The following is a 124,570-nucleotide window of genomic DNA, read 5'->3' as shown; positions in this document are numbered from 1 at the left end:
GCTGGGGGGGTGCAAGGTTGCAAGGGGGAGACCCCAGCTGTGGGGGGGTACAAGGTTGCAAGAGGGCATTGCGAGGCTGGGGGGCATGGTTGCAGACTGGGGGGTCCCCAGTTTCACGGAGGGGTTGCAAGGCTGGGGGGGCACGGTTGCAGTTTGGGGAGGGTCCCTGTTTGCAGGGGGGTGCATGGCTGCAGGGGGGACCCAGCTGCACAGAGGATCCCTGGGTTTTTTTTTTGGGGGGGGACAGCTGCAGGGGGCCACCACCAGCCTGGAGCGACCCTGGGGCACCCCTACCTCTAGAGGGGCCCCAGCTTTGGGGTGGGAGGGGTCCCCAGCTGCAGGGACGGTGCCAGGAGGAGGCTGGGGGCCGTGGCTGCCCCCCCTCCATGGGCCACGTCCTCGGGGAGCGTGGACGTTGCCTGCAGCGGGACAGTGACACGGAAACCGCGGCACTGCTGCACGGGGTGGCGGTGGCACCCATGGGTGACACTCGGCAAAGCCACCGCCCCTCCTGGACGAGCTGGGGGGGGGCAGGTAGCATGAGGCACAGCCGTGGCTTGCAGCGAGGGAAAAAAAAAAAAAAAAAAAAAAAAAAACTAAAAACAAAACCAAAGGGGCACAAAAAGAGGAAAATGTGCACGGGGTGGCGGGCGCAGGCGCGGGACGCGGCGCTGGGTGCCCGTGGGGACACACGGTGCTGCCAGGGGATGAAAGGGCCCTTGTTCGCCCGCCGCCTCCGGCCCCGGCTCTGCAGGAAAATGTTTTTCCTCCAGCTGGAGGGGGGGGGGGGGAGTTTTGCAATCCACCCCCAGCCCGGCTGCCCTGCTGCTGCTGCACCCCGAGCTTGTTTGTTTTATCCCGGGAGGGTGAAACCCGCCCAGGTACGGACGCCGGCACCCTCCCAGCGCAGCCCCCCCGGGATGCTGCAGCAAAATCGGGGCTAAAAATCTAAAAATCCCCCCCAGTTCTGCACCGCCGAGGTCTGGAGCAGGCGGGGGGGGGGGGATCTGCCCAGCCTCGGGTTCACCCCGGTGCAAGATGCGTGCGTGGAGCAGGATTCATCCACCTGCACCACCCGCAGCTTGCACCACGCTGGGGCTGGGGTTGTTCAGGGGCCTTCATCCCTGCTGGGAGGAGGAGGAGGAGGCGCTGGGCGGTGGCGGGATTCGGGCCAGCTTGCTTTCCAGGGAGCAGCACGTGGGCTGGGAGCGGGGCCCTGCCGTGGCACCGCACGCAATGGGTGCAAAAAGGGCTCAGCTGGCAGCCCTGGGGGCAATGCCCAGCCCTGGGGACACTGCCCAGCTCTGGGGACACTGCCCAGTCCCCGGGGACACTGCACAGCCCTGGGGATACGGCACCACAGGGCTGTGCAACGAGTTCCCTCCATCCCCAGTTGCTCCCAGTTGCTCCCAGCCCGGTGAGCACGGTGCCAGGGGCCAGGCCAGGTCCCCGGCACCGGGACGAGCACGTTCCCCTGGCCCTGGTGGCACTTTGCAGGGCTGCACCGAAGCCGCCGTAGGGCACAGGGCCCAGCCACATCCTGCCCCGTGTGTCCCCCCAGGCAGGGGAGGACATTTTGGGGTGGGAGCATGGGGCGAGGAGAGCCCAGGGACACCTCAGCTCCCCCTCTGCAAACAAAGCAGCCTCCAAAAGGCACCAAGCACAGAGCAAAGTGAGCAAATCCCCTCCCAGCGCTAAAATCCTGCTAAAACCCTGCCTGGCGGACACGAGTCCTGTGTGTCTGTGCGGGGGAGAAGCTGGGGACACTGCAAGTGGCGGGGGGGGGGATTTGGGATTTGTTTCCAGCAGCCGAGCGTCTCAGCATGGGGGGGATTTGGATGGGGTCCAGCAGAAGCAGGATGCTGCCAGGATTTGGGGCCAAGCGACCTGAACACGGAGCGTTTAAGCCACACGGCCCATTTTTAAACCCAAAAGTTGTATTTCAAAACCAAAACGAAAAGGGGGAACCAGAGCAGCTGTCCCAAAAGCTCCTTTTGCAGCCGGCGTGGCGCAACTTCATCCAGGCTCCCCAGCATTTTGCAATCTGCACCCACGGGTGACTCTGTGGGTCACGGGGAGGGGGGAATTGCAGTGCCCCCGTTGCTGGTGCTGGGGAGCCCCCCGCCCCTGGAGCTGCCGCGGGGACGCAGCCCGAATTTGGCACGAGCGGAGCCGGGGGTGCCACAAAGGCACCTTGTTCGGGGGCTGCCCCCCTGCCGCGGGGGGGCTCAGCGGCCGGCAGCTGCAAGGGGAGTCGTGGGGGTGTATAGGGGGGTGTATAGGGGGTTTTATGGGGGTGTAGGGGGGTTTTATGGGGGTTAATGAGGTGGGGGCATGTGTGGAGGGGCTGGGTGTGCAGGGAGGGGATGCACGGAGCGGATGCGATGTGAGGATGGATGGATGGATGGATGGGTGGGTGGATGGATGGATGGATGGATGGATGGAGGGGATGCATGCATGCATTTTATTTCCAGCAGGTCTGGGGTCAAGCAGGAGTTGCCCATTAGGGCAGCCCCACAGCTGCCATCGTGGCAGGATCAGGCCCTGCTGAGGAGGGTTTCCCCTCCAGCACATCCAGGTGAAACCCCATCAGTATAACAGGGCCGAAAGTGGGGAGAACACAGCAGAACCCTGAGCCCGATCCCTCCCCACCACCTCCTGGCAGCAGGAGCCAGGGGAGCGATCTCAGCGAGCACTCAGCACCCCGCAGGATCAGCCCCTGGGACCACAGCCCCCTGCCCGTCCGTCCCTGCCCCGTCTCCCGCTGCCATCAGCCCCCGAGCGCCTGCAGGAGCAATCGAGCTAAAATGAAGTAATCACTCTTCAAGTACAGTCATTTGCAGGAAAAATACAGGCCTCTCTGTGATTGCAAATGGTCTCAGCCGAAACCCTCTCTCCCATTCGGAGGATAAATGTTTTCAGCTCCAGGGTGTTCGGTGACAGCAGCCTGAAACGCAGCGGGCACGTCGGCGCTCTTGGGTTCCCCCAGGCTGGGGGTAAAACACTGGGTTTTGGGGCTTCGGGGCCTGTTGGGAGTCAGCAGCGCTTTGGGGAGGGTTTTTTGCTCTTGCTTATAAAAGGGCAGAGCGATGGAGCGGGGCTGCCCCGAGCCCTCCCCAGCACCCATGGGACGGGGCCACAGCACCCAGGTGGGCTGCAGGAGCATGACCGCAGCCCCCGCGCCAAAACCGTTCAGAACACCTCTTTTTGCTGCCAGTGGAATAATTTCCCACTTTTCCCACGAGGACACAAGAGCTGTGAGGATGAGGCCACCTTCCATCAGCGCTCTGCACTGCTACGGGGGGATTTAAGCCACTTCACACCGCAAACTTTTACCCTCTGCTTTTTTCTCCCCTCCATTCCCTTCATGCCACCCTCCCTCTTCCCCACACACCTCCCTCTTTCTTTTTCTATATCTACGCCTATTACACCACCATCCAGTTCTTTATCTCTAATAAGTCTCCGCTATTTTCTCAAATCACCTGCCTTTCCTAATGCCAAAAAATCCTTTTCTTTCTTAACAGACAAAACAGCTTATCTCATCCCGCCCGTCCAGCGGTCAGGCGCCCGGCGCGGTGCGGTGGCCGGATGTAATAGGGCTATTAGATGAGTTATCACCGCCTGAAAGGATGAAATAACTTCTGTGGCTTCGTCCAAATAAACCCGCAGAGCCGCCCATATTCCTGTTCGAGGCAACAAGTGAACAAGAGTTCCCGGAGGAAATAGCTGGAAGATGCTGCGCGGCGTTACACGGTGTCACACCAAGCTACGCGGTGTTATTTCTGACCCGACTCCCTGCCCTCCTGCTGCTTTGTGCTCCCAGGGCCCTGGGGTTTCTCGGTGGGGAATTGGGAAGAGGAAGGCTCCGTCCCCAGCCCCAGAGCTGAATCCTGCCCCGGTGCAGTTTTGGAGCCGATGGCACCAACCCGGTGCGTGGCTGAGGTTGAGAACCAGGTGCATGCAGCAAACCGCTGCTTTTTCCACCCCAGCTCCTGAGTGCAAGGAGAAAAGTTGCTCTCCACCTCCGAAGGAGATTTCCCAAACCACCCCTGCATTTCCCATGCACAGCTGCATGCAGACACCCCAAAGTACCAGCAGAGCCCATGCTCCATCCCAGCTCCCCAGCCAGCACGGATGCCGGTAGCCCCAGCCAGCTGAGATTGTCCCCGTGCTGCACCCACAAATTCCCCCAGCGGCATTTTCAAGGGTTTCATGGAGCAAAAAGCCGGGTGCTCACTTCTGGTGGGAGCCAGTGCCTCAGGACTACAGGGAACAGCCCCCAGCAGCAGCTCTGCTTTCACATGCAAAACCCCAACGCTGCTGCTAGGGCCACGCTTATTTTGGCTCTCTTCCTGGACTTGTGGCAAGCCCCCCAGGGTGGCTGGGGTGAAGCCATGCACTTCTCTGCTGTCCTCAGCCCAGCACCTGCCAACACAGAAAACGTTAAAAAATCCCATTACCAAAGGCACAACAGGCAGCACCGGGCCCTTCCCACTGCCCAAAGCCCAGAGCTGCCCAGGAGCATCCCTTCGTTCTGCATCGGGAGCTCCCAGGGTCTTTGCAAACCATTTAACTCAGAAATATCCCAGAGCATCACGCGCTGATGCTGGCCAGCACTTAACCCAGGTCCACAGAGCAGCTGCAATCCCAGCTGCAAGGATTTGCTCATCCCTAAATTCAGCAATAAAATGACTTCGGTACAAAAGAATAAAGGCATTAAAACCCAGCAGATCTGCACCAAAACTCAGCGCTTTTCCCATTTTGTTGCTTTTTTTTTTTTTTTTTTTAAAGGGGGAGTGGAACATAAATAAGCCGGGGCGCTTCGGGTCCCTGATCGCATCCCCCACCACAAGAGCTGTTCGTTTTCAGCCCTGGGTTTGGATATCACTCAGGTTCCTCATCATCACCTCTGGTGCTGCCCGAGCACGGCGAGGGGCGTGAGGCTGCCTCTCCTGCCTGCCCCGAACCCGGAGGAGAGGAGGGAGCATCGCCGCGTCCGGCCTTTCTGATTTATCCTTATGCCGGGGGAGATACTGCTTCTACAGCTTGTTTTAGTCTGTTTTATTCGTTTTTATGTATGCGGGGAGTGTCGGCTCTCCTCCCTTGTGTTTGTCCTCCTCACAGCTCCGCTTTGGTGCTTTTCCAAACACCGTCAGAGAAAGGATGCGCTCTGCAGTTTCCAACAAAAAGAGCTCGTCAGGCATCTGAGCTGAACAGGAGCGAACTACAACAAGCGGCAAAACCCAGGGAACAATCGATTCTTGTCCCACGTAGCATGGCTCGTGCTCACACTTTAATGAGGGGCTGGAAAAGTGTCAGGTCTGCCATCGATAGGAGCCTGCATGGTCAGGGGGCGGAATGGAGACGTGTCGGGACCTGGAGCAAGGGAGGGAGGAAAAAAGTTTGAAGGAAAAGTTAAAGGCAGTTAAAAAGAGCATAAAAGGTGCTTATTTGATTCCTCTCTTCACCTGAGCTTCCTTCCAAGCTATTTTGAGAGCTCTCCTCTGCCCAGAGGGGTCGCTGCTCTGATGGAATCGGTCTCGATGCCAAAAATGGTACCAAAAGGGGCTGGCTCCTGCCCTCCAATTTTCTGGCTTGCCCCACCATAAAGGATTTGTCCTGAGATCTCCTCAATCATGCATTGTTATGAGTATGGACAAGGGCATGTGTGCGTGGGGACGCCTGTGCATGCTGTGTGTGCGTCGGCTTCCAGGGACCCGTCGCACCGTCTCGGTGAGACCCTGGCCATCCCTGCCTCAGTTTCCCCACCTGCCAAGGGCCAGGCACTGCCCTCCCTCGGGAGACACCGCGGTGACTTTCTGAGGTCCCGCCGCAGAGTTATCAGGCACGGCTGGATCCTTTGTCAGCTCCTCTCCTTATTTATGGCTTGGGACGGAGCCTCCTTTTTCGTCTCATTGGCAGAGGATCAGAACTCATCCATTCTCAGTTAGCCGCCGAGCGGTGTGTTTCTTCTTTTTATTTTTTCATTATCTGGCAATGAAACATTTCAAAGGAAATACAGTTTTGGAGGCTGTTCTGGAGGCACAAGAATCAGCCATTGGTGTGCTTAAAAAAATTAATCCTGGGCATCCGCGGGCTGGCGGCCGCATCTCCCTCGCTGCCGCGCAGAGCCGGGAGCGTGGGACACGAGGGTGGCTTTAGGTAAAGGATTCAATAGAGGCTATGGGATTGTCCAGCGCCATCAGAGGTGTTAAATGAGGGATTTGGGGCTAAGCCAAGGATTATGGAAAGTGGTTCTTTAAGCACAATGTATTTTGCATTTTAAGATCCAGGCATGTTTAATAAAAAGGCAATCAGCCAATCCACCGGCCTCGACTCCTTGTAAGAGCATCGCTTCCTCTGCACGGAGCAGGGGCTTGTTTTGCGGATGATTTCCCAGGTCCGATCTCGTTGTGCAAGCCCAAACCCCTGCAAGGGTCCTGGTGTCTCCAAGGTCCAGCATGGCTCAGTTGCACCCACCCTCCGCAGGAAGGCCACCGAGACACAACACCGAGCCTGTCCCCAAACAAAAACCCTCCAAAACCCAGCCCTCATCCTCTGCTTTCCCAGTTACTCAGGTCCACCTTCAATCTCTCCACCAAAAAGGCAACAGATTGTTATTCTCCTTAGTTAAAATTGTGTCGATTTTGTAAGCAGTTAATTAATAATCCCACATGGAGGTGATGAAGAGCAATGACAGCTGGGGCTATCTCAGCACTCATGAGCTCCAAGGCTTGGGGCAAAGCCACTCCGCTCCCCCTTGGTGACCAGGGGATCCCTCCAGCCCTCCCAGCCTCAAAGCTTCCTCCCACCCTAAAACCTCAGAAAGACTTTTGGTTTTAGGTGCAAAATCATAGCAATCGTCACCCAGGTGCCACTCAGCTCTCGTGAGCATCCCCTGGGGCTCCTGGCCAGGAGCTCCCCGTGTGTGCAGAACCAAACCCACCCCCTGGCCGGCAGCATTTTGCTTTCCAGCCCCGAGCAATGTGACCGACCTGAATCAGCCGATGGCTGCCACAAACCTTTGCCAGTTGGCAGCAGTGGGTTTTAGGCAGGAAAAGGCAAAGGGGAGCCGGGATCATTGCTCGTTCCCCTGGCCTGAGCTCTCTCTCTGCTTGTGCCTCTGCCTCAGGATCCATCCCCGCTTCCCCCTCTCCCCACCCACTCTCGAAGCCCTCGCATGCAAATCTCCGTGTGCTTCTCCTAAAAAAAATTGCAATTTCAGGAGATGAAGCAGTCATTAATCACCAGGAAATTGTGCTTGTTACAGGAGAAACATTAACAAAATAATCATAAATAGTCTGCCAGCCCTGATTTGCCAATGCATACGTTTCTAACGCTATAGAAAGGCATCTCATTTGGCTGCTGTAATTAGTTATTAACCCTTTGCCATGCAGTGCAGAGCTTGGGCACCCGAGCCTCCCAATGCGCAGGCTCGTCCACGTTGCTCCATCCTAAACCCAGCAGCATCCTCCACACTGCCACTGTGCCCAAAGCCACGGGGTTATTGCAGCCATAGGAGCATCACGGCACAGTTGTTTGGCCCAAATCCCATTTTTCTCCATGGCAAAGGAAAACCCACCGCCCGCACAGCCCCGCCAGGAAAAGCCATGAGCCTCCTCAGAAAGGTGCAGCTTTCGGTGCTGTGAAAACCCCATTGTTTTATGGCTGTGCTTTAAAATGCTGATTTAAAGCGGGCAATGGGGATGGGGACAGCTGGGCAGCCTGCCCGAGGACCATCGCATCCCAGCGGTATGGATGCTTCAAGGACACGGCCGTGCTCAGAATCCCACCAGATGTGGGAAAAGCCCATTTTGCCCTTTCTGGCTCTGTGGGAACAGGGACCAGGGGCACTGGAGATGGGGCTGTGGGCGTCCTGCCAGCTCGGGCAGGAAAATGGGCTGAGAGACCCCCACAGCTGTGCCTGACTTCACTTGTCCCAGCACTCCTGCCCATCTCTTTCTGAATGCCACGTTGAATTTAGGACAGTAGAAATGCATATATTGAGTTACTTGCCATGTAGAGAGGTGGAGGGGATGCTGTTTAGGTGGGGAAATGGGAAGCCAGGCTACAGCAAGTGCTATCGAAAGCGTGGAATAAAATAAGGTGGGGAAGGAAAGGGCAGCGACTTCCCACTGCCTCTCCCGGCGGCAGGAATGGGGTCACCTGCAGGAGGGGGGATACAAAACTGCGGGCTCAGCTGGGACTTCCAAGTCACCAGTGTCCTTTGCAAGCACTCGGCCAACCCTGCAAAATGCAACCAATAACTCCCACGATGGAGAGACCCAGGGATGCGGGGTGATGCAGCGCCATGCGGCAGGATCTGGCCGAACCGCTCCCATGGTGGGTTTGGCTCCTGGATGCCCCCCCGGGGCCAGCCCTGCTCCTCCCCTGCCCCTTTGTGCCATCCCTCGGGCCAGCCCAAGCTGTGTCCCCGCAGCCCCTCCGGCCTGGTGGCAAGAACCAGCGCCACGAGCGCCGTCAATGCTCATGGGGGCCACCAGCTCCGTGGGTGCGGGGTGTTTGCGGGGGGTGTTTGCCGGCAGCTACCCGCTTGCACATCCCCCGGGTGTCGGAGCACGTTTACACCCGCTCCTGTTACAAACAACACCTCCATCTCATCACGGAAGAAGCTGGCGAGAAAAGTTATTTTTCTCTCTGCTCCCCTCGCCTGTTTAGCAGAGCCTTCGGCAACGGTTGGTGGAGCTGAGCCCTGCCGCTCCCCTCCAGAAGCAGCTTTTTGTACAAATCTCACACCAAAACAGGCAGAAAAATCCTCGTCAGCACCTTTGAATAGGCGCCTTCTCTAAAACCGGTCCTTTTCTTCATCTTGCACTTTCAGCTCACGTGAATTCACACACACACATGTTATTTTCCAGGTTGCTTTTATTGTTTATTATTATTATTATTATTATTATTACTAAAACAACCTTGAAGCATCAGGCAAGTTGATGCCAGTCTTTCAGGTCAGGTTTCGGTACAGCCTGCTGGTTTGGGTCCAGGCTGCAGCCACGTGCCCAGGTACGGGTACGGCGTGCAGCACTTGCTGGTGGCCAACACGAGGCTCCCCACGAGGCTGACACCCACCGAGCTGCCCTGGATTTCTGCTTTTTGGAGCATTTCCCACTCGGCTGTTGTGTTTTTAACCAAGCCGCACGCTCTGGGTGCTCTGGTCGCTGTTGGTGTGGGACCACGGGCAAGCTCCCACGCCGGTGATGGTGTTAACGAAGGGACGTGCTAATTGTACGTGGACGAGGAGGGTGACGAGCAGAGCGGGAGCTTGGCTTTGCAGAGGGCTCACTCACAGAGCTGCTGCTGCCCCTTTGGAGCAGCCAAATCCAGACACGAAAGAAGAAATGATTTTTAAAAACCTCTGCTCGCTGTGCTGTGCCGCGAGGGGCCCCTCGGTGCGTGCGGCACCTCGGCTTCCTCCTCCTCCCCCCGATGTAACCGGCGTTAATTGGAGGAATAAACGAGACCTCTCCTCCGGGATAATTATGCAAAACGTCGAAATCAATCACTGCTCCGAGGGTTTCTCTTAGCGCTGCTTTAAGCAATCATCCCACCATGCACGGAGCCGGCACGGCCAGGAGGCGGCTCCAAAGGATGCTATGGCTCGGCTCGGCACGGCACGGCACGGCACGGCACGGAAAATCAAGGCAAGGCTCGGCACGGCTCGGCACTGCACGGCACAGCAAGGAAAGGCATGGCATGGCACGGCTCGGCACGGCTCAGCACGGCACGGAAAGGCAAAGAAAGGCACGGCACGGCACGGCACGGCAACGCACGGCACGGCTCGGCACGGCTCGAGGCCGCCTTAAGAGCAGGCGGGGGCGGTGCCGACCCGGTGCGGGGCGGTGCTGCCCCCGTGACGCTACTGGCGGCCGTGCCGTGCCGTGCCGTGCCGTGCCGCGCCGCGCCAGGATCGTGCCCAGCCGTGCCCAGCCGTGCCGAGCCGTGCTTGTACCACACCGTGCCAGAATCGTGCCCAGCCGTGCCGTGCCGTGCCGTGCCGTGCCGCGCCAGGATCGTGCCCAGCCGTGCCGAGCCGTGCTTGTACCACACCGTGCCAGAATCGTGCCCAGCCGTGCCGTGCCGTACCGAGCCGAGCCGTGCTGAGCGGAGCCTGAGCAGTGCCGGATCCGTGCCGTGCCGTGCCGGGATGCAGCGGGCAGCAGCGCGGGCGCTGCGAGGGGCGCGGGTCCCCCCCGTGCGGGCTCGCTCGGCCTCGGCGGGCCCCCCCCCGCGGGGGCTGCTCTATGAGCGGCACGGGGAGCCCGCGGGGGTGCTGCAGTAAGGGGGGCACGGGGGGGGGGTGGCAAAGGAAGGGGGGGGGAGTGAGAGCGGGGGTGCAGGTATTGGGGGTGTATTGCAGGTGATGTGGGTATGGGGGGTGCAGGTACTGGGGGTGCATTTTGGGGGGGTGCATTGCAGGAAATGGGGTATGGGGGGAGTGGAAATGGGGGTGCATTGCAGGGGGTGCAGATAAGTTGTGGGGGTGCATTGCAAGGGGGTGCGGGTATAGAGGGGTGCAAATCAGGGGGGTCAGGTTGGGGGTGCTTTGAGCTTGGGGGGGTGGCAGGTGTAGGGGCGAGGTGGAGGTGTATGGCGGGGGGGCATACATGTGGAGAGGGTGCAGCAGAGCTGTTTGGGGGTGCACGGTGTGGGGGGGCCCAGGGCTGCCCACCCCCAGGGCAGTGGGCAGGGGTGGGTGCAGGTCCGTAGGTGGAGACCCAGCCCATGGGGTCATGCTAGGGGTGCTCAGAGGCCCCCCAGCATGCAGGCAGAGCTTGGGGTGCACCCCCAACCCCTTTCACCCACATTTCTGCAAGGCTGGGGGTCTCCAGTGATTGCCGGGGAGCCTGCTATCGCAGAATTGGGGGTCGGTGGGGAGGTGCTGAGCTGCAGCACCACTGCACCCCGCTTTGTCCCCAGTTTAGGGGTGTTCAGGGCCAGGAATGAATGCAGGGCCCAAATCAGTGTTGCTTCCTCAAGTATAATGCTGCGGGGTGACATCCAGGGGACGGCAGCTATTCAAGGTTTTCATAAAATGACCAAAAAGTCTGGGAAAAGGGAAATTTTTGTACCTTTTTTTTTTTTTTTCAAGAGAGGAAATGCTGGGGATGCACTGACCCAGCAGAACTGGCTGGAGTCATGTAGAAACACAGGAGGTGCAGATACGTTATCTGGGTGCATCCAGACCCCGAACCCCTGTTTTTGGGGTGAGATGGGTGGTTTCTCTGTCTTTGGACCACTCAGTTGGGTAACGGTGCTTACCGGCACTGGCGGCTGCTGAGATTTGCAGGGGACGCAGTGGGAACGTGAGACAGGAACAGCCATTCTCGTCCTGCTGCTTGTGCAAGACCCAGCTCGTGCTGGGTGACTTCTCTCTCTGTCTTTTTTGCAGATTTCTGGAAATGCCCTTGTGGGTCTGACTTCCCCTAATGCTCTGGTGGGGTGGGATGAACCCCAAATGAGTCAGCGGCTTCCTTGTGCAATGTCGATGCTTTCTTGTGCAGCGTTGGGTGGTTGGGTTCTGCAGCCTTGGTCAAAAATCTTGCCGTGTTTTTTTTTAATTATAAAACTGATTTTTCCACGAAAACCCAAGTGGCAGGTTGGTGCTGGGCTGCCTGTGGTGCTGGTGCTGTGTGAGGCTTTTTGCCCAGACCTCAAACACACGAGCAGCTCCATCACTCGTGGGGAACCCTTGCCAAGACGCAAGGTTTTGAGCAGAAGCCACAGGTCAGCACGCGTGGCCATGCCCAGCAGCTGCAGAGCTGTACCCTGCAGGTCTCTGATCCCAAACTGCTTGAAGTGAGGTTTTTGGACCCTCCTGGGAGCCTCCCACAGGCTGTCAGTGCAGTTTGGGGTTTGTTTCAAAGCAAAAAGCAGATTCCTGCATGCTAAAAGCCTTCTGACAAGGGCAGGGAGGTGTTTAATCCAGAACTCCAAGTCTCCAAATCACCCAGGCAGCTTCAAGGAGAGAAGGGGAAAACACTTTGCCAGCACAGGACAAGCTGTGAAGGAAATTCAGTGTATTGTTCCTAATGACACGTACTTAGCAGCATGTAATTGCGGCAAATAACTGCTCTTAAAATTGGCAGCGCACAGGGTCTGTGCCACCTCCTTTGCAGAGCCACCAGCTCGTTCAAATGCAGTTCAAATTGCCCTCATCTTGCAAATGGGCGCCTCTGGATGGCTTTGCCCCGGCCGGCAGATAGGTCAGGCAGCAGTCAGCTTCCTCTTCCCCCTGGGGTGCCTCGTGGTGCAGGCTGGAGGAGCTTGCTCCATCCCTGGGTGGTGGGACGCCTCCCCGCGCCTCCGAGTCCTCTTTGCTGGAAGGACCCCGCTGCCAGGAGGGTGCAAGACCCAAGGTGGCCAAAAAATGTTGTGCAATTCTCCCCGTGGCCATGCACGGCAGGAGGGAGCTGAGCTGAATGGTGTAGTGGTGGGAGGATGTTAGCGATGAGGGGCTTGGCTTAGCGATGGGACTCCGTAGGTCAGGTTGAGGTAGGACTTGATGGTCTTGAAGGTCTTTTTCCACCTAGGTGGTTCTGTGCTTCCAAGTCAGCCAACCTTGGTGTAAGGGCATTTTCCTTGGATTTTAAACAGTCTGGTAGCAAAGGGGCTGGAATGTCTTCTCCTTGGAGGGGCTCTTCTCTGTGCAGGACATCTTTTGGGTTCGTTCCTATAATTGATGCGAGAAGGTGCTGGGAGCGGAGGTTTGAGGAGCAGTGGAGGTGCCACGTTAGGTGCTGTTTGATTTATTATTTGCTAGAGGAGACGAGGGAAAATGGTGCTGCTTATCCTAGGCCGGATGCGTTGTGTAGGTAATACAGGAATCTCTCCTAGGTCCCGTAACTGAGTCTTCCTTTGCGTGACCCCGCACAGGCTGAAGGAGCTGGAGGTGCCCAGGCTGGGGCACTCGGACGTCCACGTCAAGATGCTGGCAGCCCCCATCAATCCGGCCGACGTCAACATGATCCAAGGTAACCTGCCCGCTGCCGGCACTGCCTTTGAACCCTTGCCCTTCCTCTCTGCATCTCGCCGCGCTCCCCGCAGGCACCTACGCCATCCTGGCCCCGCTGCCGGCCGTGGCGGGGAACGAAGGCGTCGGGCGCGTGCTGGAGGTCGGCCCCGGTGTGACGGCGCTGAGACCTGGGGACTGGGTCATCCCGGCTGATGCTGGACTTGGTGAGTTTGTACCCGGGGCTGGGTGCTTGGCGTTCCCTCCCGGGGGGGTTCGGGACTGGGACCATGCATGTCCCCAGCGCCTGGCTCCCGTGCATGGGATGCCCTCAGCCAGGAGGAATCCTAAAATAATTAAGGTTGGAAAAGCCCTCCAAGAACATCTGGTCCAACCGTCCCCCCCCCCACCACCATCACCCACTAAACCATGTCCCTAAGCACCACAAGGAAGCGCTCACCCTGGGAGCTTTGGCAGTGCTGTTGCATATGCTAAGCTTCAATTTAGGAATAATTTACTTTTCTAGAGTGCAGACCCTTTATGGGCCTTCTGCACTGTTATAGAGCATCGCAGCAATCTGTTCTCCTCTGGAAACAACTGCGTTTTGTCACGTCTACTTAGAGCTTCTTTAAAGACATGGGATAAAGCATTTAACCTGTGCAAGGTCAGAGTTATATCTCATTACAGTTTTCTCCCTAATAGTGCTCTGATGGGAAAGCTTGGGAATTTATTTTCCAGCAAATGCCTCTCGTGCTTCTCCAACATGCCAATGGCCAGAAAAATTGTCAGTTCTGCTTTAGCTTAACAGCTTGTTCCTTGCCTATTTCTTCTTAAAAGGATTTCTCGCTTAATGGGAGAAGGAAAGTTATCTAGTTAAGATCCAAATGTGATATTTTTAAGCATAAAAAAAAGTAAATGGATGATAGGGGGTTAAATCAGATATAAATACATAGTCACTAAATCTAAGTAAATTGGCTCTGAATATATGGGCTCATCTGTGGGATGCGGAGTGTTTCCGTTAGCTCTGCACCCAGGGAGCCCGGTCCCATTACACGTCTGGGAAGTGATGGGGCTGCTCTGGGTGACAAAGCTGCTGTCCGTGGGCAGCAGGGGAGCAACTCCTGCCTCCGCCAGGGTCCTGCCGAGGCGCAGGGCAGGATGTTCCACAAGAGGGCTTGTTTTCCCCTGGAAGCCCAGTGTTCAGCATCGTAGTCGATCAGTGCTTGTACGGATGGGGGGAATCTCTTACCCTGGGATTTTGGGCACGTCACACAAAGTGGTGGGTGGAGTCCTGACTTTAAGCTCCCTGGTGCACAAGGTGTTGGCAAATATGCTGATGGCTCAACCATGGGAGATTTGCAAAACTGCTCTTAAACATACGTAGGGAATGAGTGTCTGGGGTGCTCGTGCCTCTTCCTCACCAACTTGTGAAGAAAAGTGCGCTGCAACCCCAGTGCAGCCTTACCTCCAGCCTGCAAATTGTTTCAGGCACTGCCAGCTTTCTCTTTCTTCACCTTTCTAAATATCTTGGCTATACCCATATGGGAAAATGTTTAATAATTGGCTCTCCGATGCTTAGATTGCGTGCCGCGAGGTGATGCTGCAGCAGCGTGAGTTAAGGCTCTGATGTGAGCCGGGGTCTCCTAACGCTTTCCTTTCCCTGCTGCTCACGAAACGCTGCCGATGCCCAGGGACGTGGCGGACGCAGGCGGTGTTCCCCGAGGCGAGCCTGCTGCAGGTGCCCAGCGACATCCCACTGCTGTGCGCCGCCACGCTCAGCGTCAACCCGTGCACGGCGTACCGCATGCTGTCCGACTTCGAGAGCCTGGCGCCGGGTACGTTGCATGCACGGGCCTCCGGCTCTGCGTTTGGAGGGGACTGCAGCTCCGGCGGTCACGGCTGCACTGAAATTCTGCTCCCCAGGTGACTCCGTCATCCAGAACGCAGCCAACAGCGGCGTGGGCCAGGCTGTCATCCAGATCGCGAAAGCCACCGGCGTCAGGACCATCAACGTGGTCAGGGATAGGTGAGTGCCATGGGATGGGAGGAGGACCAGAGGCATTGAGCACAAACTGGGACAGGGGAGGTTCCCTCTGAATATCACAAGCCCGTCCGTGCTGTGCAGGTGCCCAGAGAGGTGGCATCTCCTCCTTGAAGATCTCCAAAAAGCATCTGGACGTGGTGCTGGGCCCCCTGCTCGGGGTGGCCCTGCTGGAGCAGGGGTGGGAGCAGGGAGACCCAGAGGTCCCTTCCCACCTCAGCCATTCCACGGTCCTGTGAAGGTGCCTCCCAGCCTCTGCTGTGCCAGGCCTCGTCCTCAGCCCCGTCGCAGTGGGAGGAAGGGGAAGGGGACACACTGCTTTCTGCCTCATGGGGTCTTTTTTCTCCCCCCAGACCTGATCTCCCGAAGCTGGTGGAGAGGCTGAAGGCCCTGGGCGCAGACCACGTCATCACGGAGGACGTGCTGAGAAAGCCAGAAATGAAAGAAATATTTAAGGTACCTCGATGTTGAGCCCCCCAGAGAGACCATCCAGGGCTGCCCCGCAGTTCAGTGCTTCGAGGAGAGCTGCGAGGATGGTAGAAAGGACAAATGTGAAACAAGCTTTTCCTAATCTCTGGGCAGGCAATGTGATGGCCACGCTGTAAATCGTTAAGAACAGATACAAAGCTAACAAATGGCATTCTTGCACTTCTCTAAGCCACTCAGTATTTACCTCGTGTATTTGCCCATCCATTTATACAAACATGCCCTAAACTCGCCAAACTCCTAGTCCCAAAGTGCTTTTCACAAAGTATTTCCACACCAGTGTCAGGCTGGGATGTGCTCCCCACCACGGAGGGCTTTCACCCAAGCTCTCTGGACCAGGACTGAGCCCTGCAGGCTGGAGCTTCCCCTTTTTCTTGCAGAGCATCCCAAAGCCTCGGCTCGCCCTGAACTGTGTCGGAGGCAAAAGCACGACGGAGATGCTGCGGCATTTGCAGTAAGTTGGGCTCTGCCCCATGGCTGCGGTGGCGTGAGCTTGGGACCTGCTCCAGATCCAGGGCATGTGGCAACCAGGGGCATCAAGAGCAGATGCCAGTCCTTGATGAGGGGAGATTTTTGGAGAAGTTGTTTTGGAAAACAGGAGTTAAAGTTAACCTGGCATCACCATCCTCTTGCTTGTCTCAAACTCTACCAGTGGCATGAGGGAGGAGACATCTGAGGACCAGTTATGGAGTTGGAGGTCTGTCTGGTCCTGGCCACGTGTAATGGCTGGCTGCTTTATGTAGCTGCAAATCCAGCGTGCGAGCAGGAGGGCAGCTCTAGAAAGCAGATCCTCATGGCTTTCTGGAGGAGCCTGTGGTGTGAAACCAGCCTCGTCATACAGCGGTGGGTTTGGGTATGATGGAGAAGAGGTTGCAAGGCCAAAGCTGCGTGTCGGGGACCACGGGTAACCCAATGCCCCCTTCCTCTCGCAGACCCAAAGGGACCATGGTCACCTACGGGGGCATGGCAAAGCAGCCTGTGACGGTGCCAGTGGTGAGTACCGGGGATGCTCTTGGTGCCCACGGGGGCTTGGCTTATCCTCTGCTGCACTCTGCTGTCTGGATGTCACGTTCAGAGACCCCAAATTTATTTATTTTTTAACTGATTGGGGCTATAATGGGACGAGCTGGTTTGCATTCCGGTATGGTTGCACTTATGGCGGATTTGGGCTGCTCTGAAATCCCAGCATGGAAACAACCACGCAGATGCTAAGCATTGAATCTGCCCTGATGCAAACCCATCTCGTGTGTTGGAGCCGTGTCTGAGCTCTGCCCTGACGTGAAACCTGGTGTTATCCCAACAAGACGCAGCCCCTCAGAGCTGCAGCAGCTCAGCGCTGCGGTGCGAGGTCTTGCATTAACATGAACCTGCCGAATTGGGTTTGTCCCAAAGGAGAGCTCTGAGCAAAGCTCCTCGCTGCCTCCTGCCACACTCACAAGGGCTTGGGAACAGGTCGGGAGGAGCCAGATCTCACCTCCCGCTTTCCGCAGAGCGCCTTCATCTTCAGGGACGTGAGGCTGCGCGGCTTCTGGATGACCCAGTGGAAGAAGGACCACGCGCACGGTGAGCTGAGAGGGGCAGGGACCACAATGGGCTACCAGAGGTGGCCAGCAGGGCTGGGGACAGCATCCCATGGGATGTGGCTGGGTAAGAGCGGTCCCCTTCTTCCCTCGCAGACAAGGAGAGCCTGACCAGCATGATGGATGCCCTGTGCCAGCTGGTGCGGAGGGGACAGCTCGGCGCGCCCGCCTGCACCACGGTCCCACTGGAGGACTTCAGGGAAGCCCTGGTGGCCTCCATGCAGCCCTTCACCTCCTCCAAGCAGGTCCTCCTCCTCTGACTGCTCGCGGGCCTTCCTGTTGGCGTCTGCAGAGGGAAAGCTCCACATCCATTGATTTTTTTGTTTTGTTCCTTTTTTATTTTTGGGTGCCCAGTTCAAGGTTTAAAAGCCTCTGGAAGTTTGCCCAGGTGGCACCATGCACACAGGCTGGGGTTGCTTCTGGAAGGAGATTTCGGTCTCGCTTTAGCTCGTTGTTAGTTTTGTTGCAGCAGAAAGCCCGGGCTCTTCCCTCAACCATCTCAAGGGAAAGGAGTCTCTCTCTTTGCAGACTGAATTACACAGCAAAACCACTTTTTAAAAATATGTATTGTATTTTTTTATTTTTTTTCCCTACACAGCACATGCAGTGCTGGCAGGACTAGGGGAGTGCCCATGCTGGCTGTAGGACAAGGGGACAGTGCAGGGATAGGACTCGGGTCCCCATCCCTGGGTTCACCCCGCAGCTTACCAGCCAGAGCCTCCAATGTGACTTTTGCAATACCTGGACTTGAATTCAGTTTTGCTGCTGTTACTGAACCACCGCCACTACTGATCATGCAAGGCACAGAGAAACCTCTTGAAAATCAGTGTCTAATATATGTCTATTTTTGCAAGATGCTGCCAATAAACTTCCGTGCTCAAAGCATTGCGTGTCCTGCCTGCTTCCTGCATTGCCCCAGCAGCCCCTGCCTGTTCCCATGCTTTCACCAGGCTCTAGCAGGGACTGAGGAATGTGCTGGAGCCAGCTGCTCGCACAAATGCAAATCCTGTGAGAGGGAGAAACCTGCCTTTGCATCTGGTTTCTCCTTTAGAATCATAGAATCATTAAGGCTGGAAAAGCCCTCCAAAATCCCCCTGCCACCAATGTCACCCACTAACCCATGTCCCCAAGCACCACGTCCAACCTTTCCTTGAACACCCCCAGGGACGGTGACTCCAGCACCTCCCTGGGCAACCCATCCCAACGCCTGACCGCTCTTTCTGAGAAGAAATGTCTCCTCGTTTCCAGCCTGAACCTCCCCTGGCACAACTTGAGGCCATTCCCTCTAGTCCTATCACTAGTTACCTGTGAGAAGAGGCCGACCCCCAGCTCCCCACACCTTCCTTTAAGGCAGTTGCAGAGCGCAATGAGGTCTGCCCTGAGCCTCCTCTTCTCCAGACCAAACACCCCCAGTTCCCTCAGCCGCTCCTCACAGGACTTGTGCTCCAGGCCCTTCACCAGCTTCGTAGCCATTCTCTGGACACGCTTCAGGGCCTCGACGTCCTTCTTGTAGAGAGAGGCCCAAAGCTGAACACAGCACTCCAGAGCAGAATACAGGGGGACGATCACCTCCCTGCTCCTGCTGGCCACGCTATTCCTGACACAAGCCAGGACACCCTCCCGCTTCAGCTCCTCCATCACCCTGTCAGTTACTGGGGTTGCTCCGTTCCCCATCCATCCCACAGTGTTCCTGCTTGCCTCAGCCTCGCGCAGGGGGCTCGGTGCTGCTCATCTCACCAGGCCAGCCTGCGGGCATCTTCCAGCCTGGAAAGCTGGGCTGGCCACATGGGAGCTATTCACACCCTGCTAAACCCTGCTGTAGGATCACAGACACATTTTGGGGCAATGTATGGAGAGAGGGATGGCTCTACCCTGTTAGCACCGAAAACCCCCAAAAGCAGCGGTTGTCACCCCAAATCTACATCCTGAGACAGGAATATACTTTTATTCCCTGTTGACAGAAGAGCTGACCCTGCAGGCATGCCATAAAGCCTTGTGAGCCCAGATTCAGAGTGGGGAGCCGCTTGTGTGCAAGTGGGGTTCAGCCCCAAGCAGACACCAGAGAATCCACATGGGAGCCCTCGTCCAGCTGGGGGAGGTTTGCTGCAGGATGTGGCAGTGAGAACCTGGGAAAGCAAAGCGGGGAAAAGCCCAGATATGAAATGAGGTATTTGGGTCCTGCTGGGAACTCCCCAAATTCATTGCATGGAGGGTTGGCTGCTTGCTGAGACCCCAGGCCTGCTGCCCGTGCAGGGGGTGCCGGGGGCACACCTGCACTCAGAGCAGGATCCTCATACCAAGCAACATCCCACAGAACAGTTACAGTGCCCACCTCACATTTTGGGGGCAAAAACATGGCTTTTGGTGTTTTTCAGTGGGGAGAGGAAGGGGAAGGAATCACTGAGGTTCTCAGCATTTAATTGATCGATGGTTGTGATGTGTGTGGGGGGGTTCTCATAGGAACTCATAGGGGTCTTCATAGGACCTCATAGGGGGACCTCATAGGGGATCTTCATAGGGAGTCCTCATAGGGGTCTTCATAGAGGCCCTCATAGGATGTCCTCACAGAGGGTCTTCATAGGGGATCTTCACCGGGGATCTTCACAGAACCTCATAGGGAATCATCATAGCGGGTCCTCATGAGGTACCTCACAGGAGTCCTCACAGGAGTCCTCATAGGGGACCTCATAGGAGGTCCTCATAGGGGTCTTCATAGGGGGTCCTTATAGGGGTGCTCATAGGGGGTCCTCATAGTGGGTCTTCACAGGACCTCATAGGGGATCCTCACAGGTAGCCCCCATCCTACCCCCTCCTGCATAAGGCCGGCACCTACAACCCCTCAACCACCCCCGCGCCCCCCGCCGTTACCCCTTTAAGCCCCCAAGCCCTACGTGCGGGCGGGGCCTACGGACGCACCCCCCCCCCCATCCCCTCCCGGCGCCGTGACGCCAAGCCGCGCCGGGCCCCGCCCCTTACCCCCCCCACACACACACCTCCCCTTACTCCCCCCCCCCTCCTCGCCTCCCCCCCCCCCCCGGGCGCGATGCCGCGGGTGTACATCGGCCGCCTGAGCTACCAGGCGCGGGAGCGGGACGTGGAGCGCTTCTTCAAGGGCTACGGCAAGATCCTCGAGGTGGACCTCAAGAACGGGTGCGTGAGGCCGGCCCCGCCCGGCCCTGCGCGGCCGCAGGCGGCCCTGAGGGGAGGGAGGGTGGGGGGCCGGGCCCCGCTGCCCGGGGCGGGGGGCGCGCACAGGGGGACCGTGTGGGGGTGGGAGGGGGGTGAGCCCCCTGTGAGGGGGGTTTTGGGGTGGTGGTGGGGGATACGGGGCTGTGGGGGGGGTTGTTATGGCAACGGGGGGTGTTAGGAGGGGGTTTGGGGGGGTTTTTGGGGGGGGCTGGGGGAAGGGTGGATGGGTTTCCATGGTAATGGGGGGGGTTAGGGTGCCTCAGGGGTGCGTGGGGGGGTTTGGGGGATTTGGGGGGGATTTTTGGGGAAAGGTGACTGGGGTTTTATGGTAACGGGGGGGGGTTCAGGAAGTCTCGGGGGGGGATTTGAGGGTTTTGGGGGGGGGGTTGGGGAAAGGGAGGCTGGGTTTTCGTGGTAATGGGGGGGTCAGGGTGCCTCAGGGGAGGTTTTAGGGGGAGTTGGGGGGGTTTGGGGGGAAGGGTGGTTTGGTTTCTATGGTAATGGGGGGTTAGGAAGTCTCGGGGGGGATTTGAGGGTTTTGGGGTGTTTTTTGGGGGGTTGGGGGAAGGGGTGACTGGGTTCCTATGGTAATAGGGGAGTCAGGATGTCTCTGGGGTGTGCGGGGTTTAGGAAAAGGGGTGGCAAGGTTTCTGTGGTAATGGGGGTGTCAGGGTGCCAGGGTCCCCTCTGAGGGAGGGGGGTTTTGGAGGGTGTCAGGGTTACTATGTTAACTGGGGGGTCAGGGTGCCTTGGTCCCCTCTTGGGGGGGGGGGGGGGGAGAAGAGTGCCTGGGCCTGTGTGGTAATGGGCCTGTGTGGTAATTGGGGGTGTAATGGGACTAATGAGGGTGTCAGGATGCCTGTGCACCGTTGGGGGGGGGTCCTGTTTTTAGGGGGTGGGTCCCCATGGCCCTCCCGTGCTCCCTGAGGGAGGGGTTCCCCTTAGGGCGAGCACCCCCAGTGCGAACCCATCTGTAAAAGCTCCTTGACAGCACCTGTGGCCCTGGCGGGGGCACAGACCAGAGACCCCCGCATGCAGGTGCCGGGGTCTGCAGCCAAACACCCGCTTCCTCCTGAGCACCCATGGGTGCCCGGCTCATGGGGATGGGGGGGGGAAACGGGAGGAGCAGCGGCTGGTGTGGGCGGCCTTCCCCCAGAGTCGTGCTCGGTTTGTAACGTGTGCTTTACGTGTGCTGTTCTAGTCAGGCCACCTGGCTGCATCTAGAGGTCTTGGATGCTGCTCCACCAGGACTTGCCCAAGACATTCAAGTATGGATTTTCAAGAGAAAAACAAATTGTTATTTTTTTTCCCCCCTTTTCCCAACATCTAAAGCTACCGGCCTAATGAGCGCTGGCATCTTTACAAGAAACCCAACTTGAAGTCTTGTTTAGGAGGACTGAGTGGAATATGGATTTTCTTGTTATTAGCCAAGAGAGGCAATTATTAATTTTGCTTTAGAAGTGGAGAAGAGGAATCTCTCGTAGAAGTTAGTCCTGGAGCACAAGAAAAGGCTCGTTAAGCTTTTTGCACTGGTTTTACTGGTAGGTAGACATAATAACGGGTTTATAAGATGAATAAAAGCCGTTGTTAAAACAAACGAGTGTGCACGTGTCAGTGTTTTGACCAACATAGCCTCAGGTGGTATTGAAGATTGGCCATAACTAGAAAACAAAGTGCTTGAATATTTCAGTTCTGCTGTGCATCCTTGAAGGTGCAGGGGTAGTTGGTTTTCCTCTTGCTGTACAAAACCTCCAAAGGAAATGTTTCTATTTCAGACAGATGTCAGAGGAAAAAAGACTTTAATAACAGACATAGAACTGCTAGATTACGTGTCCGATGCAGTTAATGGATTTGTCTTCTTGCTTTATTGAGCAGTAGCTATCAAGGACCAGCCCTGCCATCCCAGAATATTTGGAAATAGTCTGGGGGGATGCAGTGGGGGCCGGAGTCAACTTGTGCGTGAGCTTGAGCAGGCAAAGCTTGAAAGGTCAGACTTGCGGCATCCTGAGTGTGAGTTGTAGTGGGTGCTTCGGGGTAGAGAGGGGGAAGGAGGGCACAGCCCTAGAATATCCTGAATGAGATTCCAAAATGACTTTGGCTCTGGAGCTACGTGTAAGTTCACTTGGGGGAGACAGAGTTCAAAAGTTGATGGTAGAGGGATACAGGAACTACTAGTGGCTTGTTTTTAAATTCCAGTTTGACAACAGTTTACTCAAACTATCAGATTTTACGTCCTTCTGCTTGGGTTAGTCTTGCGCTGTTTTTGCCAGGTTACTCTACCGTTGGCTTTGTTTGCCCTCTGATCCTTTCTCCTCAGCTTATTTTTAGCAGTGCTTAGCAAATGATTAGGAATGACTGCACAGCGTTTAACTTAAAGAGTCTTCCAGTTTCTTCTGAAAACTTGTGGGCTATCTTCAGTGCTCAGCCTGCAAGAGATTAGCCTTTCAGTATTTTAGCAGTTAAGCTGAAATGCTTGAGCAAGAGGATGAAACTGGAATGTGATTCGGTAGAGTCCTAAAAGCTTAGCTGGGTCTCCGTTGCTGCTAATTGTAATTTAAGCTTGCAATTCAAAGCCTTGGAGCAGTGTTTACTCGAGGGAAGGACAGGAAAACAAAAATCCAGTTCCTGTAGGATTCTCCATTTCAGTTTGCAATTTCTAGTTGTATGCTCATAGTTTTCATGTTTTTTCTTACTCAGAACTGCATTGACAACTGGAGCCGTGCATTAAGTGACCAGAAAATTGGACTTTTCAGCCTGCTTTTTTCTATCTTCTAAAAACATGCCAAAAGCTAGCAGTAATAACTTAAGAGCTGAAAGCTTTCACTGGGTGCAAAACCAATTTGTAATCTTGCTCTAGCTTTAAAAAATAGTTCTACCTGTGTGCTCACCTGCCCTGCATCACCCCGAGCAGCTGTCGAGCACGCATGGTTTCATCCGGTAAAATCCCTGAAGGTTGGAGGGACGCAACTTCTCCAACACGTTGAGGGACAGAGATCAAAGCTAAAAGCTTCAAACTTCAGTTCTTTCATCTAGCCAGGCTCAAAATCTGTGTTTGTTGCCTAAAGAGAGGTGATCTGATTTCCCTGGGCCTTTCCCACCAGAATATTTAATACCCGTTGAGTGAGAGCAGCGAGTTTTAAAAAATCAAGTTGGTGTCACTACGTAGCGATACCCAGTGCGCCTAGATGACAGAAGGGTGACCTTCCAATTCCAGTGTTGTTTTTTTTTTCCTTTACTCATATTAAGGTGAGATTTTCATTTTCTTTTGCTTTATAGTGTTCAGTTTTGTTAGAAGCCCAGAGATTGTTGGCGATGTTTGTCATTACTGCAAGAACTTCCAAGAATCACTACCAGATCTTAAGTTATACTTAAGTAGTTTAAATGTTAAGTATTGCAATTTAAATATTTTCGGAGTTTTTGACTTCAGTAACTCATTTAAATGAGTGTTATGTTTCAAGCTGTCTGAAGAGACTTCCTTGATGACACCCAGGCTGTCCCGCTCCTGGTCGTAGCCTCGGCTGAGCAGGAGGACTCATAGAATGGGGACAGACCGTAAGCCGTTAACAAATTAACTTCCAGGAGCGTGTTTTAGGGCTGGAAGCATCTCATTCTTTGCATTCTTTGTTCCAAATGACACTGAGGCCAAGACTGGATTTTTGCACGTGCCTCTCCTTCCGTGGCTGCTTGTGTTGATGCGTGCTTGCCCGATTTCACTCATTCAGAGGGATGGTGAGGTGCCACGAGCCAAGTTCATTTCGGTAGTGTCTGTCCACACGAAGCAATTGTCGTGTAAAGCTAAGGAAGCTGCCAGCTTGATCTGTTGAGAGCAGGACAGGAGCTGAGCCAGGTCTCTTCCTTCTCCTTGGGATCTGCAGAACAGCTGAGGAACAGCCTGTGTGGAGTCACAGGTCGAGCTTGGCTGGACTGGAGGCACTCCTGGGAATCCCGCGGACTTCCAGCAGGCAAGGGCAGGTGGAGCAGCTCGCAGGCCCTCCTGGCATGGGGTTTGGGCTCTGGGCTCTACCCACTCGTGAGCAGTGGGGGAAATTTGGCACCTGGTGGATGGCAGAGGTGAGCTTCGGGCAGGCGCTTGGTGGGCTGGCGCTTGGTGGGCTGGCGTGGAGAGGCTGCGGAGCCAGCTGGGAAGGATGCGGAGGGCTTCGACAGCACTAGGTGGGGAGCAGCTGAAAGGGGACAAAAACGAGGTTTTTTCCTCTTATTTCAGGTATTAAGCAATTTCAGAAAACTACATTTTCCTTCTTTTTGGGTTATTAAGAAAAAAACAACTTCTAGGACATCAAGTCTGCTGGAATTGCTTGGTATAAGGACAGCCTTCTGTAGCTTTCTCCTCTTTTTGATACATGAGCAGAAAATGGTGTAGCTTCACATTATCTGGAGTAAATTGCATTGACATTTTTAGTAAGTAGTTTTATGCCGCATATGAAGTAGTAATAGTAGACATTTAAAAGAAGATTTACTTGCACTGCTGTCATATAACAGCGGGTTCAGATTGCTGTAGTTAAGGCTGTGTCAGCAGTCGTGTCTTTCTGTGGTGTAAAACCGTGCTTCTGAAGGTTTTTGATTCACAGTTTTGGATCTTATGGTGCAATATTATACATATTTAACAGGTGGATCAGTATTACTTTCATTTATGAGTGGTGTGGGATATGATTTTTAGTAGTCTTTAATAGCCAGCAATCTCTTTCAAGGTTTGTGTAAGCTTGTCCTGTGGTTTTTGTTTATTTGTTGTTTTTTTTTTTTTAAAGTAACTGGAAGTTTTATCTTGTAAATCCTGCTTTTTCCTTTTCTATTACAGTAACGTCTTATTCTAGGGCTACTTGCATTTTATGTGCTCCCAGGTGAAAAGAACAAACAGCGCTGGGTAAATGTTAAGTATTTCCTTTTGGAACAAGTGAGGAGGAGGAGCGTAATGCTTCCATCAAGGTTTAGCCAGACAAAATCCTCTCGGTGGGACCTTCCTGGGAGCGTTGAGGGGAACAACAACAAAAATGCACCCCCCAGGGGAGGGAGGCTGAGTGCCTGGGCTCAGCCCGTGGATGCTGGACTGCGAGGTGCTGCTGATGGGGCCATGTTTTGTCCAATGTGTGATGCAGGGGACTGTGAGCTTCTCAGGAGCCTTCTTGGGGGTATTTTTGAGAGGAGCAAGGTCAGTGCCGTGCTCCGATCAAACCCGGATATCCCTCCGCTATGCTTGCTCTGTTGCTTTGTCTGGAAATTTAGTGTCTTGAAGGTGCACGGCGGGTGCCTGCCAGGCACTTCACCTTGTAAGTAATTGCTTTTAGGTGACATCTCATTTAAACGTAAGAGCTTCTTTGCTCTATTTTTGGAATCGAAGCGAAGAGAGAAGGAAGGTCCTATCAGAATGGTTTTATAATGACTGTGATTGTTTCAGTTATAAATCAATCACACATTTTGTTTGTGCAGCTGTAGAGCTTACATGAGATTGCAGCTACCTCTCTGCGATCCCTGGATTCTTCCCTAACTCTGGTTAATGCGGGTAACGTTACCTAGCAAAGCTCTAGCTGCTGGCAGCTCATCGCTTGTTGGAGGTAGTGAGAATGCTTAAAAATTTAGTGACCTAAAAGAGGAGGCCAGCATTTTCGTGTCGTAGATTTGTTATTCTGGATGACTTAAACCACCAGCACTCACAAATGTTTCCCCCCTTGGCTTGCTAAGACCCGAGTTCAGGGTCTGTGTTTGCCCACAGCAACCAGAGAGGTCGCAGCCAGCTGGAAAGAGGCTCCGGTACTGCCCAGGGCTGCAATATCACCAGGTATCGCACGGGAGGCTCTGAAGCCTGGACTTGGGTCTTAGGTAAGTGAAGGAGAAATGATTTGCAGTTGCAGATAGGCGTTGAACTTTGAAAAACAGCGCTCTGATGCTTTCTGTCCTCTTTGTCAGACCCGTTTGGGTAATGGGCATTTTACACAATGTTGTTTTTTAAAATAGGTGTTTAACTCTGCCCGTTTAGGAACTGGCGGGATTGAGTTCTACTCCAGTGCTCCGGTGAACTTGCTCTGCAACCGTAAGCAAGTCACCAGCTTGTCCCTGAGCACCAGCTGTAAGAAATTATTTAAGAAACCTACGCTCAGTCTTCTGAGATCTGTAGCCAGCAGGGATTAGGCTCTTGCAGCAGCCTGACGTTCGCACTGATGTCTGTGGCACCTCTGAAGATGAAGCTGAAAATGCTGGCTTTAACTTTCCAGGCAAGCGGTGGTCTGCAGGCATCTTTGCATCCTTGGTAGGAGGAAACAAATGGCAGAAAGTTGATGTGAATGTTGAAAGTAAGCACTTCTGTCATTTTTTTTTTTAATTTGCATATTTTCCTCTTGCACTTGGTCTGTCTGATCTCAAAGCATGAGCAAGGCTAGTGCAGTGGATGTTTTCAAACACAGACTTTCTCTGTTTTTCTCTGGACCTGCACCCAGTGCTGCCATTGTGAGGCATCTTGGCCACAGCTGCACTCTTGGTTCATCCCAGGAACTTGTTCCTGGTTACTGTTGCTGGATTTTAAATCCAATACCAAGGTTTGGGCTTCCCATGCTGTCTGAAAAGCTAGGATGTTAGAAACTGGCTGGGCATAAAGCGCTTTCTCAGCAGTGTATGGGAAGCTGCAGATATTTCAACAGGTGTAGGATCTGTTGTATGAGCGTGGTGCTTTTCCAACCCATATCATCAGTATTAAGAGCAAAATGAGTCTAATTAAAAGAAAATCTCTTTTCCTGGCTTGTCTTCACATTTTCTTTCTTGCTGGACCTTCCGTAGAGGTTGTGCAGACAAAGTGTATTTACAGAGGTGATTGAGTTTTTCCATTTAAAGAGCAGGAATTATGGTAGCTGCCCAACAGAACCAGGAACGGAACAAGAGGCTCTTCAAAAATCAGGGTAAATCTTAATCCGTGGATCATACAAATTCAGTACCTGTTACATGCAATTTCAGCCTTACTGCTGTTGAGCAGATGTATTGCATAGAGCAGCAGAGCACCGTACGTAGTGGGTGTAGTGGCCGTGACCTGCAGGCTGCAGCTGGCGTTCGTCTGCAGGATGGAACAAGAGGGGTCCCCTCGGGGATCTGCAGGACGGCACGAGAGGTGTACCCCTCGGGGTTCTGCAGAGAGCTGCCCTGGGATGAGCTGTTTGCAGTACAGACACCTCCGGTTCACTTCTGAGCGATTCTTTCCCACCTCCCCTCTCTCTAGGTATGGCTTTGTTGAGTTTGATGATCTGCGAGACGCAGATGATGCTGTTTATGAGCTAAATGGTAAAGATCTTTGTGGGGAGAGAGTGATCGTTGAGCATGCCAGAGGCCCACGGCGTGACAGCAGTTACGGTTCTGGACGCAGTAAGCACTAAAATGCATTTGTATCCGTGACTTGTTTTAAATAAAATATTTTTGCTTGTTTTTTAAAAGTAACTTAAAAAATATTTTTATCTATGAAGTTGTGCATAGTGTTCTGTAACTGTAAATGTAACTGTTGATCTGAACATTTAACTTGTTTGTTGTATTAAAGTATTTTAATTGATAAATTGAATAAACACATTTTCTTGTACTATTTTTATTATTATCATTTCGTTTAACTATTTTAATGGTTTATTTGCAATGTGATGTTTAACATAGATTTAACAAAGACCTCAATGTTTTAATTAAAAGAGTCCTTTGAGGCTAAGATGACTGCCTGTTCCATTTGCTGACCTTGGGTTACCTTTCCATGAGTGGCTCTTTGAACTTGTGGCCCTTGGCTGACCAAAAAAGGAAGCCATGTGACGACCGCAACCTTTTCCCATTAGACCTGGGTGGTGAGGATCCCAAGGGTTAGAGACAGATGAGATTAATCTGAAATAGGTGCCTGAAAATCTTTATTCATGTCAAATATTCAGAAAACCTGTAAGCAATGTAAGTAACATTAGTCAACTGGCTTAATTTGGTTTCTTCTTTCAAACTTTTTTAAAAAAATAATTTAAACTTAATTGCATGTTAATCTTATCGTAATTATAACTCTGTGCTTTGTTTTAATTATGTGCTCGCAATAGTTCTTTTTAATGCTTTTTATCTTCGTAACGTTTTATACAAGGGGGGTTGAATTTAGACTAGCGGGTGGGTGAGTTTTTAATGGATTTGCAAACATATGGGGCAGAACGCTTTTGTCTGGGGGTGTAGAGTGAGTGCTCCATTTCCCTAGTTGAAGTACTGCTGTCTGCTTGTCACCTCCTAAAGGTGGATATGGTTATAGAAGAAGCGGAAGAGATAAGTACGGTCCTCCTACCCGTACAGAATACAGATTGATTGTGGAAAATTTGTCAAGCCGCTGCAGTTGGCAAGATCTTAAGGTATGGGGCCCCTTTCTTTACCCTTTCTCTATTAAAGAGCACAAAGGGTAAAAAGGTTAGCTTCTGTTTCATCAAAGAAAACTCATATACACCTGTCTTTTTTCAACTCCAACTTGTTAGTAAGTCTGTGTGCTCATGTGCATACAAGTAGACTTGAAGTAATGACATCAATATTGACTGAAGGTGTGCTATTTGCATATACAAAGTCGCTAATGTTGCGTGCAACACTGGGAGTTGCAGGCTTGGTGTCATTGGCTGATGGGAGAGAAACACTTCTCCCTAATAAACCAACATCACGTACGGATGATTTGTATCTTCTCTTCAAGCCCTGTCAAAACAGACTTCAGTCAGGCTAGTGGTAGGATTCACTAGAGACAAAGGAGTTTGTCCTTGTCAATTTGGCTTTTACCCATCAGCTTCTAAGGTGCTGGAGCTGTTTGGAAAAGATAGCATCGTTCTTGCACAATCTCTGTAAGAATTTCCACTCCGTGAAAAGCTGTTTGAAGGCAGCTTTAGGGAAAGGATGCTTCCAGAATGAGCAGTCATGCAAAATCTCTGCCAAAAGTTAATATTTTCTCCAAGTCTGAAGGAATGGAAAGTGATTCTCAGCAGTGGAAGTGTTGGGTAACACCGTGTAGACAACAGGACCTCTGAGTGCCCTGGCGCTGAAGTGTTGATTTAGGATTATCTGCATCGTGTACTGGGGGAACAGGACAGGGAGCAGAATTCCAATAGCAGGTGCAGAAAGACAGCTTCCTTACCAAACCTAGCAGCAATGGTTAAAAACACTTGTTCTTACAGGAACGCTTTCTTTATGGTTCTCTTTTAAGGATGTGTAAAATTTGTTCTAAACAAACTTTGACGTAGTACAAACTGGTCTGTAGTTGACTGTAACACTAGTTCAGGTACGTACTGAGATCACTCCAATGTCTTTTGTTAATGCTTCACACCATCGATAGCTTGTCTTTGCTTCGGGTATTAAAAATTGTAAGTAGAGCATGGCATGGTTAATCCCCTACTGGATGCGTTGCTTTTCTGACCAGCTTTCATTTCAGTGTACTTCAGAGGGGAGTAGCTGGGTCAAAACCAAAGGGAACCAAGTTGGTGTGTGCTGTTCCCATTGCAGCCCAAGTCCCCGGGGGCTGAGGTGGCCCCGTGTGGCAGCTTGCTCTGAGCAAGGAGGATGTGTGTAGTAACTGAAACACAGAAGTCAGGTAGCATGAAGTAGGAAAATTAATTCAGCTCTTATTTGTGTGGGGTTTTCTTCCAGCAGAATGAGATGAATGACCTAGGTGGAGGACAAAGGGAAGTCTGCTTGCCGATAGCCTTCTCGCCCGTGTGAGGCGTTTTTTTCATATTTAACCTTTAAGTACATTACTTCTCCCAAGTTACATTTGAAAACGTGATTTAGAGAGCATTTTATTTCTTGAATCACTTTTATAATTTGAAATTTATCATAGTCCTGACCGTATTGATATTAGATATTGGGAGACGCTAGATTATTTGCCTCAAAATACCAACGCTGTCTTAGTTCTCATCACACAAACTATGTGAAATTGTAGTGTACTACTTGGCTTGCTCAGAAATCTTGGCTTTAGTTCTGCAAATGCCGTTTGGTTAAAACCCTTGCCGATGTCAGTGTGACCAGAAGAGGCTATGCAAGCATCATTGCAGAGATGAAGAGAGCCTGGAAGCCTGACTCTGGATTTGAGGCAATGGTTATTTTGTCCTCTTCCTCCAGGATTATATGCGTCAGGCAGGGGAAGTGACATATGCAGATGCACACAAAGGAAGGAAAAATGAAGGTGTGATTGAGTTCAAATCCTATTCTGACATGAAAAGAGCCCTTGAAAAGCTGGACGGGACAGAAGTAAATGGCAGAAAGATTAGATTAGTGGAAGACAGACCTGGATCAAGACGGCGCCGCTCTTATTCCAGAAGCCGAAGCCATTCAAGGTATGTCTCTTTATAATGTAGTTCGGGCTGAATCTAACTGCAATTACAAGAATATGCAGCAGGTTCCAAAATACCTTGGAAGCGTTCCGAGTTCTCAATAAGTCTGGTTTTGAGAATTTATTAGTTACCAGGAAGTAACAAAGGGAAATGAAACCTCTTCTCAGAGGTGTTTTCTTTAGTGAACATGGGTACCGCTGGCTAAACACATGTGTATATATAAACACAGTGTGCTACCGCTGCTCCCAGCTGCGTCGTCTAGTCCTTGCTGTCTTGCAGAGGAGCACGGCATGGCAGGTGGAGCTGTGCATACTGAGGGAAACAGAAGGTACTTTTAACACTTCTGCTCTGAACACTGTGTTCTGCTACAAGCACCAGGACTAACAGTTCTTTCTCGGTGTGGAAACCCCCACCTATTCCCTGTTTCTAGAGATTTACTGCTTTCTTTAGGTGACCGAGAGAAGTGCTTCAGCACAGCACCGTATTCCATTTTGGGATAGAACTTTGTTGTAGTAAAGTCCAGGCCAGCTTCTACTGTTCTTGCATCAACTTGCTTACAAAATTAAAGCCTGTTTTCGTGTGGATTTTCCTCTCGCAATCACTTGTGATTCCCACTGTTCTCTCATGTCCTCTGCACTCATGAGCAGTGTGTGCAGGTCAGCAGATAGCAGCTCTGTAACTGGTTCATAGCAATGAGCTGCAAAATGAAGCGTACCTGTTCCTGCCTTCAGTAAAGGAAATGTTGGCGTGTTGTGCCTCCTGTCTGAGGGCTCCAGGGCTTCTCAGAAGTTCAAAAGACCTTTGCCAAACGTCATTGAAAATAGGCTACGTGCTCAAAAGCTAAAGGGGTGGGAGGATTTCATGCCATTGGCAGTCCAATTGCATCTGTCCCACTTAAAGCTGGTTGAGAAAATAGTGACCCTTAGTTTACAAGTAATTTTTAAAGCTTCATGGAAGGCTGCAGGCAAACAGGTTGTGCTTTTGAAGGGTGGAAAGTGGAAACCATCTGTGGGTGTTGCCCAACGGCATTCCGTACTGAAAGAGCAGAGAGCTTTATCCTAATGTCTCGCTGTAGTCAAACCTCTGACTTGATTGGGAAAGGGTTTCTGACTTAAGTAATTCTTTGAGATTTGCAGTGTTGCATGCTTGCAGACATGGCAGCAGGGGGATGAACAGCAGGGGGAAGGGTACTCTAAATCGTAACTTTATTGTGTTATACACTCTTTCTGCTGCTCAGAAGGTGCTCTAAATACTATGGGCTTTTACCCACGTGGGTCCATGAGACCACAAGCTCTCCATGGTCGTGTGTTAATGTTGAGCTGACTGATTCTGTTCCAGGTCTCGCTCTCGAAGCAGACATTCTCATAAGAGCAGGAGCCGCAGTGCCAGTAGTAGTCGCTCCAAGAGTAGATCAAGATCCAGGTATGTCTTTGTGGTGGAACAAATCGGGTTACCCACTTAAATGAGAAGCATCATCCTAAATTTGCAGTGGGAAAACTGTTTTTCTTTTCCCTTATGCACAGTATTTGAGTGGTAGTCAAATGCAAGCTGCACTAAAGTGTTGCCTTTGTACTTCCAGGTCTGTGTCCCGTTCCAGAAGCAAGAGCCGTAGTCGAAGCAAGAGCCGTAGCAGAGGCCAAAAAGAGAAAAGCAGGACTCCAAGTAAAGAGGATAAAAGTAGGAGCCGCAGCAGGAGTGCAGAGAAATCACGGAACAAAAGCAAAGATAAATCTGAGGGCACTGTCCATAACAGTGATGAGAAAGCAAAGAGCAGGAGCCGCAGCAAGGAGAAGAGTAAAAGCAGGAGCAGGAGTGGAAGCAAGGACAGGGGAGAGACAAGGGGGAGCTTGAGGAGTAGGAGCAAGGAGAAGAGTAGAAGCAAAGACAGGGAGAAGAGCATTAGCAAGGCTAGAAGCAGGAGCAAGAGTAGAGACGAGAGTAGGAGCAGGAGCCACAGTAAGGACAAAAGGAAAAGTAGGAAGAGAAGCAGGGATGACAGCAGAAGTAGAAGCAGGAGCCGCAGCCACAGCAAGAGTGAGAAAAGCAAGAGGCGCAGCAAGCGAGACAGCAAATCAAGTAGCAAGAAGAAAAGGAAGGACAGCCATGAGCGGTCCAGGTCAGTCTCCAAAGAAAAAGAGCATCTAAAATCGGAGTCTGACAAAAAGGAGGCAAAAGGGGAGGGTGAGGATGCAGCTGCCCATCAGGTGTCTCGCTCCAGGTCTAGGTCAATTTCCAAGTCAAAACCAAACGTCAAATCAGATTCTCGTTCCAGGTCAAAATCTGTTTCAAAACCTAGGTCCCGGTCCAAGTCTAGGTCTAGGTCTGCCTCTAGGTCACACTCCCGTTCACGGTCAAGGTCTCGCTCCAGATCCTAACCTTGCCGCACCCATGCTTGGAACGATCGGAGAAGTCTTTTGTACATGTTTGGTAGTTGTAGCACAAGTGATTGAAGTAGAAAACATGTCAATGCTGTATATTTTTAACTACCCTGACGGTGTGTCTGTCACTGTTAACTGCACTGCTCCCTCCCTGTAATGCCCTCTGGTGCAAGGCTGTTCAGCTCATGTACTCTCCTGTAGAAAGGTTCTCCTTAAATATAATTCTTCCTAGAGCACCGAAATTGCCCTTTTTTCCAGGAAGAGCCTTACAGAGAATGAGCAGTGCACCTTGGTGGGTTTATGAGATTGCAATGACGACTGATAGGTAGGTATGATGGCTTCAACAATCTTTGCCCTTCAATTGATGCCCTTTGATGTATGCCATTTAGTAGAAGTGCTAGTCTTAAGTTTCATACCACTTTTGTTTCATATTTTTGGACTTAAAGTTGTGAATAGCACAGTCAAAAGGGGGAAAAAAAGGTACTTGCAGTAATCTGTAGGGAAAAGTAGAGTTCCATATTCTGGTATTGTGACAATATCCTTGTTTTATATTAAATTTTTTTATTTTATTTTTCCCCGTCTTGCAAAGTACAGTGATCCCTGTTTCCATGAAATTTGAATAAAGACTATTTTTGCTTGATGACATTTGACGGTGGTTACATGAAGTTGTGTTGTGATTGTCGCTGCTTTATATTGATTGGTGTAAGCTTGAATTTGACGAACAGTTACTTAAAGAATGGGTTCTTCTCTTAGAAAGCCACTTAATATTATATGTAGTCGTGGCACTCGAATACAATCCAGTTAAAAGAACTTGTTTCTCCAGCAACACTTACTGTGTTGTTTGGAGCTGTAACATTGCAATAAGAAGAATACATGAAAATGAACCAGAAACAATAATGAAGGTGACAAGCCTGTTTTCCATTGTCTGTATAAACGAAATGAAGTGTGCTTCAGCTTCCATAATACAAGGAAGAAAATTTTTCAACCATTTAACTTGCTAGACTCGAGTCAACTCAAATCATTGTTTGTCCCAAAACATTTTACTCTTTATACAGCTGATGCTGAAGGTAAGCCTGGCTGGCATGGAGAACGTGCTTCTCTGCTTCTTGCTTTTTTTTTTTTTTTTGTCAAACATCAGTTCAATTGTTTCCTCTTTTGCACAGTTGGCCTTTCTTACAGCACCTCTGAGAAACGAAGGGGGAAGAAGCATGGTTCCTTTACGGTTGTTTTTCTAGTCTAGCGCACTCAGCAGGAGGACGCAAAGCTGCTGCAGCTGTTTACTTCTGGTGGTTCTTTGATTTCACGATCCCTGATTGCGGGTTTGGGATTTCAGTTACAAACCGTGACTTTATAAATGAGAAGGTGTTAGCCTGAACCAGGTGGGACGAGCACGGATAGCACCAACAAGCCCTTGTTCTGGGCACTGCGCAGCTGTGAATCCATCTTCTCTAGTTACACACAGTGCGATTTGGAGTTGAGGCAAGAGCCTCAGCTCATTTTTTCTCAACGTATTTTCCAGGAGTTTTTCTTCCTAACAAAGCACCTCTGCTTTAGGGGGAGCCTTTACAAAAGAAAAAGGTGCAGGACATCCTTCTGAGGAGTGAGGACTTGAAAGCAGTGAGAATGTGACGGGTGTGCTGCTGTCCTGGTGTGTCCCCAGCATCCCTCGAGACCTGGGGAGAAAGGAGGGCAGCTTCTAGCAGGAGTACTGTAAATGGTCCTGAATAATATCCCAGTTTGATGGCTGTACCATTAGCAAATTACTAAAACTGAACTTTCTACAGGTTCCTATGTTGGCTTTGAATGAAGAACTGACATCCCCAGCACCCTGCTCTGCCTTCTAGAGCCAACGGTGCCCCCCAAAAATAACAGGCAAAGCACAGTTTTAGTTCTTCCTTAGTCTGGCAGCAAGGTTAGCTATGGCTTTATCAAAAACTTTTCTGTAGCTAATTTCAAACTGCTAACCTTACTTCTGACGGTAGTTGTTTTGCAGCTAGTTGTTAACTTCATAGGAGCAAGTAATTTTGTCTAATTTGATCATTTGAAACTTGTACTGCCATATTAAAAAGATGAAAGGGTGATAGATCACAAGAGTAGCCTTCAACACAAAATATTTCTGTAGAGTTTAAGAGGGGTCAGGGCTTGGTGAGTGGCTCAGGCTTTATCAAATGTCATATTACTACAGCGGCATGAGAAAGCTCAGTGGAAGTGATATTTAATTTCTTCAGAAGTCTGAGACTTTCAGTTATGTATTTAGTGCTTTAACATCTTAGGCACTCACAATATTTGCAATTCCTTCTGCTGTTTAAAACAAACCAAACGAGGCAAGATGATTGCTAATAGGGGATAATTAGCTTAAAAATTATCTTTAACCAAATCTGCAAATGATTGTCTAGGCAAACGTTTTAAGAAGTGACTCTGGATTTTGCTGTCTGGCAGCCAAGGCTGCTCCTAGTGAAGTGTGCTTGTTTTTAGGGAGGGTGCTATTAGCCCTTTGGGAGAAGTGTGTTTCCCCAAATACCCAAGGACAGGTGTTTGACGATGGAGGAACGTGGAAAACCTTTAGTGAAGATGTAAACTCCTTGTTGTGCCCGGTAAGAGATGGTCTCTGCACCAAGAAAGACAAAAACTCCTTTGAGGTTGCACAAACAAGCACCTTGGGCCATGCAGAAGGAGCTGGCACCTGCCCTGCAGGGAAGTTTCTGTACGTGCAGTAAGGAATTAGAGCAGTGTTTGGACATAATTCGTTGTTGTGAGTTCCCTGCTTTTGATCCTGCCGTTTTCAAAGCAGATGATTGATTGCTGCAAGCAAATTAGCAAGGGGTAGAAGATGCGGATTTTAATCCAAAAAGGTGTTTGAGAGTCGTGCAGCCTGAGCTCTGTAGCAAACTCACCTGAGTATCTAAAGATGCACCTGGGGCACCCACTGGAAGCACGGTTGGAGACAGGGCCTTGGACAGATTCCGGAGTTACTTAACTGTGACTCAGGCTCCTGCTGCCTTAACAAACCTTGCTCTGAGGCTGCGATCCAGCTGCCTTTTAGACACGGGTAATCCCAGCGACTGCCTGGGGCTCTCCTTTTGCTTGACACGAAGCGAAGCGTATGCTTAAGGGCTTGCTCCCCTGGGGATCTGCACAGTCTTGTGCTTTGGTTTGCCCCTAAATGCATCCAGCTGGGAGGGAAGCAACTGAGCAGCCCTGGCAGCAGCAGCAGCATCCCCCATCAGCCGGGCAAGTGGCTCGCAGCCTCGGGGGTCCTCCTCGGGCTGCTTGCAGCTTGCCACAACCCAGGTTGCTCCCACGAAGTGCCAAACAAGCCCGGGAGCGCTCTGTGCTGCCACGGGCACGTGGCGCAGCTGCTGTTTGTGCTACAGGGCTGGCAGCAGCCCAGAAGGGATGTGGGGAAAGGAATGGAGGCAGAAGCGCAGCGAGGCTCGGCAGGGGATGGCTTCCTGAAGAGGAGATTTCATCACCTTCAACCAACACAGAGCTGCACAGTGAAGCTGCTGCCCTGACTCTCGGCTATGGCTCTTCCTTGGGTATCAAATACCCCAGTGCATTCCCGTAAAAGAGTCCCAGCACTGACAGTAGAACTAGCAAGTGGCTTATTTGGGGCTGTCTGGTGCTCTGGAGGGGCCTGGTGATACTCTGGGCAGGCCGTAGCTGTGCTGAGCCACCGAACAAAGCAAGCTCCAACCCCCTCGCCCTGCTCCCAGCCTCAGCTGGGGCTTTCTTCTTCCACCACAAAGCAGGTTTGAGCAAAGCAATCTTTAAAGCAGGATTTAGCACATAAAAGGGGTTGCTTCCACTGTTTACAAATGCTACAAAAGTTTGTATTTAAAAACAGAAAAAATAAAGCCTTATTTCCTCCACCTTCTGCCTGCGGGGTGGTGACTCCAGAAGCATCCTCGTCCCCCATGCCCTGGCCTCCTTGTATGGGATTGCGTTGTCCAAGGAAAGAGTCATGGCCCCACTGCAGCCCAGTGCTGTGGGGCTGAGGATGATGATGATGATGATGGTCATTGCTGGTGGGCTCTGCAGGACCCCAGGCTCTCTACTTCTTTCCAAGGCTAAGGCCCTCTAACTAGCCCTGCTCAGAGCTGTTCTGAAAAGCAGCAGGAGAAGAAAAAGCAGCAACAGCTGATGTGACTCCTGTAATGATCTATCAAGTACCTAAATGCTGTCTTTCATGGTAAGAAACCCCACGCAAATTGTGGCATGCGTCAGACAGCTCAAGGAGCCAGCAGAGGTGCTCAGGGAGTGGGTTTCAAGGTGCTGGCATTGGGCATCATCCAAAATTTGCACTACCGTAATATGCCTGCAGCATTTTAAAACGGCAAAACAACAGAGCTGAAAATAAAAGGCTTTTTTTTTTTTTTTTTTTCTTTTTTCTTATTCCTATGGCTTGGGGAACGCCACTGCTCACGTGGAGCTGGCCTCTGCAGGACAGAGCACTGCTGAGGTGAGAGGAGCCGCGTTGCTGCTTGTTTTCTGTGCCTGCAGTGAACTTAACATTCGATTCTGTTACGGGGTGAATTTAATGTTTGGTTCTGAACATCACTGAGCGAGTCTTCCCTGCTAATTTTGAATGGAAGCATAGTTCTTGCATCAAAACCTTTGGCAAAGTGCACTTTGCAATTTCCAGGCTGCAGCTTCCCCTGCTGCTAGCCCGGCACTGCACGGCAGCCTGGTGCAATCACAAGTAGTGCAACAACAATAGCAGCAACAAAAATAATAATGATGGTGTACACGTGGTTGGAGAGGAAGAACCGGCAGAACATCCCAAGTTCAGCAGAACATCCTAACATTTCGCTTTGAAGAATGAAAAGCAATGCAAAAAACGAGAGGCGCCAGCTGTAGGATGGCGATACCTGTGCTGACGCTCTGAGAAAAAGCCCCAAAATCTGGATTAGAGGTGGGAGATGGATCCTACAGGGGAAACGCAAAGTGTAGGAGGGCTCCGAGGGGGGAAAGTGCACATCAGCAAGGCTTTAAACTGGTGTGAGAAGGGTGAGGAGCCCTTAAACGGGGCTCTCAGCAATACCAAGCGAGCGCCCTGAGCCTGCAGAACCCCGTGTTTTAGATGTAACTTGCTGATGCAGAAGAGGGGAGAAATATATTTGTTCTCTGAGTTAATTTTAAAGACGGCTGTTTTATGTGCCTCACTCTAGGGATGAGGAATATTACGATGTGTATTTCAAATGAGCCATTGCAAGTCTCATTTATTATTTTCCTGAGATCCCATTGTGTTTAAGTTGTCACAGCTTGGGGCCCGCTCATACTTTTTCCCGTCTTACTAGAGGAAAAAAGAAAAAAAAAGTGTCATTAAAAAAATACCACCCCTTCTTTTATTGTTTCAAAAAATTCAAATACAAACAAAACCAACATTCCCAGGTGAAAAGAAAAACAAGAGAGGAGGGCGAAGTAGTTTCTATTAATAACTGATGGGGGAACCGGTGACGGAGGGCAGCGCCTCGGCCACTGCTGGCTGGATGCTGGCGCTGATACCCACGGAGGGCTCCGCTTCCCCACCGCCATTTCGGGCGGCCTCGTGCAAGACCCTCGGTGAGCTGGAGCCATTCAGCTCCGCGACAGGCCCCAGAGTCCCCAGCGTGTCCAGTACCACGGTGCCCCCCTGCCCCAGTATCCCCAGGTCCCCAGTGCCCCCAGCACCCAAGTAACTCCCAGTACTCCCAGGTCCCCAGTGCTCAGTGTCCCCAGTGCACAGAGCGCTCTCAGCAACTCTATAACCCCCCGTGCCCCTAGTATCCTCCAGTGTCCCCAGTGCCCCTAGTGTCCCCTAGTGCCTCCAGTGTCCCAAGTGCCCCTACTGTCCTCCAGTGCGCTGTGTCCCCAGTGCTCCCAGTGCCCCTAGCGTCCTCCAATGCCCCTGGTGTCCCCATTGCTCCCAGTGTCCCACAGCGCTCCCAGTGTCCCAGTGCCCCTAGTGTCTCCAGTGCTTGTAGTGTCTCCCAGTGTCCCGCCCAGTCCTCCCAGTGCCCCTAGTGTCCCCAGTCCTCCCAGTGCCGTGTCCTCAGTCTCTCCCAGTGTCCCCCAGTCCCCCCAGTGCCCCTAGTGTCCCCATTGCTCCCAGTGTCCCCCAGCGCTAGCAGTGTCCCAGCGTCCCTAGTGTCCTCAGTGCTCCCAGTCCCCCCCAGTATCTCCCAGTGCCCCTAGTGTCCCCATTGCTTCCAGTGTCCGCCAGTCTCCCCAGTGCTCCTCGTATCTCCCAGTGTCCCCGTTGCTCCCAGTGTCCCCACTGCAGTGCCTCCAGTCCCCCCAGCGCTCCTCGTATCTCACAGTACACCCGGTCCTCCCAGTGCCCGGAGTGTCCCCAGTGCTCCCAGTACCCCCAGTGTCCCCAGTTCCCCCAGCGCCCCGGCCCGCCCCCGCCACCGCCCCGGCCCCTCCCTGCCCTCAGCGGAGCCGTGCCCGGGGCCGGGGCCGTGCCCGGGGCCGGTCGGTGGGCGCATGCGCGCAGCGGGCCGCGGGAGCCGCTTGTTGCCGGAGTTGAGGCGCAAAGAAAAGCGCGGGGAGGGCCGGGGAGGCCGGGCCGGGCCGGGCCGGGCCGCCGGTGAGTGGCGGCGAGGGGCGGCGGGCGGCGGGGCCGCCATCTTGCGGCGGGGCTGAGGGGGCTCGGGCCGGGGCGGGGGGTGGATAAGGGGCTGCGGGAAATGGCGCCTCCGGCGGCGGGGGGCGCCCGGGCCGGGCTGAGCTCCGCGGTGCCCCTGAGGGGGGGACTGGCCGGGCTCGGCCGCTCGGCTGCTCGACGCCGCTCGGCGCCACAGGGAGCCCCGGAGGGCTGCGGGAGTTCTCTGCTGCGGGTCCGCGGTCCGTGTCCGGACCTGAAGCCGCGCCCTGCCGGGGGGTTTAAGCACCGCGGGGCTGGGTGGGGTTGTTGGTTTCCCCCCAGTCCCTCAGCGAGTCACTGAGACACCGCGGGGCTGTGAGGGAGCCGCGCTCCGCTCACGGGGCGTCGCGTTCCCCCCGTCACCAGTGCCCGCAGCCTGTGGGGAAGCCAACTTTGTGGTGGTCGCAGGGCGAAGTTTTCCTAAATATTTACATTCTGGGGTTTTCATGTCCTGTGGCCTGCGGACCGCTGCTGGCGGAAGGGTTGAGGAGAGCGGGGCTGGGGTTGGCGTGAGCAAACCCCCAAACGCTGCAAAATGGTACAATACAGGGGAATAACGGAGAGATTTGTGCAGGCTGAGCCAAGATTTAAGTTTGGAAATTGAGATTTAACATGAGGAAATAATGCCGTCAAGCTTTCCAAAAGCAAATTCTCCAGAAGAAAAGGTGAGAACTGATAACATCAAGATTTTATGAACAGAGGGAAGGCCGGTGCCAGATAAATACAGTCATAAATTTAAAACTTCAAAAATATTGATCAATGTTCCACGTAAAGATTAGCATGGGACGATCTTAATGATGTTTGATGTGCAGAAGAATGGGATTAGGACAGTTTTATTGACACTCAGCGCTGCAAGGAATTGGATTAGATTTTTAATATGAAAACATTTCCTGTAATTCATTCAAGTACTGCCTAGATGAGTTTAAAAAAAAAATAGAAAAAAAATAACACATCCTTACACACGTTTGTCTGTAGTTGGGATTAAGGGATAAAGAGCTCTGATATTTAGTGCCAAATCGCATGAGACCTCTCTGGTACGTGTCTTATTGTCTAATAGGACAGAAACATAACGGAGAGGAGACTGGTGCCTGATGCTGGAAACTCGTCTGACACCGGGCGCTTAACGGCAGTCCTGAGCCGTCTCGTTAGCACCAGAGCCGTGCTTTCCTGCTCTTCCTTGCCCCATCTAGTTAGACTGCACACTTTTCAGGGTCGGGACAGCCTTTTCCTCAGTGAAAGTTTCTACCTGGTGTCATAAGATATGGAATAATAATTAGTACGAGTCCCCAGGGTGATTTGCTGGATCGTAGGCTTATGAAGTAATTACAGGTGCAATTATAACAGGGGACATTTTTGTCCTCTGTGCTCTAGTTTTGGCCTGAAATTGATTGCACCTTAACTCTGCAAGTAATGCCATTAAGGCTGAACGTGTGTCAAATAAATTGTAATTTATCGTGAGTACGGAGATGGAACCGGAGCCTGGATGTGCGCTGCCCCGTTCAGCTCGGTACAACCAACGGACAGGTTGCACGGCACCAGTTCCATTTTTCCTGGCCGGAGTTAATTCGTCTTGCCTTCGTTGTTTTATTGCCATAATAGGTAAGCTGCGGAATGATGAGTGGTTACGAACACGTGTATTCTGCAGACAATTCCTGAGCAGCTGACTTCTCCTGACCTGAGGGTGTGTTTTGTTTGCCTCAGGCATGCTGTGTGCTGGGCCCTGATTGCCTGTACATTTTTCCACCAGTTCTTTATTTGCTGGAATTTTAAGGAAGTTGTAGGACCATTCATCTTTAGACTGATTATATGTAAAGTAGCACCTGGAATTTATTTTAAAAAGCATCTGCAATTTTGGTTTATAACGGTCAAATTGAAATTTTGTTGTTTTATCAGTAGGAGAAGGTCTAGCTCTCCCTTACCTCTCTTCTTTACCTCTCTTCTATCATCCTGCAAAGCTTTTAGTCTGAACACTTCCAAGTGTGATGGCGTTGTATTGTGGGGGTATGAATTTGAGGGTACAGCCTCAGTGTAACCCCCTTGTCCTTTTCCATATGAGCTGTGGTATTTTTTGAGAGGTGAGATGTGCAGCAGGCCTGATGCTGGGAGACCTAAGCTCCATCGTTACAATTGCAGGATTTGAACTTCAGGAGAACACAGACTGGGTCAAAACCAGACTGAAATGCAGCGGCAGTTGCTGTGCATGTTTATAATCTCCTGCAGAATAACGAGGAGATTTCTGAATTACGGTGTCAGTTCTGCCCCGCACATACCCTGCTCCCTCTCTCCCCTCGTTTATGGTGTTTAATCCATTCCCGTCTTTCTCAAGCCTCCAGCAGCACGTCTCAGTGCCACGTGCCACCCGAGGCAGGGGAGAGGGAAGAGGGTAGCACAGTGGGTAGAGGAATTAGATCAGAGACAGGGAGGAAAAATGACCAACTGTTTACTTGGTAATGAACGCTGGCAGCCGGCAGCTCGGCACTTGGAACCAATTAGCAGCCGCAGCGACCGGGGATCCCAGCAAACCCCGTCCTTCCTAATTAGTAGCACTGGCTGCTCAGCAGGTGAAGCGTGAGTGCAGATGTGCTTCTCTTTTGTTACAGAAAGGTGCTGGAAACATCTCGATGGGCAGACTGGTACGCTCCGATGGTGGCATGGTTTTGAGCAGAACATCCCGGTTAGAGATCTGCCATGGCCCGTCTAGGGTTAGATCCAGGTGTCTGTCACTGCAGAGGTGGCAGCTGAGCTTCTGTCATGATAGTTGGATTTGTCTTTAAAGTTTAATTCCTTCTCTTCTGCAATTTAACTTAGAAATTTGGCAGAGTGCTTTCCAGAGGATGGCTCAGCTTATAGGCAAAGTACTTTCCCTCCTTGGAAAGGCCATTTGATTTTTAGGTTTAGCACCTTTTGGCTTATCTTGTTTGAGGGTTTTATTTTATTTTATTTTATTTTTTAATTTTCTGATTGAATCAAGCTAAATGATGGGATAAAGGCATGGTAAACCTAAATCTAAGCAAACAGGCCAAAGCTGTATTCATGAAACACACAGCGTCTGTTTTGATAGCTGTAGCTTTTAAACTAAACAAAATGCTCGATTTAAGCAAGAAACCTGAACATAAGCGACAGCAGAGCTCGTGCTTGTGTGGCAGGAGGCAGACCGGCGCTGCCTTGCGTGCGGCAGCGCGGTGCGGAGCCGGGATCCCCTTGGCACAGGACGGGCGCTGCTGGTGGGTGCTGTGTGACTGATCTGCTTCTGCAGCGGGGCTCGTGGAGACGGGAGTTTTGGGAGGCTTGCAGGGCTGCGTCTGGCTTCCAGCCTGCATCAGAGTGGGTTCTCAAATAGTGCGCGATAGCCCCTCCTGTGGTCCTGCTGCTCCGGGTCTTTGTGCATCTGTGTCCTTTTCTTTTTTCTTTATGCGGAGTTTGTTGGTTTCTTGATTTGGGCCTTTTTTTTTTTTTTTTTCTTTTCCTGGACGGCTTGCCCAAGTTCGGGCCCCGTGGTGCTGCTTTCTGGTGTCTCCAGAAGCTGAATGGTGAGGAGCTGGGCCAGGAGAACATAGCTGCTGTGAATTTAGGCGGCGAGCTACGGGTGTTTCAGCCTCTTCCCTGGCAGTGCTGAATTCCCTTGCCGTGCCGGAGGAGCTCCTCTGTCCCCGTGCTGCGCTCCCAGGCAATCCCTGGGGCCGGTGGGACAGCAGCGGGCAGGAGCCTCAGCTCCCCTTTCCCTCTCGGCACTGGAAATCCATCCCCTCCTGTGGAGGATGTATTTAAGGTTGGCACAATGCAGCTTTGCAAATGAGGTAGCACAGGACTGGAACACATAAGAAGTTTTCAAATAAATAAACGAAATGCATAGAAAATAGGCCAGTTCAGTGAAGGTGGTGGGTTTGTTTTCCTTTTTCTGCCCCTTCAAAAAAAGGCAGAGGCCCTCGCCTGTTTACCTGTTCGTTTGGTTGTCACTCGCTTGCATTTAACGTGTTATTTAGTCAACAATGCACTTAAAATACAGCAACATTGCTGATGGAATTTGCGAGCTTTCTTCCTCTGCTCACCCTTTGTGACTGTGATAGCTACCCATTTATCCCTTCTGAAACTTCTGATGGAAAAGGAGGGATGGAAAATATATGTTTGCAAGTCTTTGTTTGTTTGTTTGTTTTGTACCTGAAAAAATACTTCTTTAGGTTTTTGTTTAATTAGTTCCTTGACTAAACACTTAGTTTTTCATATTCAGATGGTTTTCTAAGAAGGTTCCTTTTTGACTTAACCTTTGCTCCAGCAGGGACAACAATATTTTTGCAGTTCTGCATTGTGTTCAGCACAAAGAAGGCATGTGATGCTTAACTGTTTTTTCTGATTCTTTTTTCCCCTGTATATACAGCTCACTGAAAGAAGTTTGGATATTTTCGTATGGCTGTCTCTGCCAGATTGTACTTTACTTCCTTCATTCTCTAGTAATGTTAAATCTAAAAATACCAATTTGACTGCATACTATACCAAGCTATTTAGAAAACAAATACTGGAGAAAAAAAATCTGGTTTGCAGTTTTTGTTGCACAATTATGTACACGGAATATGGGCACTCTGGCTCGTTGTGCCTATTGACTTCAGCATCAAATGGGTCTGAACAGCAAGCCTACGCTTATTTGTACTCTGAATCGTGCTTTGTCAGTTCTGGGCACTTTTTTTTTTTCCTTTTGAAACACTTGACCTAAGCATGCATTACTCAACAGGGAACAATTGTTGTTGATGTCAGTATGACACATTAAAAACTGGTTTGCTGTAGGTACAGGTAGTTCTGGAGATTAATACTAGTCGCCTTAATGCCAGCCATTTGGGGTTGAGATAATCAACCTTAATTTTTCCCCCAAAAAGCATAAGATGAATATTCAGTAAAACACGATGTAATAGCGTAGCTTCAGAACAGAAGCAAATCAAACAATTAGTGCAGAGCTTTGACATCCCTTTAAAATTCCTGTTTGGAAGCCTACAGCCAACACGCAACCGTAGATATCAACACGTTGGAGGACAACAAGATGTTACGGGTAACGGCATGCTCCTCTTGTTTTCATTAACTACATCCCATTTAAGAGCACGTTTTATTGCGAAATTAATTCTTTGTGTCTTAGTTAAACGTTTAAGCGGTGGCTGAACTTTTAGTTTTCCATTAGAAGAAACACTTTTTTTTCCCCCAGCACTACAATTTTTATGTTGCCACAAAATAGACTTTCTCTTGAATCGCAAATCTTAAAGCTTCCTTACAGGTCGTTACATTCCGAGTGAAAATGATTCTGATCAAGAGTGATGGAAGGTATTTAGATCTTGCATCTGGCGTTGTAGAGATGAGTGCAGATTTAGAAATGGCAAAACGTAGAGTATCTTACTGGGAATATTTTAGGTCACCGTTCCCGGGGTTGTGAACGTGGCAGTAGTTGTGGGGTCCGTCTTCTGTGTGGCATTGCAATTCCTTGCTGGGTGTGTGTTTTGTGGGGTTACAAGTGGTTGTACTGTGGGGTTACAAGTGGCTCTCTTTGGTAGAGAGGCTGGGACCAGTGGTGGCACAGCCTTCTCTCGGCCTCAACCACATGGAGCACGATGATGAAGGCATTTTGGTTCCTGCTGTGCTTCCTCAGTGCCCGGTTCCTTCCCCAGAACCCCCATTTTTCACGAGCACGAGGAGCTGGGGAGAAGAAGCTTGACGGTAATGAATTTAATGAAAGCTATAAAAATGAAATTATAAAAATGAAATTAATCGTGTTGCTGACAGCAAGCATTAACTGCGGACATGAAAGGAGGTTTTGTACCTTCCTTGCGCCCTCCCTTCTCTTGGCAGGAGGCTCTGCAGCCTGGCACCAAATGCCTCCTTCACCTTCTGCAAGAAAAAGGGCAGGAGGAAGACTTCTTGCTGACGTCGAGATGTCACACAAATGTAAAGAGAAAGGTAGCAAAGGGAGTGCAATTGCGCGTGATCCAAGGATGGTATTGGAAACATGTGAGCTGGGGCAGCAAAGCGCTGCGCCGTGCCGTGCTGTGCCGTGCCACCTGCTCGCTTCCCAGCGCTCCCACGACAGGGTGGGTTTGTGCGAGGAACAGGAGAGGTTCCTTGCAGAGCGGGTGTTCGTGCCACCAGCAGCCTGTGCAGCTGCCTTCTTGTGTCAGCTGAACTGAGTGTGTGTGTATTGCTTTTTTTTGTTTGTCGTTTCAGTTTGACACGACTGTGTCAAGAAACAAGAGACAGCAGCTTACGAGCTGTGATGCTGATCTGGGCTTAATACCAGGCTCAGCTGCTAGGTTTAGAGGGAACTCACAATATTGCTGACTGATCGTATAAATTGATTAAAGTCGTGTGGCCCCGCTGCCTGACTGTTAGGCTCCCAGCACAATAACAGGTAGGCATAATCCATACATTAGCGCGTGTTTCCAGTGACCTTGCAGTGTCTGTGTTGTACAAATGAACACCGCGAACTCCCTAAAACCAAACTAGTTTGTCTTTGTGGTCCTGTGGCAGAGCTAAAACACGACCTGCTTGTGTCTCCTCGATTCATACCTGTGCTGTAAGCCCATTTTTTTCCCTTCATTGACATAGCAGATAGCGAAAGCAGCTATGTCTTACTCATGCCATTAAATGCTTGCTGGTGGCTACAAACGCTTTCTTTTGAAATGTGGTCGTGTGGTTCCATTGCAGCCTCTGAAAGTTCATTTCAATCCCTGGCTGGGCTGATGGAGGTGAGGCTGGGCTTCTGGTAATGGTATTAGTTCAGCCTTGCAAAATATTACTTGCCTGAGGTGAGTAATATTTTTTGATGGGTAAGTAAAAGATCATCAGTCATCGTCATAGCAGAGGACAGGCAAACAATTTTTGTCTGAACTGGTAAGTTCTCAAAGCAGCTCCTGAGACCGGATTAGTTGTGCCCTGCGAGAAGTCATTAAATTTTTTTTTCCCCCTGTTTAAATTCCACTAACGTCGTAAGAATGAATGGCAGGTATAATATATTGGGTGTTAGATAACTCTACCAAATCTTACAGGAAGCTGGGGATACACAGAGCTCCGAATCCCAGCTTGCTTGAGTGCATATATATTGCACTGACTGAAATGCCCAGCTTTGCTAGGTTTCCCGTTCTGTTTCGGGAAAGAAGGGTGATTTGTAAGTGGATTATTCCCAGAGCAGCACAATATCAAATGGTTTCCTTGATGCCAGCTGCTTCTCGAATGGAATTTTGCCTGCTGGTATACCGAGGCTCAGCCAGAAGGGCTGCGAACTTAAGATTGTTGTTACTTGATTTACAGCCTCTGGATTTATTACCCCGCTGCGTTTCTCACATTTTACCCTTATATAAAGACCCTGAAATCCTCATGCTGTTGGCAGTGAAGCTGGCAGCATGTGAAATGGAATTTCTGCTGAAATGTTTCTCTTCCCGTTAGGTCTGATGGTGTACAGGGAAGGATAATGAACCCCACTCCACCCATTTAGCCCTCACGCTTTTATTTGTTTGTATGAACTTGTGCCTTTTTTCTTTTTTCTTTTCTTTTTTTTTCCATACTAAGGCAAGATGGATGTTAAAAGCCAAAGCTGGTTCTCTACAGGAATGATGGAGCAGTTTCCCAAGGCTGCAGTGTGGCTCAGTGGCAGAAACGAGTATTTCTGACTTTCTCTTCCTATGGGTTCCCTATCTAAAGATAAAGCACAGAGGTCTGGGTGGTAGCATATTAATTATGAACTATTATCTCTGCCAGCACGCTAGTCGTTTATCATTTAATAAATCTGAATCTCCACCTTGGGACTGAATGACTCATCGTAGTTTTTCTATATCTTCCTTTGCATTGTTTCTGAGTCGTCTAATGTTGAGGATGAAAAGCAATCACGCAAATAGGGACAAATGGGAAGCATTTGTGCTCTTCATGGCTCTTCAAAATGTTTCAAGTTAGATTCTGCTGTCTTTAATTGCACAGTTTGCTCCCTTTTATTGGGCTATCTTGGTTTTACTGTAGATTGTACTGGTAGGGAGCATTATAAGAACAGTAATTTCTTCATTACATTTTTCTAGGGCTTTTAATAGATTTATAAAGCACAAGAGATGAAAAAGGCCCATTATCGTATTGGGTCTTCTCCGGGTAGTACAAGATAGTTTGGTTTGTTATACTTCTTGACAGTTTTCCTGGTCCCATTTTAAATAAATCCTGCAGCTTAATTACCTCTGCTCAGGTTCTGTCCGAGTACTTTCCAAATTCCAAACCCCTCGTCCCCGAGGGAGCTCCCTAAATAGTCTTGGTGTTGCAGCTTCTTTATTTTTAGAGCCTGAATGCGAAGAATAACATCTAAAAAGCGATGTTTTTGTCCTTGTTGGAACTGGCATCAAAGCGTAGGCTACAAACTAGTGTTTACAAACGTACAAGGCTACATCAAATATTAACGTACAGTGAACCTTCGGCTGCGGTCGCTCGATACCACGGTACCGGAGCAGAAATTAACTGGAGGGGTGAATCTCCATGAAGCTGGGGGCGGGAGGGTTCTGTACACATAGCTGGGGGCGCCGCGGGGCATCTCCAGGTTCCACAGGTCCGTTGGAACCGTTGGGAGTTGAGCAGGTGCCCACAGCTTTGCTGCTTCCCACTTGCACCCTCCTGGCCCCATCCCGCTGGGCCGTATGCGTGCTGCTAAGCTTCACGCTTCGGCAGGACTGTAAGTAGCTGGATTTTTACACCTGGGGGAGAAAAAAGAAGCAAATCCTGCAGGGATTAGACTGTGATACCCCAAGATACCTGGGAGTGCAGTCCACGTGCATCTTTCCTGCTTTTGACCTCAGTAAGGTTATCACAGAGAGCTGGTGTGCTTGAATTGGAGCCTCAGGAATGCTCAGACGTCGTCAGTTACCCTGCATCAGGTCTGTGGTTTTGCCTTTGGCTGGAATAAACCTGCACTCCCAGCCTGCAGATAGATGGTCTAGCACGTGGAAGACTTCAGGTCAGGAGTGGAGTTGGCCTGCCCAAATTTAAGCACCCGGTAGTTAAAACCTGCCCCAGCCTTGTCACTGTAAAGCTCTTTTCAGTACTCACGGGGAGAAACAGTCTGCCAGAGGCAGATCGAGCAAATTGTTCTTGGATGGTGCCTGCTTTTAGTGCTGGGTTAAGAGCTCAGAGCAACCTTGTCGACCTCGGGAATTCAGAAGTCAGAGCAGAGGTCCCCACTCAGGGCAGTTCTGACCCATTTCGGCAGGAATGCAGTCAGACCTATCACCTGGGCTCTGCTCTGGGGAACTGAACAGCGGGTTTGCTCACACTGCTGAAATCCGGGAGCTCACACCCCTAAAATCCAGCAGTGCTGCCAGTTCAAGGGAAGGTTGTGAATCTGTTCTTTGTAGGCAAGCGGTGATGTTCACAGATTGAAAATATTCACGTTACGTTTAAAGGGCAGTACTGTACAGTTAATTTATGGTGTTCGTTTAGTGTCTACCACAATAATCATTGAATATTTGGGAACTGGGGGCTCAGATAGTTGTATGGCTTTTAGTCCGCTCTTCTAATGGAGCCTGATAGTTCATTTGCTGGGAGACGAGGGCAGCGCATGCACCAAAAGCATTTTAAGAGCTTTACAGGATTTCTAGCATAGAGCCTAAGCACTGCAGCAGTATAGAGCAACCTGGCAACAGATGCTGCTACTCCACGAGTTGTACAGATTGGTCACAGTGGATATGGGATATGAGTTTGTGCATGCTCCTGTGTATTTATGATTCTGTCATTTTAAATCCTGGTACTGCTAATATCCAGACCAAAACTCCCACTGAATCCAGAGAACCCAGGATTTATTCTCTGCCTCTTTTTTTGTTTTGTTTTGTTTTCAAGCCCTAGTTTTCTTTCTTAAAATTAAATAAAGATCCCAAAGACTAAGCAGAGAGATGGAACAGAATGTCTCGGAGAGAATCGTCACCGTCCCGGCAGCAGACTGCGATGTACTGAGTGCCTTAGACTGGAAAGACGGCATTGGTACCTTGCCTGGTAGCAACATACAAGTAAGAAACCAAGGAACACAATAAATGAGCGGCCACCATGCCTTTGGCACCGCAAAAAAAATTCCAATATATGCTCTAGTTTGCAAATAAGATCTGTGCAGAGAAAAGACTTTGTTTTAAACAGATGGGTTGGCATTACCAAGCAAGTGCTGAAAGTTAAGGGATGTTTCTGAAAGCCTGGTGATACTTCCTTCCCCCTTCTAATTTCTTGCTTGATTGATTTCTAAAGGTAGGAAGTGTTTTAAAGAACTGTTTTCTGCTGTTAGAAATTATGGGCCTGATCTTCCTAATTCTCAGTCACATCCATACGACATATTTGGGCAAGAAATCCCGTTAAGTTCAGCCCAGCATGAGAGACACTTTGTCACGAGTGAATACCTGTGGGGTTGGGCCTTTAGGTTCTTTTCACACCAGTGGTTATTTTTTGCAGCTTTTGACAGCTGTCTGTATCTGACATACTCATGGTAATGTCTCCAGCGCAGTTCTCATGTAAATCAGAACCAAGATCTGATGGTCACAAACGAGGTGTGCTGTGGTAGAGGGGGGAGGAGGTGAGTGTCAGTTGACTGTTTCCCAAATTACCTGCAGCTGTTATTTCAGTTTGATTGCACTTCTGATGGTTGGGAATGAATACATAAAATTGGCCTCAAGGCGGCGAGTTCTCAATCTGGGAAAAAAAATCAATCTCGACTGAAATAAATTGGAGCTGAAGGGACTTGAGAGCTCACAAAAAAATCGTATTGTTGGTATCACATCAGGCATTCAGAATCAGGTCCTCCACCTCCTAAAAAAGCTGACAGTCTCCCCCTTCCTCCCCTCTCCCAGTTGTGCAGAAAAGTCTTCTACATAGGCTGCCCGACCTCAGTCTGTGAGGAAAATGCTTCTGCCTGCAAATGTGGAGAGAACATGGGTGAACCTGTATGCTTGGAGTATTTTGAGATCAGTGCTTTGCTCTCCCACCAAACAGACATGGAATTGGGTCCACTGACTCTCTAGGAGGCCCTCTGGATGATCATTTTGCAGTGGCCTAACTTTTCTGCTGTGTTTATTCAGTCATTATACTATTGCTGCTTAAAAGAGCTGAGCAGTGTATTGCCACGGGTTTTCTCTTAACCAGCAGTAATGTTCATTTGCAGAAACAGCTTCACCTCTTTTGGTTCCTTGTAATAGTAGAGAACCAGCACAGCACCACCGTACTTACTGGAAAAAAACAAATAATACTGTATTATTTTATATTAGATGACAAACTATAAGAGCACTGATACCATGGCTGCTGAGTGTGGTGGCAGTGTTGGCTGGAGCATGATAACTGGCTGCACAGGAAGCTGCTTCATTCTTAAGATGCCAAACACTTTTTTTTCTGCAAAAAAGCCAAACACTTTTTTCTTTTTTTTCTTTTGCAGTATATTTTTTTTCCCTGCCTGTCTCCTCTTCCTGCTGTATTCCAGTTCTTGCATGCACAATTAAATACATTTTCCCTGAATTCCCTTTTCAAAAGTTCTCAGCAAGGACAGATTATTTTTGGAGAGTTTGTGTGAATTTCACGTTAACAAATGCGCTGTGTTGATCTCATTTCTATATGTAAAAGAAGAAGCAGTTCTGATAGAAACAGTTATTTCCAGAACTTCACGATGAAGGATATTGCCTTGAAGAGTCAGTGAATGAAACTGGAGGTGGGCTCCATAGGTCAACCAGTCCTCAGCACAGCTCAGGGACTGTTAATAACGATGCTGGTCATTTTTCATAGCAAACTTTTGCTTCTGGGGTCCTGGGCTGGGCTTCCCAGTTCACATGGCACCAAATAATAAAAGGAAGAGATAACAACCTCTTGTCTTCACTGGCTTGGGCTGAATCAGAGCCCTTGATTTGTATGCAGCAGTGTCCACCCCGGAGACTAACCTGCTAACACACAGTGGCGTTGGCACCCTTCCCCACCTCCAGCTGTGAGCTCGGCTTCGCGCTCGCTCTGCTGCCTGATGGCACGTAGAGCTCTGGAGGTGCTCCCGCCGCTGACCTTGTGCTCACGGTGCTGAGCTGTCCTCAGCAGCGATGGCAAGGAACCGCTGAGATCCTGCACCCTTAGGCTACTGCTCCTCTGGCGTTGGGGAAAAGCGAGAGGTTGCTTCTCTTACAACAGCCATCTCCAGGAAACGCAGAGGCCCACTTAAATTATCGTTTCTTTGCAATGGGCTGTTTCTCGTCTTGGTGAAATAAAAAAGGTGCTCCGTGTCTTAGGGGCTGCAGAGGAAAAAGTGAGCTTTTAGGAGCAGGTCCAGCATCTTTGAATCCTTAACAAATACAGGCTTCAGATCAAAAAGAGGAAGGAGGGGGAAGAACTTTTGGGATGAGGCTTTGATAGGGGGCTGGAGGCAGGATTTGGAGACCAGGAAGCATGCAGCAGTAGAGGAAGAGCGGCGCTTCTCAATGCGACGAGGAGCCCTGCTTCAGAGGTGAAGCACACGCCTTTAATCTGGGTTTGCCAGGTTTGAGTGAAGAACGGATGGCTGAGAAAAGATCTCAAGCTCATAAACTGCTGTGAATAAAAGCTTTGGAGCAGAGCTTGCAAATGCAACCCGCCCTGTATTTGCCTCTCGTTCTGGAGTTCAGCAGCTCTGTAGTGCAGACCGTAGAGAAGATCAAGGAGTGACTAATCTTCAGATTAGTCTTTTTGTGTGTGTGTGTGTTTGATTGCCTTTGCAGATGGGGACTAATAAAAGATGCGCATTGACGCTATTTGGCACACTGCTAATTTTATCTGGATCCATGAAGTGTGTTCCTAGCCCAAGACATTTTTTAAGCTTAAATGATAGAATCTCTGAAGTCAGACACATACCATTTTTCTTCCAGGCTACCCTATGGTTTGAGCACTTCCCTGCATGTCTGCAGGGGTTTTCTTCTGCATCTCAGTTTCCTCTTGGCCTGCAGTAGGGCAGACGGCGCATGTGCAGGGCGTTAGGTGTGTTTCTGGGCTGTTCAGAGATGGTTTGTTCAGATGTGTACTGCGTTTGTGCAGTCCCAGCCATGCTCCGAGGTCTGCGAAACTCGGCCAGCATCATCTGGGAACACGTGCTGCATCATTCTCTGCTGCAGCATGGCCTTTCCTTCAACAGCTGCGTGATTCCTGCTTGCACCGGGATTTTAGGGAGGTTGCGGTATCTGATAATTGCAATAAATGTAATTGTGCTTTGCTGGATGAACTTGACCCATCAGAACAAAGGTTTGGGGTTGAATTGGTTTTCTGCAGGTATTTATTCTGGTGCATTTGTCAGAGGTCTGGGATTTATAAGGGGAACACATCAAAGCAGGTAGAATTAACGTTGCTTTCCTCCTCTGACGGTGAAATGCACCGTTGGGGTTCTGAGGGCCCACTGCTGGCATTTTGAGGAAGAGTTTTGTGTTTCATATTTTTATTGTTAGTTATTTTTATTGCTTTTCTATGTACATACAGCCATTTCTTTTTGTCCCTTACCTAGTTGCTTCTCAGGGAATCCTATTCCTTTCCGTCCCCTTTTCTAGCCCATTTACTACTGCTTATTTGCCTGCTTTCTTCTGTTACCTGCAGTTCCGTTTAAATGAGTTTGGAATGCTAGAAATCATTACTGAAGTAGAAGCAGAAGCCATAAAAACTCTTTCAGCCTCAGCAATAAATGCCAGCCCAACCAGCTTTGCTCCTGCTGCTGTCAACGCTTCCGCTGCCTCTAGCACTGATTTGGAAGGTGAGCCTCTTGCTGTGGGACAGAATATGTGGTTTCTGGAAAAGCTTCTAGAACCAGGACTGAAATGTGTGTTTCAGTAGCGCCGGGCTCCCTGATGCAGCGTGTGAAGTGAGTCACTGCCTGTTTCGAATATTTTAGAGGTATTTAGAGTGAATGTAATTACTGCAGAGTCATAACAGTACCTGGCTCATGCGTTGTGCGCTCCTTTGTGGAAGGTAAGTGTGGTTATATAAACGATCTGGGCTGGGTTTGCCACTGTAGTCAGACATCTCGCTCACACGGAGTTTTAACTTAAACCCTGGGGTCTCCTCAACTGGTGTTACTGGGATGTCGGAGCCCCTTCTTTCCAGGGTAGTGGATCAGCAGTGACATCCTTAACAGGAGCGATGCACTTGTCATGGCAGCAATTAGGTCTGCATCTGTGTTAAACTAAACTGTGCTTATTTTGGGACTTTGAGATCAGAATGGTCTGGTGTTACGTACCTTATTAAACACTCAGCCTCCACAATGGAGGGGTTGCACCCACAGGGAGGACTTTCAGCTCCATGCTGAGTCCTAAACCACGCTTGGGAATTGCCTGGGACATTGCTGGGTGCCTCAGGCCAGAAGTGCCCAGGGCTGAGCTAAAGTTGTGCATAGCTGAGGTGCTCTGGCTGATGTGCTAACTCAGATGTGCCTTAGTGGACTGCTCTTGGGGGTGACGGGAGCTTCCAGTGAGATTCCTCCATGTGTATGCAGAGCATGAGCGGGTGGCACAGCGCTGTGCCAACCTGGCATTTGTGGCCCCAAATGAATCCCCGGTTTGGCGAGAACACCCTTGAGAGTTGCCTGTAACCTGGCTCATGTCGATAGGTGCGTTGTTAGCCACAAGAACTTTGTCATTTCCAAGGCTGCTGCAATCCAAATTAGGGGAAATTGAGTTTTGACAGGGTAATGTAAGCATGTTACTAGACATATGCGTCAATATAATGGACAAGAAATATCTCAGACGGTTCTCTGCAGACCTCTTCTTACCCTGTTTCTCCAGAAACCGGTATTTGAAAGCAGATTTACTTCTGTTAGCCTCTGAGGTTTTTCATTCCAGCCCACTTGGTTCAGCTGGGCAGCCTCACTTACTTGGTAAATCTCTTGTTTCCTTTGATCAAGTGTTTCAGTAGAGCTATTTGTGAAAGTGCCCATGTGATCCAGTGCTGGATCGCTGGTCAAGGCAGGGCTGCATCCCTGAAATTGTACACACCCATGGAGGGAATTTCTTTTTTGGGAACAGAACAATCTCTCCTCTTGTTGCTTGCCTGGACAAGCATCTGCCAGTCGGCTTTCCCCAGGATCTTGATGGAACTGTTTCTGTTTTCTGGTAGGAAGGCTTTGTACCTGTCTTCCCTGTTGGCTCTTCTCATCTCAGAATTCATTGTAAGCTCTGCAGATTCACTTTTGCTTACAGGCATTTGCTTACATTCCTGCTGATTGTGGGTACTTCTTGCCTGCGAGAGCTGCAGAAACATCAATTCATCAGGCAAAGAACCAGTTCTTACATGGTCACCTCAGCGCTAAGAATTTTTCACACCCTTTTAATCCAAGTGTATTCCATCTATCAGCGTGATTTCTATTTGAGCAAAGCTCTTCAAGCTCTGTTGCTCTTACACGTTTTCCCTCTTTTGCCTTCCCCCTGCCTGGAATCATTGGTCCCCAGTGGCACAGGGAGAAGCTTTAAGTTGTAACACTAGCAGGCTTGTGTTCACTCTGTGTAGGCAGTCTGTCTGCCGAATTCCAGCCAGGACCATCCAACATCCCCTATCAGTCTGTAGGGAGCAATCAGATATAAATGAAAAATTTCAGTCATCTCAACAGAATGAGTGCAAGTACTGGTAAGGAGACTGTGAAAATGGTTTTAAACAAGAAGTGAAGTGACTCGTATCTCAGTGTTTTTGATTGCCTGGTGCCTTGTTTGCTTTTTTTTTTTCTCTTAAATGGTGCATACGGGAATGAATTGATCAAACCAGTGCACACAAACGGTGCCCCAAAGTGCAGAATAGGAATGACGTATGCATAGGAGCCCCATGCACAATTTGCATGTCAGAGAACTTGAGCGAAGTATGCATTGGAATAGTGCAGATGCCTGGTAATGGGGATTACCGAAACCATATTTTGTTAAAGTATTCAACATAAATTAAATTGCATTAGGAAAAAGCCAAACAGTAGTAGAAAGTAAACAATACATTGGAGTTACTCTTTGTATTTTCATGCTTTTGTTCAGAAGAAAGATTGATATATATTCCTTGCTAGATACAGAAATAATTGTTTCTATTTTCCCATCAATAATGCTATTTTTAAAGACTGCCTACGAAAGATTTTTTTTCCTGTGTACAAAGTATAGATAAAGACTGAAGTTTTAAAACTTAACCAACTGTATTTAAAGTATCCAAACATGGTGGACTCATCTGACATTTGCTTTTCAAGTTAAAGGGTTACTAGGAATAAAGAAATATAAAAAGATCTGTAATTGTGTCCTGGCTAAAGAAGATATAATCTCAAGGCTGTAATACTTTTACAGAGGGCAGAGCTTCTCTGAAATTAAAATACTATAGATAAAAGTGTTTTTTCTTTAATGAGGTGGTACACTCTTTCTGTGTGCCAGTGTACAGATAATAATTACTTCCCTCACAATGGGGTACTGAGGTTCTCTGAAAGTTTGCAAAGGACTTTGACAGAACTCCTTGCATGAAAGGTGTTTAAAAAGTACAAAGTTCTAACATTTTACTTTAATAGTTTTCTTTTTCTTTGCTTCTGCAGTGTCCAAAGACAACTTGCCCTGTTCTGTTTTCCAAACCCGTGGTCAAATGGATTGCTTTGCGAATGGAAAGTTTTGTACTCAGACAGGCTCTCAGCAGCACAGGGACAGGTAAATAAACCCCAGATTCTTCTTCTTCTGTGTTTAAAACTGCTTAGGGATAACTTTGTGCTAGAGAGAAGCATCGCTGTGAAAGTAATGAAGTCCTCAGAGCAAGTGTTAACATGGCATGGCAGAAGCAGGGCTGCCTGCAAAGCTCTGCTGGTGACCTTCCTGTTACCCTTGAGGCTCCCAAGCCAAACTGAGGAGAGCTTTTTTCTGGATATCAATCCTAATTTCTCAACCTGCATAAATTCTCATTGTGTGCTTGATGCCTCAGTTCCCTCTCCTGTAGATAAGGACGATGTCCTGTTTTCCACAAAGCTGTAAAAAGGCAATATTAAAAACCCTCTGGAGCTGCTTTGGTAGCGATAGCTATTCAGGTACTGTCAAGTATTTTAAAAGATAAATATATGGCAAATCATGCAAACATGTTTCATTTCTTCAGGTTCTCAGCCCAGGCAACCTCATTCTGCCGAACAGGTACAGAGACGCTGGGAAAACTGCAGAAATATTGCTGGACTTTTAATTTGTTTTTGTTTTCAATTTTGAACATTTAGTGATACCAAAGACATTCCAAATGATTGCAGAAACAGGGGAAATAGCAGAAATCCTAATGTCAGCATTGGCTGTCAGATGAATGAGGTTGACAGACCTGCCAAACGTCTCCGAAGGAAGAGAAGACTGCTTCTGGAGTCTGAGGATGATGAGGAAAATGCAGATGAGGATGAGGTAAATAAGGCCACATGTATTTTCTTTAAAGAGAACTGTAAAGAGCATATAGAAGTCTGTGGCTTGCATTTCACTGTGCAAGGAAAACTGAGCCAAGGGAGGTTGTTCTGTACCCATGAGAATGGTCTGGGTCTGATTCTGATTTACATCAGGAATGAGAATATCTGTTCTGAAATCTGAGGAGTCATGTTGGTGAATAGCTCATCTGAAGTCACAGTCAAGATTTCAGACAGTAATGCAATATAGATGTAGCTATAGCCATGTGCACTGAGCTTGTTTCACAATAAGAATACATGCCCTCCCAAATATTACACCTAGCTACAGTCAAGAAATACTGTGTGAAGCTAAAGATTAGTGTCAAACAGCAGAGTTTGATTGCTTTTTATAATGTACTTGTGTGTACATTCACTACACTACTAGAAACATGTATTAATGGTGTCCAAATAGAAGTACCTCAGTCCTGATCTCATCTTTTCTTAATTTTCATTAAGCATCTTACTCCTTTTAGGAGGCCTTTGTGCAAGTGTGCACTCTGCTGCCATGTGCATAGTCTCAGGCCTGAACCATTACATTTATGTTCATGAATTGCACTTGTTTTTCTAATGGAGAGCCACTGGGGTAGGTGCTTGGTGGCAATGCAAGCTGAAATTTCTGATGTCATGAAATTTCTGATGATTAACTCATCTTATTGCTCAGTTTTTCTCTGTGATGCATATGAGAGAGATTTAAGTATATATGTTTGCAGAAGTACTTGCCCTCTGTCTCTTCCCCTTCTCCTCTTCCTCATTTGAAACTGCCCCACTCTCTCTTCTAGGGCGTGCTTTGGCAGGCAGCTTTGCATTTCACATTTTGCCCTTTTTGTTTCACATTGAGAAATGAAAACCCTGGGTGAATTAATGAGTTTGAAAACTTCACAGAAGAACTGTGAATGGCAAGCTGGCTTGGAATGTGACACAGGGAGACATTTTCTGGGGTGTTCATCTATGGCAGTAGTTCCTTGAAGCATCTGCTTCTTTCAGGGCTTCATAGGTGATTTTTTTTTCTGTATCCGTTCCCTGGCATAGATGGGCATAAGAACCTCTGAAATGAGAAGGAAAATGGAGCATTACAGTGAGGTTGCTTATGTGAACAGTAAATCCAGCACTGCAGAAAGCAAATCCTGTGCATTGTAATGGAGGTTTAGGGCCCGTACTGCTCTTCAGTGGCCATGTTTAAGTGAACTTCAGTAGCATATTAAGTAATTTGTAAAGTATTTTGGGATACTGCAGGATCAAAGTTATTTATGTAACGTACTCTACTAATGCTCTTGCAGGGTTATTCAAAGGGAAATAATGCTAGCTAATACTCCTGTTAGTTACATGTTACATCCGTATTGTACCTGCATTGTGAGATGATCAGAGGGAGGAAACAACAATATTGCTAAACTTTTTTTTAACGTATCTGTGTCTAGGAGAAGAATAAATCAAATAATATGAAAAGCCGCAGAAACACTAAACCAATAAAACAAGGTGAGCTAAGCTCATAGTCTCTTTTCTTTAATGTTTATAGATTATTTTACTAGCTATTATAAAATGAATAATAATAAACAGAAGAAGAAAGGACAGTAGAGCTCATTTCACATTCAGAATAGCTTCTTAGGTACATAACCCTCTTACCACAGTCAGTCTTCTGAAATGTATTAGGGAGAGTATGCTAGATTTGCCTGCATGTTGGGCACAGCGTAGAGGATCTGGAAGGAGACAGTCTGATCCAAAGCTCACTGAAGCCGATAAGAATCTTTGTTTCCATTGACTTTGGAGAGCTTCATAGCCACAAATGACAAATAGAACACAAGTTGTAAGCAACATGAGATTGATTGCAAACTTTGGGTTAAATTTGTTGCATACCTTAAAGGAGTTAGCATATCTTAAACTGGGGGGAGATTTTTAATATGCTTTTAAAATATAATTTATTATGTGTATGACCATGGTTCTGCTAGAATGAATCCAAGCACCTGCCAAGTTGTCTTCAACATGTATGTACTGGTAGCTGCCTCTGTAGTAGGTGCACTGTGGTATTAGCAGGTTATAAATATGTATATTTATATATCTATGCATACAAAAAATCTTGTGAACTGAGCAAAAATTCACTTGGTTTTTCATTTGTTTTGTTTTAGGTTTATTTCAGCTGCAATTATATGCCTCTCTGTGCTGTCATTTAGTTCATATCTAACCCTTTATTTCTCTGTGAATTATCAGAAGGAATTATTTTCCTCTATTTTAAGTTACTATATCTTGTCGAAACTTTACCGTGGCAGCTTTCCATGGGTAGCTTCCAGCAATTCGGGTGCCACAATTCATTTGACCTGCGATATGATAAATTTTTGTTAATGAGAAATGAGCACGGTTGTCCTACTGTTGGAATTTGTACCTTTCCTCAAAAGTTGGGTAACACTGCCTCCTCTGGGGTACAGCAGCAAAACAGCATTGGCTGAGCTGAGCTCAGAGCTGCCTCCTTACTTGCTGTAAAAGTAACTCTGCACCTGATCAGAGAGCAGCGCCGCTGCCTGGAGCTGCTCCGGGTGCTGTAAAAATGACTTGCAGAAATGGGAGGAGAAAGAGGAGAGAGGGAAAAACGGGAGATGTCTGGGAGAAACACTCATTTTTGTTTTTGTTTTTGATTAGTTGTTCCTGCAAAGAAGAAGGTATGGAACTGGGTTTCCTACTTAGAAGAGGAACGGATGCCAGCTGCTCCCCTAAAACTGTTCAGAGAGGTTGGCAGCTTTTTCAGCTCTTCCATTGTTTTTCTCAGGCAGCCTCCCAGAATTACTAACTCAATGCAAGCAGAATGTGAGACTACCCTCAAACCAGCAGTTACATTTATTAGCTATTTTGGTGCAAGCAGGCAGTAAAAACCTCATGTTTGTTTCCAGCCCTGAAGCACTGTGGAAACAAACATCTACCCTGTGAGTCTTATCCAAAACCAGCGATGTAAAAACCATGAATTGAATCCCACTCACAAATAAACAATGACTGTTTCGGTCTGCTTTGGGTAGCTCGGAATAAATTGGCTGTTAGGCAATCGCTAAGCAACATCATAGAGGAACAGTTTAATGTCTTTCTTATGTCCTGTGTTTCATCTGTGGCTGTACTACGCCCTTTCCAGCCTTCCTATGTAGAAAACTGTAAGTCAGCTAGCTCTGAGAGTGTCAGAGATTACCTCAGTGAGAAGTAATTGTTAGAAGGGAAGCTGTGGTCATCCACAGTCTGGTGCACTGAAGTTAGAAGATGAATGTAGATGTGGGGAAGCTGCTTCTACATTCTGGTGCAGCAGCCCAAATTAAAAGTTCAGCTCGCAGTGAATTCTTCAAAGCAGAGAGCTGTTTGCACCGTCCAGGATGAGATGAGAAGGAGAGGCAGTTAACTACAGTGGATGCAATAAGCTATTTGCAATTGCAGTTAAAATTTCTTCTTAAGCCTTTGCTATACTTCAGATGCTTAATTTGGATTCAGATTGCAAATAAATGAATAACACAAATGCTTTCTGGAATGGCTGTGTAAATGGGCTCCAGATTAAATATTCTTTCTCCCTTCTACCATTTGAAGATGAAAAGTTACCTTTTGGAGAAGTCTGGACTGCTGACCTCGTGCTGACACAGGCAGAATGATTTTAGCTTTCCTGGCTGTTTGTTTCTGCCAGCGCTCCTACACTGGGCTGTGAAGGGGATTCTTTTGTGTTTGAATAGAGCTCATTTCTGCATCTGCTGAAAGATTTGTTCGCAGTTAATTGCAACAGACTCATGGTTCAGTGTTTTTCAGATTTTCAGAGATTAATTAGAATAACAAGTAAACCTGAAATATGGTGATCATGCCGTTATTGATCTCTGTACCTGTGTCTGTCTATTAAAGCAGCAATCATTTAGTGATAGAATTTTCTGCTCTGAGTTGAAAATTCAAAGCATATCTGATGAATGTTCTGCAATAGATTTTCTCTTCAGAAATTAAAAACAAATTTCTCTGTCTTTTTTTCCTCCCCCACACAGTATCAATTATTCCCACAAGGCCGAAATGGATTTAAAGTTGGAATGAAATTGGAAGGGCTGGACCCTGAACACCCATCTCGATTCTGTGTTCTTACAGTGGCTGAGGTAGTTGCTATTCCTGTCTTCGATTCCAAAAATCCCATTTACATTTAGGATACTTTTTTTTTCAATAAAAAGTAGGAGCATAGGAATAGTTGTATTTTAATTAATTAATGATTAGGAGGATTTCAAAGTGACACTGGAGGAATATTGTTATGTGGTTAAGAATCCATGAAATCCTACTGTCAGACTTTTGCAACTGTATTTCATAATAATAATAAACCTTTTAATTCCATGCAATGAATGAGTGTGGAAAAGAACAATGCAATTAGGCTCCAAGACTTAGTAAATATAAGCAAGTGGAAATTCTGTGTTTCTTCAATTCTGTGAAATCTGTGTCAAGCTGATACAGACCTGTTGTGTTCTCCTGCTGCATTTGCACTTTGGATGTCGCAGCACAGGAATATATGGGGTATGGAATAAAAACAAGTCCACTGAAGTTACACTGACCGGTTTCGTTGTCAGCTCCTTGAAGTGAGGAAAGCATGGAAAGTGGGAGATGTAAATGAGGAAAAATAGAACTAGGCTTTTGAGAAATCGACCAGGTCTTACGCTTTTACCTATAAATCCAAATACAGGAAAAACATTTTGTTAGTATTTTTCTTTAGGTTCTGTATGATGATGTTGTATGATAATCAGAGCTCCCCTGCTTATAGGTACAAGGGTATAGAATGCGATTACATTTTGATGGTTATCCGGAGTGCTATGACTTCTGGGTTAATGCTGATTCCTCAGACATCCATCCTGTCGGCTGGTGTGAAAAAACAAGCCATAAGCTGCTCCCTCCTAAAGGTACGGAAAAAAATAAGATGGTGTGCAAGACGCCATAAATTCTGCTAAGAGCTAGTTGTCCTGGCTATGCATGTTTCATTTTTAGTATGATTTCATTGTCGAACTCAATCTGAGTGGCTTAAAGGGAAGAGGTGTAATTAACATAGTGAATCACAAAAGAACAAAACAACTTCCTTTTGATGTTCCCAAAGATTGACGTTGTTAGTCAAATTAGAAACTCTTTATTGGGTGAGCTTGTAAAGCAAGGAGTTTCTTTGGGGTTCAGAACTTTATTCTTCCTGGCATTCAATTTCCTAGAAATGTTTGAAGGTTGAGATTAATGATTGGACATTATACTGAAAAAGAGAGAGATGTTTTAGCCGAAATGCGTAACCCCTGAAGATTGTAGAAGGGCAGTTATCATGCAAAGTTCATATTCTTCCCAGGTAATTTCCATTTCTGAAAAACCAATCTGAACGTAATGGGTCTGTGTAAAACAATCTTTTTATCTCTCTTTCTAGGTTTCAAGGAGGGAGAATTTAATTGGGCTTCCTATTTGAAGAATTGCAAAGCTCAAGCAGCTCCAAAAAGCCTTTTTAAGACCCTCAGCACTGTAAGTGGCGATATTGAATACAAGATGTTTTCAAATAGGTCTGATGCTAAGCAAGTTTTGACCAGAATATTTACATGTTTTTAATATGCTCATGTCAGAGGTACAACCATGGTACAATCAGGTGCAAGCTATTTCCTGCTGTGATTTATTTGTAAGATGGAAGCTAGTACAATTTTTTCCTTCCCCCAATCACTGGCTTTCCAGGCAGAGAATTTGTATTTCCCTTCTTCCTTAATACTGGAGGAAAAGATTTACTCTACCATTTGTTAAATATATTACAACAGTCTGTTTTGCTGTGTCCCTGCAGTCAAGATATTTGTGTCACTTTCCTCTAATTTAATCATTTCCAAAATAATTTCTGGTTTCCAGCAGCATGCTCATGTGCGCCATGGGATTTGTTATGAAGCTATGGATCTTGAGTATTTTTCATCCTTCACCCACTGTTGTTTTCCTTCTGGTTGTTAGCTTCAGTTTGTTTATAACACTGCTTCCCATTCTGTGCCACTGAAATGACACAAAGTCCACAGCCTGGTGGATTTGGTGCTGCCAATGGACTGAGCGCTGTCTGCAGTGGGATCAGGGCCCAACCACGTAGATTTGTGTCTGGATACTCTCTAACTTTTCCACTAATAAGAGAGGACCATCAATGCTCATGCTTATCGTCAGCCAGTGCTTAGCAGCACAAAACTGTGCATAGAATCACAGAATGGTTTGGTTTGGGCTAAGGTGCTAAGGCATTTTAGCCTTCGAATCTGTATTGTTGTGTACCTGGAGATTCTGTTACTCAGGCTGCACCAGCTCTTTTTCAGAAATAGTAACATTTATTGCCAGAATACATGGAAATCTTGCCTGTAGCCCTCTTGCTAGTGACTTGTGTTTTGGTCTGTGGGTTTCAGGGTTATAACCTGCAACTAATGAGTTTATAACAGTGATTTAAATGGCGTGGGCTAGAATGTGGCTGATTTCCCTTTCCTGATGTCCTGTTCCTCAGCCTGTCACACCATCTGGTTTTCGTCTGGGAATGAAACTAGAGGCAGTGGACAAGAAGAATCCGTCACTGATGTGTGTTGCAACCATCACTGACATGGTGGATAACCGCCTGCTAGTTCATTTTGATAACTGGGATGAGAATTACGACTACTGGTAAAGAGAATCTATTTCTAATATATATCTGCAAGTAGACCGTGGTTTATTTCACTCCGTCACTAACACTAACATCTAATATTTTAAGTGTAGTCACTAAAGTTGGGATCTTAAATCAGCTTTCAAATATCTGAATGGTTGTTTGGGGTTTTTACCAAGTGACACTGCCCAGTAGTTTCCCCTGCTGTTTGTCCACCCTTCAGCTGGCTCCGTGCAAAGTCAGTGGGGTTAACCTGAACTGCTAGAGCAGTGTTTGAGGAAACGCAGCTGGTGACTGGAGGCCAGGTTAGGCAGTGTTCATGTTATCCTCCGGCAGAACTGAAATAAAAAGCAGTAAGCTCCACTGGTGACAAACACCTCTAATTAGTAACATCCTCTCCTCTAGAGCTAGTAATGGCTGTTGGCATGTTTCCCTGCAAACTTACGTTTGGAAGTGGGTAGTACTGAAGTCAGTAAAAATCTTCCCATTTGCTTCAGCAGAGTTTAGATAAGGCACTTCAAAAATAGAAGGGATTGCCAGCATTTAGGCTTTGAAGTCCTGACCTGCACTACCATTGTTCTGCATCTGCATCTTGATCCCCGCCCCTCATGCTGGGGCCAGGTGAAGCGTTAGTCTAAAAACCATTTTCGCTCTTTGGCCCAGGTTTCCCAGCCCACATGAATGGAGAAACTTTCTTTGAATTTGCCTGTGAAAGCAACACAAGGCACATGCTTATCTACATAGCACTGATTCAATCAGTGTTCTGTGTTTTCTCCCTCACCTCCTTTTGTATGATTTTATTTTTTTTTCAGAATAGGTACCTCTCTGGTGCCAAGAGAGTCTTTTCTTTCTTTGCCATAAATATATCATCCAGAGCTTTGTAGCACTGGTGTTTCGATTAGCAGGTCTTCAGATCTAGTTCCTTTACCATTGTAGCCCATGAAGCTTTGTTTCCATGCCATGTTTTGTTTGGAATTTGGAAATGTTAATAGGAAACACAAGCAAACAAAGCTTCAGAGTAGCATTTGGCTGAAAACACAGTTTTTTCCTCAGTCTGAAAGGCTGTTTTGGTCCCTTCCTCAGAGCAGATGTGACAAAAGGGGCTGTCACAAATGGACACATCCCCTCCTTTGGGAGCTCAGAAGATGTATATATGCAATAAAACTGGGAACCAGGCAAACTACCAGTAGGTTTCAGCTGGAGTTAATGGGTAACGTGTAGTTCTTGGCAAGATATTGAAAGTCATTGCCCCTTCTTCCAAAGTTTGGGTTTCAGTTAGGGACAAGAGTTTGGTTTTTGTTTGCTTGCTTCCTTTATATTTTAGCTTGGATGGTCTATGTCCAGGCTGATCTGTGGTTTGTATGGCCTGTGGGGGGAGCTTTTTTGTTGTCGTTTTTTAAAGCAACAGACATCTTTTGGGGCAGCTTGAATGCCTTGAAAACTTGGCTTTATACATTCTAACGAGGTAATGCTTGTCTTTTACATCGTGATCACACCCACTGAAAGCATCTGCTACCCTAGCAAAAGCATATCAGACAGCATCTGAAATTCTTCTTTTCTTTTTGCATTAAAACTGACTGGTGCCAACTTCTCCTCTTTGATTCAGGTGTGAAGCTAGCAGCCCATATATTCGTCCTGTTGGCTATTGCCAAGAAACTGGAACCCCGCTGACAACACCACCTGGTATGTTGAAAGTGAGACTTATTTCCTGCCTCAGTCAAAAAACCTGTAGGCTTTATCTTCCACATAATTACGTATTTGCAAGATTTACAGGAATTTATAGATTCCATTCAGTATTCGTTTCTTTACCGACTGAACAATGTTATTGTTCATACGTTTTGCCACTGCAGTTTATTTTGTTTTACAGCTCTTTCAAGCAAAGGAACAAGGTTTGGTAATTTGCAATTGAATTTGATTTCACAAGGGAAAGAAATGTGAAGTATTTTCAGAATTTCCTCTAAGGTGAGCTGGAAGAAGGAGGAATCGATATCGTGATTTTATAGATAATGGGATGGAATTTCTGAAAAAGAAGGAATAACTGAGGGCACATCTCCTTCTGCTGCACTGGAATTCAGTAAATGAAAAGAACGTTGGGCAAATGAAAAAGGACAGAACCTACAGGAAAACGAGTGTTGTTTTCAGGCAATGCAAGTGCTTATTCACCTTAAAAATAATAAAAAAATAATGTCTGCTCTTTGCTAGATTGACAGCCTTGGAGCAAGAATTTCTGTAATTACTGCATATCAAGTTTAGTAGAGTGGGTAGCACTACAAGCTGCCTCTGCAGTGGAAGAATTTGCCTTAGTGCCTTTTACTGTAGATGCTAAAGGGGTTATAGACCCTTATTCTTCAGCACCACCACCTCTGTTCCTGCTTCTGGAAAGTGCAACAAGGCTGTGGCATGCAGCTCCCCTACTCACATCACGATTGCCTGTGCCCCTAAGAGAATCTGCAGTCAATTCTCATTTCTCTGCTGAAAGATTTATGTGCAGCAATTTGCAGACTGTCCTATGCAATTAGTGATTAGGTCCTCCTGCCAAAAGGGAACAATATTGAGGCTAAAAAATACTGAAATAGGGAGGGGAAAAAAGGTAGAGCAGTTTCTTAAACGCAGCTTAGGAGTTGCTGCCAGAGAGATGCATCCCGTTGTCGTTAGAGTAGCACAGCCATGTAGGTGTCTGGGTAGGTAGGTAATGGTGACAGAGCCTCTTACTTCGAGACTGCTAATTTTATTCGGCTATGGGTGAGTAGGTAGGAGGAGATGAGAAGTTCCTACAATCTGGCAGGCACTCACACATAGAATGGTTAATAAAATAGGAAATTAATTTAGTGATGCCATTGCACATCACAGAATCCTCTGACTAACTTAATTGGCAGCTTTCTCTAGAGAATAAGAATTGATTAAGCTGTACAGAAACGAACTCTTCAGGTTTTTCCGGTCAGGGTTAAAGGCCTGTGTAGAAGCTCAGAAAACTTGCAGTGCTGTTGTGTGTGCTGTAAGTAATATGTATGAACAACACTTCCCAGTGCCATCCTTTTAAAGTGCTAAGTTAACAAAATAAACGTGTGCTACATAGCTGCTTTTCTGTTATTTATAACAATAGCTGGGTTTTTCTTACTTAAATATTAATTCTTCTTGTTTTTCAGGATACAAGGATCCTAAAGCCTTCTCATGGCAGAAATACTTGGAAGAAACTAATTCCCAGGCAGCCCCAGCAAGAGCATTCAAACTGGTTGGTGAATCTCTTTGATTTTCTTAGGTCAGAAGAGTAGGGGAAACTTCTGTTATCTACCCTTTCTTTCTAGATGTTGTATTTGGTGGTGGTTTGCCATGTCTGTACTAAGAGGGTGAAAGTGTGTTTTTTACTTTGGGCCTGAGTTTAAAATCAGCTCTCTGTGTTCTGCTAAAACAGAACACAGAACAGGTTACATGCTGCATGGCTAAAAAAAAAAAAAAAAAGTCATGGAAAGCTCTCTTGGAAAGAATTTTTCACGAAATGTCTTCAGTTTCTCATCAGTTTCTCCCTTAGAAGTATTAAGGGAAGAGCCTTCAGACCCTACAGATGACTGTAGCTTTCAGAGGTACGTGTGAAGGACAGTACAGTACCTTGCGTCAGAGGGGGCACTGAGAGGAAAAGGAGATGGCATTTTGCTCGAGGTCTGACTGGGTGGGCAGAGGGGTTCTCCCAGATGATGTGAGCAGGACTGGTGCTGGCTGAGGAGACTCCAGATGCTCCCTTCGTCGGGATCAGAAGGGGGTATCACTGGTCTGCAACTGGGGATGTTTGGTGAGGAAGGGAGGAGAAGTGGTATGTGTATATGTTTGAAGGGAAAGTGATGTCTGGAATTCCTCCCATTGGTTGTTCTCACCGACATGAAATTTTAAAAACTCCTCTGAAATATTTTCCCCTTGAAGTTGTGTAAATCCCCCTTTCCCTTGGTTAGTGAGGATAAAATGAAGGTAGAGTGAGAAGTTCCTGTCAAGGACTAGCGTGTACCGATACCGATCTTGGTTCTTGTAGGGAGGAGCCAGCTGTGCCCTCCGCAGGAATAAGCATACTGCCAGGTGATAGAGCGTCTCTGCCAGACTCCTAGAATGGAGTAAGACCATCCCGCAGACTTAAATCTGAAGATTGTCAGATTCTCTCAACCATGGGAGCCTGAGCTTCAGTTTCTTACAGTGGAGTTCAGTGCATTTATCTGGAAGCTCACTGTGAGCAGAAATGCAACAAAAGCCTTTAAAATAACTTCATAAATAAATTCCAGAGTTGGTGTTTTTTTTATTTCTTAGCAGTGTCTTCCATGGTGCTGGCTCACATTGCTACACTTTGCAGTGTGTTTAAAAACTTTGCTAAGCCATCGTGATATTTGCCTTGAATCTTTTTGATAAAGTTAGACTTGCAGGTTAATACCTGCAGCCCTCCCTTATATTTTGTGGGTAAGGTCTTTGGGACTGAGGAGGAAAAGCAATCAAGGAGGCCTCAGATAAGGGAAGTGAAAATCCAGCCAAGCAAGGCTGATAATTGCTAGATTTCAGCAGGTGTCCATTTGAAATTGTTGTAGGTTGTCAAGGCGGGTGTCACGTAATAGGAAGAGGCTGGGTTTGCCTCTTTACAGAGCTGTGAGGCCACAGCTGGAGTTATCTGCAGCACAGTGGAACTCCAAAGCATCCCTTGGATTAAGGTTTTCCAGAGCTGGGCAGACAGCATCTTCAATCACGAAGCGCAGCATGCGGAGCACCTCGGAGGCAGCATGCTGGATAATGAGTGAGGCTTGTCAGTAGGACGCATTTGTTACCCCCAGCGTAGGCTCAGCCTTTTTCTGAGCTGCGTTAGCAAAATCCCAACAGTGCTGGAAAATGGGAAATTTCAGAATACAAGAGAGAGGGAATGCAGCAAATGGTCTAATGCACGATAGAGGAACAACAGAACTTGTGTTGTAGAGACAAATGTTTTGGAAAGATGATAAAATTCTCTCTGACAAAAAGAAACGGTGGAGTGCAACCTACTTAAAACTGCCACTCTCCAGTCCTCAGTAATCTCTCATTACAGCATCGCTTCCTCAGACTTTCAGAATATAAAAGGCGTTAAGAAATGTCACCTGAAGATAATAGGGCTTTGCTCAGTACAGGGAGCCTTGTTAATATGGATACTCCCTCTTTTGGATTCTTCCAAAATGAAGCATCTTCCCAAGGAGGAATTTAAGTGCCTTGTCTGACTCTCTTCCTGTTTTTCATCAATTTCTGCAGCCATTGCTTTGTTCGTCCAGATATCTGGCTTTGAGAGAACGGTAGAAGGGCCAATTCTGGCTCTCATGAAACTTGGGAGTCTAAATTAGCATCCAAGACTGTTTCATGAAAATGAGACAGAAAAAAAATTGCATTTGATATAACAACAGTTAATAGAACTCTTCCAGGATCAAATCTCGTTATTTTTCTGGCGTGGTTGGTCTGAAGTGCAAATACATGGCACGGTTATTGATTTTTGTATTATTATTATTATTTTTCCAGCTAGCAATTACAGGAAATCAGTACATAAAAATACGGGTTGAGAGCCAGAACTGGCATTTCTCACTGAATTATTTTTTAACAGTTTTCAAGAGCTAATGTATGTAGTCTGGAGACACTGATCATCAGCACAAATAGCAGATCTTGTGTCTGGATTTCTGCCTTTTCCTCCGTCCAAAAACATAGGAGAAGACAGCTTCATCGTCAGCATCACTATTTCAACCCATTGTCTTGGGATGTCAATTCAAAAACATTCAGAAGCCATTCCAAAAAGGCAGCAACCCTTCAGCAAGACTCAAATAGACTCCTCTTCTGGGCAGTGTTTTGTTCTCTAGCACTCACACTCTTTCCCCAAGAAAGTCAGACAATGTTGGCTGGCTCAATAAGACACTCTTAAAACTAAATGCAGTTTAGATTGCTTGGCTTCTGATGTACCATGTGGCTGGAAGCCTGCGGATAAAAGCTTGTATCCAGGTGAAAAGACCGAAGGGAAACTTGAGGTTTGGAGTCTGTAATCCCCTCATCTCAGAAGCGACCTCTTTCCCTTTACCCAGCTGCTGACAGTGAAAAGGGTAAGGAAGATTGTGAGGAAAGAGTGATGATATTAATCTTTTCGTTAACCCGATCTTGTTCAAAGACATGATTTGGAACTGTCATTTCCCCTGACCTTTGTGTGCAGAAGTGAAGAGGGGTGTGTTCTGAATGAGTGCCCAGTGCTCCATAACCCCCAGGTGAGGAGTTCAGAGGAGGAATTCACAGTCCTTCAAAAATAAATGGAAAACAAATTGGTAAACGCTGTCTGTTACATAGAGGTTTACATCCACAGGTGCTGCAGAGGGCACACGTCAGGTCAAAGGGCATCCTGGAATTTTTACAAAGTACTGTGACCGCCAGGGTTTGAGGCAAATGGTAAATGAGCAGCTGTGGGCGTGAGACTCCTGTGGCTGGAACTGTTCTCATGTCCCAGCACTGTTCCCCAGTGCCACAGTTTTCAACAAGTGATAACAAGCAGGTGCAGTTATCATAAGAAGTAGATGGCAGTTACTGTTCTGACCCATGGGCTCCTGGTCCTGCACCATTGTTGCACGAGAGAGGCTTAAGCCCAGGCTCAAAGCAAAGATCTGAAATACCTCTGGTTGTCTTGGAAGTGGGGATTTTTGTATCCTCTTTACTCTGGGAAGGAAGAGGAGTGTCTGGAATTGCCAGGTTACAGTTAAGGCAAAATGTCTGTGTCAGAGGAAGAATTTTGCAGTGCACTGAAGTGAAGTCACTTGTTTCCCAGCCCGAGCACCAAATGAAGGTAACTCTGTTAGTATCCAGAAGCAGAGGTGGCTGCATCTGATGCTAAGAATGATTCTCTGTAGTGTAGTGAAGGGAGGTGTCCCACAGCGGCATTTCAGGTATTCTGATGTGAGACAGAAGTAAGCTGGCCAGCATTCTTGTCAACCGTTAGGTAATCTCTCTGCTGTGTTGAGCAGTTTTGCTGTCAAGACTGTTCAGTCTGTGTATTAGTGGAGATTGTGGTCGTATTTGGTCTTTTCTGGCAAGGAAGAGCCTCTTGCACTGACTGAGATGTTCCTTTTTTTTTTTGTGGGAAAGCTCAGGCTTCTCCTTGAGTAATTTTGGACTTCTGACAAATGGACAGCCTATTCCTTTAGAAAACTCTTACTTTAACCTCTGAAGTAGTCTGCCATATGAGGTCAGGGGCCAAAGCTGCAAAAACATTTGACTGGTGTATGAAACATCCAGTGCATTTTATTCAGAGAAGGCAACTAGTTGTGAATGCCCTGACTTTTTAGCATTCTGCTTATGATCTTGTCTTACAGCGTCCTGCTCATGGATTCCAAGTTAATATGAAGTTAGAGGCTGTAGACAAAAGAAATCCCATCTTGATAAGAGTAGCAACGATAATTGACAAAGATGACCATCGTATTAAGGTATGACCTTGCTTTGAAGTGCAGAGCCTTTCTGCTGAGGAATGCGATGATTGGCAGGACAGAAAAAATACCGTTTGATATGAGAAGCAGCAAACAAACACCTTACAGATGATGGAGCCTGCAGGCCTGCCCAACTGGAAATGATTTCTGTTGTTTTGGCCTATTGAAATCTGATGGAATTGCCTGGTATTGTTAGTTACTGTTTTAATGTAACTATTTTGAAATAAGATTTGACAGAATGATTTCCCATCTCTTAGCAGTTTCTGTGTGATCTGTACGAGTGAAGGCAGCATTAATGTTCTGCTGGTGGGAAGCTACCTGACAATTTTTTCCTAACACACTTAAAAGAAAATCAAAAGCAAGTTAAGCCCTGGTCCGTGTGGGAAGCAGCTTCATTCACCAATATAAATTAATTACACAGATGCATTTTAACTAATTATTTTCATGTTAATATATTGCCAGAAATGCATTGGCTTCTGAGAAATTAGATGTCAGTTGGCTAAAGTGGAGCCTGCACTGATGGGGGCTTCTTGGCCACAGGTTTCCTTCCTGAAGGATGGTCAGGAGTGGAGTTTGCTTCCCCTTGGCCATTTGATTCTCAGTCTCATCACTGTGACTGCCAGCTGAAGTCAAGTTTTGCCAGTGTATAGTGGCATGACACTCAGCTCATACCTTTTTTTTTGCAACTTTGCCGTATGAGCAACCCATTAGCCTTTAAACAGCAGTGATCAGTAATTTCTGTTTGCCTGAGCTGGATCTGAACAACCATTACTAGTGCCTTCATCCAGTGGAAAGTTCTAGCTTGTTTACTGCAAAACTTGCCAAACTCATTGGCTTTTATGGTGTTCTGGGATTCACAGAAAACAAAACAATTACATAAGCAATTCTGTTTGCATATATTTAGTCTGGAGTGTGCTGGAGCACCCAATGGTCTGTGCGTTCTTGCAGACCTTCTGATTTGACTATGTCACCAGGATCTGGTTGTTCCCTAAAAGACAGACAAAGGGGTCAGGAAAACAAATTGAGCACAAAGAATGATTGTGCTTGACTGAAAGATTGAATGAATCAGCTGCAAGTTGAGCAAGGTGAAACAAAGGGGGAAGTTAAAATAAAAGCTGAGTCATATCCTTAACTGTATCTCTCACTGAGACTCTGTGCTTCTTTTAGATACATTTTGATGGCTGGGACCGTAATTATGATTTTTGGGTCGATGCAGACAGCCCTGATGTTCATCCAGTAGGCTGGTGTGCAAAAACTGGACATGCTTTGCAAGTCCCTCTAGGTAATGTAGATGACCTCGTTGTTGTATTGAATAATTTTCCCTAAATGCAGTCTGCTCTTCAGTTGTATGAAACTTTTTACAAATCTGTTTAGCTTTTTACAAACCTGTTTACCTTTTTTAATTCTTATTACCAGGTGCTGTTGATCCTGTGGGAACTGTGGGACAAGCGTGTCCTACTCCAGGCTGTCACGGTATTGGTCATGTCAGGGGACCACGATATGGAACACATTATACGTATGTATATGAGATCTTATAAGGGTTCTGTCTGATGCTGTCTGTAAGAGTAATGCAGCAACAAGCACCTGCACTGCACTGAAATTATCACTGGGTGTTTGTTCTGGAGATAGCTATTAGTGCAATTGCAGCTCCCTCTCGTGTCTAAATGCACTGTTCCACCATAAATTCAGTTTATACCGGTATAATCATTACAACTGCAATACAATCTAGCATAGATGAATTCTCTCCAATTTCTATCTTCCAGTATTACTGAGGGAATTTCTTTTGTAAAATAACATACCCAAGAACAGGATGCAAGAAGACAGCTAAGAGGGAGAGTGTTGGTAGATTATTATACCGTAAGGAGAAAGGAGAGAGTGCACATGTTTTGTGGTTTGCCTTTGATTTCTTATGTGTTCTTGGAAAAGAAAGGTTTTTCTTGATTAAACTATGTTACAGAGCAAGAAAACAATCTCAAATGGGAGGTCTGAAGGTCCAGTAGTATATAATGTGGTAAAGGATTTTGAATTGTTCAGAGTGATAGTTGTAGGACTGTTTTGTTTCATGAAATACTGTTCAGACAAGCAGGCTACACAGGAAGAGCTGTTGTTATTCTCTAAGATGACTCTAAAAACATGACTTTGATTTCTAAACCTGCTATTTGGTCCTCTGCTTGCCCACACCTTAGACTGGGTAATGACGTCTCCTTTCCAGACATGTTCTGGCCTCGCTTTTTCTGTGTTTGTTGATGTATATATCTGCCTGAGGCTGGGAAGGCTGGTTTTAGAAACATGCATCATAATCTCTCTCTCTCTTTTTTTTTTTTTTCTTTAACTCAGGTTAGTTGGCTGCCCATATTCTGATGTGAACCTCAGCAGAGAAAACTCGTTACAGGACCGCCTGAGCGGGGAAAAACCTTCCTCTGGCAATAGCCTTCAGAAAGCCAAGAGGATAGAGACCCCTGCCCCAGTCCTACTGGGAACAGGAGAGTCTTCTCAGGAGGACTCTCCACACTCCAGGTGAGCTGAACCCATTTCCTGGGCAGGTACTAGGGAACAAAACCATTTTACAAGGCTGACAAACACAGGAATTGGCAGAGAAGCAGTAGAGCATTGAGTTCATCTGTCTGTAATATTGACCCATGCCCCAGACACTCTTAACACAGAGCAGTGCACTTTTATACCCTCATATGCCTTAATAGGTTTCTTGATTCCTTAATCCTGCTGCTCTGGTCACATTCCAACAAAGGAAATTGCATTCTGTCTCCATAAATTTTTCTTTGCTGTTTCAATTTAAAATATATTCTTTTTCTTCATTTCCTGTCCTAAAACTGTCAAGCAAGATTATTTTGCACTATTAAACTGTAACTGTGATCCACCCCAGAGCCTGTTGCATTACACTGGTAGGTGTAATGGCTCCGTATGTATCACTTGGCAAACAAGTGGAGTTCCTTCAGATATTTTGTTTTCTTACATGAAGATCTTGGAATTGAGTATCGTTGAGGTAAACTGTGTAGTAGTTCACTGGCTGCAGGAGGCAGTTAGGCTGTCATTGGGACAAACCTGGACAGGAATGCTTTCACTATTGTCACCCACAGTCTGTAGGAATTCAGTCTCTCCAAGGCAATCTCTGGTGATACTTTAGGTCTTTTCTGTATTTTAAGGCCTATATGCATTTTAAGGTTTCTTTGCTTTGCTTAGATTATAACGTTATTGAGGTATGTTTGGTCAGACAAAAGGAACACCTCTCCCCTAAAGTGTGCATGGCCAGGCCAGAGTTTGCCGCTTCTGATCCCAGTAATGTGCTGGGATCTCCTTTTGCTACTCTTAACAACAGAATTGATAGCATTTCAATGGCATTGTTACTTGAAAATTTTATCAGGAGTTTTGGGATTCTCCTAGAATAAATGGCAATTTAAAATTGCAGTATATTTACGTTTTTCTAACTAGTTCATTTCCTGATAGTGGGAGCTTCAAATTCAGTATGCGAATCTTATAACTTCCTGCTGTTTGTCCTACCTTGGTTAACTGTGTAGCTCTATTTATGCAGCAAACTCAGCTGTGGAAACTGTCTTAAATGTTATCCGGAGGAATCAGGGTTCCAAAATCTTAAATCTCTTGATTTCACCACAGCACATGCTTCAGTGGGTTTCTTGTAGCTGCTGGGATCAGAGCCTCAGTCCACAGGGGCTGATTATTTCACATAATCTCTCTCAATCCATGCTAGAGTAAAGCACTTTGTACTGTGCCAGTAATGATGGTGGGGGAGAGGAAGCCTTCCACCACTAGGTGGTAGTTGTTACTCTCATTTGCAAGAAGCTGCCGGCTTTGCCTCTCCTCTGGGAAAAGGGAACAGAGGATGTCAGCTTAGCTGCTATCATTTATCTGTCTCTCCAGAAAATCTGCACAAGACAGTGAAAAGTCATGTCAAAGCAGTGTTCACAGTCTGTCGGAACAGTCTGAAAACAATCAAGAGAAAGACTGGATAGAAGAGGAATCGTCTGCAGACATCAAAGCCAAACCGAAAAAGTAAATAAGATTTTTGTGAGGTATTTTCATGGATTAGTAGTTGCGCCTCTTGATGCTGCTGCTACATAGAAAATACAGATGTAAATCAGGAGCTTAGAACGGCTCAGTTTGATCAGAGGTTTGCAGCACAGAGTTTTAGAATGACATGTTGTTAAGTCTCCTCCTTTCCTCCTACTCTTTCGGGGACTTTCCCATTGTGAGCTCAAATCTGAGTTGTAGCTGTGAACTGAATATCACAGTCCTTAGCTTAGAGAAGAGAGGCCAGGGACAAGTAGTTCTATCGCTAATGGTAAGAGGGAGATAATTTTGGTTGCTAAATACACCGTTAATCTCTTTCTGTAGAGGAGTTTGTGTTATCAGTTTGTGTTATCATTTGAAATGTTTCGTACTTGATGCTTTCAGGCTTGGATGCTCACATGCCTATATAAAGTTCCAGCTGGCGAAACAGGAAAACAATGGGAAAGGTTGGTTGATTTTTATTTATTTTTGTGTGTGTTTGTTTGCATGTGCAATTTACCAGACCCCCAAGGACAATTTAAAACTCTACAGCTTTTTTTGTTGTTGATTCCATGGTCAAGAGAGAACATACCCTGGAGATAATGATAAGGGTAGTCTTTTTTCTTTTAAAATGAGGAAGAAGAGTAAAATTGCATAGAGGTGTAGGGTTTTATACTTTTTAGAGTGAAGCTTTGTATTTATTGACTGAGAAGACGAGCCTTCATCATCTGTAGTACCACTGCATACTCTCCGGAAATGGCAAGGGGAAGTTGTTCCCTCGTCTGCAACCATTCTGCTGGTAGAGTGAGAAGAGGTGTCATGGGAGACACAGACAAAACCTGGCAGATAGTTGCTAAGTTCAGCCAAATTCTTGCAGTAGATTCCCCCTGGGTATTCAGAAACATGATTAGAATCATTTAGGGTAACTCCTTGAAGATCCTCCTAAGGAGGAAAAAGAAAATCAAATGGAAAAACAATGTCTTTTTTATTCTGGTACTTGACAGGTTAAGTTTTAAGAGAAGCTTTCTGATATCACTTTGGCAAACCATATGCTTAACTTTCAGATTTACTATAAAAAGCCATTTCAGAGAACCGAGCTGACCAGGCTTTTAGGAGGATTTAACATGGTAATAAGTCTCCAATCAAAAATAGCTAAGCAGGCACAAACTGGGGCAGGTGCCTAGCTTTTTTTTTTTTATTTATTCATTTTTACCTTGTGCTGACTTCTGCAGTCAGAGCTAGAGAGCCTGCCAGCTCTGAGCTGCAGTTGCGGTTGGCAGGGAAAGCTGTCTGCTTTCCCGTCGCATTTACCTTAAGCAGAGTGATGGAAATCAGTAGAGGGAAATTCTGCAATAATCCACTGACCTGTAATTTCGTGATTGCCCAGAGCTTTCATCCCATCTATATTTAAACTATTAGGACACCGCTTCCTTCTGAACGGATAATAATTTCTGTAGATCGTGGTTTGGACACTTTCCCCGAGGATCTGGGCTCAGGGAAGGAAAGGGCTTTCCAGTTCGTGTTGCTGTGAGGCTCCCTGTCCCTCCAGGTGCCTGTCACTGTTCCCGTGCACGCTTTGCAGCAGGCACGCTTTTTGTTCACCGTGAGCTGCCATGTTATCAATGTGACTAAAGGTTTAAAGGCTTAATGGTGACATTCGGGGTGGAGAAGGGGGTGAAATGAAGAAAAGCCAAGCTGTAAGGATGGGGAGGGAATAAAATGAATAGGGAACAGCCTGTGATCGAGGCAGTGCCCACGCAGCAGGGATGTGGCAGCACAGAAGATCCTGGCACGAATGGGACCTCCTGGCACAGGGCGGGGGGGTGAGGCCAGCTGCTGCCAGCCCCTGGGGACACAGGGAGAGACAAGGTGAGGAGCAGGTGACAGCCTCCCAGGAGTGATGTCCTACGCCATGTCATCGCCAGCAGCATCAGCTTCTGCACTGATGAGCAGGCTTTATTTATTTAAGTTTTAATTCCCCCGCTCTGGTCTCATTATTAGAAGTAGAGACCCGTATCTGATGCTGTCCTGCATCCCTTAGTGAGGTGGAGATGAAGTAAGGTGACCCAGAAGGGGACAGAGGAATAACCTTGCATCAGACCAGCCTTTGCCTCTAGCACTTCTTTCGCCTCAGCTGGTGAGGAGCAGGCAACCTGTCAAAATGTACTTGTTCTTTGTAGCACTGCTTTCGTTGTGCTTTACAAGCAGCGCCTGGCACACCCCACAGGTCCGTACACACCATCCTGCAAACGCCGTTCACGATAGCACTGAATAAATCTGAGGCAGGCAGCAGCCCTGTCGGTGCTGTGGCTGGGGAGGGTTTATGAAAACGGCAGCAAAACGGGATGTTGGTACCACTGCCGCGGGATGGCGCCTGGCAGCCTGCACAGTGCCTGCCGGGGGGCGAGGGGATGGTGCACGTTACCCCTTGTAAAGCAGAGGAATGCTTTCCATGTTGTTTCCATCCTCTGCTTCACTTCCTGTTGTATAACCGGGCAAATCCCTGTAGGACCATGACTCTGCACTACTCAAATGATCTCATTAGGGAGGGGTGATTTCTTCTGTCTCTCTTTTTTTTTTTTTTTTCCTCCTCCTTGATTTTTTTTAAAGCCTCCATCACTTGACACATGAGGAGGGAACTGATGTCTGGAGGTAACCTGCAGCACTCCTGGCCTGGGAGCTTCCTGGGGAGGCGGCGAGCCCAGGCCATCAGCTGGCATGCGTGGCGCTCCTCGCAGGCTGGCTACAGCTGTGAGCTGGAACGATGCCATTAGTTTCCAGCTGAAGATGCTGTTACCAGAACTCCTCCACCTTGTCAATAAAACGCTGCAAACATCATCTGTGTTAGCAGCGTGACATCATTTTCCTGGGAAGAAGCTAACGAGCTAACGATAAAGCCTCCAGCCTGGCAATCTTATCTTTTTTTGGTTTCTTTTTCTCGGGAGGGTGGGGGAGAACACCCTGAGAGCTGTGTGCCCTGCAATAGCAGTGCCTGGCTGCCTGCTTGTCCTGCCTTGCTTTTTCCTCCAGACTGTGACCCTTCCTCCTCTTTTGTCGTAATTGCTCTTACTTGAAGACTCGCTCTGACATGTCTCGTTTCCTTTTCCAGACCCTGATTTTGATCTCCAGCAGGCCCTCCACCAGTCCATCTTCATGCCTTCCCTGACCTCTAACCCAACCCACCGCCTCCATCTCTGCTGGGAGCAGCACTGCAAGCTCTTGCCAGAGGTCTCGGGCCTCACAGCCAAGCACGTGGCCAAATGGACTGTGGAAGAGGTGAGTTACCTGCTACCTGCTCCGCTCTCGGGTGCTGGAATGCCAGAGCCCCCTTTCTGGAGTGCTGATTGGAAGACATCTTTATTTTCTGTGCCTCCCTAGGTAATGCTTTGCCATTTGCCTTGCGTATGCCGTAGCTGACTCAGCTAGAAGTTGTACCTGAGTCCTTTATAAAAGGAGGGAAAAGATCCCTATTAACCCTCTGGTGCCCGTGGCTTATTTCAATGAATGAGACTCTCTTTTTTATTTACCCCTTGATCTTTCAGTGCTCAGGCCTGAAACACGATTCTGACAGCAGATTCTGTTTCTCTCTGGTCTCCCTCCCCCTCTCCTGTGACTTTCCTGCTTATTCACTTTTACATTGCAGATAATTCCAAACTGCACTGTGCATACCCACTCCTCCCACGTCTCCCTGCCTGTTTCCCCTGGAACAAAACTGCCCACAGCCTGACCTGATTTCTGACAGAGGTAGCTGTGCAGCTGGGGATATGTCTCTGCAGTCCCAGCTCTTGAGATGTCTCCTGTAATTAGGAAGCATGTGAAAACGCTGGTATCTTTTGTGGGCTGAGTAGTTGGTTTTTGCCTTGATGCCTTGGGCATAAATAATATTTGTATCTCCACTCGGGAAGTGGTGACAATTTGGATCCTGGCGCTTAATCACAGGCTATTTAATTGAAGAGAAATGTGCTGTAATGTTGCGCTTGCAAGGAAGGAGATAATCTGCAAAGCAGGAAAAGGTGCCATTCTTCATGATACACAGAGGATCTTCGGAGACTTTTAAAAAGTGCATTTTGCCTAAGTGCCTCTTATGTCAGATAAATCCAATCTTGACTTTGTTCTTCATGCTGGAGGACTGGTTGGAGTCCGGTGGGATTGCAGAATCACAGGGGATGGGAACCACAGCAAATGTGAAGGCAGTAGAGCAATTAGTGTGGCTGGTTTAAAAACTGGCTATTTTTTTATTCTTTTTTTTTCTTTTAAGTTTTAATGAAAATGAGTTAGAATTAAATTCATAGCAATGAGGAAAAAAATCTCTCTGAAAGGTTTTCTATTTGTATCCTTCTGAGAAAGCTTCCACTTTTTTTTTTTTTTTTTTTTTTTCCAAAAGGTCTTTTAGTAAATCAATACAGGCAGGAGCAGCTAATCCTCTGACATGAAAACAATCAGAATCTCTTTCTTTTGGACAAAACATGGAGGTTGTTTCATGGAGGAGCAGAGACAGGATACAAGCCAAATAAAATTTGTCCTTTACAGTTGACCTTTAAAGCAACTGCTTGGTAAATTTAACTGGGATATTAGTTTGATAGCGGATGAATGTAAGTAGGGACCACAGGGCATCGATGCAGGGCATAGTGGTGTAGTGATTCACAATCCGGAACACAATGAACTGCTTGAAACTACTGATGATGCGCTGACTACCAGTGGGAGTGTGAATGGCACATTAAAAAGATCAGCTGCAGCACCACAACAGACCAGCTAAAGTCATTACAGGTTTTGTCTTGAGTTTTGGTAAAGTGGATCGGGTTTTGCAAATCCCGTTCCTCACAGATTCCCGTAGGAATTAATTTAGCCCTTGTATGAGCACTTGCAGGATTGGCATGTGCAGGGCAATGTAGCCGCAAGGTCTGGAAGATGAAAGCAGTAGGACTTCTCTGTGTTTTAGTGAGTCCAAAGTAGATTTGATCTGTCGGCGTTTGGGCTTCTAACATCTTCCTGCAGGGCAAACAGTTGCCTATGAGTTGTGCTTTGAACTCCGCTGCACAAAGGAGCCTATTCTGCTGATGTGAAACAAGAGCAATGGGAGTGTAAAATTCTCCTTTGGTTTCAGACTGAAGAACTGTTTTTATTTTATAAAACCCACATTAAGGAAAAAAAATCTTGCTTTAATTCTCTGTTGGTTGAGAACAGCTGAAATGACAGAGCAGCAGCAGTATTTAGGGACCCTCAAGCTAAGGAACCCTTGGTAACACTGAACAGTTCAACAAGATTAGTTACTTTAATGTAGCTTTGTTATTTATTGAAAGCTTCCTATCATGTTTTCAAAGCACAGTTAGTGTAGGGTATTGAATCACAGGAGAACATTAATATGTGCCGGAGCTGAATTCTTCATTAGTTAATCCCGCATCAGATGCTAGTACCTTGTGAGGGGACTGTCCTTGTGCTAATTGCTTGTGGGTTACTGCGTCTGAGTTAAACCCAGCTCCTATCCCAAAAAATATCCCTAAAAGATATTCCATTATGGTGCTAATTTCGATATATCATATCTGGGATCTTGTTATCACCCGTTGCATGGAGATTTAAGGTGCTCTCAGAGTTACATAGAACAATTGCCCCCCCACTGGTATGCAGTCGTAGTGCAAAACAGTTCCACCAGATAGCTCTGAGGTTATTACGTGAGGTTATTACCGGCAGGAAAGGCAGGCAGGGGTTCACCTCCTCAAAGGAAAGGCCCTGATCTGCCTGATCCCGACACATCTGACCTGTCCGACACATCTGCCCTCCCCAGCCTCACCTTTCCCTGGGGTAAGTGCTTCACTGCCGTGATTGTGCAGCTGTGTTGGGGTCCAGACAAGTTTGTTCCAGCCCGTGGTGCTGCTGTCCTGGCCTTCTGCTACTCCTTTTTCCCCCAGCTGCTGTGCCTTAGTTTGGGGACTGTCCTCTCTGGCGGTGGCACGGGCCAGGCAGGCCACCTGGCTCTGCACACCCAGGGTCTGGCTGACACCCTGGTGACCATCTCTCCTGTATTCTTCTCTTGCATCCTCCTCCTTCCTCCTTTTTCTCGGTTTCTAGTGAACCCCAGCACCATTATTTGTTTAAAAGGCCTCTCTGGAGCAGGGTGCTTGCTGTGTACATACAAGAGGCGTCTGGGACAGATCAAAGCCCCATCACCCTGACCATGACAGTGGCCAGCAGCGATTGTCCAGGGAAGAACAGAAGAGACAGAAGAGCAAATCAAGCTCAGAGCATTCCCCTGAAATCTCTGCCAGCCTCTTGATGCAGTGCCCATGAGGGGCACTTACCGTCTTGCCCCCAGGGGTCCTACTGTCATTTAAATTCCGGAAGATACCGCCCTGCAGAGGCATTTTCATTTGTTTCTTTTCATTATAAGGAAGGGAGGAGTTCAAAAGAAAATAGAGTAGTATTTTGTTACTTGTTTGCACTTCTACAGAAGAAGATTTGGGAGTCATTGCGTGCTAAAGCAATTTTAGAGGTTCTCTTTAAAACCAAGCTTTCCCTCCTAGCACCATGTAATGGTGAAACATGAGAGGAGAGGAAGGCTCTGCTGGCAGATTGCGTAACAGAAGCAACAGAGTCAGAGCTGCTCACCAAAAATCAGCTCTGCCAGGGTGGAGCGAAGCCGGAGGGCAGGCTGATAGCTCCCTGCGGATGGAACTGGGGGAAGGGAATGAGCACGAGTGGTGGGATCAGCTGCAGATGCAATGACGTGATTTAGGAGAGAGTCTGACAATGGTGAGTTAAAGGGAAGCTCATCTTTGACAGTGACCCCTCCTAACTGTTTGTCTGTTTGTGTTTATGGAAGAAATGTCACATCTGTAATAACTCAAATGAATATGCCTCGTGAAACAGAGCTGTTCCTGCAAGGGAGCATCCAATTAGCATGAGATGTTTGATCTGATTATGCCTCAATATACAAATCTTCTGTGAACCAGTGAAGCTACAGATGGAGAAGACAATGCATATTAAATCATCCTCCACTGCATTCAGGATTGCTTCTTGCACTAGTTAGTGTTATATAATGTAATCCAAGGCTTGCTTGCATGTCTCAGAGGAGATTATTCCAAATGTTAACAGATTTCCTGCTTAGAAAGGTTTTCTCTAATATGAAATGTAAAATTAACTTATTTAATCCTGTTGGTTCCATGGATCCTCTGCATCTACCACAGATTAAATAAAACCCAAACTCCTCACTTTCGTAGCTCTTCTGCCTTCTGTGTGTTGGTAAACCAGGAGTACTCATTCGGTTGGTTGATCTTCTCTCTTAAAGGGTTGTCATAGTGGGAAATTGTCTTTATCTTTCTCTTTCTAATTTTATTTTCTGATAATACCATAGAGGAGGTAAAGTTGTGGTTGGGTTTAAAATAGTCTATAACCATAGGCACTTTTTAATCTGTAAAAATAATAGTGATGTTTTATAAGGACCACTTGGAGCATTGGAGAAACTGCTCTCTTAAAGGAAGAGAAGTGGTCAAATGGCAGTATGGAAAGTATTTGTGTTGCAGCAACATCTCAGTAATATTTTCATGTATGTCCTTCATCAGTGGGAGAGTTATGAGAATTAAAGTTTGAAAAATTCTTGCATACAGAACTCACATACAGAAATAAGGCCTTTTTACTTGATGTCCATTTCAATCATTCACGTTTCTCTTCTACATCTAATTATAGGTGGTGAGCTTTATCCAGCGTCTACCTGGTTGCAAAGAACAAGCATCTGTGTTCAGGGAAGAGGTAAGCCAAGCCTGCCACGTGCACTCCCAAATGCAGTGCCGTGACACTGGTGGGTCTGCTCCGTACCCCTGCTGCTCCGGAGTTACGGGGCTGGCTGCACAGACATGCTCAGCCTTGTCATTAAGGAGCCTGTGGCATTTAGGAGGCAGCTTCGGCATCAAGCTCGATTCTAGCATGGTTAATTGCATTCTGCTGCTTTAAATTTCCCCTTCAGTTCCAATCACTTAGCTTATGCTTAACATCCTGTCTTGGACTATGGCATAGTGTTTCTGGCATAGTTATAAAGATGTCCTGTTGGAATGGTGCAGCGAAGATCTCATCTGCTCCCTCTAACGAGAACATATGCCTGCTCCTCTTGGTGAGGCTGGCAGTCGTAGGGTTTCTTAGGAGCCACTGGCTTCTCCTGAGGACCGAGGTGGGAGCAGGAGAGGGTCCTTGCCTTGAAAAGCAGTTGCTGGGAAGTCAGCATCGCCTGCATGCGGCGTGTCTTGTCACTGCTGCCTCGTGCTAGGCTGGTCTCTGGACTCTGCTCCCTGTTTGTGGTGCCTTCACTGTGGCTTCTCAGAAACTGCAGCTAGTGCAGGATACGGTTGTCCTGTTCCTTAGCACGTCCTGTCACTGACGGTACAATTCCCAGGCTCTGCTGATTGCTTCGGCTTCCAGTTACGATGCAGGTACAACTTGGAGGTTCTGTGCGAGCCCCTGATTAATATGCACAGACATGCCTCCCTTCTGTCACCACAGCTCTGCTGCTTTGATGCTAAGAGCTTGAGGGAAGGGGTTGTGCCTTCTCTGTATTCTGCGAGGCACTGAGCGCACCCTCTGTACTGAGGAGAAGCACTGCACGCTGTAGTGACTGTAAAGGGCAGGTTTTTAATAGATGACTGCTCCCCAGAGCTGGCTTCCTTTCAGGATGAATCAGGCCGTAGTGCATTTTATGGGATTTATGTCTCTGTATTTTGTTTTCCCTTATTTAAAAACACACACACACACCAAATAAAAAGCAAAATAAATTGAGGCTTGCAAGAAGCACTGTTCGCAGTGTGACATTCTAGTGGAATACTGTTTAATTGAATATAGAGGGAATAATGAAATTTATCTTACTGAACCAGTCCTTCGGTGTAGCTGAGTGTAAAAGATGCAGCCTGATTTCTAGTGAAGTTGCGCTCAGAAATGAGGCCTTGGTAAGTGAGCTGTAAGTCTTGTAATGAATCCAACCATTCACAATTCATTTTATTTCTTCTAGTAATAATTTAAATGGGTCCTGAGCAAGGTGGCTGTTTTCTAGTTCAGAGAGCAGCATGGCCTTGTTCTATTTTAATACCTTATTTTCTGCAACCTCCAAGTATGACTCGCCATGCCAAACAAGAGGGGCTTGGACTGTTTTTCAGGTTTCTGCTCAAACTAAACTGTCAGTTTGAAATTAAAACCCTTTTAGCAGTTTGGCTTTGGCCAGAATTCAGGTGTGAGTGACAGGACTGCTGGCCTCCACCAGGGTTGTCCATTAGCTGTAATCAGGCCTTTGAGTGCTCTCAGTTTAGGATAAATAAATCCCTTGCAGACTTCTCTTGGCGGGGGGGAGAGGGATAAGTTGCTGCTTACATTACGAATGAAGAGAACAAATTGTGCGCGGAATTTTAAAAACCATCCAAATAAGATGGAACAAAGAAATGAATAATAAACCACAGGCAGTGATAACGACGCTTGTTTCTAGGACCAGTTCAGGGAAGGTCTGTTTAAAATAAGCATCTTCGAGGCGATGCAGTGAAAGTGAAACACGGTAATAATAATATGGAACTCAAAAACATTTTGAAATATAGGACTGTTTTCCAGCAGCTTTCTCCTGCTCTTGACTCTTTTTATTTAATTTAAGCAGCAGTCCATCTATTTCAGGCTATTTTTAACATGGGCATTGCAGCAGTGTAGACTCCAGGCAGCTTGTAAATAATATTCACTGAGGTTGTGTGGCTGTCTGCGGACTGGGAGCCCTGCTGTCATTTCCAGTGTACGTACTGGGAGGTAAAGTAACTTGCTAACAGTCTCTTGTGTGGCCAGAGAGGAGGAAACCAAATCTCCCGTGTCCCAGGTCTTTGCTTTAATGGTATGTTTGTCCAAGTTTATTGAATGTATCCTTTTCTGCCAGTTGTTGACATTCAAAAGAATTCTGGTTAGGAAGACTACAGGGACAGAAGAATTGTTATTCTGGATCAGTTGAGTGTCTGGTGGTGTCTGCTGGACTGGTGAACATCAAGCGAGAGGAGGAGATGGCTGTTGGTCTCTGTAAATGGACTTCAATGGAGTAACTTAGAGACACATGTATTGTTTGTCTGTGTCCATTAATCCTTGGCTTCTTCCCTGCAGCATTTGGGGTTTATGTTAATTATATCTTTGCTGTGTCTCTGGATGTCCTTATGAACCCAAGTACATTTTTAACCTCTTCTTAATATGTTTTTACTCACTGGTACCTAGAGCATCCCTTATTTTCACAAGGTAGTGTGTTTTTGTATCGCTTGCTTTGAATCTAATTGAATGTCTCCTTGCTGATAGATTAGGAGAGTGTGTGTATAAATCCAGACAGATTCCAGGTCTTTACTGTGCCGTGTTTTATATAGCACATCTCTTTTACCTTGTGCTGAACAAGCGCATTTAGTGTCATTGAAAACTATTTCATAACAGCCTCCTGTTTTACTCCTTTAAATGGAGGCCGGTTGGCTGTGGGCAGAAGACTGGCTCTTAGAGCAGCCAGGTGTACACATCTAAGGGTTTTTTCTCTTCTGTAAGGTTTCTAGCAAAGCTGACCAAAAAAATCAGAAAAGCTTTAAACTTTACCCTGAACAGCTTAACAGGAATCCAAGAAGCTATGCAATGACAGTATATAATGAATGCAGTAGGAAATGGTGATTTTATACTTCTAATCATTGTAGATCAGCGTAATGGATTAATTCTTGGATAGCTGCCTCCTGAAGACTTGCATTTCCTGATCTAATTTCTGGCCACAGATTATGAATAGGCTGTAGGATTTTTGACAGTTGTTGGCTTTTTAGCGAAGTGTCCTTACAGTGAACAGAAAGTCTAATGAACAAGCCTCCTCCTCGTGATCTCTTCATACTCTTTGCCCATGCTCTGGCTTCTCTGTTTCTAGAAGACGGGCTTCTTGGTTGAGGCCTGAGACCCCTGGGAAGGACAGTATGCCTGGGAACTTCAGGCTGTGTGGGTGCCAACACTCGGGAATAATACAAGGTTTCAGTCTTCAGGGCTGTGCTTGTGCTTTCATTCCTCAGTATGGAGGAATGTACATATGTAAAGTACATCATTTAACTGAACAACCAGAAATGAGAATCCTGCCTGTTTCTTGATGGTAATTTCTATCTGATGTTGTGTTTTGCACCTCTAGCAGATAGATGGTGAAGCCTTTCTGCTCCTGAACCAGACCGACATAGTTAAAATACTCAGTATCAAACTGGGTCCTGCCCTGAAGATCTACAATGCCATTCTCATGTTCAAGTCTGCAGAAGAAGAGTGAGAAGAGCCCTTCGGCAGAGCCCAAGAGGAATTGACAGGGAACAGATCTTCCACCGAGAGCATTACAACGTGCCCAAGAGGCAGACTTGGACTCAGATATATTTTAAGTAGAACTTATTAAAAAATATTTTGAGGACATAAAAATCCTGCCGCAATCTGGAATATGGGGCAGCTTCACTTCCAAGAAGAGGATATTATTATATTTTGTAATTGAGTTTGGTTTTGATATATCAATCTCTTTTGAGATCTAGAAGACACCTCCGGTTATAAGGGGAATCCAGGGTAACATTGGTGGAGCTGCAATAGTAAGAGGAAAGTTACAAGTGAAATGAATTCTGTGTCTGATGATAGTGCCTGAAAGAGAGACTGAGTTATCACCAGCATGTTTAATATATATATATATGTATAAAAACTTTGAGAAGAGAGTAAGAAAATAGGAAAAAGGTGCCCTTCAGAGCAATGCTGTGAGTCAAGAGTTGACTTTCTTACGACTGATTTTTAAATTCCAGTTTCTCCTGCTGATATTGTTCTAATACCCTTTATTCCCGGGCTGCTCACACCACAACAGAAGCGTACCATGGGCAAAGGGTTTCCACCAGTGGTCGCTTACATCATTTCTGTTAACAAGCAAACCTTTCTCATTCATGCCACCAGGCAGTTAGAGGCAAGCCCTATTTGGACAGGCTTTGGTAGGCAAAGCTCTCTCATACAGGTATCTCCCACAGGAGACAAAGGTAAATATTCTAGATGTATTTCTCCCATCAGTGCTTTTGTGCAACTGCTATCTGGACCATGAACATCTTACGGCAAAATGATGCCATCAGGAGCACTTGGGAATTTGACGGGTTCATCCGAACCCTCTTCAGTCAGCCGAATGCTAGGAATTGAAAACCCACCAGTGGGCAGTGTTACGTGTACGGATGCAAGCAAGTTTCCTAGAAGCAATTTGCTTTTATTTTCAAACAATCCAAACCCCACGAACACTTAGTGCTTTAGCACTTTCGGCCTCCAGGTGGACATTGATCTGTTGTGCCGGTGAGCTGTGTGCTGTAGTAGCAGGGCACTGGCTCCCCTGCATCTTTAGTGGCGAGGCAGGAAGGAAGAACACGTGGGCAGGTTTCACTGAAGGGGGATCAGGGTTAGAACAGAGAGAAAAGCAAGGTAGGAATTACTTCTCAAAAGAGATTGCTACCTCCCTGGCACAGGTCAGCAAAGCTTGTGGCTCTGTTCCTGTGTGTGCAGGTGGCAGTCTGCATGCATTCCTGGCAGAAGAGAGCACTGGTGTTTCTTGCTCTGCTGGAAGCCAAAGCACAGCTTTAGGAACATGCAGCAGGGGCTGCAATGCCTTGGATGGGGGATTTCCATGCCGTTACTTCCAAAGCCATTTTTTTCCAGTGGGAAGCGGGGAGCCCTGCCAGGGCCCTGCTCAGCGTTTCCCGTTGCAGCTGGCAGCATGCTAGCTTCTGACTGCCTCTTCTGGAGTTCAGCAAGAACCATCTCAGCTAGGTAAACCTTTCCACCTCTTCATTCGAAGCCGCCAGGCCGTGAGTGAGTGAACAAACCCTCCGGAGCACTGGAAGAGCGCTTGCACTGTGCTGCCGAAGGCTGGCATGCCATCACAGCCCAGGGCTGCGTGAATTTCTCAGGGCATTGCACGTTGAGATGTGATCCATCTGTGGGCACCTCAAACTCCCTCCTGAACTTGGCATCTTTACCACCAGTGCTGTTGCCTTAGTCCCAGTCCTGCAGCTTCTCTGGGAGCTGCCAGGAACTGAGAATGGGCGCACCCTTCGTGACTGTGTGATGACACAGGGAATGCGCTTGGTTTCTGTCCCTAATCGCTCTGTGTCCTTTGTCCAGCTTTGCAGCTTCTGTGAAGGTCCTGGTGACTTTCCTAAGGTACTGAGTTCCTTAAATTTGTCGATAGAGCAGAATCCATGCTGCTGAAATCATTCAGTCCTGGATTAATGTATAGAGCTATTGGTCTCCATACTTTCTATTTTTGTGTAAGATGTGTAAGGAGTCTAAGCCTTCCGCAGAGAAGACATAGGGGTGGGGGGATATTTAATCGCTGAAACGTTGAATACCAGCCAGGCAACTGCAGGAGAATATAGTAATTTAATGCAGTATTAGGGACTAGACGAGATATGAATTTATAAAAATGAATTTATAGTATGACAACCAGGATATTCACCAAAGAGTCACGTTCCTTTTTCCCCACTCCGTGCACCCAAGTCTGTGTAAAGATTTCAGGTGTAAGTGGCACGTCCTGGGCTGTGACACAGCTCACCTTCCAGGCACAGCAAAATCCGTTCATTGACAACGGGAGCAGAGGGTCAGTGGCTGGATTATTTTGTTCGTGGCCCTCCAACGACTTGCTCAATAACCCTGAGCCCTTCTTTGCTCCGGTTTCCCCGCCGTGACAGCCAGCCAGGTGGGCTGAGCGCAGTGTTACCTTGTTCTTGTCTCAGGAAGCAGGTCCTGCCAAATCTTCTGTTTTACCTCCTTCCTTTGGGAAACTGCCCTGGGGGACAGCAGACTGCCTCCAGCAATAAAACAAAATGTGATATAATTTCATCTCCTGCTATATATAGATAGAGGATGAAGAGAATTGGTGCAACAAGCAATAAGATTCTCGTCGCTGAAATTACTCAAACAGAAGAGAGATCTTTAATCCTAGGGGCTTCCAAGCCAGCTGGATCAGAGACGGAAACGTGTGCTTGGAGTTTATTCAGTGACAGCAGTAGTAGTGCTTTCAGCAGGGAGGAAGGAGGAACCCTTTTAGGGATAGAAGAAGGAGGAATGTGCTTCTTGTGCCTTTTTTTGTAATCCAGTAATTGTCTTTGCAGCGCAAGCAAGAATGTGCACACATCTATTACTAATTCTTTTTCCAAATATAGCTATATTCTAATAAAATCAGACAACTTCACGATACCACAAGGGCAAAAAGATTTCCTGTCCTCGCTGGACGCGTTTAAAATTCCCTAATATTTACAAGACTAAGAAAAAACAACTCATCTTTTAGCCTCAGCTTGGCTCCTTGACTTAGGAATTCACTGCTGGCCGATGCCACCTCGCTTGCAGCAGGGAGCCTTGCTTTCGTGGGCGGCTCGGGGGCTTGGTCCTGTAGCCAGGCTCTGCTTTTGCAACCTCATCTCTGCCTTTTCCCAGTCCTGGTCACGGCCTGTGTCTAGGCGAGGGCTCTGCAGATGCCTTTGATTGTCTTAATGCCTTGTTGTCTAATTTGAAACATGCACTTTGAAGCAGAAAGCCAAAAGTTGGGGCTCTGTGTCGAACAAAAGCTGAAACTGGTTAATGCCACCTGGTTTAGGAGGCTTTCATAGTCTACTGAGTATCAACAGAAAGCAGCTGTTGGCCCAGAAATAAATTACTTGAAAGCCACACGGAGCTGTGACAGCTTCGTGGGGACCAGCAGCACAGCTGCGAAGGCTCCCTTCTCGGTTAAAGTGGATCTTACTCCCATATGTGTTTTGGAAATCCGAAGTGATCAAATGGTTCTCCTTTTCTCTTTTCTCCTCTACCGTTTACTGTTAAAATTTTTCTGTGCCATCGCAAATGATTGTCTCCTTGTAATCCAGGAATAGCAAATTTCCGCTCTGGGTAATGAATCGCATTAACGTCGGACAGAAGCGTTCGGCAACACTGGGAGCAAAATTCTACAACCAAAGGGAAAAAAAAAAAAGAAAAAAAAAACTCAGCCCAGGGGATAAGCTAGTTCAGCTGTAGAAGATTTCCTGCCTGCTACTTTCATGCCCTGCTTAGGGATTTATACGGCAGAAAGCTTTAAAGTTTCTGACATTCTCTCCGCCATGTGATGAGCTAGCTTATTTTTGAAATTCCTATTACTTGAACTGGAAACATGCACAGGGGAAGGGAGGGTGCGCACGTTGTCTCTGTTCAACCTCTGAAATGTTTGCCTGTTTTAAACCAAACAAATACTTGAGCTTTTTGACACTAGCCATGATGTTGCACTCCACCAATGCTTTCTTCTGGAAATGTGAATAAAATTAATATAAATTCAGACCTGGCTGGTTCTTTCCAAGCGCGGGGGCCGACCCCAGCTCGCTGCCCTGTGGGACTGCCCCGGGGCGGGTTGGGCATTGCAGGAGCCCTGCTTTTAGCCCCTTGTTTTCCTCCCCCTAAACCTGAGAATCAAAATACAGGGAGCATTTGCATCTATCATCTCTTTAATCATGCAGAGCAAAGCCCCGTGTTTGTACTCTCCTTGATTTGTACACAGGACAGCATCGACTTCGGCCGGTATCACAGCTGAGGCTTTGCCTAATCCCCAAATTCCTTCCTGTGCTGCTGACAATATTTTAATCCCTCGTGCTTTTCTATTGCAAACCACCCCAGGACTATGCTGGCCTAAAGCAGCTTCCAAATCTGAGTGTTTAACTAAAATTAGCAAGAACTTGCTATCAGCATGAATCAATGTTAAACCTCGGTGTTTTGGGGTCTTTGTGTCCGTTTCACCTTCCTGGTGGCCCTGCTGAGCATCTTCCCTGCTGTCCGGGCTTCTCAGGAGGATTTCAGTGAACTCACCTGGGTATTTGTTTCTGTCTTAAGGCGGAAGCCTTCGTCCTGCTCGCCCAGCAGATGGGCACAATCCAGCCAAAATGCAGGAGCGGTTCCTGCGGCGCTGTGTGGAGCAAAGGGGGCGAGGGTATGGGCTCGCCTGCTCTGCAGGCTGAGATTAGCAGACCTCTCAAAACTAAAAATATTGGCGAGCTGGCCTCCAGCCATAATTTCTAAACTATCCCATCATCAGGGTAAACATTTGCTCTCACTGGTTTTCCTTTCCAAGGTTTTTGCTTCTATTTAAACCCCGGCTTGTTTGCTTTTGTTACCGTGATCAGATTCCCAGTCTGGTGAGCCTGGATGCTTGTTGCATGCTCGGTAACATCAAATTTTGCTTCTACTTGCTCTGTTCGTTCCCTTGGGGTCCTGCTGGGATGTGTGCTCGTCTCTGGCGTTGCACTTTTGATATCTGAATTTCTCCATGGAAGCCGAAGGGATTTTTTTTAACTGAGATTTTGATAGAGAAGTCTTAACAGAGCCGGCTGCATTAATCACCCAAATGGCTGATTACATTTGCAGATTATTCTGCTCAAGCAGTCAGGGAATTTTTTGTTCTGAGCCATATTCCTCCTTGGGCAGGCCAAACCTGTCATTTATTTTTTTGCCTGCTGGATGCTGGCGTCTGCGGCCACGTCTGCCTGACCACGCTCCTTGGGTTTTTGCTCACGCTGGGGCACCTGCACGCTGCCCAGGGGGGTTGAGCACCCACATGAAGGTTTTGAGGGGTCTGCTTGGTTTAGGTTGAAGGCAAAGCCGTGGTAGCAGGGCTGTGCCACTCTCCTCACCTCTTTGCATCATCCTTTTGCCAAGCATCCGTCTCCTGTGAGCTGGGTTCACCAGGACCGCCTGGCACCGCTGTGCAGCCCTTCGGGCTGGCTCAAGCTACTGGAGCAGGACTTTGTGCTGCCTGCCCCCATCAAACCCTTGTAATTACACCGAGCTCTGGTAGCTGTGACCTGAGCATTGGGTTTTCTCCCCACCCATTTAAGCAGGTGGGCAGCTCTGCCCCCCCCCCGGGGAGCTCTTCCTTTCTTCTGCAGCTCTACCCTGGGGAGGACGGCGCTGTGAGGTATGTGCTGAAACTGTCCCTTGTTGCCTTTCTTTGCTGGATGTGTGCTGTTTTCCCACCAGCCCACCAGAGAAGGTGTGCTCTGTAACCTGTACAGGGGTTGTGTGATTTTAGCGTTTGTACATTGCTGTGGGGTCCCCTTTGAGCAGCTGGGTTCTTGTCATGCTGCTGTGAAAACTTCCAGAGGGGCAAAATGTGGCTGATGGGATAGAGGTAGCAACGGGGAAAAGGAGCATCCTACCGACCTGGCCCCGTGCAGCACATCTCCTGCCTGCTGCAAGTGGCCCCTGGTCCTCCCCTCGGCCTCCTCTCCTAGAGGATTTGTGCCCTGAGCGGTGTCCTTGTGTGACACTGCAGCCTTCGGAGAGCAGTGGTGGCTTCCCCTCCTTCTTCCCTCCCATAATATCCCCCAGGGTCGCGACGCAGCGGGTGCTGGGGGCTGTTTGCCTTGGCTTTGCATTCTGGAGGCTGAGCACCGGTCCCTGCTGGGCTGGGCTCTGCTCCTGTTGGGGTGGGGTGATGCAGAGCGGGTTCCTTCAGAGCGATGGCAGCCGCGGATTGGGGTTAGGGGCTGTTGCTTTTGGATGTAAATGGCATTAATTCCAAGGGGAAAATTTGTGCTCGAGTCGCCAGTCCGGTTTCGTTGAGATGCTGCCTGCAGCCTTTATTCCCTGCACGGGAAACGTGCCCAGATCTGCTCTGGGGGAATTTTGGGGCTGCAGTGGGGTTGTTCTGGTGAAGGAGGTGCCCACGTCCCCCCAATGCTCAGCAGGGCAGGGAGCAGCCAGGGTTAGGTGAAGAAGAAGCCGAGCCCCTTCACCTCCTAAGTGCTTTTAAACACCGATTTTCATTGTGCTTTCGCAGCGGGGTTGAGGTGTTAATCAGCACTTTGTCGGTGCTCAATTAACCTGCTACTACCTGTCAGTGTAAAAGGAGGAGTGTGCTGGGTGCCAGCTCTCGCATCCTCACCTGTGCCTGTGGGGCTGGTCGGATCCTGCTCCTCCAGGGACCCCAGGCAGGTTCCCTGCTCCAGTTTCCCCTGCACATTTCTCATTTGGCCGCTGTAAAGCTCTCGAGCCCGGGAGCTGTAAAACCAAGCATCGCTGCACCAAACCTGCCAGCCCAGTGAGGGGGGGGGGGAGTTGTGCCCCCTCCGTGCTCACGTGCGAGCTGATGGACAAATCCTGCCTTTGGGAGGAAAAGAAAAAGGTGCAAAGGACAAACGTGGTGGCTGGAGGGGCCTGGGGATGTGCTGCCAGTCCTTCCCCAAATAATGCATTTGCTCCACTATTTATTGGCTTTGCCTGTCGCTTCCCCTAATATTTTCTTACATCCTTGCTACCATGCACAGCCTCGGCTAGTTAATTGCCCCATGACGCTTTCTGGTCTGTGCATTATTCACCACCCAGACACTGTTAATGTAAGCAAGATATTTTTTCCCTTTTGGAGACGACCACATTTGCTGCTGGAGGCTTTCCAGCTGTTCCTTAGAGAAAGGCGCTGAAGGACTCGGGCAAAGAGGGAACGAGCGCCACAGCCGGGTGCTGGTGGGGGGCTCCAAAACCCCCTGTCAAACCAGCCCCTGGCAAGGCTGAGCAGCTCCTGCCCAAAAGCGTGATCACGCGAGGGATTTGGAGCACGGTTTGTCTCCCAAACCAGCTCCAGCACCAGGGTCAGTCGGATGTTCCTGGGCATCATTGGCGCTGAGCTCTTTGGGGCCAGAAAGCGACTTTTGCAGCAATACTTATTTACGGAGTTGCCCCACCTGCACAATGCCAAATGTTCCTGCACCACCAAGAAGCTTGAATCGAGCTTTTCCGCTCTGGGCTCAGGTACCTAGGGCATGTGGCTCTGGGTTTTGTTATCCCTGGCAGGAGCGCAGGAAGCTGTGGTATGTCTCCGCGCTACTGAGCAGGACCACACAGCTCTTCAATGAGCCTCTCCGGATGCTTCTTGCACCATCCTGAACTCGTCTCTTTTAGCGGTGGAATTGAAAATGGCCAGAGAAGAGGCTTGCATGTAAATTCCCCTCTTCCCAGCCTGGGGAAGGTCTTGCTCTCTGGTTTCAGTGAAAAAACTTTCCAAGCATCTTCATTTCAGAAGCAGCACAGCAGCTGAAACTTTTTTATTTTTTTTCCCCCATGAAATAGATTTCTTCTTCTTCTGGCTTGCACGGTGCTAGGGCACCACATGCAAAAAGAATTCACCTAATGAGTTGTTGGAGCTCAGCAGTGTGAGGCCGGGCTCCTGATGGGACTGGGACGGAGGGATGGGACTGGGACGGAGGGCTGTGGTGCTCAGCAGGGCTGTGAGTGGCCCCGGCTCCTCCTGGGGGTCAGGGAGCAGGGGGAGGTGGTTGGGTGGTGTGGCACGGGCATCCCTGCTGCTTTTTGTCCCTGCACCCTGGGACAAGACCTCTGATCCCCGCAGCAGCTTTATGTTCCTGCCGAGGACTCTCCCGACCCTCCTCCACTTGCTCCACTTTCTGCCTGGGTTGGTTTTCTTCTCTTTTCCATCCGGTTTTCCCCGCCTGCTCAGCTCAGCTGCCCTGGGAACCTCGTTCCCTTGCCAATCAATTTGTCCTGTGTTTGGTTAATTCTGCCCCTCGCCCACACTCGATTCTCTTCCATCCATGAGTGCTACACACATGAACCCACGGGCTTCCCTCTCCCTGTCCCCACCTCTCCTTTCCCCACTCTCCCAAAGGTCTGCCCTGACCCTGCCCAAAGCAAAGGGGACACAGAGACCTGGGGGGCTCCCACCTCCCCCCCTACCCCAGCAGCTGGAGATGGCACCCCTGCCTCCTGCTGGAAAATGTTTTTTAAGACCCATCTCAAGTCCCCTTTCCCTCGCCAAGCATCTCTACTGACCTCGAGCCCTGCAGCAGAGCCAGGACCCCCCGAAATGCTCACAAACCCCGCGATGCTCAAAGGGAGGCTCCTCTTCCCACGCGGGATGCTGCCGGGGTCTTGGTGCTCCCCTAAGCCTCACCTAACGCTAATTAGAGGCTGCGGGCTGGGCTGGGAGGATGAATAACGAGCGGAGATGCGCTCAGAGCAAGTGGGAGAGCAACGCTGCCGATGCTCATCTCATTGCAACAGCATCGCGGCAGGTCCCCAGCGCTGGTGGCCCCACGAAGGGCTTCCCGAAGAAGCTGCTCTCCCACCCTCCTCCCCATAAACTGACCCCGAGCCCCTCACAGCCTCCCACACCGCTCCCTCGGGACCGCGCCGAGCTCGGGGCCAGGCGACCCGCTTGGAAGGAACCTGCCCTGAACTCCTCGTGAACCAGGAGGTGGGTGAAGGAATAATTCACACATCAAGTAAATAAAGCATCTTGGCTTCGGATCAAAACGTAGTTACGTTCCATGTTATCAGTTTCTGAGTAAGCCTTTCTTTTTTTTTTTCTATTTATTTTTATTTTTTTTTTATACTCAGGCAGCTTCTCTTATAAAATGTGCATGAAGGCTTTATGTAAGCAGGGCAGGAAGAAGCAGACCCTTTTTTTTTAAAATCTTGCACGGAGTTATCTCCGCAGCAGAGCAGCTGAAGCTTTCCTCCTGCCCTAAAGCCAGTGCTTGTTTACATCTACTTACAATCAAATTACATTAAACATCCAGAGTGATGCAGCAGATAGCACCGTTTTGCCTTGCCATCGTGTTTCCAGCTGGCAGCCTAGCTCCACATCCACCACAAATGGAAAATCTTTGTAAACTCGAATGTAGAGCTGCTGGCCGCGGAGCCACGGAGTCGGCTTTGTGGTGGGAGAAAAACGGGGGGTTTGGCCCCAAAGCTGTAAGGAAAGGACCACGTGCATCTGAGAAGGGCTTGTAGCGATAACCAGGAGGATTGTAGTGTGCCGATATCCTGAAATATGTTAATGTGCTAAAAAGCCCACCTCCACCAAGCGGGAGGTGCTGTGGTCATCGCAGAGCCTGCGGTGAGAAGCTGGGGCTTCTGCAGACACTGCCACCCACCCGCCCTTGGAGCTCTCCAGCACCCAGGCGAGGTGGACGCGATGCTTCTGCACGAGCCTCAGCAATGGGAAGAGCTGGGTGGACGTGTTTAAGTCCTTCTGGCTGGTGGAAGGTGGTTACCGGTCTTTGCAGGGAGCGCGATGCAGCGGAGGGAGTTCTCCTTTGATCTTCCAGAGGCTCCAGCCAGCGCGGTAGCGTCTGCAGCCCTTTCAGCAGACACGTCTGGTTAGGATCATCCACTGCTTCCGCCGAAACAGGATTTAAAGTAGGAGACCTCCCTTCAAAGAGGGGGCTTTGTTGAGCAGTAAAATTGATGAATTACTGGAAGGGATAAGGAAAACAAAGCCTTCTGTTGATCCCGTGGGGTAAGGCCTGCTGTGGCACAGATGCTCCGTGAATAATGGACAGTTTTACCTCCCGTTACCCCCTCTGCACTGTTCTTCTCCCGGGCAGCAGCCAAAACACTTTGGGACATCTTGAGGTGCTCCTGCCCAGTTCCAAGAGGAGGAGCAGGAGTGGAAATGGAAAACATCTCAGAGATGGCTGCCGGTCGCCCTCGAGCAGGGCTCTTGGTGCGCTGGGGACACACCGATCCGGTCACCTTGTGGGAGGCTCCTCAGGGGTGCTGAGCATCATCCGGATGGGTGCAGGTGAGACCCGGCTGCCTTGGCTGCAATGGGGGGCATCGGCTGCTCTGCTCCAGGCAAAGAAGGACGAGAGCAACAGCCTGAGCCTGTCTGCCTTCATCCCGTCTCCCCGGTTCACAAAAGACAAGGAAACAAACGGGGTGGGTTTTATGTGATCCAGAGTGGCCCAGAGAGGTGCAGGGCGATGTCAGGAGTACGATCCGTTTCAACCAGCACCAGCCCTCCCGAAGCCAAACATTTTGTCTTGGGCATCTCAGCTCCTGCACCAGCCAAGGAGGAAAAAAAGAGCATCACTGGAAATGGGTGATGCCCTCTTCTCTTACACAGCCATCTTGGGGTAAGACCTGTGGAAGAGCTGACTTCCCCCTTAACTCTCGGGGATCCCAGAGGATCTCTGCGTGCTTTTTGGATGCGGTGAATCCCCCTGGCAAGATACACGGGATGCTTTCAGCAGCACTTCATGTGTCACCATAATAACACGGCAGCGTTTTTCTCCCATCTCCTCCTTCTTTAGGCCTGGCTGTGCAGGACCTCAGAGTGTAATTAACCCGGAAAGGCTCCGTGCAATGTTGAGCAGGTTCTGGCTGAATTTAGGGAACCATCGGATGGGAAATTCAGCGGCTGAAGGGACCGGGGCCGTCCTGGAGCTGTTTCCTCGCCATCTCGCCCGCTGCTGCTCAGCCTACATCGAGAGATGCCAAAAACCAACAGCTGCACGTGAGGTCATAAAACAGTCCCAAAAGAATGAAAAAAAAAAATAAAACCCTACACTAATACCCCGCTGGGAGCTCAGGTTCAGCAGGACTCATAAAATCACTACTTGAGCCTTCGGCAGAGTGTTAATTATTTTCATGCCTATTAGAGCCGGGTGTGTAATTGCTCCAGCGCCTGTTAGCAGGGTGAGTGAGTTCCTCTCCCGCATGGCACCTCCTTTTTTTTTTTCCTTGTTTTTCATCTCAGCACAGCCATGGGGGGACCTGATCCAAGTTTTCTGCTTAATGTGGTGTCAGAAATCTTTGCTAATCAGAAGGTCCATTCCCCCTGGACCACTCAGGGGTGGGAGGGAGCCCATTTTGCAGCGTTTAGATGCCAGAAGAGCTTGCACTGCTGCCTTGGGAGAAATCCAGCGTTCATGAGCCTATTCATTTATTTCTTCAGCAGAAAATCATCCCAAATTTCATATCGCTTTGTAAGATGAAGCAGCACATTGAGGAAAGCAGCACTCTTAGAGCTGGATTTCCCTCTTGTACTGGAGCATCTCTTCCCAGGAATTGCTCTCACTGTTTTCCCACCTTCCCTTTGGGCCCACGTATTGCCTCTGCTCCCCATTTCTTGACTTTTTTGCCCTCTTTTTAGCTTCTCATCCTTGCTTCCAGCTGCTTGTGTCTGGTCGAGATCTCCCCTGCTCATGGAGGATGGGGACAAAGGGCTCGAGCAACTGGGGTGGATGCACCCTGCGGGCCCTGGGCACGTGCCCCCATCAGCAGGAGGATGCTGCTTTTGTTTTTCCTCTGCAGCCCTCAGAGATGCTCTTACCACTCAGATTGACTCCTTGACAGGTTTCAGCTAATAATCACACTCAAATGTGCCTGCAAATATAATCAGTGGTAAATGTGCAGATATAATCATGCTGGGGAAGGGAAGAGGTGCCATTTAGCAGCTCCAGAAAAGCCTGCGAAGAAGCTGCTTTCTTCAGACTATCGGTCCTTGGGGAGCGATAGCACATGCAATATTCAGTGGGACATGGAAATCAACACAGAAAGAGCCATAAATATCTCCAGGAAAAATCACCGATGGAGATCACGAAGCTGAAAACGATTGGAGGTCTGGAGAAAGCCACCTCCGGGGGCTGCGGCCAGAGACCTGCGTTTAATTCCCTCCAGCCCTGGCTTAAAGTGGGGAAAAGCCGTCATGCTCACCCACCCCATGAGGGCATTTCGGGAGGGCTCCTGAGCCCCAAAATACTTCTCAGGGGTGCAGAGGGGCAGGGCGAGCCGTGCTCGTGGCCGTGCTGCTGCGGAGCATCCCAGCGCGTACCTAATCTCATTACAGTGTTTTCCGTACCACCACAACGCTGACATAATTATCACAGGATTTTCCGTTAGCCAGTTCTTAATTGAAAACTTGCCTGGGGGGAAGCAGTGTCAGGTTGCTGAGGTTAAAGTTATCCCTTTTGCTCCCATGAAACCCCCCAGGTTTCTGGTTGTTCCCGATGGGTTTCTCAGTCCGTCTGGGGCCCTGCTGGGGCCTCTCCCCCCTGCCCGGTGTTCAGGTGGCCATAAAACATCTCCATTCCCGAAATCCGCACGGTGTAATCCTCTCCAGAGGGATTACTGCCAGCATTTGTCACGGTTGTTGGTGCCTTTATGCCGAAGGCTGTTTGGCTGCCACCACCTCGGGACTCCGAGTGTGCCGGGTTAGAGCTGTCCGTGTGTGTGTGCATGTGTGGATCGCACGAAGCTTGGTGTTTTTGGGGTAAATGTTGGCGAAATGTGGTAGCTGGTGCTATTCCACCTCCTGAATGTCTGTGCACACATCCAGCCCCTCACTGCTGCCGCGTTTTCCCACAAAGGGGAAAACTCGCCTGGCACCAGAAAACCCAGCCAAGGGCTTTGAAGCTCGCTGAGGTCCAGCAATGAGAGCGAGGCCTCACGATGGAAACGGCGGGGCTGCTTTAATTGCAAACAGCGTTCCTGGCTGCGCTGGTAGAGCACAAACCCTGCCGGCAAGCGCTGCCTGGCGGCACCGCCGCTGCACCCAGAGTGAGCAGAGATGCTGCTCTGCATGGGGCGGCAGAATGAGGCCCCAGTGCATCTCCGGGAGCTCAGGAGGGACGGGGGGCTAGGAAAGTGCCACAATTCTTGAAAATTTTGGCTGTTCCAGTGCTTTAGTACGGGCTGCTGCGAGACTACGTTCGCATTGGGCTGGGAGAGCTCCGTGCGGATGCTCGCTGCAGGAATGTTGTGAGCTGCTTGCTTGCTCCTGCATGCATGGCTGAGTGTGTGTGCATGTGTGTGTGCACGGTGCACGCTGCGCCGTTGCCGCACGCAGTAATGATTGCCATGTGGAGCAGCGTGCCTTGGCGTGGCTCGCGGGGAGCAGGCAGAGCCTCATTCTCACAATAGGTTTAAGCTGCAAAATGTTCATCATTCCTGTGTGTGGGCACCTTCTCCCTGGGATGCTGCAGAGCTGCTGTTTTGGGGAGGTTTGTGCGATGTGTGTGTAGCTGATGTCATTCCACGAAACTTTCTTGATTCCTCCTTTTTTTGCCCCATCTCCCAGTGCTCAGCGTGGGGCAGGGAGCAGCAGGACGTCCTCTTCTTGTGTGTCTGTTACATGTCTGTACCCAAACCGTGGCCTTGCTAAATTCTGAATTTCCACCATTTCCATTATTTCTCCAGCATGCAAGATAAATGGGCATCTGCTGGCACACCTGGGCTGCCGAGAGCCAGGAGCCTCTTCCAGCTCCTCTCTGCAAACCCTCTCCTGTCCCCAGAGCCCCCTTGCTCTGGCAGTTTTACCTGGGTAAGCTCTCGCTGTTGCTTCCATTTATTTGGGCTGTGTTAAGTGCCTGGCAGGTTGCATTATTCTTTAAGTGCGTGCAGCTCTTCCAAAATCCATCTTCTCTGTAATGACACACAGCAGAGCGAGCTCCCGCGGGCTGGCAGTGCTGAGGTTCTGCAGCATCCCGGGGACCTTCCCCAGCAGCGCGGCCGCTGCGCACTCTGAGCCTCCTGAGCTGTGCCTTTTCCTGGTAAATATGGGTGAAGTTGAAGCCTAATAGGAGGAAAAAGCTTGATTGCAGCTTCTAGAATCAGGCTTTGCCTTGTGATCAGCTGTGGATCTGCCTGGTTTTATTTAGAAATTAGCGTATCGAGGGCACGTACCTGTTACTAACAGATATTTCAGCTGAGGTCAAAGCACAGACCCTCGTTACACCCTGTGGTGGGAGAGTGCAATTAAAAGCTCTTCATTCTGCCAACAATAATTAAACAAGTGCATTTATTAGCCAGAGCAGCTCTGTTTGTGACGGGCATCACGAGAACCCAGGGCTGAGTAGCAAGAGGGCTTCAGTGGGGATGGATCTGCACTTCTGTGCTGGAGCAAAACCGAGGGGTGCAGAGCCAGGGCAGCAGGCTGGGGGGGAGGAGGGGAGAATCGAGGGGCTTCCATCCCAGGGGCAATATGTGGGTCCCATGGGGCAGCAGCAGAGTGGGGCTGGGACCTGCACTGGGCACTGTGCTGCTGTCACCCAGAACTGGGTGCTGCCCCAGCACTCGGTACCCCCTGCCCTGTGCCACGGGACTGCCCCAAGCTGTGATTTTTCTCTTCCTGGGGCCAGGTGGGGGGGGTCCCCATGTTCTCAAGCTGCAGGGGATCCCCTCACATCAGGCTGTATGTGGGACATTGCACAGCAGCACGGGGGCTGTGGTGCAGTGGTGTAGGGAAAAAGCAAGGGCATGGGGTTTTCAGCAGAGGGGACAGGGACCAGGGGCTGCCTGGCCCTGGGGAGGGGGCTCGGATGCTTCCCCGCTCTGTCTCCATCCCCAGTTCATCCCACGGCTGCTCCAGGATCCGTCCCTGCTCGCAGCCCGTCCGGCAGAGCTGCCCCAGCTTTCCTGCAGGGCAGGCAGAGACACCAAAGACACCAAAGCCCAGAACCATTCCCCGTCCTGCCTCGGCCCCTCTCCCCAGCTTGCATCATGGAAACAAAAGCTCGGCCTCCGGCCGGGGCCCCTGGCACGGCTCCACGCAGCCGCTCGCTGAGCCACAGCTCCGCTTCCTCCTTGCCCGGGGGGGCGGCTTTTCCCTTCCCTCCCCTGATGCCGCTGCTCGTCCCCCTCTCCTGCGACAGCTCTCGCTGCTGGGAACGCCGAGGAACAAGGAACCGCCACCTTCTCCTCCTTCCTTCCTTGTCATCCACAAGCAAGAACCGATTAAGCCGGCAGAAGCTCAGCCCTTCCCTGCTTCCCTTTTAATTTCAGACCCCTGGCATGAGGGGACACGATGAAATGCAAGATTAAATGCCTAATACCCAGGATTTGGGATTACCGAGGCCAGTCTGGGTGGTTTGAGGTAGAAGGACGTCTCGGTTTAAAGGGAGGTTTTTGCTGGCGGTTCCTCCCCGTGTCTTCTCTCCCTGCTCCATGCTTGGAAGCTGCCGTGGTTGGCAAATGTGATGCTGGAAGGATGGGGTGAGCACCAAACCCCTGCATGGATCCAGCCCCCAAATCCTGCTCCAACCACTGCCCCCAGGGTGCACACGGACAAGGTTTCTGGGTTTGTAGGTAACAGCTTCGAAAGCCCCTATCCAAAACCAAGCGTATAACATGTTGAAATCGCTGCTGTTTCACCCTCTGTCCTGGAGGATTTCAGACTTTGATAGCTGCTAAGTTGCTGCTGATTTATTCATGGCCACTTCCCACCCATTAGCTTTAATAGCTCGGGTTGCTCCGCTCCGTCTTTGCACAGGAACCAGCCCCTGTCCCTGCCCGGCCTCTGCTGCTGAGGTCAAGCGCAGTGAGATGCCGGAGCCCAAATAACGTCCTGGAAGCAGCTGGAGTGCCGGATTTCCATCCTCACCGCCCGACCTTTGCAGCAGGGAAGGATGCCAGCAAACGTCCCCTCTCCTCTTCCTCTCGGCCTTCTCACTCAGCACAGGGAGGGAGCTGTGGGGTGCAGTCTGCTGAGGATGAGCCTGAATCCAAATATCCCAAATCACGACAGCTTTGTGTCTGAGCCTCGGGGTCAGCTCAGCTCCTTTTCCGTGTGAAATTACCCAAGTCCTGCTCGTTCCCGGGGCCTCAGCTCCCCGCCTGTGCCCTGGGATGTTATTTGAGGCAGGGGGGTGGATAGATGTAGTGACTCTTGAAAGATGCTGAGACGTGGCTGATGGGGCGAGGAGCAGATAAACGCATTGTTAGTGCTGGGGTGTGGCTTGGGTTCCTCCTACTTCAACCTACCCGCGATAACTAGCCATAACATATAGGAGAAGGCTGTGGCCATTGCACTGGATGATTTTGGGGTCTCCTGGGCACACCCCAGCCAGGGCACGTCTGTGGGATGGCCGGGGCTGAGGGCAGCATCCTTCATTGACGTGCTGTGCCCAGCCCGAGTGCTGACACGTCCAGGGCTCCTGCAGCAGCATCGCCCAGGGCATTGCCACGTCCTCAGCCTTCAGCAGCTGCCCACGATGCGGGGATCGGGGCCGGCCCCCGCAGTGCCTGAGGAAGGAGGAAGAGGTGGATGGAAATGAGATTTGTCTTCCCACAAGGGCCGTGTGGAGCTGGAACTGTTATGGCTCATTTCGAAATGAAAAGGCAATCTCCGAATATTGCATTTCTGTGAAATATTCCATCCCAGCTTTAGCTGAAGCACTTCACTTCAGCTTTTATTTTTGTTACTTCAACATTAGCAAGCACTAATGCTGGGCAATTTAGAGCAGAACCTAAATGCCAAACCAAAACACTGATGAGTTTGTGCTGAGAAGTTTGACGGCACTTCTGAGAAACCTCCGGCTGCTCTGCTGAGCCTTTTGGGATGGGAAGGCACTTGGTGCGTTTGGGGATAATTCTTTCTAGGCTCTCCTCTCCTCCATCAGGATCCCTTCCTTGGTCCCTGGTGTGAGCAAACAAACAAAGCGACAGGCGGATGCGTGCCTCCAGAGCAAAGCCCCCTCTCCTGAGCATCGCTGGCTGCTCCAAACCAGGGCGCTGACCCACCCCAGGCAGCACACGGCTACATTCACACCAGGAGCGAGCACTGGCACTCGCCTCTTCCCGCTTCCTTCTGCAGGGTGGTGATGTGCAGTGCAAGTTCTGCCTTCTGCAGGCACCGGGTGCAATTAGGAACAGCCCCGGCACAGATTTCCTCCCCCAGCTCGTGCTGATGCAGTGGTGCTGGAGCTGGGAGCGAAATGTTGAGGTGCTGCTGGGTTCCCCACCCCCCCTGTGCTGGGACTCCAGGAATGTAAATGTTCTCTTTCAGAAATATTTTCGGCCAGGCGTGCTCACATGGCTGTGTTTTTGTGGCCCTCCATTTGCACAAAACTTCTCCTTTTGGCCCCAAGTTACCGCCCTGATATTCCCCTTGACTGGAAGAGGTTTCTGTTTGGTTATCTGGGAGGAAGGAATAATTCCCGAAACTGTGAGCAGGATGGAGCTCTGCGACCCGCGGGCCCGGTCATGCGGGGAAGGATTGCTTTACATGGCAGTGGAGGAGGGAGCCCATAAATCAGAGCAGGAATGTCGTGCGCTCCACCTTGTCTCCTGCGCTAGTACCGCTGGATGTGAGAATAAAATACAGCATAAGGCAAAGTCTGCAAAACAGGATTATAAATCCCTGGGAAGATAAGTCATTTACCCTTAAAGCTTTGGTAATGTATTAAATCTATTCATTTTGTAAATTTGGTTACCTTTTATTAACCTACAAAAATATGCAGGTTTTCTTGTATGTGGAAGCGGATGGCATTTCCAGAGCTCGAGGCTTCAGGTTTTTCCAAGTTCTCATTGACAAACTGGAGATAATTACTTTTCCAGGGACATGAAGCTAATGACTCCACATTCACCGAGAGCAGAGCACGATTAATCACGAGCCTGTTTGTGTTTACAGCCACTTCCCTCCCCGCCAAAACGGGGCCACCTCTGAAGCTGACTCTGAAGTTTTTTGTCCCAGCGCGCTGGGAATCTGGCGCGCTGGCTATCTCCAGGCGTGTGCCAAAAATACGTCTGGGAGGGACTTTGGGAAGACACTGGCTCATCCCCTTGCCTTGGTGGTTCTCGTGATGCCTTGCCCAAATCTCCTCCATGGTAGTGCAAGTCCGCAGGCTTTGGTGGATGCGGAGAGCAGGCTCTTCCCCTTCTCCCTGCAGCAATCCTGTGCCTGTCGGGGAAGCCGCTGTCAGCATCACCGCCTGGCGAGGGGCTGTGCAGGTTCCTGGGCACAAGGCAGATCGAGGCTCTCGCACCCCACAGATGCCAGCTCCTGAGCCAGGAGCAGAAGACTGTCCGGCTTCTCCTACAGAGACTGCTTCCAGCCATGAAACTTTCTTCCCGGAGCGAGGCGAGCGCAGCCACAGCCCAGGGATACAGCAGCGAGCAACAGCCACCACGAGCCTTTATAACCTCCTCAGCTGTCCTGTGGGAAACCCGTCAGGTCCCCGCTCTGTGCCTCAGTTTCCCCACTGACGGGGAAGGGAGAGGGATGTCTGCTTCGTGCCCGGTGCGTTCTCGTGGCTGAGCCCCGGGCTCTGCAGTGGGACCGGTGCTGGGGCTGGGCAGAGCCGGGCTGTGGCCCAGCTCCAGCACACAGCAGCGGCCTCCCCACCACCTCCAGCAGGGGGTCAGGGAGGGATGCGGGGCGGGGGCTCCTCTCCTCCCCTTCCCTCTGTCGGGGAAGGCTCCGCAGCCTCAGCGCGCGGTGCCAAGTCCCGCTCCAACAGCTGTATGTTCTCCAGCATGAGTCATCCCACCCCAGCGCTCAGCCTCTCCACAACAACATTCCTTCTCTCTGATCTAAGATCCTGGCTGTGATCAGTCGCTGTCTCCTCCTTCCCCCGTCCACATGGTTCCTGTGCCCAGACCCGGTCCCCAAACGAGGCAGCAGGGAGCAGAGGAGGCTCTGCCAGGAGCAGCAGCCACCAGAGCCTGAAAAAAGGCACGTTCAGATTCCCCTCCTTCCCCCCAGATCGGGAGGGAGGTGCCCAATTACCATGAGATCTATTTTTTTTCCCTCTCTCAGAAAAGAGGCAGTGATGTAGATCCTTTTTCACGTTGCCTTCTGTTGTTCCTCCCCATCCAGTGTCCGCAACAGGGAGAGCGCTGCCTGCCCTCTCCCAGAGCATCAGGAAAAGTGCTCCAAGCCCCAGGTCCCACACATCTCCTGTCCCACGGCAAGCTCTGCTCCAGAACCACCTCGCCGAGGTCACCCCTCTCTATTCCTGGTGCTTCTTTGCCCCCAGTGGGCTATTTTCTCCTCTTGTCTCCGCTCCTTCGGGCGTTTTCCCACTTTCTGCAAGAAGAAGTGGGAGGCGACAGGACAACAGCAGCACCCACCTCCCCTGCGTCCCCTGCGCCCGCCTCCAGCACCTTCGCTGGTGCTGGTGGCGTTACCGACACTTGGGGTGTCACTGGGTGACCTGGAATTGGGAATCTGCTTTTGAGCTCTCACCGCTCCCATCCCTGTCTCCTTGCCTGGCTCCGCCTGGCACAGGTACAGCCCGGGATCAGAAATCGAATGTTGCTCAAAAGCATTAATTTCTCCTGGGCTGGGCAGAGCCCAGATGGTTACCAGTGGTGGCAAAGGGAGACGAATGTCACTGAGCGGTGTGAAAAGCCAACGTCGGGTATAATTCCTCGCCGGGAAGCTGGGTTAGCAGGACGGTGGATGAGTGAGATGTCTGTCCAGTTCAGTGGGATGTCTGCCTCCACGAACCTGCAGCCCCGGTCCCTTCCCAGCCCTCGCTGCTCCAGAAGCTGCAAAGTTTCTGCGGTGCTGCTTTAATTGAGCCTCGCAGGGGGGATCGGGGAGGACATCACAGTGCAGCATCTCCGCTGCAAAACCCAGCAGCGGGGATTTGGTCTCATGGCAAGACCACGGGGTGATGCTCCCCCGCCGGAGATGGGTGAGGAGCCATCTGAGCCCCGGATCTGAGTTTTGTCCCTAAAAACCTTCCCGAGCAATGGTCCCTGCAATAAAGCCAGATGCCTGCGGACTGCATTAACTTACAGGCCATGGGATGCTGTGGCTCCAATCACGCTGGGAACAGTGGAGCTGTATTTTGTGGCTCTCTGGGGAAAGCAGGGGTCTGGTCTGATGATCTTAGATTTGCCACAACCATGGTAGGAGGGGGAGTCCAAGCCTGGCACATTTTTAATTAAAGCCTGATAAAAAGCCTGCCTGCAAAAGACGAGTGGCAGAGGGGTTTAATGAGGCCGAATCTCCACCGATGGACACGCCATGCCGTGCTGGTGTGTGAGCACACGGGGGAAGGCTGGGCTGGTTGTTTCGGGCATCACAATGTGCTGCTGGCAGCTGGGGCCATGGGATGGCACCGCGATGCAGCTTGTGCAGTGTCATGGTCCTTGGGACTGACAGAGGGGCTGAGCGTGTCTCCAGCACATCCAGGGGAAGAGAAGCAAAGTGGGATGCTGAAATCCAGCTGCTTTCAGAGCCTCTCCTCTTTGTGCCTGCCTAAGAGGGGAGAGCACTCAGGAACCTGCTTAAACAGCGTCTGCGGGGGGCTGCCTTCAAGCAGCTTGGCTGGAAAGTGAACTTAGGATAACGCTTTTATTCCAACTGATGCACTCTTCTGGAGCTGTACGGCTGGAAGGGAGAAAGTAAAAGGTCCTGCTGCTGCAGACCTGCTCCCAGTTCAGCTGCCCTGACCTGGCTGGGCACAACGGGATCTGGGCACATCCCTGCCCTGCGGACAGAAGCGGGAGCGGGAGCAGGGGCAGGGGCAGGGGCAGGGGCAGGGGCAGGAGCAGGGGCAGGGGCAGGGGCAGGGGCAGGGGCAGGAGCAGGGGCAGGGGCAGGGTCTCCTTCCCCAGGGCTCACCCACCGCCGGGCTCCCAGCGCCTTGCTCGTGTCTCAGCGGGTCCCATCCTGCGCACGGGGCTGCCGGGCCGGGGGGGTCCCTGCTGCGGGAGGGGGAGCCGGGAGGGGGGCAGCCCACGGCGCGGGCGGGAGACCCCCAGGGGACCTCCGTGCGCGCCCTGAGCAGGGGCTGGCCAGGAGCCCCCCCCGGGTGCCGCAGCAGCGCTCCACGGAGCGGGGCCAACTTCCCGGTGGCCCGCGGCTAAGGATGCTCTCCCCCTGCAACCCCCCCCCAACCTCCATCCTTCCATCCCTCCCTCCGTCCCTCCCCGGCGATGCTCCGGGCCCCGCGCTCCGCCTCCCCGCGGGGCCGGGGCCGGGGCCGGGGCGGGCGGGCGGAGGGCGGGGAGGGGACCCGGGGCCGGGCGGGTCCCGCCGCCGCCCCGCTCCGAGCCGAGCCGAGCCGAGCCGAGCCGAGCCGCTCCGCCGCCCCTCCATGGCCCCGGCCGCGGCGGCGGCCCCCAGCGCCCGCCGCCCCCGGGGGACCGGCCCCGGCCCCGGCCCCGGCCCCGGCCCCGGCCCCGGTCCTGGTCCCGGTCCTGGTCCTGGTCCCGGTCCCGGTCCTGGCGGGAGGCGCAGGGCTCGGCGGCCGCGGGTGAGTGCGGGCTGGGGTCGGCGGGGAGCGGGGCCGGGGGTCGGGGAGAGCCGGGGGGTAACGGGGGGGACCGGGGTGGAGCCGGGGGTAGGGGCCCGGAGGGGGCGCGGGGCAGCGGCGGGCGCACGGACACACGGACAGGGGGTGGACAGACGGACACACGTCCCCCCCGTCCCCCCCCCGGGCACCGGAACCCACGGGTGGGCACGGACACGCGTGGGAACACTGACACGAGGGGACCTCGGGTGCTTGGAGCAAGAGCGAGCACACGCACACGCACACGCACACACACATGCACACGCTCACGTGCAAGCACGCACCCAGACACGCACCCTTGCACACCCAGGAGCCAGGAGCCAGGCAGGAGCGCCGGCTCTAGTATCCAAATCCCAGCACTTTTTGCAGTTCCCCGAGTCTCCTCGCAGAGGGTTTACGTGAGAGCTGGTCACGGAGCTAATCCCCGCGCAGGATTTGATTTAGACACTCTAGAGAGGAGAAGTGGGTGGAAATTATCCCAGTAGCTCCCCGAGCTGGGGATCGGGAGGGCCTTTCGGCACCGGTGGCTGAGCCCGCTCAGAGGGGGGGACCCGCATCTGTCCTGTGTCGCTCCCAGGTGGGTTTTGATTCCTGCTCATGAATTTGGGGATGGGGCTGCAGGGTAAAGCAAGGTAAAACAGGGCACAGGGCAGGGGAGGCGTGAGGTTTAAACTGCTGGAGACAAGAGTGATCCCAGCTGGGAACGCTTCGGGGAACTTCTCTCCACCAGCCCCACTTGCACGCAGCGAGGAGCGGGGTCCCAGGGTCGGGGGGGACGGAGCGCGCCTGCCTGGAGCCGCTGGGGAGCTCGGTCTGTGCCTGCAAGCGTGGAGCACTTGGCAGCCCCCCGTCCCTTCCCTTCCTCCACCCTGGCAGGGATTTTCAGAGGCGTAGAAGGGAAGGTGCCAAATTCAGAAAGAGTTTGGTTCCAATTCCCTGGAAATCCCAGCCGAGGGGGTTTTTCCCTCCTTCCTTCTCTCTCGGCTATGATGATTTTTGCAAGGTGCTTGGCTGCAGCCTTCTTCCCGTGCTCTGCCACCCTGCTCGGCTTCCCGAGGCAGGAATTCTCCCAGGAAATCCCTCTGAGCTCCCCACGCCTCCTCCCCCTTCAAGGAAGCAAAAAGCTGACATTAGAAATTCGTTCTCAGTTTAAATTTAGATGCCTGCATTATCTCGAATTTGGATTTATTAATTATTTGCATCTGGTTCATATCAAAAAGTTGAGCAATGCAGATGTCCTGATTTCAGAACGGGCTTGGAGGAGGGACACAAAATTCGCCTGCGCTTCTATTGTCTCATTAAACAATGGCCCGTCAGAAAGGGCCAGGAATTGCAGCCCCCTTCCAGGGGCCTGGCACGAGTTAAGTGCCCGTCCAAGTTGCGTGATCTCCTCGCCACGGGTGACTGCAGCTCATCTCCCAGCCGTGGAGATTAGTCTAATTAGCAGAGCAAATCTGGGTAAGGCAAGCTCTCGTAATTAGCAATCAGTTGGATGTTTCCACACACTTTCTTTGCCTGAGGGGCAGGGAGGAATTTAGCGGATGGCCCCGTTTCGGGAGCAGGGGGGCCTTGGGAGAAGCCAAGGGGAACGGGGCCACGCGCCCGCGGGGACCCCTTTGGCTGGGGATCATCGAGCACGGGGCAGGGAGCAAAGGGGCCGAGCTGTGTCCCCAGACCTCTGCAGCACCCCCAGCCCACTGCCCTGCATCTCATTTCCAAGTGACATTGGTCACCTCCTGGCGAGGAAGCCACCAAGTGTCCTGCCCGGCCAGGCGTGTTGGGGACATCTCCGACGCTGAGCGCTTGGTGCACCCCCTGCACCCCATGCACCCCATCCTTTTGCCTGGGGAAACGGGGGTGCAGAAATGAAACGAGGATGCTTCAGTCTGGTGAGCCTTTGTCCCCTTTGGGCCATGGACAGGTCGCGCCTGGGGTCTGCTGCTCTGCAGCAAAGGCTGCGGTGAAAACGTTTCCAAAACTTGGTTAAAAGCAGGCGTGAGACCCCCAGCCCGGGACTGGAGCTGTGACGATCCCTCCCGAGCCGTGATAATCTCAGAGTTACTGTGCTTGCCTGAAAGCTTCTGCGAGGGAGCTTAATTAATTACGATTGATTAACGGGTGTCCTCAGCAAAAGCTGGAGCTGGAGAGCTGCTTTTTGTCCCTGTGCTGGGAGCGTGCCTGTGCTGTGGGCTCGATGTGGGGATTTACCTGCAGGGACCAAGCCTGGAGGAGGCTTTGCCCCGCTGGGCTGAGAGCTGTTGGGATGTTAAACAGGGCTTTCCTCTGCCGAGACACCCTCGTCATCTTTTTCTCCTGCTCTTCATCTTTTTTTTCCTTCTGTCTGGACACCTTTAATGTGTAGCCAAGGGGGGGAATTTGAAGTGGACTGAGTACAGAGGAAAGGAGGAGGGACAGGACTGCAGGGTGCAGCCAGGCTGGGGGAGAGTTCGTCACGCTGAGATTGCTGGGCCAAAAGGGGAAAAAGGCAGCTGGAAATTTGGAGGCAGCGAGCCGGGGGTCCCCTTGCTGGGGAGAAGCCAGCTGCAGGTGAGAAACCAGCAGAGGTCTGGGCTGGATCCTGCAAACTCCTTGGCCCCAGCAAGCATTGTTTGGAGAGAACACGGCACCGGGATGAAGGCTGCGCGCGGTGCTCGTGAGCCGTGCACGCACCCGGGGACCGAGGCGGCTCCGCGGCATCGCGGGCCCCATCCTGCCTCCTGCCGGGAGGGGAGGCGAGGATGGGAGAGGGGAGCTGGTGTCGGGGCGCTGCTCTGCGAGAGCCCCGTGCTGGGGCGGCGTTGGAGGTTACGGAGTTATTTTTAACCGGCGCAGCTCGGCGCAGACTGTAATTACCACGCTCTCACCTTCGCCGTGGGTGGGGAAGCCGGGGCGGGCTGGCGCAGCTCGGCGCGTCCTCGCACCCACAGGTCTCAGCGGCCCGGGTACCCCTGTGCTGCACGGGGGGGAGCTCAGCTTCAAGGGGCATCGGGATCTCGGGAGCTGGAAGCGGTCTGAAACTGGTTTTATTTTAGCACGTGGCCACGCGCAGGGGCTGAGCCGTGCCGCCGGGGCTTTTGGGTCTCACCCATCACCGCGGCTTTAAACACGCTGGTGCTTTTCTGGGCGCTTGGGTGATGGATTTCAACCTCGTCTCCTTCCAAAAACTGAGAGAGCAGCTTTAAAGTCACAATATATCCAAAAAAAGAAATGGAAAAAGGAGGTGTTTGCTGTTTGTCGGTGATTTCCCAAGCTTTTTCTCCAGCCTGGGCTGCTTCCTTCCCTCTGTGCCCGCGGGGGACACTGGGGCTGTGTCAGCGCTGCTGGAAGCTGCTGCGCAGACGGAGCGCGCAGACCCTTCGGTCTCCCAGCCTACAACAGACAGCGGCAGAGCTCCTCTCCACGAAGGCACAGATTCTGCCTTCCTCATCGGCCTGGCTCCCCGGTGTGTTTTGAGGAGCTGGGGGGGTTGTTTTGGAGAAGCTTTGCAAGCCATGTGTGGAGAAAGGCTTGTGCAGCCATCATCCTGCTGCATCTCCATGGGGCTGCCGTCCCCTTTGGCATGGCCCCGGGCCCTCATCCCTTGTCCAGAGGGAGGTTTTGAGGCCAAATCTGCCTTTTTATGGACCACAGCATGCTGCAAATTAACACAGGCAGTGCAGGCTCGCAGGGCTGAACATCCCAGGGCACCCAAGGGATGCAGGTCCCCGCGAGCCAGAGGGACCCTCCCCGGTGCCACCGTACCCCAGGGGCTGAGAGTTTGCCCTCTGACACGTTGGGATTTAGCATCACATTTTCGGGATGTCTGCCTGCGAAGGAGGGATTGGGGTGGGAGGGTGGAGCCAGCAATATGCCTTCATGGTGGGGGGGATTAGAGAAATATTTGCATTTATTTTAATGCCGGGCTTATTGCAGGGATGGGGAGCTTAGCCCCGAACCTGGCAGCACGGCAGGCGAGCCGTCATCTCGCCCTATAACGCTAATGACATTTACATTTCTATACCGCTGCTCCCCTGGGGTGGGAACCCTTCCCAAACCAAGGCATCAGGTCAGGCCTTAAGGAGGGAGGAGGCCGGCAGGGAGCGAGGCCACCAGCTGTCCCTGCGGAGGGACCGGGCTGTCCCCCCACCCTGGCAGTGCCACCAGGACCCTCGTCGCTGCCCCCAGACTCAGCCCCGTGCGGTGCCACAGCAAATCAACCCAGTGGCTGGAGTGTTGGTGTCTGCGAGCTTCTGAATTTGATGCCAACGCTGGATTTTTTTTTTTATTATTTTTTTTTCCCCCTAAAGAGCTTATATAACCTTGGGGATTCTATTAATAAAAATAATGGTTTTGAACTCTGGGAACAACCATCTCCAGCAATGAGCAATTAAATGCTGCAACTTCTGCAAGCAGGCAGCTATCAGGCGGCGGGGAGATAAGGGGGCAGCGGCAGGGCCAGAAACACCTCTGGCACCTGGGGCGGGGGCGAAGGGCTCTGGCGGGCTGTAGGGGGGTTCCCATGGGGGGGCTCACCCCCAGGGAGGGGACAGACGGCAGCACCTTGTGCTGCACTGGCCACTGATATCCCCGTGCCTTGGCTCTGAGCCACGTATGATGGGAAGGCGTGGAGAGAGCATCCTGGCCCCAAGCAGGGATGCTCGGGGGTCCTGGTGTGAGCTTTGGTGAGCAGCCGGCGGCGGGGGGCTCGGGGGGGTGCAGGAGATAGTGAAGGAATTCGGTGTAAAGAGGCACGGCCGGGGCTCGCTGCCAAAAATAGGAGCTGGCTGCGCGCTCGTGGCAGGTCCAGGGCAGGGGCCAGGCACCCGGGGGGGGGTTGTGCCTTTATCCTCCCTCCCCCAACCTTTGCATGGGTCTGGAATTTTTTTTTTTTTTTTTTTCCATTTTTCCCATTTTTTTAAGCCCCAAGTTACCAGCAAGGCATTTAACATTTGATGTGTAATATTTGAGAGGTTGAATTTAGGATGGGAATTGGAGAAAGCTGGGGACCTTGAGCCAGGGTGCTCGAGGTGGAAGAACACCTTTGGAAGTGTTTGAGTGCCCGCTTGTTTCCCTTGGGACTAAAACATTTAAAAACCTCATTTTGCCATTTGGGGTGATCATTGCTTTCGTATAGCAATGTTTATTGTATTATCTGCCTTGCGATGCAGGATTATCAGCTTCTTTCAGAGAAACATTTGAAATCTCACAGCAGCGAGCTGGGGGTTTGGGTTCTTTTTGTTTGGGGCTTTTTTTTTTTTTTTAAATCTCCCTCATTCGAATTGTCACAGCTTGACAGCCTTGTGCCAGGAACACGCTGTCATCCTGAAACTCATATCTTTAATTCCCTTCCATGGGATGCTAATAACACCTTAAGATGATTAAGACTGGGAAAAAAACCTCAGTATTTTATTTTCCTCCCGCCGGTGATGCTGCTTGCTGGCTCTTGCCACTCCATTCATCTCGGGAAGTAAATGAGCCTGGTCACCTCCCCTCCCTGACCCCATGCCCTTGCGTTCCCAATCGGTTTTACTTTCTGGCTTTTCATCGTGGTGCCGTCGGGCTGCTTCCACTGCTGCCGCGGTGCCCGGAGCCTCCCCGCGCTGCTGCGGATGATTTAGAGGCACGACGACCCCTGTCCCGCAGTGTCCCTTGGCTCGGGGCCACCCTGCAGCTTCCCCCCAGCACCCAGCGTTCCCATCCCAGCAAAGGCCCTGAACTCTTGCAGCTTAAATCCTGCCCAGGAGCTCTCCTGGCAGCCCCCAGAAAAGGCAGATGAACCTCTCCGAGATTTAATTACCAGGGCCAGGCTGGTTCCCCCCATCCCTGAGTGGTGCTTGGCTCCTTTTGCAGCCTCCAAATCACACCGGCTGCGTGCCGCAAGGCTCTGGCCCAGCACAAATCTGGGGTGTGGGGGCTGCAGTGTCGCGGTGCTCACTGCAGGGCCAAGACACCTGGCTGGCCAGGGCACATTTGTGTTCCTTTATCGGTTTGGGTCACTTTGGCAGCAAGCAGAGCAAGCTGGGGAGCAGCTGCAGTGCTCGCAGGGCGCTGTGATGCTGCTGCCTTGTCAAACCTTTGGTGGGGGGTTGGATACATGCGCAGTGTTGGTGGCTTTGGAGAGCTGTTCTGCAGCTGCCCGTCTCCGTGCCTCAGTTTCCCAATTGGATTAATAAACAGCCCTTTCCCCTGCTGTCACCACGCTGAGCTTGCTGCTGCCACCCTTTTGCAGGTGCCATAGGGCACGGTGACCCAGGACAGGCTCTGCAGCATGGGGTGCAGCGGGATCCTGGCCATGCCAGCTGCCCTGCACAGCTCGGGGTTTTTAGGGCTTTGGTGGGTGTGAAGGAGCCCCTCAGCCCTACTACCACCAGCAAGGAGGCAGAAATAACAAGAAGGAAGCGGGCAGGCCGGAGAGGAGAGCAAACCTGCTGGACCCTGATGTGGTGCAGCCAGTGGGCTCAGTGTCCCTGTGGTCCCCATCCTCCTGGTGCCCCCATAACCATGGTGTCCCTTTGCCTCCCATGTTCGCAGCATCCCAGTGTTCCTGTGGTCCCCATATCCTCAGCATCCCCATGCTCCCAGTGTCCCCATGTCCCCGCCATCCCATGCATGTGGACCCCCCGGCCATCGAGTGACTCTTCTCCACCTCTTTTTCTCCCCTTCTCCCTTCCCCACCCTGCAGGAGGAGCGGCCGGGAGGGCGACGATGACTGCCGAGAGCGCCGAACCCAACGGCCCCGTGCGGGAGCCGGCGGTGGGGGGCACCAAGCCGACCCCCCCCCCAGCCCCGCCGCGGCGCCGGGGCCGCAGGCTGCGCCGCAAGTCGCCACCGGAGGTGCCGGTGAAGGGGCAGCTCCGCATGCGCTCGCCGTCGGGAGCCTTCGTCATGGTGGGCATCTCGGTGGTCTTGGTGGGCATGACCATCGCCGTGGTGGGCTACTGGCCTCACCGGGGGCACGGGGGTGCCGGGGCGGGAGCGGGGAACGCCAGCACCACGGGGGACATGAGGAGGGAGGTGGCTGCCGGGCGCCCCGTGCCCCACAGCGAGAAGCTGAAGCTGATCGGCCCCGTCATCATGGGCATCGGGCTCTTCATCTTCATCTGCGCCAACACCATGCTCTATGAGAACAGGGACATGGAGACCCGCATGCTGATGCAGAAGGGGCTCTACTGCATGGCCACGGGTCTCCCCGAGGGGACCGGCCCTGAGGACGCGGACACCCCGCTGGCACCCAAGGCCAGCCCCGAGTGCTTGGAGGGCTGCTACGAGGTGGACCTGTCCTTGGGCAGCAAGTGGGCCGACTGCTACGGCCCCAACCGGCTGCAGACCACGGCCGAGCTCCTGCAGCGCCCGGGGGCCTCCCCGACCGCCTCCCTGCTCAGCCTCCACATGGAGGGCAACCTCGGGCTCTCCTCCGCCGTCGGCGCCTTGGCTCTGCCCATCATCAAGCTCAACAACCGCTTGCTGGATGCAGCAACGCGGGGGGCTGGGGGACCAGTGGAGGCAGCCGAGCCCCCTGCCGAAGCCCCGCCGCCCCCCTGGGCTCTGCTGTCCCCCAGTGGCAGCGGCGTCGCGTCCCGGGGCCAGGAGCACCGTGGTGGCCACGTCATCGTCACCATGGAGGAAGGCTGCCCTGTGGCGGAGCTCGGCCCCGATGCTCAGCCCCACAACCCGGGGCACTCCAAGTCCCTGGACCTGGGCTGGCCAGGGGTGCTGCTGGTGGCTCCCATCAAGGACCGCAAGAACCGGAGCTGGCCCCGGCTCGACCACGTCACCCCGGGGGCTTACGCCAAACTGGAGAACCGGGGCGAGTCCTCGGACCAGCTGCTGGAGCCTGGCGAGACCCCGCGCCGCGCCGAGCCCCGGCCCAGCTCCTGGGCAGTCGGGGTGGAGGGGGGCTCGCGGGTCTGACGGCCCCACTGGCTGCGGGGTCGTGGTTTTTAGAGGACATCGCCACACCGAGAGGTCCCCGATCTCGGGGAAGGCTCCTGGGTTGGGACCTGTGCTCCTCCCTGCCTGCTCCTCTTCCTCATCAGCTTCCTCCTGGATGCTCTCGGCCCTACAAGCCCTTCTGCTGGCAGCTTTCCCGGAGGAGCCCTCGCTTTGACACCCAACGCAGACCATGGGACGGGGACACGGGGTGTGCAAAACCCCACGGCACTTCATTGCACCGGGGCGAGGGTGGGGGCACCGGGGGGGTTCTCTCACCCAGCCCCAGTGGGAAATTTGCTTGAGCAGTGCACGTCAGCCCGGCCAGGCCATTAAATGTTCTCTCGATGCCATGCGGTGCCGCCTCGTCTTGCCCTTGGGGTGCTCGGGGTCGGGAGCGTGACGTCCCCACCGCTTCAGCCCCATGTGTGCATGGGAATATTTGTGCATGGGGAGATTTTTTTTTTTCCCCCAGAGAAATGTCAGTGCTTGCTTGTGGCCATTTGCCAGCCCCTGCAAATTGCCACTGTTCCTGGAAGTGCCAAGGTTTGCCCCAAGGCGAGGTATGGGCCTGTGTTAGCACTCCTTTGCAAAGCCTGGAGCACTCGCTTTTCCATAGGGAATGCTCAAGTGTTGGTACGGGTGGCATCTTCCAAAAATCAGAGGGTTTTTTGTGTGCTTGGGCCACATTTCAGGATGCGAGCATTGCCACAGCCAAGTGTTGCGGGCACCGGTGGTGCTGGGATGGCAGCCTCCAGCCTGACACCTCGGTTGTGCTCAGAGCACAACTCGTGGGACGCCTCGGACCTTTTCTTTCCCTCCTCATCCTCACCCCAGCAGGGCGGGTGAGCAGAACCGGAGCCAGGTCCGTGGGTTTTGTGCCTCTCCGGGGTCCTGCTGCCTCCATCCGGGCTCGGCATCCTCCAGGGAGGTCCAGCGCCGCCCTGTGCAGCCAGGATGCTGTGTGCCCCAGCTGAGTATTTGCAGATAAGGCGACAAGCTCCAGGTGATGCAGAAGGTGCCTGGGGCAGCTGCAGGTACAGGTGCTGCCGCCCACCCTCATGCTGTCCAGGCAGCTGTGAAATCACAACAAATGGGGGAGTTTCTGGGGTGCAGCCATTCCCAAAGCCGGTTTTGGGGCAATGGGAGTTTTCCTACTGGGGTGAAGGATGTGGGCAGCAGGGGGATGTGATGGGGCAGAGAGAGGGGTGTGTGTGTGTGCTGGTTTTGTGGCGCTGTTGGATTCCCTCGTGTTATTTGGTGCCATTTTGGCTCCTGGGGCCTGTGACGTGTGTGGGTGCCCATGCTGGGATTTCAGGTCGGACAGCCTCGGTGGGGGGGAGGCTCGCCGAGGGGAAGAAGCATCTGCTGCTCCTTTTTCTCACAAATGAGCAATTTTTGCTCTAGCATTTCTTTCCCAACCCTTTCATGGTGCCTTTGCCATGCTCTGAATTGTCCCTCCAGTGTCCCCCTAGCTGAAGCCACCCAGAAGAGCTCACAGTCTTGGGCAAGGGGGGGGGCGAGGAGGTGCCTGGTCCCAGCAGGAGGAGGCACCAGAGGTCACAGAGGTCCCCGTGGTTTGCTCTGGCAGAGGCACAGGATGAGGGGTAGGACATGGGGTGGGACACAGGGGGGCACCAGGTGGGCGCCGGGCTGCAAAGCATCCCCCTGCACTCCCCTTTTCCCTGCACGCCGCGGCGACGTCACTTACGTGGGGACAAACCAGAGGAGGATTTCTTGCAGCATCCAGCACCGTGACCCATGCCTGATCCTGCCTTAGGTCCAGAAGCAAGTGGTGCTCAGCAGAGCCTGTCATGCCCCGAGACACCAGCCCCTTGCTGGAGGCAGCAGCGGGCGCCCTGGGGTGCTGAGGACACCACGGGGATGGGAGCGCCGCTCGCCAGCGACTTGGGAGGCGCAGAAATGTGGCTCCGCAGCTTGGGCTGGATCCCTGCCCTTTCCCATCCGGAGAACAAAGCCAGCCGTGGTGTGGAGCCGAGTGTCAATGGCTGAAATATATTTTCTGTGTTAAATGTGCTTTTTTTTCTTTTCTTTTTTTTTTTTTTTTTCTTTTGATCCTGTTTCTGCTTCTCCTTCTGAAGCAAGTACAGAGCTTTGGACTTGGAGACTGCAGGGACAGCAGCTTTCTTCAGACCAAACCATCCCTGCAGAACATTTGGGCTTGGCAACTGCGTATTCCGGCAAAAAAAAAAAAAAACACATTGCCAGCACAATCGTCCCCAGCAGCTCTGGGGCAGAGCAGCCCGTCCCGGCCGCTGGCTCTTGTCACAGCCAAGGAGCCCTTTGTCACCACGTGGGGCTGTGCCAGCTGCGTGCGGCGCTGGGGACAGGGACAGGGCGGTGGGACGAGGGGATGGCAGGGCTGGAGCTGCTGCTGTCGCTTGTCCAAGCTTTCATCGGCTGGCACCTCGCCCCTCATTAGTGATAGTGCTTGGCACCGGGGCTGGGAAAAAGCAGATTAAAGCCTAAAGGATGCAAATGACGGGTTTTAGACCGGTCAGGGTTTTCCACGCCATGTTTCTTTTTCCCCCTTTGGAAATTTGGCATGGCTTGTTTCTTTGTGTTTTGTTTTTTTTTTTTTTTCTTTTTCATTTGAATTTCTACCTCGTCTTTTGAATGCTTCACCCTCTCTTACCCCCCTTTGCTGCAAAGCACCCCTAAGCCCCGCATACACCTGCAGCGCGTTGTCCCACGCTGCACGGGGAGCCCCCCCTGGGGTGTCCCACGCAGGCTCCCCCAGGGCTGCGGGGGAGCAGAAAGGGGCTCGGGGTTTGGGTTCCTGCAGCGCTGCCCCGGGGTTGCCCTGGCTGCGATCCCGGCTTTTACGCTGCCACTTAATCTCCAAACGATTTAGGCACGGGTTCAATGCAATAAGCAAACAAACAAGAAGTCACCGAGGGGGCCTGCCCTGAAGCAGCAGCGCAGGGACGTGCCAGGAGGCTGCTTCGGTCTGAAAATAACTTTTCCTTCGCATGGAAGCAGCTGCAGCCAGACTCAGTGCCGGGCCCAGGAGCCGTGTGTTGGAAAGCAGCAGCCAGAAACTCGAGGACAAACCCGGCCCTGGGTGGGCTGCTGTGGGCTGGGCTCGGCTGCTCCTTCCTGCCCTCCGCAGCATCCATTCCCGACCGGAGCTGCCCCACGGAGGGGCAATCCCCAGCTGCAAAGGAAATGTTCCAAGTGCACAACTGCTTTCTTGGTTAACACGGCACAGTGAGGAGACCTGTGCTCTATCCATGGGGAGCATCACCTGCATGTCCCCCACCTCCATCTCTGCTTTGGGACCCAGCGTTGGTTTTTTATTGCTGCAGCAGCGCTTCCCGTTCCCCTTGCCATGAAGTTAACCCATCACAAAAGCATCCCGCACTGCACGAGGTGATGCTGGGCACTTTCTCCTTATCTAGCCGTAATTTGGGACAAAATCGGACAAAACCTGGAAAAGAGGCCGGGGGAAAAGGCTGCGTTTTGTGCCCGGGAGGTGCAGTGGGGAGGATGCAGCCGGGGAGCCCCCAGCTGGGTGGCATCGCCCGCAGCCGCGCCCACCCCAGCACCTGAAGGTGCTCAGCTGCTGCCCGCCCCGCTACTGCCCTGGGGCTTGTCTGCAGCCATTTCTCCTCCTGCTCCTCTCCGAATGAAGCAACAACCACGACTCTGCCTGGCTAGTAAGTTCTTTCTATCTTTTTTTTTTTTTTTTAATAGATTTAAAGCATACGCGAAGGAAAGCTCTCTGCTAGCAGCGGTGCACTTGTAGTACAGCCAGGAAATTCAAGTGCTGGTGCATTATTTAGGGAGAGTGCTCTGCTATAAATCTCCTTGTATAGGCACTGCGCAGGGAAGATAAAGCCGTGGGGCTTAGCGCACGGGGTGTCGCTTCTTGCGCCAAGTGGTGGCGTGGTTCTTTTTGGTGAGAGACCCTGCTGGTTAAAAATGGGGGTCCCTTTATAGGTTTGGGGTGGCCTGATGAGGCTCTGTGGCCCCCACAGGCCTTCTGTAGGATCAGCGAGTCCTGGGTGGGAAGGGCTGAGCTGAGCTCTGAGGCCCAATATACCACTACCAGCCCATACCTGTGCTGGCCCCTGTCTGTCCCCTGGCACTCGAGTGCGGTGGAGCTGGAGCCCAAATCTCCAGGGCCTTGGTTCGGAGCCCATCAGGGCTTGGGGGTTGTCTTCCCCAGCGTTTGGATCCCAAATACAAAATTTCCATAATTCTGTGACGTAGAAAGGCTCCTTTGCGCTTTCCTTTCCCCCCTGAGAGTGTCCTGCAGGGGAAAGGTCCGGTGGCATCAAACACCACGACCACCTGAGGTGTCCCTGTCCCGTGGGTGCTGGAGCTGTACCCACGCTTTGGGGACATCAAGGCTGGGGTCCCCAAATATCACTTGGCCATACCCTGGTGGGGAGCTGCGCGAGGGGCTCTGGGCACGGTTGGACAAACGGACAGAGATTTCCCCACTCTTTGGGTTTTGGAGGAGAGATGGTGCTGGTGATGGAGCAGCAAAATCAGGGCTGCAGTGTTTAGGAAGCCCAGTGTAGAGCCACTGGGCCGTACTGGTGTGCACTGGAGCGAGGCCTCCTGGAGCTGTTGGAGCTTCCCTGGGCCTGGGTTGGTCCTGGGTGCTCTGCACAGTAATGGGGATGCTCTGCTCCCCCAGCTCTTGGGGGTGAAGGAGAGAAGGGGGCCAGGGCATCACGAAGGCTTAACCCCCGTGCCTCAGTTTCCCCAGCTATGGAGGGCAAGGCTCAGGGCTCAGCCCCACCAGCTCCTGCAGATGCAGCTCCTCCATTTTGAGCCTTTAGAAGCTCAGCGGGGCACCCCAGCAGGGCACGAAGGGCAGGTTTCCAACCCTATCCCCCTTGCAGCGATGTGGATATTGGGATGTGAGCCTGCCCCAGTGCCCTGCTTCTGGGCAGGGGAAGGGGCTGTGGGTCCTAAATGGGACCTAAATCACTCCTGGCTTCCTCATAAGTGACAGCAGCGACCCTGCAGAGCAGAGTGGGACCCAGGCACGCTGGCCCTGTCCCCAGGCCCTGAGAGCGGCCCCGACACCGGCACTGTGCCCTGACCCACGGGAAAGCAGCGGCCACCACGGCCCCCGAAACTGAAGGCATGGCCTAAAAATATCCCAGGCTGGGGTGCGAGTGGGAACTTTCTGCTCCCAGCAGGACCGGGGCAGGGGCTGCGGATGGGGGAGCGGTGCTTTTGGCTCCTCCAAATGGATGGGAGCCCCACGACGGGGCCGTTCTCCTTGGTGCGGGGCCCCTGGGGGGCTCTGTTGTTGGGACGGGTTTGTTTATCCCTTTTTATTTGCATCTCTTCAGATTTCCATGGTGTTTGTTTGCCTGTTGTTTTTCCCCTCGCTTGCAGCCAGGCAACAACACACCACCGGGTTTGGCAGCCTTTGCAGGAGGGAAACTGAGGCAGGGGTTAAAGGGAAGCAGAGCCCCGTCTCCAGGCCAAGTTTGAACTTCCCCAGCTGGATGCAATTCCAGGTTTTGCCAGTTTTGCCCCAAAATCATGTTTCTGAGCCCAATGCATCTCCTGGCTGGCAGCCCCATGGGGATGGGGGCGATGGGGGTACACTGGGTGCCGACTGCCCCCTGGCACCGCGCCGGCTTCTGGCTGCATCGTGCTGGGGAATTTGCTGCAGTCCTCTGCATCCCCTGCTCCCGGGACGGGGTTATTTAAGGAGCATTTAGGCATGCTGCCATACACCGTGACCCTAATGGGGTTGGACAAAGCGAGGAGCCTACGGCACCCCCGGCCCCATCTGCCCGCAGGACGCCTCGTGCTGGCTTGGCTCGCGTGTCTCGGCTCTGCCTCGCTGCGCTCCGTAAGTCGAAGCACTCTGACACATCGTGGAGGAGCCAGCTTCAGTGGTGGCCATTACCCAACTCTTTGTGGCTGGCTTCTACAGCTCCTCTTTTTTTGTTGATTTTTGCCTCCAGCATGCTGCGATTTAAGATTTGGAGTGGCCTGAAAGCATCCTGGCCCCGCGCTGTCGGCATGGCATGGTGGATTTAGGGGAGAGTGGTTTGACTTTGTGGCCACGTTGTCACTCACACTCGTGTCAACAGGGTTATGCAAACCTTTCCTGCCTGTTGGGGAAACTGAGGCACGGGGATGCAACTTTGTGCCTGGTTAGGAGCCAGCAAAAGCGATCCCAGGCTCTGCAGGGAGCGCTTGGTGCTTGATCCCACAGGTCCCAGCCCCATCCAGCCTGCAGCAATGGGACCGACTTTTGGTTTGTTTTTTGGGCTAGCAGCCAAGGTGCTCCGTCAGCATTCTTGTCTCCATCTCTTGCTCCTAGAGAAAGCTGCTGCAGCCAGAAAAATAAACCAGGCCCCCAGAAAAGCAGCGTTAGCCACTATCCCTGCTCCAGTTCAATCACATTTGCTCTGGGTTTGGCAGCGGTTGCTTAGCAGAAGCTGTCACCTGCGCTCACCCCGAGCTCCACCGGTGGTTTTGATATTAAACGGTGATGCTTTAGTGAATACAGTGATCCTTGATGAGAACAGGCTCTGTTACAACCATTGTACCCCAGCACGTGCCTGGCTGGGAGCTGCTCCAGCTGTCAGGAGCAGCCGTGGTGGGCACGGAGCGTGGGAGAGCTCTAGCGGCTGCAGCACACAGCAGCGGGATGGGGGGCAAGGGGCTGGAAAAGCAAATTGGCCCAGCTCTGGGCTGGGAACAGGTTGCTGGACAAGGGGAGGAGGGAGAAGAAGGCTTCAGAGGCAGGGAGACAGTTTTGTTTGAAAATTTATTGAAAAATGCAATACAAGAAGCAATACTGAACACTTACATCTGTCTAAATGCTACGGCAACTTTCCCTTTGATTTACTATGAAAGTCCAAAATAACAGCTCCCATCGCTATCCAATCTATAAAGATTTGCCAATTTTAAAAGTTTCTATTTTTATAAAGAAGAATGTAAACAGCTAGCCTAGACAATTCACAATTGCCTTAAAAAAACTTTACAAAGCTCCTTCATATTCTCAGCTAAATCTTTTTTTTTTTTTTTTTTTTTTACAAGTTTAATCTCTAAGGTCGGGGCACTACCACCTCTTAAGGTAATTGTACAATTAGGAAATCAGCAAACCACAGTTTATTAAAACCAGAAATCAGTCAGTCCTGTGATAACACCACTGTGTTGTTCAGAGCTTGCTGTGTGGCAGCCGGCGCTGCCCTTCCAGTTTAATGGATGCGACCAGGTCACGAGCTCCTCGCCTTCCTTTCTATAAAAACATTCATTCATATATAAATAGCTTCCATATAATGTATATTATACAATCAAGACAGTCTCCGGGTGAATTTGTAGAGTGGGAAGAGCTGGGAACGTTCATAAAAATAGACCTTACCGGGTTGTTTTGTCCCTGGGACTAACACGGCACGCCAGGAGCCAAGTTCTTAAAAGCGCGGTGTAGGAGGAAGGGGTGCGGGCGGCCCCGCTGCGCCTGGGGGCAGCCTGCTCCGGGGGGCTGGAGCTGCTGGGAGCTTTTCTCTTCTGCCCAGGCTGCCACCGCTCCGTCCAGCTGGACTGGGGTGGCTGTGGGACAGGGTCCCCCACTCCGTGGGGTCAGATCCGGGGAAAATGTCGGGGAAATGTCGGCTGATGCCCAACAAGCGTGGCTGAAGGCAGTTCCAGCGAGTGCGCTCGCCCCATGGAGGACCCTGGGGATAACTTGTTTGAAACAGGCAAGGAAAGCAGGAACTTAAAAGAGGGAGTGAGCACCGTGGAAACAGCCACCCAAAATCCAAGAAAAAAAATAGAAGAAAAAAAAAGGATTATTCTATTCTATGCCCACTTAAAAAAGGGGCATGCGCAGCCACGGTAAGCACACATTCCTGCAGCCCTTTGGGTAAGGAGCTGCCGCTGGTGCCAGCAGGTTTCACAGCCTAGAAAGCTCACGCTCAGGGTGCTTTGTTCTGGTCAGGGCTCAGGAGCCCCAGCTGAACATCAAGGGCCAAGCATCAGCCGTGCACCACTTCTCCCTACATGCTTGTGACTGCCAAGTGCCTTTAAGTGCTACGGACAAACTTAATTCACCCCTGGCTTTGTCTGGTAGAGCTCTGAAATCCTCTTAATGGCTGCTCTGCCGTTTACTGCCCATTTACCCATCAGTGAGCAGCTACGGGGTGAGAAGGAAGGAGCGAGTGGCAAAAAATAAAATAAAATCCTAGAAAATGGGCATAACCAGACAGCCGCTAAGCGCGACGGGTGTTTAAGGCAAGAGTTACCCAACTAAGTCCAGGACAGAGAGCAGAGACACTGACCTAGTAAAGGGTCTGTGGTGCAGAAAAGGAAGGAGAGGGCTGTGCAGGCATGAAGAGGAAGACGTGATCTCCGCACTACAGCTGCGGAGCACTGGGTTCCCTAATTCCTGCTCGGTGCCCAGCAGGGTGCTCACAGCGAGGGGAAGGTGCCTGCACGCGGAGGCAGAGCAGCGCAGGAGGGGACCGAGCCCCCCGAGCAGCCACCAGGATGGGAAGGCTGCAGGCTCAGGGGCACCCGCAACCAGCAAGGCTCAAGGAAAGCAAAAATCCAGCAGCTCCAGTGTTTTCAGTATGGGCTCCGGTCAATACTGACAGCTTAATTAAAAATTGCACCTGAACCTGAGATGCTACACTCAGCCACAGTGTAGTTCGAAGGCTGTTTTTTGGCTAAACAGCACGTCCTTGCAGCCTGAGCTAAATCCAGTGACTTCTGAAAGAAATTATTCAAATTTAAAATAGCAGAGAGCTTTTTTTATTGCCATTTTCTTCCCGTCCTCAACCGAGGAGCAGCAGCAAAGCACTCCACGCCCTCAGCTACCAATGTGCCACACTACATAAAAAAATAAAATAATCACAACCTCAAAGTC

The 124,570-nt window shown here is 50.2% G+C and overlaps 4 protein-coding genes and 1 long non-coding RNA gene across 18 annotated transcripts; 4 read left to right on the top strand and 1 right to left on the bottom strand.

Annotated features, from left to right (window-relative positions):
- Nucleotides 1-9,894: 9,894 nt before the first annotated feature.
- On the top strand, nucleotides 9,895-17,956 carry MECR (mitochondrial trans-2-enoyl-CoA reductase). Of its 3 annotated transcripts, XM_040535065.1 has the most exons (11): nucleotides 9,895-10,009; nucleotides 10,118-10,293; nucleotides 12,892-12,989; nucleotides 13,063-13,194; nucleotides 14,659-14,802; nucleotides 14,891-14,993; nucleotides 15,362-15,464; nucleotides 15,875-15,948; nucleotides 16,427-16,487; nucleotides 16,985-17,057; nucleotides 17,171-17,956. In XM_040535065.1, the coding sequence occupies exons 2-11, from the start codon at nucleotides 10,163-10,165 to the stop codon at nucleotides 17,332-17,334; spliced, it is 1,083 nt and encodes a 360-aa protein (XP_040390999.1). In that variant the 5' UTR covers nucleotides 9,895-10,009; nucleotides 10,118-10,162; the 3' UTR covers nucleotides 17,335-17,956. The 3 variants fall into 3 exon arrangements, with proteins under 3 accessions (XP_040390999.1, XP_040390998.1, XP_040391000.1); XM_040535064.1 differs by having other exon boundaries at nucleotides 9,899-10,293; XM_040535066.1 differs by lacking the exon at nucleotides 9,895-10,009 and having other exon boundaries at nucleotides 10,135-10,293; nucleotides 12,853-12,989.
- A 2,103-nt stretch (nucleotides 17,957-20,059) lies between these two features.
- On the top strand, nucleotides 20,060-33,587 carry SRSF4 (serine and arginine rich splicing factor 4). Of its 2 annotated transcripts, XM_040535041.1 has the most exons (6): nucleotides 20,060-20,224; nucleotides 27,483-27,625; nucleotides 28,499-28,611; nucleotides 30,353-30,567; nucleotides 31,903-31,986; nucleotides 32,144-33,587. In XM_040535041.1, exons 1-6 carry the CDS (start codon nucleotides 20,118-20,120, stop codon nucleotides 32,937-32,939), a joined length of 1,458 nt encoding a protein of 485 aa, XP_040390975.1. In that variant the 5' UTR covers nucleotides 20,060-20,117; the 3' UTR covers nucleotides 32,940-33,587. The 2 variants fall into 2 exon arrangements, with proteins under 2 accessions (XP_040390975.1, XP_040390977.1); XM_040535043.1 differs by lacking the exons at nucleotides 20,060-20,224; nucleotides 27,483-27,625 and adding an exon at nucleotides 27,990-28,177.
- A 5,802-nt stretch (nucleotides 33,588-39,389) lies between these two features.
- On the top strand, nucleotides 39,390-86,410 carry LOC121058862 (lethal(3)malignant brain tumor-like protein 4). Of its 8 annotated transcripts, none has more exons than XM_040534962.1 (22): nucleotides 47,117-48,247; nucleotides 49,439-49,574; nucleotides 53,137-53,290; nucleotides 56,081-56,189; nucleotides 56,768-56,909; nucleotides 58,360-58,417; nucleotides 59,573-59,661; nucleotides 60,931-61,035; nucleotides 61,686-61,821; nucleotides 62,322-62,413; nucleotides 63,405-63,556; nucleotides 65,143-65,219; nucleotides 66,683-66,768; nucleotides 70,868-70,978; nucleotides 72,146-72,260; nucleotides 72,395-72,494; nucleotides 73,316-73,495; nucleotides 74,873-75,004; nucleotides 75,407-75,468; nucleotides 78,111-78,277; nucleotides 82,682-82,744; nucleotides 86,139-86,410. In XM_040534962.1, exons 1-22 carry the CDS (start codon nucleotides 48,213-48,215, stop codon nucleotides 86,265-86,267), a joined length of 2,430 nt encoding a protein of 809 aa, XP_040390896.1. In that variant the 5' UTR covers nucleotides 47,117-48,212; the 3' UTR covers nucleotides 86,268-86,410. The 8 variants fall into 8 exon arrangements, with proteins under 8 accessions (XP_040390901.1, XP_040390900.1, XP_040390898.1 ...); XM_040534961.1 differs by having other exon boundaries at nucleotides 47,748-48,247; nucleotides 56,738-56,909; XM_040534963.1 differs by having other exon boundaries at nucleotides 47,762-48,247; nucleotides 49,408-49,574; nucleotides 56,738-56,909.
- A 9,037-nt stretch (nucleotides 86,411-95,447) lies between these two features.
- Nucleotides 95,448-107,427, bottom strand: LOC121058979. Of its 2 annotated transcripts, none has more exons than XR_005814406.1 (2): nucleotides 107,118-107,427; nucleotides 95,448-106,883 (listed from the first exon to the last, which is right to left on the bottom strand). It is a non-coding gene; the product is annotated as an uncharacterized LOC121058979 (long non-coding RNA). The 2 variants fall into 2 exon arrangements; XR_005814405.1 differs by having other exon boundaries at nucleotides 107,122-107,401.
- A 162-nt stretch (nucleotides 107,428-107,589) lies between these two features.
- TMEM200B (transmembrane protein 200B) lies at nucleotides 107,590-116,048 on the top strand. Of its 3 annotated transcripts, none has more exons than XM_040535201.1 (2): nucleotides 107,590-107,744; nucleotides 114,448-116,048. In XM_040535201.1, the coding sequence occupies exon 2, from the start codon at nucleotides 114,472-114,474 to the stop codon at nucleotides 115,675-115,677; it is 1,206 nt and encodes a 401-aa protein (XP_040391135.1). In that variant the 5' UTR covers nucleotides 107,590-107,744; nucleotides 114,448-114,471; the 3' UTR covers nucleotides 115,678-116,048. The 3 variants fall into 3 exon arrangements, with proteins under 3 accessions (XP_040391135.1, XP_040391136.1, XP_040391138.1); XM_040535202.1 differs by having other exon boundaries at nucleotides 107,600-107,751; nucleotides 114,449-116,048; XM_040535204.1 differs by lacking the exon at nucleotides 107,590-107,744 and adding an exon at nucleotides 108,346-108,364 and having other exon boundaries at nucleotides 114,449-116,048.
- Nucleotides 116,049-124,570: the final 8,522 nt, after the last annotated feature.

This window comes from Cygnus olor, chromosome 23 (genome assembly GCF_009769625.2).
Source record: "Cygnus olor isolate bCygOlo1 chromosome 23, bCygOlo1.pri.v2, whole genome shotgun sequence".
Lineage (NCBI taxonomy): Eukaryota > Metazoa > Chordata > Aves > Anseriformes > Anatidae > Cygnus > Cygnus olor.
Note: the sequence above shows the minus strand (reverse complement) of the source record. Positions and strands in the feature narration are given on the sequence as shown.

Coding starts and splice junctions, on each gene's coding strand:
- TMEM200B (XM_040535201.1), top strand. CDS start 114,472: ATGACTGCCGAGAGCGCCGAACCCAACGGCCCCGTGCGGGAGCCGGCG.
- SRSF4 (XM_040535041.1), top strand. CDS start 20,118: ATGCCGCGGGTGTACATCGGCCGCCTGAGCTACCAGGCGCGGGAGCGG. Junction 20,225..27,482: donor GAGGTGGACCTCAAGAACGG/GTGCGTGAGGCC, acceptor CCCTCTCTCTAG/GTATGGCTTTGTTGAGTTTG. Junction 30,568..31,902: donor AGAAGCCGAAGCCATTCAAG/GTATGTCTCTTT, acceptor ATTCTGTTCCAG/GTCTCGCTCTCGAAGCAGAC.
- MECR (XM_040535065.1), top strand. CDS start 10,163: ATGCAGCGGGCAGCAGCGCGGGCGCTGCGAGGGGCGCGGGTCCCCCCC. Junction 13,195..14,658: donor CCCGGCTGATGCTGGACTTG/GTGAGTTTGTAC, acceptor GCCGATGCCCAG/GGACGTGGCGGACGCAGGCG. Junction 16,488..16,984: donor AGCCTGTGACGGTGCCAGTG/GTGAGTACCGGG, acceptor CGCTTTCCGCAG/AGCGCCTTCATCTTCAGGGA.
- LOC121058862 (XM_040534961.1), top strand. CDS start 48,213: ATGCGTGCTGCTAAGCTTCACGCTTCGGCAGGACT. Junction 59,662..60,930: donor CCCTAAAACTGTTCAGAGAG/GTTGGCAGCTTT, acceptor TCCCCCACACAG/TATCAATTATTCCCACAAGG. Junction 75,469..78,110: donor ACAGGAAAACAATGGGAAAG/GTTGGTTGATTT, acceptor TTCCTTTTCCAG/ACCCTGATTTTGATCTCCAG.